General features: G+C 36.0%; 4 protein-coding genes, 1 long non-coding RNA gene and 1 other non-coding gene across 7 annotated transcripts; 2 read left to right on the top strand and 4 right to left on the bottom strand.

The window, feature by feature from the left end:
* Positions 1 to 11,323: 11,323 nt before the first annotated feature.
* LOC113500050 (F-BAR and double SH3 domains protein 2) lies at positions 11,324 to 117,583 on the top strand. Its single transcript, XM_026880715.1, has 18 exons — positions 11,324 to 11,487; positions 36,619 to 36,762; positions 75,258 to 75,343; positions 92,150 to 92,294; positions 96,416 to 96,552; positions 99,714 to 99,867; positions 100,232 to 100,459; positions 100,762 to 100,947; positions 102,937 to 103,173; positions 104,215 to 104,362; positions 104,685 to 104,842; positions 107,183 to 107,332; positions 107,681 to 108,004; positions 108,215 to 108,328; positions 110,688 to 110,787; positions 112,426 to 112,611; positions 113,239 to 113,270; positions 113,649 to 117,583. The coding sequence occupies exons 1-18, from the start codon at positions 11,419 to 11,421 to the stop codon at positions 114,138 to 114,140; spliced, it is 3,090 nt and encodes a 1,029-aa protein (XP_026736516.1). The 5' UTR covers positions 11,324 to 11,418; the 3' UTR covers positions 114,141 to 117,583.
* Trnar-ucg lies at positions 16,895 to 16,967 on the bottom strand. The gene has a single exon. It is a non-coding gene; the product is annotated as a tRNA-Arg (tRNA).
* Positions 43,976 to 47,980, bottom strand: LOC113500061 (atypical kinase COQ8B, mitochondrial-like). Its single transcript, XM_026880726.1, has 9 exons — positions 47,775 to 47,980; positions 46,536 to 47,155; positions 46,241 to 46,457; positions 45,961 to 46,170; positions 45,767 to 45,882; positions 45,514 to 45,676; positions 45,176 to 45,378; positions 44,808 to 44,960; positions 43,976 to 44,525 (listed from the first exon to the last, which is right to left on the bottom strand). The coding sequence occupies exons 2-9, from the start codon at positions 47,148 to 47,150 to the stop codon at positions 44,238 to 44,240; spliced, it is 1,965 nt and encodes a 654-aa protein (XP_026736527.1). The 5' UTR covers positions 47,151 to 47,155; positions 47,775 to 47,980; the 3' UTR covers positions 43,976 to 44,237.
* Positions 117,584 to 120,734: 3,151 nt separating the features above from the next.
* LOC113500066 lies at positions 120,735 to 125,242 on the bottom strand. Of its 2 annotated transcripts, none has more exons than XR_003401163.1 (4): positions 125,083 to 125,242; positions 123,938 to 124,062; positions 123,561 to 123,688; positions 120,735 to 122,909 (listed from the first exon to the last, which is right to left on the bottom strand). It is a non-coding gene; the product is annotated as an uncharacterized LOC113500066 (long non-coding RNA). The 2 variants fall into 2 exon arrangements; XR_003401164.1 differs by lacking the exon at positions 125,083 to 125,242 and adding an exon at positions 124,536 to 125,075.
* Positions 125,243 to 127,196: 1,954 nt separating this feature from the next.
* LOC113500077 (enkurin) lies at positions 127,197 to 129,068 on the bottom strand. Its single transcript, XM_026880750.1, has 4 exons — positions 128,840 to 129,068; positions 128,147 to 128,437; positions 127,710 to 127,926; positions 127,197 to 127,631 (listed from the first exon to the last, which is right to left on the bottom strand). The coding sequence occupies exons 1-4, from the start codon at positions 128,923 to 128,925 to the stop codon at positions 127,461 to 127,463; spliced, it is 765 nt and encodes a 254-aa protein (XP_026736551.1). The 5' UTR covers positions 128,926 to 129,068; the 3' UTR covers positions 127,197 to 127,460.
* Positions 129,069 to 129,413: 345 nt separating this feature from the next.
* LOC113500085 (pyruvate dehydrogenase phosphatase regulatory subunit, mitochondrial-like) lies at positions 129,414 to 142,730 on the top strand (the record flags this gene model as incomplete). Its single annotated transcript, XM_026880759.1, is given in 4 exon segments — positions 129,414 to 129,806; positions 135,978 to 136,190; positions 137,879 to 138,042; positions 142,596 to 142,730. Coding segments are annotated over 4 exon segments (760 nt in total), but the record flags the coding sequence as incomplete, so codon positions are not given.
* Between the last annotated feature and the right edge of the window lie 1,449 nt (positions 142,731 to 144,179).

Consider the following 144,179-nt stretch of genomic DNA (forward strand, 5'->3'; position numbering starts at 1 on the left):
TGAAGACCAGTACTTTTAAAGTGGTCTGCAAATGATATTTGTTTTAAAAAAATATACATTACCATTTCGAAATACTATTAATAAGATATATAAAAAATTCAACATCCTTAAATTGCAATACAGATCACGGTACATGAAAAAACAGAAATCAAAACTATAACATCGATGGCTTTTTATTACTCGGTTTCAAAATAACATATGGGGAAAAGTGTTCTCTTGTATCACTATAAGGAGAAGGTGATCAATATCGTCAATTCTGTATATCGTCTACTAACTGTTGCCCGCGAACTTCGTCCCCGTGGGTAGAAGAAATAAGTTATGATTTATACCTGCCCTGTTTTTTTCACATTTTCCATTGTATCTTCGCTCCTATTAGTCGCAGCGTGATGGTTCAGCCTAAAGCCTTCCTCGATTAATGGTCTATTCAACACAAAAATAATTTTTCAATTTGGAACAGTAGTTCCTGAGATTAGCGCGTTCAAACAAACAAACAAACTCTTCAGCTTAATATATTAGTATAGATTCAGCCAGTATCCGTCCGGTACCTCGAAATACGTTAATTATCATACGTGAAACACCTCAAAGTTCACAACTTTGAGGTGTTTCACGATCTGTCTAATGTCTCCCATATTAGTTTACAGGTCGCGTGTATCGTACGCGTCGAACCATTCAATAGTAACAGCACAGTCTTCGAACAAACCTAATTTCTTGATTTCTGAACAAGTAATAGGTCTGGAAGTTCGGTTTGTCGCACAGATCGATTTCTGCATCTGTCTAGACTGAGAAGCAGTTGGTTAATGTATAGTTTGTTTCGTCAATTATTTTGTTAAGTTTATATTAGTAGATATAAAAATAAGTAATTAATGCAGACAGCATCACTTACATTTTTCTGAACCCAAAGTAAGTTGCTAAAGCACTTGTGTTATGGAATTCAGATACAACAAAGGTACCACAAACACCCAGACCCGAGACAATGTAGAAATGTGAATTTTTACATTGACCCGTCCAGGGATCGAACTCGGGACCTCAGAGCTAGCGACACTTTGAAACCGGTGCGTATGCCACTCAACCACGGAGCTCGTCACTGCTCCTAATATTTTTTTGGCCTTTAAACAATTTTAGTTGTTGCATTATGGAAAACGCCACTCAAAAGCGAATGACAAAAATTACTTATCAAAAACCCTGTATTCCTAACATTTATCCTAACTGTAAGAATATAGAAATCAAGTCCACCTACTTTATAGTGTGATAAAGTAAAGTTGTATAGTGTAGCTACACATTGATGCATAGATCTCATCAAATAAACATAGGTCGTGCCTACAACACGGCTGTCATCGGGGGCTAAAATACTAGATTTGTCACAGCTCGAGCGCCCCTCGCATTACGAGCAGAACATGCAATGAAACAAGTTTATCTCGTTCTAAACAATGTCCTCAAACTGAATTACACAAGTAACATAGTAACAGAGCTTCGAGTTTTGCTCTAACATGACTGAACTCCACTCTAATGCGCTTCAGTCATTCAAATAAGCCTCGAGTCTTTACAAAGAGTTTTTTTATTTAATTACAAGACTGTTATTGCAACAAAGGACGTGTTGAGACGGATGTGTGTCATTGCAAAACTCGTATGGCAACCTTTTAGTCGCGATTTCAAGCCGCAGCCTCAGGATCAGAATGTTCTGGAATAGTCAAACCAATACCAAAATTAGATGCTACATTTCCCTCATACTCGTAATGGAATTCGATCTAGATTTCGCTAGCTAATGTCGACAGAAAGTCTCTACGTTTTCCTAAGTTGAATGTTCTCTTTTGAGCACTTTATAGACGAAAAGATCAGACTGTCACCACTTGTCGCAGTGTGAAAAGTGTGAAAAGTACATGCAGATCATGAAAATACAGTTCGAAATTCTCAAAATAGCAACGTTACATCTTCGGCGAAAATTGATACGTATTTCGCTGCCGATATGACATTTCCAGGAGAAGAACATATGTCAATTTGTTTCATATTTTCGCAAAAGTGCAGACAAGTATACTACGGCAGGGGATATTTAATTTCCTGTCTGTATAACTTAAAAGAAATGTGTTTCAAGTAAAGGGGGACGCGTTGGTCTGTCTGAGAAGTGAGACTGAATGAGGTCATATTTAATATTACACGTGAGAACTGCTAACAAACAGCATGACAGCTTGCAGATATATCTTACTATGATTTTAAGAACATAACTTATGTGTTTTTTTTAATAGATTGATTTGAATTACAAATTGTTTGTTGATTTTTGGATGAAGCGGCTCTCGGTCTTGTTAAAACAGAAGGATTATTAAACTAGGATGGAAGCATGTCTGTCAGTATATAGTAATACAATAAAATCAAAACACCTCCTTGCTAGCTAAAGCATCTGAAAATTTATTTCATTACGTAGTTTCATTATATTGAATTTATTTTCAAACCTTTTTGGCAGTTCGTAATTCTTCATATGTTCGTTTTCTGCTGATCTTCCGCGTATGACCTAAGGTCACGGTTTCAGTCGCAGCTCATCTGTGTCAAGTCTCTTGACCTTATTGCTGTGTGTCCCAGAAGGCCATCAACTCTTAGGATATATCTGCTCTGCTTTTGTACTGACACTTGTACACTCACCTGTAATATTTCTCACCTGTCGCTAGTCCTTGGAGATGGAACTTCCATATGACTTTGTGTATTAAGAATTCGACTTTATATCTTGGTACTCGTAGGCATGTTGGACTGTTGGTGATATGGTTAAGAGGCAACTATTTGAGCATAGTAATATAATGGGTTTGATACTTGTCAGTACAAGGATCCTTTTTATAATACGACAGACCAAAAATCCATGAATAGAAACCTTTATGTCTCTGTAAGAGAGCAGACTTTAGACTGCACGAGTAGTCGCGTGGTTGAGGTCATCACGCCAAATCCATATGCGCGACCGAGTCGCGGGTTTGATGCTCACGTAGGACTATCGTTTGAGCGATCCACGTATTCTGAGTCTGGGTGATAAAATTACTTAGGGCGCGAGTCTTAAAAAACAAATTAAAGGAATGAAAACTAAAAATACACATTTATTTCATCTCTAACTTGCTCACTATGAGCAAGCAGCAGCCATGCATTGCTAGTTTGTAACAGTGAATGGTAAAATTTTAAATCGACTTAAAACAAGAAATGAGCTTATTACCATTGTTCCATAAAATATTTGCTCATAAAGCCGCCGGCAAACTGCAATTCTAACAATACGGGGAACAAACAAACTGTAAGAGGCACGACGCGAATGCTTTATTACTTCTTTACAACACAATGGAAATATGTAACAATATGAAACCTTATTTCTATCGACTTCACGGCTGTTTAAGATTTCTCGCAACCTCTTTAAGATTTTTCATTCTTTTTCTAGAAAAAAATAACAACAGACAAATAAGAATAATATTATTATTGAAGCCTATTCCAATTACCACTACGTTTTGCTGCTTGCTTGTTATTTTCTTTACTTCCCCGTGTACTTACCACGATTGGTTATTGAACTACACTATAACATTAAAAAATGAATCAAAAGCGCATTTTCCATTCATCATCGTAAAACTCAAAATGAATAACAGATATTTAGATAAACATCAAGCATTGCAAGTTAAAACAAATGACTAGCGAATGCAAACAGCCGCGAGCAACTTGAACTGACCTATTTCACTTCATTTTAGCTGATTACACATCCGCACACGTGCTTACTATTCAGCGTTACCGCAGCCGTTGAGAACGGCCGAGTTAATCTCCAACGGCCAGTCAGTCACATTTAATCCAAGCTAGTTTCTAACTAACAAATTCCCTCGTAATTATAGCGATGCTGAAGTAATTTGCTCTCCATTAATTGATTGCAGTACCTTCGGGAATAACTGCGGTCCTCAGGTCGGACTAGAACTAGTCTTTTGCAACTGGTTGCACCGGACGCAAATATTTAAGCACTTTACGTTAGAAGGTCTGAGGCATCCGTGTTTTGTAGAATGGCCACATGTAATCAAATAGATTCGTGGTTTACGTTGGGAGAGTTCTCTAAACCCAAAAGGAGGGATACATCTTTTTTTGGAAAAAGGGTGGAAAATAAACTTTGTTCGATTTAGTTTGAAGCAATATACTCTTGTACGCTTGTTTATTTGCTTTTGTTAAGATATCGGAGCAGAATAACGATACACCTTTGTCTTAATAAAAACTCAGATCATTTTAAATGGTCGTAACAATTAATGGCTAATCATAATTTTCGAATTACAATTAGAGCATCTTTCTCACAAGGTTGTTGAGTTTATTTATTATTTAAGACTCAATTTTTCACCACGTTTATCAAAGAAAAACATTGATTTTAAGTAGTTTGGATTATAATTTTGAACAAAGTTCTAGGCAGCAGACGCGTGGTGGAGACACGGCGTTCCCCTTACGGGCGATCTTGATACACCGCGCGGCCTCACTCGCTCGCCTGACACACTGTACTCTACTTGACCTCAAAACTATCTTATTTATATCTAGCTGACTAAACAGGTAATATCCTGTTTACTGTAAAAAAACGAGTTGAAAAAATACGAAAAATAAACTTGTCGAAAATACGCCACAAAAAGAATTCATTTTTAAAATTGTTTTAAAGCACTTACAAGTGAAGAGTATCTGTTAAATGACATTTGTGACTTGAACATTATTGTCTTACTTTTTGTAATGTTTTCAACTTTGAAACGTTTTTTCAATACCTATGAAAAGTATGAATACAGTGAGAGTGAATGTCGTTATTCACTCTGTTCATGTAAAGCAACTCTCTAAAAGTCTATATGATAACCAAAATTTTTGACCTTGAAAAAGCTTGTCTTACGCAGAGATCAAAACCACGACACGTCACGCACTGAGGGTTTGGCGTCGTATCCTATATACCTATATACCACCCAGCTATCCACTCATTATATAAGGACTAGCTGTTGCCCCGCGACTTCGTCCGCGTGGTTAGAAGATATAAGTTATAATTTATACCTGCCTTCTACCTATCTATCTGCCTTCTATATATCTTGTAGGATTCAGTCAGCGTTTACAATGTAAGCGCAAAAAATGTGTTTTTTTACGACCTCACATTAGAAACCTCAAAAATTGTAGCCACATAGCCAATTTGGGTATTCTGATGTATAAGCTATATTGTGGTAAAGTTTCATTCAAATCCATTCAGTAGTTTTTACGTGAAAGAGTAACAAACATCCATACATCCATACTTACAAACTTTCGCCTTTATAATAGTAGTAGGATTCATTCAAGTTACCTTGTTAAAAATAGACTACATTTTGAATTACTCCATTTCAAAATACACCTTACTGGCGTTCCTTAGACTAAAGAAAGCTCTTAGCACTAAATTAATTACTATTGCAAATTATTCAAATGCAGTATTTGCTAACAACTTGAGGTGTACAAATGAAAGCCTGAAAGTGATCCCCGCATAAGTTTGCTAAGTTTTAGAGCAATACAAGTTCGCTGGAACCCTCTAATTAATACACGATGTATGGCCATCTCGTTAATTAAGTAGCATGTTTGAAAAGTTGAGTTGTGAATTCGATATGACATTCCAACAAGAGTTAAAACTTTGCTAGAATTGCTAGATACTAAGTAACGAGATTAAACGAGTTCTCGAACGCCGTCTCTCCGAGTTTACACTAATCAAAAGTTAGCACATAAATTAAGCTTAAGCTTTCAACAATCAACTTTAAGAATCGAACGTAATAATTCTAGCCTATCACTACATATGTATTATAAAATAAACCGCTTTTTCTGTCCCTATTTCCCCTTGACTACTTAAATCTTTGAAAACTACTCGACGGATTTTGATACGGTTTTTTTAATAGATAAAGTGATTCATGAGGAAGGTTTTTTAAGTATAATCTATGCATAATTGTATACAGGAAGACGGTCAATTTTAGAGATTTTTAATGTATTAGCTATTTTTTACGCTTTCATTGCAAACGCCTTCTTAACCGCAAGAGATACTTCACAATAATGTTCCACAATATTGTACACCATAAAAAAGATCTACAAAAAAGTCTCAGAGAGCATATGTCTATCTTTAAGGTTGACTCACCATAACCATTTTTTTGGGCTAATAATTTTATTAAAAACAAAACTTCTCTGCGAAGCTGTTTTTGTTGAGATGGTAATCCTTATCAAAATAAAATATTCAATTTTTCAAATTTCAAACATTTATTCCATTTTTTTTTTCATTACGATGCTACGATGGTATGAATCTTTATCAAAATAAAGAACGTTAACAAATTTCTGTGGCGTATATTACCACTGCGCCCGTGCGATGTCGGGGTGGGTCGCTAGTTTATGCTAAACTAATGGGTATAATGCGTCTTTCTATTTATGCAGTTGGAGCAATTGAAATTTTATTACGTTAATGGATTTCGGATTCCTATATTTTTATTCCAGAATTCACCACAATGTTAAAGCGAAGAACATATTAAAAAATGATATCTTCAAAAAGACATTCGAAATAAGCAGGCAATAACAAACATTCACTTCACTAAGACATGACACAACATACCTTGCGTGTAGAGTGCTTTAGTACAACACAAACCAATAGTTACTCATCGTTAGAGTCGATAAATAATGACACACGCGACGTAACTCTACACAACAACAATTCGTACATTTTTATCCCATTATAGTTTTGAATTTTATTCCCAAATCTGCTCAAACAGAAAACAGTCCATTTTATAATGGATGGCATCCACTTTTAACCCGTTTATTTCGTTCATGTAATATTCGGTTTCGTTATATTTGAAATTTGAACCTAGAAAAATTTCATCAAGTAAAATACATTGCTGCGAAATTTTTTTATTACTTTTAAAGATTATAAAAGATCGGATCTAAAATAGATTACTTTACTCGTTGCAAAATAAAATTGAGATATGAGATCTGCTAGGTAAAAGCCCTCCTCAATCTTCTTCCCCTTGTCTCTCATGAGCCGCGAGTGACCAGTTCGGAAAGAACGAATCTAATTCATCCCGACATATCCATCTAGGTCTACCTGCCTGACGCGGGATTTGTGTTAAGAAGCAGGACTAACAGAACTTCTTTTAAGTAAGATAGGAATCGCGTCTGCGAGATAGAGAGCTGTCACACTTCAACGATAGCATTAACAGGGCACGTGAACTGAAAAATAAAATGAGTAAAAATGAGTTCTAGGGAAAAAAAGAAATAGGGCCATGCAAAATTTCATAAGGATCCGGTTTCGAAAGAGTTCAATTTCGTACACCGTGACTCGAGAATTTCATATATTAGACTAGCTTTGCATTCGGTATTGCAATACATATTTCTGTTTTTATTATTTGATTATCATAGAATCAGTACTGGACCACTCTCCTTCACCTGCAACTATCTCCACTTAAAAAAAACAGGCCCATTTGTCTCTGCGTTTTGCCGTGGAAGTCAGACAACTAGACACACGTTCACTTTCCCATTCATAATAATACGAGGTATGGTAACATAGTGAGAAAATATTGACCTATTAAATACTAAAATCTTATATACAGGCAGTTTATTAAATTCGAACGTAAAAGTGTGACAAGAAATTTACTTCGGCCCGCGAAAGTGCATCCGACTCATTTCCACTCGATCACTGGAGCCCGGGATTGGGAATAAAATATATGAAACGAGTTCTCATTCACGCCGAACTGCAGGAAACTAGAATTTTATTAAGTTTATTTCTCAGAATTTTTCACGTCGATTTAAAAAGAAGTTGATTATTATTTAGATGCGAGATCAGTTGACTTAGTTGACGGATTTTCATTGCGTGACAATCATTAAGGTAGTTTCTAATTGTTTTGATTAATTCTCTTGATGTGAATTTTATTGAATGTTATAGTTTTGGAAAAATACTTTTAAGATGATTTTAGATGAGATTTACTGTATTTACTTATTAATGATAACCGGCGGCAGTTGTCCTGATCTTGACATTTCTTGGTGAGAAGTTGTTCATAACTTTCACATTAATTGTCTTAGAAAGTCGATCAAGGTACTGATACCTTACACATTACCCCCAGTTTTCGATTTAGATAAGAATACTGGTAAAACTGTAGAACATAGCAAAACCTATGAATAATAGCAGCTATCTACGCCAGGTTTGCTTAAACGGCTGAAAAGAAGACATATCACAACAGTATAGTTAACTTAAATCTTTAGGCTTCAAGAATGTCTCCAATTTCGTACTAGGAAAGTACTTGTAACAGTATTTACATGAAGCAAGCAAAAGCTGGTCGCGACTGCTAAAACGACTGAACTGAGTAAATGTTGATACACTGTGACACCGCCCTGCGAATGCCTTGATTGACTAAATTACTAAATTGAATCCGCACATCAACAACATTGAATGTAATGTTCAATAGAAAATAAAATGATGTTTATGCTACATTGTTTTATCAAGCGTACCTACTCCGCATTTAAGCCACGCTAGCTACGAGTAAAACAAAAGAATTCATAAATTCAGCCTGTAAGTAATTCCACGGAATGCCGAGTGGTATGAGTCTCTTCGCCAAGCCAAATGTGCACGTATTGTGAGTTTGGTCAAAGCGTAGAGCACGCATTTGAGTACAGACGTAAAATCATGGATGGATATCCATGAGTCCTGAGTTTAGAAGTCTTATTGCGCGACACAAGAATCATCTTTAGTGAAGCAGCACAGTGAGAGACAGGCGAACCGACGGACTAACAGACAAACACCGAGCTTTAGTTATTGGGTTTCATTTTTCCATGTTGTGAATGGAACGAGATCTCAACGGCCCTAATTAAGGGATCACTTTAGATCGCACCCTCTAAAGTCCATTGTATCTAGTTTGATCTGTCAAGTGTTATCTACTCGGCTATCAGTCTCAATAACGTGGCTTTGCGGCTGCTTGCCCGTGTGTGTTGATCCTATTAGTGCGAACGTATCGTATTCGGAACGCTGCCTTCTCTATAGTAAAGTCAGCAACAGAGGTTTAATTACTATCAGTTTTCAAAGACCAATATTTTCTGGCACCCTAATTATATATATTTTTTTAATTTAGAAAAAAAACACTGTTTCACGGAGACACCCAGACTTAGACCACACAAACGCTTGACCTAAGTGGGAATCGTACCTACGAATAGTCGCGCACAGTGCGCTTGACTAGGTGACTTCAACCACTCGTCTATCCGTGCGTCTATTGAATTTAGGTTTATTACGTTTAAAGTATACGAGGTACTACTTCATGTTTTTATTACTTGATAGCACAAATACACACATTGAATTTGATTAAGTAATTTCATTGTGATAACAGACTTCGGTTGGCGACCTTACTTTGTATTTTCAGTACATCTCCTCATCAATGAAGTATGATTAGGTATAGAGCGTTTTCTTTAGTGCACGTGGTTTGATATAGTTTTAAATTAGCGTTTGATTACAAGGTTTTTAGAGATGCAAATATGTAGTAAAACTGTTTTGCTGGATTGCCCCATTACTGAGGTAAAGCTATCTGTCCGGCCGCAGAACGAAGGAATCCCTAATATTATAAATGCGAAAGTAACTCTGTCTGTCTGTTACGCTTTCACGTCTAAACCATTGAACTGGTTTTAATGAAATGAATGGTACAGAGATAGAGTTGACCTTGAGAAAGAACATAGAATAGTTTTTATTCCGGACTTTTGAAGAGTTCTCTTGAAAACGCGATACAACCGACCTCGACGCGGGCGAAGCCGCGGGCGAAAAGCTTGTCTATCTTATAAATGATAGCTAGAGATATTTGCCCATATCTTTTTGTTGCCGCAATAGCAAGAAATACAACTGAGAAATTTTCAACGGTGTGTTGAGCCAAGTCAGTGGCCAAAGGCGGATTAAAAACTGATACCAGGTTGTCCACCAACCTTACGGAAAGTCTAAGAAGATCACGTCAAATGATCGTACCTAGCGTAATGATCAAAATATATTAAGCTTCTGTGATGATACACTAACAGATTTATTTATACCTACGTATTTAGTTCTCTAGTTATTGAAAACCATATTTTTTCGTTTTTATACAGATACTGGATCTGGCAGATTACGAAAGGATTATCCGTGTGAGACTAAATTAAAAACGGAAACAATTATGCGGTATCGTTGGCCGCTCCAAATTTGAATATACGCATTTCGGTTGGCTTTTTGTAAAATGATGAATAAACTTTTTGTGGAATTTGTTTTACTTTTTTTGCCACCAAATATTTGGCACTCATAGTATCATATTTAAAATACAACTTATTACTATTGTCATTAGATGCATAATTAATTATAAAAACCTGCTGAGTCGGATTCTTAATACTGAGGGTTCCATTCAAATAGGATAAATAGAAGGAAATTTGCAATTTATATAAAGAGAAAAACATCATCTGTGAAATTTGCGACTGCCTAGCCTTCACAGTATAAAATATACAACCTGGTCAAAGCCTACAGACGGAAGGACAGACAGGAGAGTCTTCGTAATAGGGTTCCGAAACCCTTAAAATTATCACATGGAATTGGTCCATCTATCCAACTCTCAATAACATTCTCGTTGACAACTTTATTTTTAAGCGCTCGAATCTTCACTACTTTCCAGCTAAAACACGGTCCCGTTATATTTAGGTCCGACCTAGCCCTTGCCACTGTTACCGAACTTTGATATTCTAGGCGAAGTTCAGCCGGCAAACTGTCATCGATTTCCCAAATAAAACTCGGAACTCTCAGCACGGAGGCTTCCGAAATATCTCAATGTCAAGAGCAGTTCGAAATATATGAATATTTTTACCCACAGAACTGTTATTGTTGTGGAAGATTTATGAGAAGATACCAATATTTTAGTTGATTTAGGAGATAGTGGTAGTGGATTAGGGATCCGAAATAACAGAATATGTTAAGCGGTCGTACCGCAGACGTAAAATTAAATATAAAGTAAAGCCCTAGCTGTCAACCTGTCTGCATCTTTTCCTACACCTCTTAATTCATACAGATTAATCTTGATGCTGCTTAGAACAGTCAATTGTTTCCCAGGATCACGTTAAGCTCGTTGTTTTTTGGTTATTATTATCTCCTATCATATGTGAAAAATTAATAAGTATTTGTTCCATTTATCTTAACCACTTTTAAAGCACAAGCCCTTAACAACTCATTCGTAATAGAAAGTCAACGTCGCAAAAATGCATGAATAACATTGAAATTGATCAAAGCTGTATACCTATATGTATAATATGTTTTAGTAGGTAAGATTTATTGTGAGCGCAGTCAGCTCAATCACGCTATTACTGACTCAAGAGACACAATGGTCCTCGCACTCAGAGGAGACGCTCAATCCTCTTTTATAAACTCTGTGACAACTCAAAATACAACACTCTGTTTATTTTAACTCTATATTTTAATAAAGAACAGGAATAATGAGTGAGAATTTACGTCGTATGGTTCTCGAGGCCAATTTAAGAAACAAAATACAACAAAGAAATCCTGTGAGTATATTCTTAAATTTTCTTTTGTTTTCTCGTATCTCGGATCATGTTTAACATAATTTGATATTTTATTATAGGGTACTTGAAAGGTATCGAGATTGTGATTGATGCGGAGTCTATTAGGTTTTCTATCAAAGAAGGTCTGAGTACGGCATAGTGCTGGCTTCCTTGCATCTATATTTAATTTAATATCGTACAGAATATCCTGTCTTTGTGATACTAATGATATTTCCTCTAGCACGTGCCTTAGGTAATGTGATAGGATCCTGAGAGTACGATACCTTACAAGTCTTAAGATATTATGCAGCAGATACCCAGGACCTAATTCCAGTTTATTAAGTTTAATACCGTAGACCGCAGCAGTCGTGGTTAATGTCGCTCTTATATTTATAACAGTAAGGTTCTTTTTGTGATGCACTTTTGTTATGGTTGGTGGTGTCCTGTAATTGTCTTTTTTTTAATTCTCTACATTATTGCCAATTTATAATCGAATGCGGTTGAAATATCTAGATCCTCAAAGGCTAAATGCATACCTTAGTTTTAGGGGTTTAGTACCAAAAGGGTAAAAACTGAAAAAAGTTACAAAGGCGCAGCTGCCTGATTGTTTCCATCCATTAATCATTATAGACAAATTTAACATTTTGCAGATTTAATATTTATGTCATCAATTAGATGAGTGACCAATTTATTTTCAAAATGTGTTTTGGTATGGTACTTACTCGAATTGTAGCGAGTCCCTCCCACACTCTTTTTTAACTTCACGTATTTCTTGAATACAGTCTTATATATGTTTAAGTAATAAACTACTATTCCTTAAGTTTCATGCTTTACATTTTATCCTTTAAATGATTGAACCTCTTGCATCTTCACTTGGTCAACAAGTAATCATTTCATGTCTTTCAATCTTATTTTCTTTCTATTAGCGTCTTAAGCGCAAGAGAAGCGACGATTTTTTTTTGTCATAACCTAGCGCCTGTACCTCGGTTGATGGATAACTGGCTCATACCAGCTGACGGAGGCGTGTTGAGTCCGTTATAAATTATTTCCATAATTCACTTTGCCCTGCCAACGCTGATAAGATGTTGCATATTGTTTTACATAGTAAATATAATAAAGGAAAAAATACGTTAAAGTTTTTGTACGTTGAAAATATTGAGTTTTGTTGTAGAATTATAATTACTTCTTTTATATTAATTTGAATTCAATTATAATGAGAAAATTGAGAAAACTTTTATTTATAAATAAACATTAATCAATTTTAAGACGTTTAACATCTATTCGGAGTTTGTTTGAAATAATTCTAACACGAATTTCAGATATTGAGCGGTTTCAATGACCCAATTAGCTACCTCTTTTTTCTTTATTAATTTGTGTCTCACCAATTTGTAGACGACTTTTAATGAATAATAATGAACTATTTCAAAGCTGCCTAGCGAAGAATAACAAGCCGGTAACACCATTTTTTATTGCTGATTTGTTAACCACTGAAATTCGAACTATTTGCAACCGGAATAAGATCACTTATCCATTGTATTAAATATTTTTAAAGATAACATTAAGCCAATTGTGTAACATGCATTGAACAAAGGGCCTGTCTTGTAACCAACGTGAATCCAATCTCTGCCTTTGAAAATGGCAATAACTGCCTTTTAAATTCATTTTTAAAAGACAGCGGAAACCAATTTAAAAGAAGGAAATTGAGAAATCGCATTGGTAAAGAAACAAAGAAACTATTATATCATGATGTTCGTCTTTTGCAACGGTAATGGGTTCACGGCGAGCTGACGTTGGCAGGTCGATTTACGAGAAACGTTTTGTAACTTTTAAAACTTTACGGCTACTAAACCGATTTGAATACTGACTGAACGAATGGTGGTTTAGGAACAATAAGTGAGTCGTGACAGCTAAAAGTTCATGGGTTTTTTTTTCGGATGTGAAGTCATCAAATTATAATCTTTCTCGCTTTGGCTTGAGCGGAAGCGTTTGTCAGACTTTTACTGACCAGAACTCACTCATATACCTCCCGTATTCATATTCATAGATCTCGATGGCGTGCAATAAGGGTGAAGTATGTCCAGCTGTGGACGAATATGGGCTGATGATGATGATGATGTTAGTCTCTTGGCCCTATATGTACTGGGATCACGATAACCTTCTCGGACAGTCCGGGTCCAAGTGGATCGGCAAATTAATCTAAAATCTTGGTGTCAGGATAGATTTCCGCATAGTACTAACATTAGGAACAAACCGTTTTGATCGATCTCCTTTCTTATCACAAGCTGACAGCAAATAAACCACATGTATATAAAAACTACATTTAATTAAGTGTTAATTTGATTTGGTTAATTTGAGCTCGTGGCTAAGCTATAACCGCATAAGTGATTCGATCACAGGTTAAGCTATGCTTGACGCGGTTGGCCCGTGGATGGGTGACCATTTTTGTCATAACGAGTTCCTCCGTGTTTCGGAAGGCACGTTAAATTGTGGGTCCCGGCTATAAGTTCCTACATCTTTGACAGTCGTTACAGATAGTCAGAAGCTGAAAAAAGTCTGACAGTCTGTCTAACCAAGGGGTATCGTGTTGCCCAGGTAACTGGGTTGAGGAGGTCAGAAAGGCAGTCGCTCCTTGTAAAACACTGGTACTTAGCTGAAACCGGACTGGTAGCCGACCCCAACATAGTTGGGAAAAAGGCTAGGCCGATGAATTAAGTGTTAATTTATTATTTCTGTAACGTCACGGGATAATTTCAATGGAAGAAACTCGGTTATCAAGATTTTTTTTAAGAAAATTACACGCGGTATGAAATTTCAATCACGTTATGAAGCTTTTGTTTTAATGTACAAGTATATTAGACATCGTTACAAATTATCTTCTTTTGATCTGTTTTCCTTCCTACCTTATTACCTAAGCTACTGTTTTCTTCCTAATTATCAATATTTCTCTGTCATTTCGGGCATGACGTAACTGCTTTGTCTCTTCTCTACCTGTATCTAATAAAATTCATATGTCTTAAGCACCTACCCTGCTTACTGCTACTCTTGAGGACGTTTTTGATGTAAATGTAGGTAGAGTTTCTGACACCGTCAAGTGTAAAATATCCATTCTGATATCATGTCTGATATCAAGTCTACGTCTTTGTCTATTCGTTTGATCGATCATTATCCGTGGTTAAGCAGAGACCGATTATGCTTTAAATAATTAGCAACTCTCAAGAAGGCCAATTTATTTATCACCATGAAAAATGTTGCCGATCAAACAGTAAATAAACTCATTCTACCGCAGTCCACCGTTGAGAATACGCCGTTCATTAAAAAAGCTATGAGGTGCTTAAAAAAAGGTTTAATTTCAGTGTGTTTCACCACCGCCGTGTAAGTTCCCATTAAATTACTTGACAGATTTTTTCAAACAAAGAATGACAAATTTTTCAATTTATCTGCCAGGTAGTGGCTAAAAAAGTTTCCGCACGGTCAAAGTTGACAAATAAACGCCTCTATTCCCATTTACGTCATTTTCAATGGAAAATACAAAACAAAAGAGAAACACAAGTCCTTTTCACATCGCAAGTAGTTTAGTGGCGACTCGTCTGCCATCTAATAACTTAATGGCGTACCTAACGCGGTGCCAACGGTAACTGTTAGCTGTGTAATAACATAGGGGTATGTAACTCGGTGGGCGGTCTAGCCGTTACCGTACCTTGGAAAATGAAAATTATTCACTTTTCTAGTAAATTTTCTATCATTTCCCTTTTATTGATTTATTTTTAATGGTGTACTTCATTGATATATTGTAATTTCAGTTCATTCCATCTTTTTTAAGTTTTTGCACTTAATCTAACCGCATGCTTTGACTGCATCAAGGAACTTGAATGTTAGTAAAAAGAACTGCAACAAAAGGAGTACAAACGTAATACAGTACTAAAACACTACAAAAAGATGCGAAAACTCTTTTTCAATTTCACATGATTTCGAGTTATTTTTCACATATTTTCAAAATATATTTTGCAGCTACGACCAAAATCTTTAACCCTAGTGATGCTAGCTATTACTTTGAATCTTCACTCATCTGAAAAGACAGATGTAACATGAACTCTTAAAAGAGTATGTGTGTGAAGTGTGATCGAGAAGGCACACTATAAAGCGCAGATTTTATCTCTCTCCCACACTGACACGAATTTTATTTTAAGTAGTTGTGGTGTTACACTGGCTCCCTCAGTCGCGAGGCGTCAAAATGCCACTTGGCCACGACAGTTAGCAGAAACAGGGACGAAGGAAACTCAGAGTAACCGCGAAATGATGTCTGAATGCGGATTAATAGAAAGGCGTTGCAATTTACTGCCTTTCAGCTAGTCTGCAACTGTGACTGACGTCTGTATTTTCCTTGGAGTCAGGACGCTAGACCATCCGTACAAGTACTGGTTTTACTTAAAAAATGTTACTAGTTTGAATCAGACCTATGAGTCTTTAGTAGATACCTGTATCATTTATTAAAATATTATTTATAACCTTTTGCTTGGTTGGTGTAAATTCAAGATTACTGAGAGTATAAGTACATAAAGACATAAGGTTATAAAATGATCTTGTGAAGTAGAACTTTTGTGGTCTTATTCTCTCTGACAACGAAACGAACAATAAAAACATATATCACTAGCTGAACCAGCAAACGTTGTTTCGCCGAATATTTTTCTAGTTGTATGTATTTTTAATGGCGAACTATAAAAAAATAAAAACAAACAATTTCGTCCAAAAAATAATATATTTTTTTTAGTGTGAGCAACCCTTATCTCTTAGGTGTATGAAAAATAGATGTTGTTCTATTCTCAGACCTACCCAATATGTGAACAAAATTTCATAAAAATCGGTCGAACCGTTTCGGAGGAGTACGGTAACTAACATCGTGACGATGGAATTTTATATATTAGAAGATATATTGGTAAAATCACAAGTCTAGTGTCATTAAACAGATAATGGCAGTTGATTAATTAATCGTTTTAATGAAACGCTATGCTGCAACATTCGTAGGCAGAAGATATGATTTACCTTTGTATGAAATAAACATGGAATCTGTCGATAAATTAATTTTACTCCACAATTTCAGTATAATTTATTCGTTACACGGTACCACCAAACTTCGATGTCATACCTCACACAATTGTGACCATTCGGTTTTGTAGGCGATGCGGCGTTTTCAACCACGCCCAATGTCCCAATCGGTGCAGTTTCAGCAACCCTACATTTTCTGAGGATTAAACTTTAAAAAATACAGCAATTTTATATAATATTTTATAATAAAGTTAAATACCAAACAGTCGAAAAAAAGCAATGTATAAAGCCATTGTTCCTCAAGTTTTTTGCTATTATTTTCTAAAAAGTATCAAAAATTTGGATAAAACTGAAAACGCTCAACAGATGACCGTGACAGGATTCGAACCTGCAATCTTCGGATCCGAAGTCCGATGCCTTATCCATTAGGCCACACGGCCGGTACAATGATAGCGCAAATAGCTTTTCTCATTCGAATGTATGCCATAATATTAGGGTAAGGGATCCCGATTCAATGAATGTTACTATACATTTTGAGTTCGCTCGATTATAATTCCTAGGAGTGGTTAAGTTATTAATTGTTTGCTAGTACAATTCCAGAAATGGAGAGCGATACAATGAGTGGAACTTAGATAGTCAATATAAGTAATTTACTGAAATATTTTTTGATTAAACTAGAGGGGACTATTCCAATAGAGTCTGGATATGGATTGAGCAATGAACCTACTTGTATGGGGCAGGGTTGTATACAGGATTTAACAGAAGCCAGATTTTATATACCACTTCTGTGTAAGGAAGTAATCGTCATTCTCTTCAACAAAAATAATTATCGGTGAACGTTCTTATATCACTTTCGCTCCCAAAGACATTATATTCTCTACTAGCTAGACTATGCACGAAAAAAAAAATGATTATCAAAAATGAGCTTTCAAACCGTCAGCATAAGGTAGTTTATTCTTCGTGAGCGGTAGCTAGTTAAAAACGGTCCACGCGAGAGGGCTCCCGCTGGTAGTGTGTCCTTGTCTAACATCTTGCCAGCTCAACGAATGATTGGGTTTGGGTGAAATGGTAAAAAACCTTATATTTTTCCTTTTTAAGATTTACTAAAACGAACGATTAATATACTTTGAAACGTATTTAAATGTTTTAGTTTCTATAATTAATTAATTAATTCCTTTTAACAGCCTTCTGGGCACGTTTCCCGACTTTGGCAGGGATGAAGATGTCTTTTTTGACACTTTGTAAATAATGTATATTTTTCTTTTTATATTGATATTGTTTTAAAAAATGTAAATATCCTTTTAGTTTAATTTATTGTAAAAATAGTTAAAGTAAAATTAAGTAATCATGAAATAATACGGAATAAATACTGTATTACTTTTATTTAAAAAAATAATTCATTATAACTGAGTAAGGTAAAATTTAAATATTTGGGCCTGGTAATACTCTATTGTCACTATTGTCATCTATTGTCACTTCAAAATTGAAAGTAGGGTTAGCTACTTTTTCCATTTTTTTTGGTACAAAAGTCGTCATATTAATAAAATAAAAATTATTGTTTTATTTACATAACACATTATTGTACCATAATCAAGTAAAAAGTCTGTCAATTCTAAACATATTTTGCATCTATAGGGTGAACCCAGAATATCATTTGCTTTCTTTTTCGTCTTCTAGCAACACAAATCGCTATTGATTCCAATATATATACACTCTATCTATAGGTTTATTTTTTTACTTTCATTAAATTAGGTAGCATCAACATAAGATACACCATCGTTTTTACAAGCAATATGTCCCGGGTTCTGTTTGGTCATGGTCACTCCATTAGAAAGAGACATACTACCGTCGGGAGCCCTCTCGCTCGGACCGTTTTTTGCACCATAGTCTCTTTTACTCCTCCTGTCTTTTTATAGTAACTACTGCGAGGATTATTCATTATATAACGGTTTACTCACGCGTTGCATCGGGATTACCTGACTAGTTGCGGACCCAACCGGAGATCTTAATCATGAGCTGATGCGGCGGCGGAGTTGCGAATCCTAATGTGTTGTTTTTTCCGCCATTTCCTTTACTTGGTCTGTGTACTTTCTTTAAGCTCTTTCTTTTGATCTTCGAGACTCTACTAATGTCCTTGTTTTATACCAAAGTTATCAAATGAGGTGACCTGTAAAGTTTCCTTGAATAAGGTATATAAAGAAAACTAGCTGTTGCCCGCGACTTCGTTCCCGTGGGTAGAAGATATAAGTTATGATTTATACCTGCCCTGTTTTTTCACATTTTCCATTGTACCTATCTTCGCTCCTATTAGTCGCAGCGTGATGGTTTATAGCCTTAAGCCTTCCTCGATGAATGGTCTATTCAACACAAAAATATTTTTTCAATTTGGACCAGTAGTTCCTGAGATTAGCGCGTTCAAACAAACAAACAAACTCTTCAGCTTTATATATTAGTATAGATTAATTTAGGTGTTTCCATAAAAACTTTTACCACCTTATTACGATAATCTTTTCGTTAAGAATTTTGTTTCTATACGAGCGTTTTCGAGAAGTCATGTTTAATTATTCCATTCGGTCTAGATAAATGAGCAACGCTTAGTTGGAAGCCGGTAATTGTTTGACCTTTCAACTACAGGAAATGCCAAGAAAGCTTCAGCAGCCTTATATAAAGTTACTTCAGGTAGGCGTGTTCATTGGAAACAAAAAGGTTATGCAATAAATATTTAAATCAGGTTTATTTGTGCACCTAGAAAAAATAATAATAACAAAGTGTGTGGTGTTGTACCTTAAGGGTAAAAACCGAATTCTATTTTAAATATCAGCTGTCTGTCCGTTTGTCTGTCTCAATGAGCTCTATTTTAAGAAGTGTGGTAGCTAGAGCATTGAAATTTCCAGAGCAAAAAATGTTAAACAAAATGAACCCGGTCTTGAATTTTATTTACTAGCTATTGCCCGCGACTTCGTCTGCGTGGACTTCAGTTTACAGCGTTCGGTGATCCCCGTTTCCATGGGAATACATCATCTTAGTGATCTTATAGCTTTTACACACCTTTTCAATTTTCCCTCGGGAACTATTTCAAAAATCGGGATAAAAGGTAGCCTTTGTTCCTTTCCATGTCAATGGCTATGTGCATGCCGAATTTCATCCAAATCTGTTCAGCTATTTTTGCGTGATTGATTAACAAACATCCACTCTTTCACATTTATAATATAAGTAAGGATTTGGTCTTTTGTACAGAACTCTCAATGTCGGAATCTCACTTGACCGGTTTTTGTTGAGATAAGACTTTAATATAGGTATCTCCCGCTTTATTAAGTAATCCAAGCGATATAAAGCAGACATATGGCCGTAAACTGCACGCTGCAGCTACACTGTAATTTATCCAGCAATATGTTACCCGACGGATTATTCGTATAAGCATGTAACATTTTTACAATAAATTCCTCTTTGTATCTGAGAGATGATAATAAATAATTAAAGCTCATTAGTTGACCACCTGTGTACATTATGGCTTTGGTGAAAAAAAAACTTGAATTTAAACAAAATACCTTTTCGAAACTGGAAAGCGGTTTTAAATAGCAATTTAGGACTTGAATAAATACTTTTTTTCGAAATGTAAGGATTTACAGAGCAGTGCCATAGAGAAACTTACCTACATGTATATTTGAGGGCACTCGTATAAGCGCACGTCGCGGTCGGATCGAAGTATGAATGCCTACGCGTTTAGGGTGAGAGATTGATTGTGTATGTGTGCGTATGTAGCCCCTGCTGTATGCGGTCCCTACGGATTTGGTTTGAACGTACAAATACTCAGGCACTCCCTTTTAAAACATGTTTTAACCCTTTTTTCTCAGTTGCTCTGTTCTGATCAGCTTTGGTTATAATCTAAATGGGGTAAACTTTAAAATTTGTAAGGCACCTAAATCAGTTAGAAAAAAATAGTTAAATACAAAAACGCTTAAACACAAAAAAAATGCTACGCTCATAAATTTTATGGATTTTTTTCTCTATTTGTTTTTCTTTAGCCCCAGAGAACATTTAGTTTCACAGCAAATATAGAGAGGATTAGCTAAATCATCAAACCTTGTTGCAATCTCTCTAATTTATTGATGGACATGGTATATACGTACATGTACGAGTGTATTAGGCTATTATCGGGCGTGTTAGCGGTGTATCTCATTCGATTATCAAATGAAGATGCGATGACTTGTCCTAGCAAATTAGACATTGATGTATTACTAGATCTGACATGCACGACGCAGGTAGATCAAACACGGCGGAGTGATGCATCTACTAATTGTCTAACATCTAGGCTAGTTGCAATGTATTAGATCAAGGTATTTGGTTGATTCCTATTAATCTCGAAGTGGATTATGACTAGGTATCCTAGAATTTGTCACATCGTTGCACTGTACGGATAGTCTATTAATATGGGACGCCACGGAGTAAACGTGTCGCGGTTTCGATTTCCGGATAGTTTGTGATCCTCGGATGCTGGTGTTGAGACGAGCCGAGTGGTTAAGGTCATCAAAGCTATGCACGACGTGTCGTGATTTAGATCCCCAGGTAGAACAAGCGTTTGTGTGAGGATTAAACCCAGAACCTAAGGTATAGCAGTCAACGCCACTATTCGACTCCCACCCTTTTTTGGAACACTTATTAAATCAAACAAAGACTGAATCAAGATAACTTCTGCAGCCATTGTATCCGACAATCGCTTCTCACAAAGGCCTTTACTAATTGGTGCCAGCATGTCAACCTTGCCCACCGTTTCATACATGTCAAAAGGCAAAAGCCCCAATTTTCCAATGTAGTCACAAGCTTTGTCATGTTATCAAGTTTCACAAGCTCGACTAGAATTTAGCAAATTGATTTTGTATACTATTCTGCCACAGCCCTTTCATTGTAACTGTCCACTATCTAAATTCCCTGTTTTCAACAGTTTCAAAGTGCTGATAGATCTTTCCTATAGCACGTAGCCAGAGGATGCTTCGATTTGTAGAAATGCAGACGTGAAAGTACTGTCAAAGGGTATTCAGGACGATTTTGTCCAGAGACTTGCAAAATTGGAAGTGATATTCTTTGTAGTAGTTTAGTTCTTACATTGCTGGCAACGGATCCTTTAAGCTGGTGCCGGCAGGTCCTTTGTTCCGAAGCTTCATTGCAAAGAACAAAGAATCGAAACTCTACTTGAGTTTTGCTGAAATATATTTGCCCTCCAAAAGCTTTGTTTCGAATTTTATCGTACATAGGACTTATAGTAAAATGCTTAGCGGCTATTAATTTTTAAAATTGGTTTTTTCCCCTTCTCAAAGTGTCTATTTTAAATTATTTTATTTAATCTCCATTTTGGACAGGACCACAGCTGAGACTGACACGAAAGTTATTGACAGACAGAATTAAAAAAAATGCACGAGAAGGAAAACTCGATTGTTCCGTTTTAAAATATGCTGGCTTTTGTAAGCTATCACAATTTTGACGTTCGCTATCAATTTTTTGTAACCAACTTTTTTATCTACCTTTGTGATAAAGGAGTTATATCCAGCCCGTGAGCTCAAATGCATTGTGTCGGGGGACTGGTGGTATCTGCGGGGTTTTTGTGCTAAAAATTTTGTTTGTGTTTGAGTACCCACTCTGTTCGAAAGTTTTCTTCATAGGTGTCCATTGTTCATAGTCAGTTAAAGAAGGTAAATGCTATGTACCTCTATGAATTAGCAAAAACAGTAGTTATAAAACTTAATATTTTCACTACATCGGTCAGGTCATCAGGGTCCATTCTAAGACTTTATAAACGCTTGTTTACTTCAGCCGGTACTGCGTCGAGTTAACCGCATTGCGAGCTTACGGCTACGTCGAACTGTAAACAAGCAACAAAGCTACACTAAATACCCAAGGGTATTTGTTTAGAACCGCAGATTTAGACTTACAATTATTTTTTTGAAATGGAACATAAAACTGTTTTGTGGTTTATCGATAATTCGTTCGTAAGTCAACACACTTAAAGATCAAAATTACTAAAAGATTTCGAGTAAAGACATAAGACTTCTGATAGTCCAAATAAAACCTCTTTAGACAGCCGTATAAACACCTCTAAAAAGCATCAAAACTTACAAACCACCAGCGACGTCCATAAAACATTAAGAAAAAAAAAACAAAGCACGAACACAGTTTAAATTACACCAACAATTGAATGGACAGAATAATCATATTAATTTCTAGCCGGTCAGTGTTTCAATGTTACGAACATGAACTCTAACTAGACAGTTAAAAGGCCGGTTACGTCGAGGCAGGGGTACCAACGCCAGCGGGTAAACGAAACAAATAGCTTATAACAAAAGAAGGTTGTATATAATATGCATTTTCAAAACCTGTGTGATCAATTAAAGGTGCAATTATTTGCTGGAAAAAGCAATAAATTTTCCGAAATCAATGTAATTATTGTTACAAAATGCTTGTGACAACTAATAAATCATAGCATTCAGGTACCCTAAAATTGAGATTTGTTAATTAAGGGGAATTTCCCAAAAAAACATTGAAACACTAGTAGTTAATGCTGTGCTTAAGAAATATAGTTTGATTTAATATAAAGAAAAATGTTTCAATATTTTTTATCTCGTCTTTTCACGTTCCTAATATCCATGTATATTATTTAAGGGATTTTTACACATACTGTACTCCTTCTTCTGCTAGGAAGTAACTTGGTGATGCAATTATTCAAAGAGCATGTTCTCTTACTTCTCCCTACTCTTAGATCTTAAAGTTATATTCTTGAAGAAGTGGAAGTGTCAAAGCACAAGGCGTAGGACGACGTGTCTCATCGTCAACTTGAATAATATTACGTAAGTAAGTGTTACACTCGCTCGCGTATAGCCCGGCGACGAAAATAAAGAACATTTGAATTTGCTTCCTGCTGCTCGCGAACGCATTTTGTTTCTACTTTTTTGCCTTTGTTCGTTACTCGCTCGCCGCCGGCGGTGAGACAACCGCCTCATACTTCAATATTGATCGAACTGCATTGACATTGTAATACTTTTCATTGAGAGATTTAAGTGAATGAACCGCATACACGTTGTGTGGAGGTTCATTGAGCGGGGAATCGGTCGCTCGGAAAACAAACGACAATTTTGTTTTTGCCATTTTTAATGCGAGTGTTTTGATATTTGTTTTGCTAACGCGGCGAAGTATTGTTTTGTCCTACAATAAGGTTTGGATGTTTGACTTGGGTAAACTTGCGCTTATTTTTAAAATGGAGTAAGTAGTACAATTTTCAGCTGCCACAATAATTTCTTAAGATTTAAACTCAGCTAAAGTTAACTTATACACAAAATTGAGGTAAACTCTTTGCTGATTTAATTACTGTGAAATACGATTTTTGGCTGGAAAGTCATTTCTTCTATTTTTCCTTTTCTTATAGTTATTAAATAACACGAATGCAATAAGAACGTAATTAAAAAACTAAGTGTTCCAACTTTGACCTAGAACAACACAACCATAATTGACTTATTATTGTTCCGACTGCTGACCTACTTATGAGAATGCAATGGAATAGAAAATTGTCGGCAATAAAATCGTAAAATGAGATTTTGTCTAATGAGGTATTATTACCAATCACTGCAGCCGCGTAGAGAGAGAGATGTATAAGTATGATGCCATCCTTTTTCGTTAAGAACTTTTATTTTCTACTAGCTGACCCAGCAAACGTTGTTTTGCCTAATCAATTATTTGTAGGTTTATGTATTTTTTAATGCCATATTATAAAAAAAATAAAAACAAAAAATATCGTCCAGAAAATGAAATATTTTTTTTAGTGTGAGCGGGTTGCTCACACTCAGGGGTATGAAAAATAGATGTTGTTCTATTCTCAGACCTACCCAATATGTATACAAAATTTCATAAAAATCGGTCGAACCGTTTCGGAGGAGTACGGTAACTAACATCGTGACACGGGAATTTTATATATTAGAAGAAGAAAGAAGATAATAACTAGGGTGAAAAAAACTTTTTTAATTGTTCTGCGCCCAATTTACATTCGTACTTCATAAAACCTAACAGCGTCGATGTTTCGATAGAGAGTTATTTACAAACAAGCTTTATGTCGACTTTACCTGTTAAAGAGTTGATCTCAAGAATTTTCTTTCTTTGTAAGACTCCTGTAATTGTTCTAAGAATCTGATTGAATTGTGACCAGTTTCTTTCATATTTATAAGTTCAAGATTTATATTTATACTAGTTGTTGCCGCGACGTCGTCCGCGTGGTTAGAAGTTATAAGTTAGGAATTTTTGAACAGAAGCCCTCGAAGTTGAATATTTTTCCCCGTTTTTGCCACATTTTCCATTGTATCTTCGCTCCTATTAGTCGCAGCGTGATGTTTTAGCCTAAAGCCTCCCTCGATAAATGGTCTATTCAACTCAAAAATATTTTTTTTAATTTGGACCAGTAGTTCCTGAGATTAGCGCGTTCAAACAAAAAAACAAACAATCAAACAAACAAACTCTTCAGCTTTATATATTAGTATAGATTTAGCTGATAATTCCCAACCGTGTTTGGCTTGTTGACGATTTCTTTAACAGCCTATTCACACTAGCTGTTGCCCGCGACTTCGTCCACGTGGTTAGAATTTTCCCCGTCTTTTCCACGTTTTCCATTATATCTTTGCTCCTATTAGTCGCAGCGTGATGTTATATAGCCTATAGCCTTCCTTGATAAATGGTCTATTTAACACAAAAAGAATTTTACAAATCGAACCAGTAATTCCTTAGATTAGCGCGTTCAAACAAACAAACAATCAAACAAACAAACTCTTCGGCTTTATATATTAGTATAGATATAGATATAGAGTATAGATTTAATGGTGTCAAGTGCGTGTCTTATTTACTGACCGCTAAATAATGATATCCTTCGTCACTGTAAATAGTATCACGCAAAACTATTTATAAGAACACAGCGAGGTAAGGTCGAGCAGTTTATAAATAAGCAAAAGGTTTTAATCACTGCTGAGGACTTGACTATGAGTAAGCTCGTGCTAAATGATCGTAGATTACTGACAGTGGGATTTATTATTTGTTGGTAGTTAAATGTAACTTCTCAATACTTTTGATTTGTAATAGAGATTCTTCTATTGTCTTTTTACTGGGAATCCTGAGCTGGATAGTGTGAGATTTGTGCAATCATTCATGGCTTAAAATAAACTTCATGTTTTACAAATAAGCGGTCGTTCGCATGGGGTTCGCTGAACAGCATAATTCTGTTTTTATGCCGAGTAAAACTAACGTTATGTTAATTCTAATGCCTTCAAGAACATGTGTTTAAAGTTTTATAATAATCGGTTAGGTATTTTTCTCGTGGAAACGTATTAAACAAACTTACATTCACATCAGTGCTGACACTTAGAGCAAGAGCTCATTCGAAACAAGACAAATTTGCCTCGTATTGACCAATCTGTCTTACGTAACAGCTTTGTCCAAGAAACGTTTTCTTTCAAGTGCCGCACACTTACTCACCATACATGTATTTTGTAAATAATATTCCCACTTACTCATCGTATACGTATTTTATATAATGTTTAAAAAAAAGGAGAGCAGCTTCTTGCCGTCTCTACATTCCTCGACCATGACAATACAATGACAGCCTGACAGCTGAGAATGATATTTCATTTCACGTCTGCTGTGCATTTTGCAAGCGTATCCGTGTAAAACTTTATTCAGACACTAATATCAATTAGAAAAGGTACAACAGTTAAATGCAGCGGGATTTTCCGAAAGGGTTACCGTGCCAAGGTACATGAAGAGCAAAGGAAGGAACATGGGTGGGTTTTAGTCAGTGAATGTGATGAACTATGATTTTTTTTTGACGCCCGTCGCCAACAGTAACGAATTTAATCCTTGTGTGGCTGGTGGTTTACAAACATACGACATGCACAAAGACACCCAGACTCACAACAAGCATTCGTGGATCATATGTACATAAGCTTGTCCTACGTTGGGATCGAAGCCGCGACTCGACGCGCACAGTGTGCTTGCAACCACTAGACTGCAGTCAAAATTAATGATGCTATAGTTTCTATATTAATGTCTCAAAACCAAAAGCTTACAAGACACGCTTTGTATGAACGCATTTAATTGACTTTACACGTGGCTAAGCATCTTAGTACCTGGGTATTAGACAAACAGCTTTTGATAGTTCTCTTTGCTACTTGCCTTGCCTTTGGCAGTCCTTTGAGCGTTTCTCAGAAGTCACACGTTACACTCAGGAGTTCTATGAATTAGTCTATTGCTATGAACTCGGTTGTGACATTTCGTAACCCTAACCACAAGTATTGATAGGTACGGTTGCGTGGTTTAATTTAATACAAGGGTGTGGGTTTTTAAGCCATTGGAAGTTTGTCGTTGTTATACATAATCTATAGAAATTTTGGAACGATTTTTTTCTTAGTCTTAGGCGCAAACTTGATTTTGTCTTAAACAGAGAAAGGAATATCATCCATGTAGGCCAAAAAAAGGAGTTTCTATCCTTAAATTATCCGATGAATGGATATAATTCGAATTTGTTTTTAACCTTAAACTTTTTACTGATTTTTCTGTTTAATTAATGAGAAACATTTTGAAAATGCAGCTCCAATCTGTTGTAATGAAATGATCCATTAGCAAAGCTCCACTCCGACGGAATGCAGTTTCAATAAAACTAAATAGGTGCTTACTCCGCTAGATTTCATCGTCCATTTAATTTCATAAACATTTTTCTTTGTATTGTTTTATTTTGTATAGAAGATTGTTTTTCAATTGCTTTCACTTTTTCTGCAGTTGCTTTTTGTTATTGAATATTGTTATTCAATTATCCGTATGGATGGTTTTACATTTTTAATGAAGTATAAAATAATTTTCTTTAGTATTATAAAAAATAGTAGAGTTATCTGCACTCGAATCTATTAAAACAAATTGAATTCATTAAACACTGTATGTCTTTCTTTTTGGGACAAGACCCTAATTTTTGGCAATAATATATTCATTTATACAGCGTTTAGAAATAGAAAATAGTGAATATAATAAAACAAACAAAGAAAGATCATCTCCACCTTGTTAGTGTCAATTTGTAATGCTTTTTTATTTTTGAATTTAACTTACGCCGATAATAATAAAAATTAGCTATATATTTAAAAAAATATTAAAAACGTCTTTACCTCTAACGTCGAAGCTTAGGCGTAGAGGCTTGCTACGAAATCGCTACATTTCGTAGCGGTTTGTGACGTCATATGGCTTCACAAACCAATATGTAAAAAGTACGTGCTTACTTCAGTAATGTGTGTGTTGCCGTAATAATTAAGTACCCGCGTTAGAACGTAGCAGGTAGAAACGTTTACCGAGAGCTTGTTTATTTTCCCTTGTTAACATGACAAAAAGGAGGTTGGCAAGACGGGATACGACAGATTAATACACTGTTTGAATAAACGTTTCGTTGTACCAAACAGCACTTCACAAAAGCAAACCTTAATGCTTTGTGTTAAAGTCTAATATTTAAAGTTACAGCACAGTTGAGGTTCGCAATCTGATTAGTGGCCTGTTTGACAATAGTCAGCCATTTTCAGCGGAGATTAAAGGAAGTTTGTAAATCAGTGTGTACGAAGGTCAGCGTATTGATGTGAGATCTCTAGCGGTTAGAGCTCACGCACACAGATACGCTCGTCTTATACTATACATGCTATATGTGTATGTGGTCACGCACACTCTCTCACATCGATCAAGGGACAATGTCACCCGATGACGTTATAACATTGTACTCGGGAACAAAATAAACAAAGATTTAAATTGAAAGACGTCTTATTTGAGTCGAGAAATGATACTTATTGCGTTTTTTTATGAAAATGATTTCATCTTTTTCTGTTTTGAATAAATTTGTGGAATAATATGTATCGTTTTTTTGCAGTTTTTTAATTGCGCACCAAGTATTGTGAAAGTAGTATTTTGTTACTACTTTTAGTAACGATATATGACATTCTCGACAGCTATTTTAGTAAAGCTTCGCTATCTGTCTGTCTGCCACCAGCTCGTACTTCATAACTAACATAGCTAGAGTGTCAAAATATTTACTAATGATATATTTAAACTACTTTTACATCAACAGAAAGAATAAAAGTGAAATTACGATCATTTCGGTTTTATATTTAAATCTATTTGTAGGGATCCCACAGTCTTGCGAGTCCGACTCACACTTGGCCGTCTTTAGTCTTCCATCCATTACAAACGTACAAAGACCAAAGAGGTCCATACTATTACACACGCACACTTCTCCGGACACTAACAATACTAGAAGTTACACAGTCACGCACACAGCTACAGTTCCCACACACACATGTCCAATTGTTAATCACGTGTGGTTGGAAGGGAAATAACTTGGACTGATTGGGTTCCGCTTGTTAACCAGTAGGGCTAGCTCTAAGTACTAGGTAAACGGATCGGAGTTGCTGCGGTTGCTTTAGTGTTTGTTAATCTAGGCTTTATTACCAAAAGACTTCTTGAAAAGTGACGTCTGTCATTTTTATTCATAAAATTATGGAAAAAGAGTAAAAGAAATATCGCACACTCTTGATTGCCTATATCTCATACTTTTTATCGCTGCTAGAAGATACCTCCTTATTTTGTTACGTTTCGTTTTTAACTATTGCGTATTAAGCTATTAATTGAAAAAAAAACTTTAATTTTTTGTAAAGTAGTGCTCCATACTTTAAAAAGTACATACTAAATACAGTAAAAAGTCTTGAATTGTAACGAAAGACACGCTAAAAGATGGACTTTTAACCAACGCCAGAAAAGTTTGTTTGATGATTCCTGTTCAATATACCAGTATCTGTACTGTAATATAATATTTTAAATACATATTAAAATACCCTAGTAACTTCAATAGTGGTTCCTAATGAAATCGTAATACTTATATAAAATATACATATAATATGTAAAAATCTCAACGAATTCCGAGAGTGAAACGAAATTGCGAACAAAGTTAAACAAGAAGAAGGTTTTATGACAAAAGTTCCATAGCATGATATAAAGAAAAAAAAACTCAGTAGCGTTCTACATTTGAAAAAGATTTCAACGTTCAATTACATTTATAAAGCTTCTATAGCATGCCTGTATTTTTAATCCCAGCCTGTTATACTTCAAAAGGTGGAATGAAACAAAAGAATAACTTTGTATTTCGTGAAATAACAACGCAATGAGTCAAAGGATTGTTTGTTCGAAATAAAATAACAGAGACTATTTCCACAAAGAATCGAAGACTAGCATTGGTTTTTATCAAAACTACAACTAATTTTTCCTTTTTCAATTAATTTTCAATCTTTTATAAAAACAGCATTGCAATCTATGATATGACTTTAAATCTCAAAGGGTAACTCTGTATAAATGCGCTGCTCAATTTAAATCCAGTAGAAACTTTCCATTCTTGTATTTTTTGTAGTCTAACGAAACTAAATCCATAATAAAAAGATTTCTTCATTGCGAAAGATGCAGTTTCCGATCGTGACATTTCGAATAAATATGATCGGGAAAACAAATCTTTTTAACCTTTTCAACAACCTAGAGATTACAAAAGTCGATTTCGAGCAAACCAGACTTGGATCTTTGAACTTTGATAATAAGTTCGCCGGGATATTGGATTCACGACTATACGTGAGCATTCGAGTAGGGCAGGGGTCCTCGCACGTAATGAAACGAGACCTCCTAGAGTAAAGCAGGTTTGAAGTGTAGACGCCGTCCTGCGTCGTGTACTTGCGTTACTGCACCTTCGATACCTAATAGCAAAATTCTGATGTTTTGGACCTTCCATAGTAGCAAAATTCAGTATTTAAGAGGTAAAAGGGATAAAGACTTTTTGGTCAGTGTTTTGCAGTTTAATGCTAATTAGAAACGTATTTTTCTAGTGTTCCGCAAATATAAATTGATCAAACAGTGAATAGAACTGAGACATGACGTCACGACTGTGTATATTTTTTTGGAAATCGTTATCTCACAAGCTAACTCTGCTGAACTTTAATGCAGTTTAAATCTTTTTCAGTTTTGTTGTTGAGAAAAGGGAAAAATGCGCGTTTTAATTTTCATACCCAGTCACCATCTTTATTTATTACCTTTCTCATTACCTTTCAAAATAAGGTACAGATAGATGGTAAACAATATCTTCCTTTGAATAGGTGGATCATCGACTACTAAGTACGCAAATTGGGTTAGACGTTCAATCGAATCCCGCCGCGTACCATTCGTCATTACGAATTGAATAGCTCTTAACTAGATTATGAAATCATGAAATGAATACCTATCGCTCACATTTTGATATACGCGAACCTTAATTTGAATCGCATAAATTACTCGTTCTCTTTTTTTCTCTAAACGAACTTAACTATGCATATACTCGGCTTTTTTATACTTATACTAGCTGTCAAGGCGCAGTATGTACCTCCTAACAGTCGATGATCATAGTGGAGACCAAATATTAAGGGGACAACCCTTATCACTTAGGGTTATGAAAAATAGATAGTAGCCGATTCTCAGACCTGCTGAATAGGCATATAAAATTTGACATAAATCGCTAAAGCCTTTTCGGAGGAGAGCGGTAACTAACATCGTGACACGGGCATTTTACATATTAGAAGATACCCACTTCTCGGTTTTCGATTGACCTTTTTAAAGAGAAGTGTGTCAAATTTAACTTAAACGTTTTATTTACACAAAGCAAAATGTGAAACAAGAAAACTGGTACTGAAAAAGGGTTTTAGAGGAAAAGTAACAATCGAATGATTCATTCCAATATAAACTCGTCTGATAAAAACAGGACAATCATGCAAAATATAATCCTCCGTGAGATTATTAAATTCTTTCTCTACATGGCATTATTCGCGTGACCTATATCGTTAAAGAGGGAATAGAAGCTTAAATCAATTATATTAATGAACCAAAAAACATTCTACTAGTCTGTTTATTTACACAATTTAAATCGTTGGATTTTTCGACTTGATTTCCCCTTCATTTCACCTTTGTCACTGCCTTTTTATAGTAACTATTGTGTCAATGATTCATTATTAAATGATGCAATAGTTTATTTACGCGTACTTATCGGGATAGCCCGACTATTGTCGGACCTAACCGGAGTTCTTAATCATGAGCTGACGCGGCGGGATCGCGAGTCGAACAAATTACCTAGAAGCCATCTATTTACTTTTTACGGATTTATCACAATTAATTGATCCTAGTTTACCAGAGCCATTGGTTTGCCTTCCTGACTAGTCTCTAACCTGATTTGGTCGAGGATATCCAAACGAATGCCAAAGATCGAGGTATGACAGTCGAGGATAAAAGTTGTTATGCTTTCTTATCTCAAAACGTTTGAAAATTTTGCTTGTAGCCACTAGCCGAAAAAGTATTTTTTCGTGGCTCTTTCTTGTGTAAGTCCCCAGCTTCAAAATATTTCGAAACAAAAACCTGAGGAACTTTTACTATATTCAGTTTTCTCTTTTAAATCAGTGCAAGTTAATCACGTTTTAACCAACCCCTAAGAGTTAAAAGCCGGGGAAAGTAAGTATGAGTAAGGGATTTCGCTCCTAGTTTTAAAACCTTCAGGAGATTTGATCTATAGGTTGTTGCCCAGTTGTTAGTCTGGTACCCTGTGAACTATAAGCCTGGATTTCCACCCATTATGCTTTACAGCAGGAGAGTGCTCCCTAAGCTTGAGCTTAAAACGAAGTGAAGCTGTACCTAGATTTTATTTTAAATGAAAATTTATTTTTCCGTCGTAAAATTGTATTTCGTTAAACCTTTGCACTGAAGGTACTGTAATCCAGACATTACCAAGAGTCTCTTTCAACGTACTTCTTCCATGGAATAAAGATTCTAACTGGAATAAAATAAAGCATTTCTGCAGCCTTTGAGAAAGTAAGCTGTAACAAATAAAAAGAATGGGAATTAAAAAACTACAGTTTTCGAACGTTTATTCGAGTCAGCCATAATACTTGAGTGATGCATGTTTTTTTTTCGTTTCGCTTTAGGTTGCGAGAAACGACCTCTGAGCAATCATTTGTCGAACATATGTGGTATCATTATTATAGCGTTTGATAGAAGCACTAGTCAAATTACAGAATCGAATTGAATTAAAAAAAAAAACAAAGAAATGTTAATACCTAGTTAATAAATACACCAAAATTGTCACTGTGCTTTTACCTTAAAAGGCAGTGCTGATAACAGATGCCTTACTATTATAAAATTAATTAAATCCAGAAGCTGTTGCCTTTGTCCAGCTCGAGGTGGTTCAAGAACAAGAGGAAGCCGGATTACAACGTACTAAAAAAGGTTCACTGAAAACTTTTTGCCGACAACCTTTTTTAATAGAAGTCTTTGTTGTTATTGTTTCAACACTTTACGGCTCATTTAAATTTAGTATTTACTGTGATATTCAATTGTAAAAACACGTTATGGCTAATTCGGTATATTTTTTCAAAAATGTACACGATAAATGCATACAAAATCAATTTTTCCAATATAATTCCACATACTGCTTCATTTTGTTTTCAATTCACTTTTGGATATTACAAATGCCTAATGCTTGTGTATGTTTCTAGTTCATACATAGTTGTCTCAAAGTTCCTTTTTATGATTGCGATTTCAATCAACGAAATGGAATTCAAGTTATTGTACAATCCCCGCCCGTGCAGGATCGCAGGATGTTTTAGCGAAGCTAAAAGTTATGTTCAATCATTTCGATACATTCATAGGAGTTTCTAATAGTTTCGAATTCCCGCAGCGTATACTGTTTGAATCTAAGTTGCTTTAATGCTGTAATAGCACTTATTGTAGTCAATTTAAAAGCTTCACATAGTATGGTACATTTAATTCGTGATGAGCGTAACTTATATGAGGTTTTAATAAGCAATATTTCTGAACCAGTTGAAGTCGCCACTGGGTGCGTCGCGTCGCGAGTTCGGTGCCCACGTAGGTCATTTGTGTGATCCACGAATGCTTGTTCTGAGATTTTGTATTTGTATGTTTGTGGATTAAATTCTTTATCGTGGGTGACGTCTTTTTAAATAAAAAAGATAGTACATTTAACGCAGGAACTTTAATATTAAACCTACAGATTTCTTCTTGAAATATTAGTGGAAATTTTATATTTTTCCTTAAACACTTGCAATAGGCCAGTATTGCAAGTATATTTAATAAGTTACTTAATTAAGAGGAGTGATTTTACGGCTCTCACCGACGTCCACGAATTTGATTCCTCGAGCAAACACAGCTATTGTCACTATTATGAAAGTTACAGAACAGGTTACACAAATCAAAGTATAGCAACTATTACAAGCTGTCTTATAGAAGGTGTTGCAAGTTGTGTCCTGTCACCCGTTGCCCGATGTGTATCGAGCCACGCGCTGTTCGACTGCGGTCGAACTCCACAAGTCTCGCTAGGCCTTACCGAAGTGTAGCGAACCTTGGCAGGCCTTGTGTCTTGCCGAACTTGAGACAGACACACAGTTATAGCATATTCGGATTCACACGTAATTCTGTGCTGAGAAATCGTGCTACCTACGAGTATGTATCTGAAAACCTCGGTATGGTTTTAATTTTTATAAAGAATATGTACTTAATTGTTAAAATGAATGTGTTGACTACCAACAATTGTTAAAGTAGTTGTTGTGCTGGTAGTTGCATCTCCGTACTTAGACAATGTTACAATTTTTATCTTCAATTTTTTTTCACATTTATTATTAGAGATTATTTTATGCTTTTGCTTCAACCGACTACTACCAATTCTTCTGAAACACTATGGCCTAATGATCTAGTGGTTGGAGGCAGTGGCAGCTATACCGGAGATTATGGGTTCGATTCCCACCCAGGACAAATGTTTGTGTGATGAGAACAAAAATAATTTGTTCTGTTGCGTGTAATGTATTGTTTGTTTATCAGTTGTCTAGTATTTAAAATACAAGTTTTGCTTTGTGTGAGACTCGATAACGTTGTGAGAAAGTTGTAAGATATGTTATAAACGAAAATTCTTTAATAAACTACCAACCTTACTCTATATTTATGGATATAAACATAGCCACATGCCACTGACTTTCTAACTTATAGTACTTCCCCGGCAATCTCAACTTAGTCTAGAAGAGATATGAAAGTATAATTGAACTAGTTGGTGAAGAAGCACCAAGTCAAAGGCAATTGAAATTCAACGCTTTTACGTGAATCTAGAATCTAGGGTAGGAAGAGTTCCGTACCTATCTGTCCGTCTTTTACCGGGCTGTATTTCATGAACCTTGTACCTAAGCTAGACTCGAAAAAGCTACAGATTTTGTATATCTGCTGAAATTATAGCAACATATAATAAAAATAAAATTAAGATTAGGAACCGCTTGCTGTTTGCAATTTTAAAACCACTTTACTGCAATATTGTTTTTCTTCATCCTATAAATGTCCCAGTACCATCACAATCCCAGTTTTTAGATGTCTCACTGCTAGGCACAGGATTTTCCCGAGCAGAGAAGGGTTAAGCGTTGATCACCACGCTAACTTACAGCGTGTTGTATATCAGCTTTCAATATTTTTAATCTAAGTTTCCTTACGATATTTACTTCACCGTTCGTCAGGTTTCTCTAGCTTGTTTATAGGTCACCCTCTGTGTCGCATTCGACTTGCACTTGAATCCTTTTTATCTTTATTTTCTGATTCTAAAAGTTCTTTTAGAATCTCTCCAGGAGCCTCTCAAAGTACAAAGCAATAATACGAAAGACGCTGTACTCAAAAGAAAATGCAATATCGATGCAATAAAAGTATCGTGTTTCACACCGAGTGTCAATTTATTTCAGATGTTCACTGCACTGTCTGAATAAAGATGATTTATTTATTAAGTCTTTTAAGATTACTGATAAATACATGATAATAGAATTCTCAATTCGAATTTGAACATAAAACCTCAATAAAGTTCAATTACTTCATTCAATAATGAATTTTGGTTGTTTTAAGAATGACCTTTTCAACGCGCGACTAGAGTCAACATTGCAGCATTGGAAAGTTTTGTAAGTGCCAGGAAAACGGCCTATTTGAAATGAACGCCTTTTTTGGTCGTTATGTACGTTTTTGGTGACTTTGAAATTTATTGGTCACCTATTTCCTTTGACCAATTTGTACGGTCTCTCATTGTCGTGAGTCCGACTCATACTTGACCGGTTATTTGCTCATTCATCGTTCATTCATGATATCTTCTGCAGTGTTGGCATTGTATGGACCTGCTAGACATATATACCGCCATTGTATACCACCTATCTGTACAGTTATGATAGAACGCCCATTGTGCGTTAGATCCACGTTCCCAGCTCCAAAGGTCAAAGGTTAATGCATTGTAGAGGTTCTTTACATCCAAGTATCCTTTAAAGTGATTGAGATTGGATGACCTTTTAAAAGAGTAGCCCATAGATATACCTAATTTATAAGTATCGAATAACAGCCTGATAATTCCGGATTAAAAGAACAAAATGTACGACTCTAAATTAAAAACTTTTGTTGCTAGTTGACCTTTTTAGGGGTCATTTTAAATCGTAACATTGACTTCTAATGGCTATGAGGTTAAAAATGTAAATCCAAGTAGAGGACACGTTTTTTTTATTTAATTAAATCAATACGACGATAAAATGCATCAGAGCAAGTATAACGGATGGTAGTGCAGGCTGTAACAGCACTCGTCGGTAAAAAAAGTTCAGATTAATGACGTAACACGACAGATTTCAACTTAATGTATCATACTCATTTTGGATGACGTGACAAATGTCTTTGGAGCACTAATTAATTATAATTGTATAAATCCCAATTATTTAATTGATTACGGACGAAGTTATGAAATTTGATGCAATATTTCCAAAAAAAGCACTTACCTAATCACATTATTCACTCAGGTTCGGATTAAAAATATGTAATGTTGAATGGGATAATATATGCGGAGATACAAGTATAATATTTGTACTTCAAAAAATCCGAAGAATATTGCATTTTTTACCACTATCACAAAGAGATAGTCCTGTTGATATACCTGCTTTTCACCATTCTAACAGTTTCTTCTCCTTGTTCCAGAGCAACTACACAAAATTCCTGAAGAACTTGCACACGGAGCAGATCGCTAAGCTCCATGCTAAGAATCAGCATGAGTGCGACCTGCTTGAAGACCTGAGGACTTACACCATCAAGCGGTCCGCCGTCGAGAAGTCCTACTCCGAGGTACGTACTAAATCTGAGAATCAATGAAGGATATTCACTTTTGACGGCATAGGTTTAAAGTTCATTATTGAATGAAAACTTTTGGAAAGCGTCACTAATTTCGAGTACATTGTTTGCTGAAAATGTGTATCGTTCATTTATTTTTAATGGGATCTCTGAGGAGGCTGTTGAACTGTGTGAGTAAGCAGGTAAGTGGAAGGAGGATAGGATTGATTATAATCGTCAAGGTAATTGATGGTCAGTCGTTGCTCTGGGAGCCACTATATCATAATTCAATATATCATAACACTATACTATCTCTTTCAGTAACATTACTGTAAGCGTGATAGAGAGACAATTATCAACGTATAGTTTTTGAGTCTCAACTGTAAGTCATACCTTAAAACATGTACTACAATTAAGACTATTTGCCAAAGAACCGACTAAGATTTTATACACCTGAAAATTATTCTTACAATAAATGACTGCTATAGAAAGTTCATAAGTTAGTGCATATGTAGATATATAGGTATGCTTTGTTTGAAATGGATTACGACGTCGTGTAAAGAAAAGGTTAAAATAATTCTAATACCTAATGTCATTGAACAATTTATTAGTCCAAGTTTTAGTGACAATTATTGGAAAAACATAATGTAAACTGAAATGATAAAGCTGCTTAAAATAAATCCAGGAATGAAACGGATTTCGAAAGCCCATTAATATAAAGCAAAATAATTGTCATAATTTGTTCGACACGCGAACCGATGCTGCCGTAATAAACATAAACGAGGTATGATTTAGAATTGCATCACATCAATCAATTACTTTAATTGGCCGCAAAGTATCTGTCAAATGAACCTAATGGAATAATACTCATGATTCGAATAGTCTATTAGCGGTATTATTGCTTTATAGGATTAATATTAATCTGAAATGTAACATTGTTTTGTATTTTAAAGTATTCAGATCGAATTAAGTTAATGTCTTTTTACTCTAGCTGATCACGCGACTTCGTCCGTATTTTGCGTAAAATTTGCTGATACGTGCTCTGTTTTTGAGTTTAGTTTTCGGGTCAATATGCAGCCTATGTAATTTTAAAATAGACAAAATAGTCTTTGGAAGGAAATAAAATCGAATACGTATGACGTAATTCCAAGAATGAACGTATTGCTTCAATAGCCAGTGACAGGTGGAGTCAATTCCAATTTCAAATGAAATCAAATCAGTCGCTACAGACCTATTGAGAGACATAAGTCGCGCACTTGTGTGGTTACCGCTCCAATAGCTCAGGTGAAGTGAACTGCAACGCCAATGGCATACTAAAAAAGGATTCGAAAGAATGTTGCCAATTAGAACTCGAGTGTTTACCTCTTTTTATCCATGCGTGAGTTTTATAGTTCACTAGCTGTTGCCAACGGGCCCGACTGATATAAACCGAAGTTGATTTTGTTTTTATTTTAGAGCACAGTGGAATTTTTAGAGGTAGGAAGAAATTCAGTTTACATTATAGGTAAAAATGAAATCCGCGGCTTCTAAACTGTTCAGCGAGTCACACAGACCGCCAAGGTAGAACAATCAGTCGACGATGTACGCTTAGCCTTATGTTCAACTGAAATGTGTACCGGATTAAGGCCTTCCTCTCTGGGACGTCAGCCGCTGTCGCGTTACCATGGCAACCTACGGTAACCTACGATAACTAAATAGATACCAGTGGCTAATAGACTCACGTCAGCTTCTCTGCTATTAGATTTGTTAACGTACACGAAAAGGTTCTTAACTATTTTATACATTTTGCAATCGACTTTTCATGATAGCTCGGTGAAATAGCGCGCGTGCAGCTGACTTAATAAAAAATTGTAGGCAATCAATATCAATTCTCTAAAAACTGACAGCAAATCCAAAATGGCGATAGACAAATGGCAGCCAAGTCAGCTGTCAAATTAGTCAGCCATGTTGCTGCCGACATCCCTTTAGTGTCCCAGTGAGATAGAAACCTAAAAAAAATCTATCCACGAGTTGCAAATCCCGTACGTTTTGTACTGTCCATGGCAGGTTTCATTTCAAATTTGTCGACAGACCAATTTTTCTCCAATTCGCCATGACAGTTTTCGAACTGAGCCGTTGTTTCAGTTTTTTTTCTACACAGGTGGTACGCGGGTAGTAACAAAGTTGCGTACAACTCCCAATTCAATTAGAGTTCATTGAACTAGTCTGTTCATAAAATGTATTTCTAAATTTAACGCGTAACTAAAATACAATAGCAAATCGGTTTACGTACTTAAATTACAACAGTGAATTAGCAACCGCAAGCATTATATTCGTTTCATTCCATTCGAACAAAATAGTCCGTTCACCAAATATTTTACATTTTGGAATTTGAAACTTCACAATAAATCATCCCTCACAAATATTGGCAATTTATTTTTAGCGCCGACCGGTAATTAAAACTACATTCTGTTACGAATTTTGTTGGAAATGCGATATCGGGTATGTTCATCCGCTTAATAGGATATTAGTTTAATAATATGATGAGATGAATGAATAATATATCTCTCTTGTTATTTGGAGTATTCACGAGGGCTCGGAAATAAAACACATTACGTGAAAATTATGGAGCAGCAGACGTTTTATCAAATTGGAATCTGCCATCATCGCGAGCTTACTAGACTTGTTGAATGGGTGAATTGTCTTACTCTGTAGTAGTGGTTTGTTTAACGTTTCTGTCTGTCTGTTTGTGGTCATCATATTCCGTTAAAGGCTCGAGCGATTACAGTTTAGTTTGTATTTTACCAAAAGGTGAATTATAGAAGTGTTTCTAGACACGATTGATAAAAGTCCGTCGAGCCATTTAAAAGGTATGGGGAGGGAGGACTTTTTAAATGTCGAAGGCTTTTCTGATAGTCAGATACCCAATGGCTGCAGTAGGTACTTATACATAACATAGCACGACAACTAACATAACTACCTAAATTTGATTTTGTAGTCGTTTTACCAGACTTCCGTAGCTGACTATACTATCACTTACGGAGAAATTACGATTTACCTACATTTACTTCATGTATACGACAAAAGCCAATTTGAAAGTCCGCGGTACACTCCATAACAGGATTAGCGGTAATCAGAAACCCTCTTCAGTGTTAATCCTTAATACACAGTCATATCCGCGTTGTTATAGCTTACTACATGAAATTAAATACCTACATCGTATGTACCTATATTCATCTAGCTCTATTTTCCCACGAAGATTGACATGTAGGTACCAACTACTTACTTAGATTCAACAAGTTTTTAGGTACCTTATCTAAAAGATTAGGAAACGGGATGAATACGATTTAAATCAGGGTAAATAGAGACAATAAATAGACAATAATGACTCTCCCCTGATTATTACGACTCGATGCACACAAGAGGTAGTTTGTGGAAACCATATCTCCTAAACGGGTGAACCGATATGGATTTTGATTTTGTCAGACGTTCGTATCTTGTTGTGATAACTCGTGTCAAGACGAGAAAATATAATCCGGTGGTATTCAACCCATTCTCACCCCATTCAATAGTTTTTGTCATAGTTTCGAATTAGCAATTTCCAAACCATATCCTAGCAAAAATTATCAGTATTAAATAACAAACAGGCTTACAAAATCACAAACTTTGGCCTTTACCTGTATTACCTATTAGTCTAAATTTTAAACTTTATTAAACCTAGGTTAATATTACAGAGATTATTTACTTTGGAAAGTATTTGCCCGCTACTTACTGAACTAACTTCATTAGTACGTATTAATTAGAATTAGATAAGACTCGTTCATACTTAGCTGTAATTGGGCATCGGTTGTACGATCTGTTTACGTGATCGACGTTGTGTTTGATCGATTGAACCTGTAGGTAATTAGAGAAAGATCGCTGGGGAAGTATTTTGGCGAAGATCAATCATGCTTGTTTTTGTATTACCTGGTAGACTTACTAGGGTGGGACTAGTGAGTAGGTATATAAGACTTAGATACACTTTGATTTTTTTAGATATCTACTTTCTGATGACTTTCGTGACTGAAGGTATGTATATGTTTGTTACATCTTTACGCAAAAACGGCTTAACGATTTAGGTAGAATTTTAGTTCAATCGATATCTTTGCATGTCTGATATATTAGCACAGCCTATTTTAGCCGAATTCGTTGATTGTTTTGATGTTGTTATCGGCATCCAGGCGGGCATAGCAGCAAGCAACAGCTATTTTAATTAATATTATAATGCATTTTTATAAATAAACTGTATGACTTACAAAATTAGAGATAATATAACGGTGTGAATAGGACTGCATAAATAGACGGGGGTTTTTCATTTCAATTATTTAACGTCAAAACAGTAAAACAAAAATGACTACTTAGCTTCAAAAGTCCACCGTAACTCGGACCAAAGTTTGAAAACCTGCCAGATAAAGAAATTCCTCTAACAGTGATAAACTATGATTGATGCTACCTTACTTTAAAATACTAAGTCCTAACGACTGCCATATCGCATCTGTGAAATTAAGACGGATTCGATTCGGTAACGAGAGTTCGTCGTTCACCAAACTATCAGTCTGAACATCGTCAGACGAAAGTTTTGAACTTTGGGTGAAATAAATAGATGGGTGCTTAAGTATATTAGTCGTTAACTGATTGCTTTAGACTTGTCTGTCTATCTTGTTTATAGTAGCTAGCTTTTATCTTCATTTTTTGTAACCAGATTTTTTTTTTATTGAATTTTATTTCGTTTAAAGAGTTTTTTATTCGCTATGGTAGTTAGTTGCGACAGCTCACGCTATTGGATACGATCGCTGCCGTAACCCGTTATGTCGCACATATTCAGATTAGGTAGGTAGGGAATTTAGATTTAGATACCTACCTAAATAGAAAGGTATAGTTTTTATTTCATACCATTTTGGTTCATACATGTAAAGGATTCTTCATTTAAGCATGTAATGCTTGTAGTTGAAACCTTCAGGTCTAAGTTCTGAATAGGTGTTTGCTAGTATGGTTAAAATTTAAAACTATTTGAATTCAAGTAAAACGAATCCCGCTTTAAGTTAATTAATCTTTGTATCGCGGAAGTTTTTAAAGTTTCAGGTCACATGCACGAGGACACCCATTTTCTTATTGTTAATCCCTCTTTTGTTTATTGATGCCTTTCAGTTTTCTATTTATTTCATTCAAATTAATATTTACCTAGTGTAAGTAAGCTTCAGACATCCTGCACCTAGTCTCTTAAGTTCTTTCATCTGCTAAGATGTTACATTCAATGCAAAAACATTCTTACATAGAAACTTTTGCATTTATAATATTACTACCTGTTGCCCGCGACTTCGTCCACGCGGTTAGAATTTTTTCCGTTTTTTTTACATTTTCTATTGTATCTTCGCTCCTATTAGTCGCAGCGTGATATTATACAGCCTATAGCCTTCCTTCATAAATGGTCTATCCAACACAAAAATAATTTTTCAATTCGAACCAGTAGTTCCTGAGATTAGCGCGTTCAAACAAACTTTTCAGCTTTATATATTGGTATAGATTAAAATAAATGCGGACAACATCACATACATTGCTCTGAACCCAAAGTAAGTTTCTAAAGCACTTGTGTTATGGAATTCAGATGCAACGAAGGTACCAAAAACACCCAGACCCGAGACAATTTTTACATTGACCCGACCGGGGATCGAACCCGGGACCTCAGAGCTAGCGACACCTTACACCTTGCGTACGCCACTCGACCACGGAGGCCGTGAAAAAAGAAATAGGTATTAAGCTATTTGACTTGGCCATGCCTTTTTCTATAACACCTGTACCTACTTATAATAAGTCTTATAAGGACGCAGTAGTATGATGTCATAGTCGGTACCGACTAAAACTTTCAGGTTATAATTTTCACCAAGTTTGTTGCGCTATAAAGCATATGGACACCAAGTTTTACCAAAACAAAGCTTCGTTCCACTCTATTGACATGTTTGACGTCTTCATTAAGAACTTTGCCTGCGACTTCGTCCGATCGTAGCTTTATGCAAAAAGTACTCAAATAAAAAAAGATAAGTCTGATTTTAGAAATATGAAATGTATGGTTGAAAAACAATAGAATATGTATACTTGCTTACTAGGTTACGCCAGCATAACTTTCGGTTTTCGCAACATACATCGCTTTAGTTATATAGCTTCAACATCAGCAACGTGAAAAAAAACACATTCGCATTTTTAACATTAGTGAGAATACATAAGAAATTCGCATTAACATCCTGTATGTGAGGTACGATAAGTACCTTAGTACATAGGTCTTATATTCTAAATAATTTCGCGTTTAACTCCAACAAGTAAGCGACCAATGGCCGAAAAGGAATAAACAAATAAGAATACATTTTTTTTAAATGTCTATATAAAGAACTCGCGACCCCGCCATGTTAGCTCATGATTAAAGGCTCCGGCTCGTTTCCGAAACTAGTCGAGCTATCCCGATAAATACGCGTGAATAAACCGTTGCATCATTTTGTCCTCACGTTACTATAAAAACATATAGAAATAAAAAACCAAATACCATTTTTAGTTTATTAATCGGCATTAGTTCAAAGTATAAAACTAAAGTAACAAAGAACAACTCACTTTGACAACAATTTACTTAATTCGTACATTAGAAATAAATCAACGATATTTACATAAAACATTTACATTAATAAATACTTTTTACTTAGCGAGGTAGTTCATTTTGTACTGGCTGTTCATCGTTAAAGTAATGAAATCTGAAGTAATTAGTTTGAATTTTTTGTATATTTTAATTATATAAGTATCATTTTTTTTCTTTATGGTTTATCGTTATGGTTATTGTGAAATATAAAACGCTAGGTAGAAAGTTAAAAATGTGAAACCAACTGATTTTTTTTTGTAGTAAATGTAAAATTTTGAATGGATTTGTTAATCTGAATAATCAACAAATCCTTTTACTTTTCTTTCGTATTAAAAAAAGACTAATAAAAAAGTTTATAATGTTCGTTATAATAAAATTCTCAAACTATTAGATAGGTAATGTGAACCAAGTTATTTAAAGTTCCTTTTTGTAGTTTGTATTCAAATTCCAGACACAAATATTGTCATCAAATTAGCAAACCACACTGGACTTTTCAAAATAAAAACTTAAAAAAAAACTAATAAAAACGCACCAAAATCATTTAAAACTGTGTGTTTATTCTTCATTAAGCTATACGTCATAATTTAAATAAATAAACTTTATTTGTTCGTTAATATTACTAGATAAAATGCATTATTTCTTCAGCACAAAATTAATTAGGACGATCAACACAGTCATTACGACCTAAGTATTTACCGCACAACATAATTTTACTTAAAAAGCAAGAATACACTTGAAAGCTAATTTGTTCACATGCCACTAACAAGACTTCACGTTAATTTTTCGATATGACAACACATTTCTATTACCCGTGTGCCGAAACGAAGGACATTTTTCTTCTATTGTTCATTTATCTGGTGCTATTAGCTTTGTACTGGTCGTATATCTCGTGGAACATGTTGCGGCAATTCATGCTGACGCGTAGCTTGGAGCAGAGTAGGAAGACGCCGGAGAGCTTCCTGTGTAGGGAGTAGATCTCCTCTGGCGGCGGGCACAGGCGCTGCGTCAGGACGGTGGGCACGAGTGCCTGAATGCGGCGCGTCGTCTGCTGTGTGCCGAAGTCGAACTCCCCAGAGCCCGCGCTCGTGAACACTTCGCCCATTATCATCACCATGTCGACGTGTGTCTCCTCCATTACCTTTTGACAAAGTTGGATGGAAACTCCGATTAGACAGTAGAAATGGAATTTGCATGTTTTAATGGATGGCAGAGCGACAAGAACCTACGAATAAGTTTTATAACAACAGTTCGAGTGCTAGGATAGTGTAAAATGTGTTTTCAAAGTTAAGATTTAAGAAGCACATAATACAATGGAAGTTATATCACTAAAATTATTTTTATGCAAACTTATGCAAAAGTCTACTCCCTAAATTTGAAGAGGTTATGTACTGCTGATTAAATCAGTCTCTTATTCACTTACCTTAGACTCATAGCCGGTAAGGAACTTCATCTCACGCGACATCCGCAAGATGGCGTCTCGGTCACCCCGCGAGGCGGCGTGGATGATCTCAATGTACTGGTCCATGAACTCCTTGGAGTACTCTCGCGTGGCGCCGAAATCCAACAGAATCACCTAAGTATGCAAAATGAACAAATTGATAACGCTGTAGTGGTCAAATTTTAAAGCTCCTTTAGATGTAGCGAGAAATGTAGTGCTAGTTGCAATACATAGCTGAGTTGCACGGATCTGATATCATAAGTGATAGGACATCTCGAGCGATGTATTGCACTATCAGTCCCTATGATGTCAAATCGTCCTGTAGTCGAAGTGTGGGAGGATCGTCATACCTGCTTGGTAGTGGGGTTGTAGAAGAAGTTGGCCCAGTTGGGGTCGGTCTGCATGCAGCGCAGTACGAACATCTCCCTGAGCACGAGCTGCATGATCTTGTGCGCGATGTCGACTCGCACGGAATACTCGGCGTCGAACAACTTGTCTAACGGCATACCGTCGATGAGTTCCGTTGTTAGAATTTCCGCGGAGCTCAGCTCATCTGTAGGGAGAGACAACTATTTCCTATGATAATTTCACAAAATCCTTTAGGCTGACCTAGGTGGTCGGTCTTGAACTCGTAGCTGTAGAAAGAACGGAGCATAGATGGGTTTAGGCTACATAAAATAATACAGACCTATAACTTCTGGTACAAAGTACTCTGGGTAGGGTTCAAGCAGTTTCTTGAACTTCCGAGTGCATTCGGCCTCGCGAAGGTAGTCCACCTCCCAAGCCAGCTCCTTCTTCGCCACCTCCACTACGTTGTCAATAAACATTCCTTTCGGGAACATGTTCCACACCTGTAGGATAAATAATAATGAATAAACTATATCAAAATGATGCCTAAACAAGTCGTCACATCTTAAGATCGATAAATAATTTGGCTATACCTTCATGACTCCCACCAGGTTATCAATATCGCTGTTGATGCCTTGCGCTACGCCCGGATACTGCACTTTCATGGCTACCTCTGTACCATCGTGTAGTATGGCTAGATGTACTTGACCTATATGAAACATATGACATATTTTGATATAACATTTGTAACAAATGAGTTTGTATCAGGATATGATAATGTTCTTACCAATAGAAGCAGCAGCAAAAGGTTTATCCTCAAAAGAAGCGACTCTGGTCCTCCACTCGGGGCCGAGCTGCGAGGTCATAACTTTCTCAACTTGCCACGAAGGCATGAAGTCGGCCGATTGCCGCACGCGTTGAAAGATACGCTGAAGCTCGGGGGATATCATGGCGTCGTCTTGGAGACTCAGCAGTTGTCCCAGCTTGAGAGCAGCACCTACAACCATAGCATAATGTAAAGGTGTCCTTACTAAAAACTGTGATTTTATTGTCAAGGTAAAACTCACCTCGAACTTTGCACAGCGTGTCGACAATCCTCTCAGCGTTTGCTGGTGACAGGAATGCATTGGTTGTTTCATCAACATGCCCTGTGACCGACTGGAATGTGTTCCTTGCATACTGTGCCACAGTTCCAACTCCTAATCCAGCAGCCAGTGAACCAAACGATATCATTCGGCCTATACGGGAAGAGGGTACCACGCGAGCTTTCGAATTTTCACTCAGCTAAAATAAATTTATAAGTGAATCGTCTGAATTTGAGGTCAATATGGAAAATAAATATACAAGGAATTAGGAACTTACCGCAACCTTTATCTTCTTTTTTGCCACTGGCTTAGCCTTAGATGCTGTACTAGTAGTGGGTGGAGTACTCAAGAGCTTGGAATCAGTGGGTTCCGGGGAGAACACAGCTTGGACTATTTGCTCGGCCCTAATACTTTGTGGTGTTGGTATTCTGGTTGGTATACTTTGAGTGGTGTGTGCTGCCTGCAACTCTTCAAGGGGAGCCACTGCCTCCACTTTACTTAAGACAGGTTGGTCATATAGTGCAGGCGTCTCCACCTGTACCTTCTTCAAAGACTCAAAGGTACGATTGAACTCCTTGTTTAGTTCCTCGATTTCATCTTTCATTTGTTGATCCATCTGTGGTTGTACTACACTAGTTGTGATATTAGGTATATGCAAGAAGGCAAACTGCCTGAAGCCATGGGCGACGACAAGTGCTCGGTCTACTAACTCCTTGGTTGTATTGGGGTTGGGGTTGAAGGAGATAGTGTTAGTCGGGCAGTTGGTTAGCAGTGGTTTTAAACTGGAGTTATTCCATACTACACTTGACATTTCCTGCTGAGCCTTTGTCCCCGCCTCCACCACAAGTCGCAGGCCCCTCAATACCCCTATTAAGTCGTTAATGTGTGACATCTCTCCTGCAAGTTTAGTTTGGTTATAGACATATATAACTATATGCATATATAATGCAGTCATTCAGGTTAAATATAATTATGGCAGTTAAAAGTGCTTTAATAGAGTGTTATGTTACAGCTTGTATGTACAAAAATAAACTTGAAATAGGCATAGACTGACTGTCCATCCTTCATTTAAAACTGTTGTCCATTCTTATAGGTGTATAAAACATAAATACCATTTATGTTATGGCCACCAACATTTAGTCAAATGCTGTAGGAGTAGCTAATATGCAACCTTTACAAACACCTACACATAGAAGGTACCAAACATGTTCAATACGATCTTTTTGATGCAGTTTAAGTCACAAACATCATATAAGGTAATGGCAAATAGTCTGAGCGACACAATTTCTTTGGTTACGAATCAGTAAAATGACGTAAGATTGTGTAATTGCTCCGTAATAAAGACAAGAATCGTAGAAATACAGGTTTTACAAATCTCAGGAACTCTTTGACATAATAGTCAGTTTCATACTTTTACACGTCTAATTCGAAAGACTTTTAATAAATAAAGCAATGTACATTTAATTTATTGTAAGAAGCGAGCAGAAAGTAAAAGGAAAATAACAAATAATCATACCTTTCGAGTGTGGGCGCCGGGTAAAGTTTTTTCAAGGTTATATTAAATATTGCATAACATAAATTGCATCACAAAAATATTTGTCAATCTTCAAAATCACTATCACGGTATTAAAATTTATATAATATATATGTATAGTAAATAAATTGAATGCTTATCTTATAATTTTGCACTTAAGACGCGGGATTTCGTTTTACCAACAGATGCACATGAACTGAATTATGACAGATGAAGCAAATGAAATGAATGAACATCTGAGTGAAGTGTGAACTAAGAAATGTCAAGAAAGAATACGTGTGGACGGTTGACCAACTTAACGAAAAAATGGTGGGGCGCTGAAAATCGATTTGTGTCGAGTATCGAGTGTGTCATAGCCGAAATTTCTGCTTTGTTACATAGTTCGTGGCGTTTAACGAATAGATTGTATAAAATGTAATTCAAGTGCAACGTATAATTAATGCCGAATTGCCTTGTCGTTTAAGAATTTTAAAAGTCTTTAATAAATCAAATCAAATCAAATTTTTTCTATCTCTAGTACCTTGGCTTTAAAATGAAGGCATAAGAAACCTTAAATGACATAATCTAGTTGCGTTCTGTTCTATCAAGGTTAACCGACACTCGTAGGTCTAGCTATACCTAGATATGTTCAGTTTTACGGATGACTTCGTTCCATGTATACTTTATAAAATATTATTAAGTAAATTTATTTAAATTTACTACCTGCTTACATTTCATTAATTCCCGAATATGCAAATACATATTTGCTGAGTTTATTTCCGATTTACACATCAATGTGCATTCAATGAAAATATAATATTGGCTGTACTTTGTGGCCGGTGGTTTTATTTTGCTTTATATGCAAGTCGTGTAAACACAACAACATGCAAACAGATAAACATGTCTGTTATTGACTTACTTGGTATAATATCGGTTGGGGGATGAGAGTTGTTTTATTCGCTTTTACATTAATTTAACAAAATGTTGGTTATTTATTTTTTTATATATATTTTTTGGTATTCGTTCGAATATTATTTATTTGCGCAGCTCGAAAGAGTAGAATAACTCATTATGCTTATATATTATTAAGCAAGATTCTTACCCAATAAACTATTTATAGGCACCTAGATATATTGCTACCAATCTTAAGATAAATATTAAGACAAATGTTTGTCTTAGGTAGACCTATTTGTGTGCGTAATACGAACGTGACTAGAACACTACAGCCACCAATTTATTTCAATAAACGATCTAGCCCCGGGTCCTGAAAGGCCACTCAATAAATTTATTGTAAAGTCTAATGTCAAGTAATTTGATTGCTTGGTCAAACTGTTCGACAGCCAATATTAACACTTGACATTATGTCTAACTGATAATTATCTTTTCTTTTTTCTTTTAAATGTAACGGTTCCCGCTGTGAGTAATTTTATTCTTGCGTATGGGGGGATTAAAAAAACATGTCTGATGCACAAAGAAACCCAGATCCAGGACAAGCATTTGTGGATGAAACAAACGTTCGTCCTAAGCGTGGAACGAACCTGCGTCACGTTTCGGCTTGGCCTGGTTACCTCAACGACTCGGATAACCGTGCAGTTTAATTAATTACGTTATCGTTTCGTGAAACGCAGGCAATCGTCATACATTCAAGCAGAAGCCAAATTTAATATTTTCGAGTTGGACAAACATTGGCACAAATATTTTCAATTATTTGATTGGCAAACATTTGACCGTTAGTGCGAATCCCGTTTAAAGGTTATGTTGGTTTGTCAATTGTTTTACTGACATTTGGATAATTAGAATCTATTGTAAAGTTCAATTTATCGTCAATTAAGTGCAATGCATGCCAGGGTTGTGGTACTTGCGGTGTTTATATATAGTGACACCCACACATGACCTAACAGTACCCGCACAATGATAAAAGGTGTTGGTTCAATTCATAAAAGATAATCTGACAGTTGAAAGGTTAATCTGATCTGAGGCTTAACCATCACAGTCTTAAAAAAATAATCAAATCAAATCTTTATTGCGTACCATAATGTCAAAAGGATCAATGACAAGTACCTATGACAACGTCATTTGACTAGACTCAACTACGCTTTATTCTCTGGAAACATAATTAACCCAGTTTTAAAACAGAGTTTTTAAACTCTCAGAATTAAAACTAAAGCTGATAACAGTCTCAGTTGGTACTTATTAGACATTTTGCTGAAGGAAACTTTGTCATTTTTATGTTTTGTTATAAAACTGGATCAAGATAAAGTCTTTTATTTATCAAAGGTTAAATAAAATGGATTTAGTATCTACTATAGTGTTGAGAAAGACCTCTTGCAAGAAACTTGCTGTAAATGGGACACCAACACCAATTGTCACCAATCCGTAACTGGGATGGTCTCAGCATTGATCACTAAGGTAGCTCATTTCGAATTGGCGATTTAAGATTCCAATATTTGAGATCCAGGTTTCCTAATGATGTTTTTCTTTCGGCATTTGTCAGAAGACCCCGTGCAAGAAAAATTAAGAGTGTAAATAAAACAGTGAAAAGACAAATTGATTTACAGCCTGCGTTCGGATCGAACCTGCACCTCTGGCATACAAATCTACGCATAGAACCGTAATTCCAAGACGAAATTGATTGTAAGTAAATAACTAAGAGAATATTTGGTTTTTACAAATGAGCAAGATGTTTTTATAAAATTTTAAATGAATCTTACGAAAAGAAGGAGTTTTTTTCAGATCAGCATTTTTTTCATTACGAAGGCAGCAGCTTTCGTTAATGAAACTTTTCATGAAGGTACGTTATTGCATCCATTACTGGGCGTATACTAACCTCTTTGAGAATTCTGTTCTGTGAACCGTCAAGCTACGTCGCGCTTCAAAAGTTCCCTTATCAACATGCTCAGTTTCACACACGATCCGTAATTATTCAGCCACTCTGCCATAAAGTTAAACAAAGCTCTTTCGCCGAACACTTGTTGATACAATGAAAATTGCATTCTGTTTTATTACGTTAAGATCGATTTTTATGTGCGCTGTTGCCTGGAGAGTGACGTGTGGAACCATGTGAGAAATTTTATATAGAGAATGAACTTTCTTGCGGTTTATCCATGGATTGCTTAGATGTAATGTAAATTAGTCATTTAGTATAGACATTAGTTTTGAATTAAACTTTTACGTTTTTCTACTTTGAACCCTTATATGATAGTTTTTCTCTAGATTCTCTAAAATGGCATAACTTTTGACCGAGAACCGCAATTGAATCTTCAAATCTTCTTGGTCTAATCGTATCTTTAACGTGTGAAGCAAAGACACATCAACTATTTTTTTTATTATTCTTATCAGAAACTTCAACATCTAAATCTCGTTGCAGCTAGCTCCCGGACATAGCCCCTTTCAAGCTACACCGCGGAGCTCGGTTTGCGGCTTTACGCTTTAATAACAACTTATTAAGTAACAATACCACTCATAACTAGTTTGATGAAGTGAATCAGATCGACGCTTCGCATCTTCCAGTTGACTGCATCGATAGAGTCGAGACGCGGCGCCATTGCATTACTTGTCAATGGTTGCGCGTTCGTGGAGAAAACTAGTGACGTCATCAGGTCATTATAAAATAGGATTCTCAAGTTCTCGAAGTAAACCGGTCGAGTTTATCAATATTGGGTGGCAACGATGTGTATTGTATTGTTATTGAATTTTCAAGGGCACAAGGTCACGTCGTAAGTTTGATCTTCTTCTCGTGCCGCTTTAGCGATGTATCGGTATGCCCATATCATAGTATTTAACTACAGCAATTGTAGTACCTATCTTTACCGTAAAGATTCTCCAACAAGTAAACCCTTAGAAAAACATTTTTCACAAAGTCATTTATTTTTATAATATAAAATCCCTACTTATATTATAAATGCGAAAGTAACTCAGTGTGTCTGCCTGTTACGCTTTCACGTCTTAATCACTGAACTGATTATGAAATTTGGTACAAAGATAGGGTTGACCTTAAGAAAGAACACAGGATAGTTTTTGTCCCGGACTTTTGAAGAGTTCTCCTCTTGGAAACGCGATATAACCGACCTCGACGCGGGCGAAGCCGCAGGCGAAAAGCTAGTATGTTATATAAAACCGGTTCACGTACATAAGCCACAATGGCGTGTCACCACGCGGGACGCCTCGGGAATCGGCTAGTCAGAAATCAAAAGGTTGCAAGTGTGGAACTAGTAGGGCTCTCCAAAATTGGGAGAAATACCTATTTTCCCACGTTTTTATACACTCTTTTTTCTTGCTTGTTTGTCGTTCCGGTTGGATTTTCAAAACTCCATTTTGAGGAACTTCCCGATTAGCTAGCAGGCTAAAATTTTCGGCTCAACGACAATGCAATTTTGATAAAATTTGAATGGGGTAACATTTAAAAGCGTGGGATTTTAGATGTTTTAAATCTATGATCATTATAATTACAAAAAGTGTAGGGCTTTTTCCATTTACCTACGTTTTAAATAGTAAAAATGATTCTGATTCTGAATAAATCCACTCTCCGAACATAATTATAACGCTATATTACTTCAATAAGTTCTTAAATGTTGATTTCTCGCTTGAATTTCAGACTCAAAGGCACGTAATATACGTAATTAATATCTTCAATTGTACACTAGTAATATATTTCTTAATTAATTTATTTTCAATGTTGTATTTGCTTTGAAATAATTATTGCTAATGGCAACTTTTGTTCCTGTTCAAGGTTTACTGAGGTTTTATTCATGTTGTAAATAAACATAATCAATCTTAACCTTTTACGTTATCCATCTGTCCGTCCCTCTAGCATTTTTTTATTTTTAAAGATGACCACTCTAATCTGGTTTATCCTCTAATAGCGTACGGGTTTACAAATATGCATGTTAAATGCGCAAACATTACCAGTCTCAGAAGAAGCATTCGTGAATCGAATCCGAAACGCGTCACGCACACTGGGGTTTGCGAGGTGACCTATGCCACTTGATGTACTTACTCGGTTGAAATTTTTCCAGGTGATGCATTTCTTATTACAAAAAAAACACAGACTAAAACTTCATATGTCTTCAAAGGCTCTAATATAACAATCATGACTTTTTGCCGTCTCATAGACAAAGGAACTGTTCATCCGGGGTCTCGCACTTGTCCGATTTTATTTATTTAGCTAATAACTTCATCTGTATATTTTTCTCCAATACGTATTTATCCTTTTGTTTTTCTAATGTTTATTTTACAAGTACAGTCACTGCGACTGCCGGTATATTGAGACGCACTTGTCATAGTTCAAAAATCATGAATTACTTTAAGACTTGGTGGTAGACCCACAGATTTAATCTTGGGGTCTGTAAGTAGGTTACATTAGAAGACTGGTCTCAAAGAACATGACAATAAATTTCGTGTCAGAAAATGAATTTCAATTTAAGATTAGAATCTTATCCACTACCATGCTTTACTTAGATGAAGTTAGTTTCTTGGTACAAGACGCAACTAACTTACTTCATTTTAATTGCATTGAGTTATTAAAGTTAAATATTATTTTAGTACTCTTGGCTCCAAGTACTTACTACCGAGTAGTTTTCCAGTTGGAACAAGGCTAGTTATAATTTGTGTGAAGTCAGAATGCAGAAGAAACTTTCAAGGCCACCTTTCACTTCCTAGCTTTGTAACACCTTTTGAAGATTGTGACAGGTGCGGAAGGGAGACGTAGCTACACGGCGAATAGCGCTGTCTCTTTCCCACGTTGTGAACAATCTTCCTTTTGAGGTCTTGAGGTGGTTAGACCTTGGCCAAACAGAATAATGTAACTGTTATGAAGTTTCCAGTGCATTTGTATTGTGACGCAACGAAGTACTTTTAATTTGCTTCATAAATTTACTGTCTGTTTCTTGTTGGTCTGCTTGGATGTCGGTTATAACTGCAAAAATATTACCCGCATTTAACGAAGTCGGATAAAAGCCTTTGTATTTATGGTGGTGCGAAAGTACCAACCTACCTCATAAATTGGGTCCTAGGTACTGTTACAAGGTGTGGAGCAGTAACAAGCACGCATATTGGTGCGATTGGTTGATTTAATGTAAACTTAACATACAAATATTATTTCAGGACAATACCGATTGCAATAGTTTATTTAAAATATATCAATTAATTCCTCTTCATCAATAAACGTCATAGTGAGATAAATTTTAATGAAAAGAGTTATTTTTAAAAGAATGCAATGTTGAAGCGTGTTAAAGGTTTAATAAAGGTATGTCAACTTCTTTTTGTATTCTTAAGCTGCGTTTACCTGCCCTGTTTGCTATTTAGAATCTGCTTTCTTTTGTTTTTGCTCCAATTCTCCAAGGGTTCTAAGTATATAATATCTATTATTTTTCCTATAGTGATTTTATTAAATCCAGGTAGATGACGATTCCACTCTCTATTCTTATTAGCTTCCGTTTTAGTTAATGTGTAACAATGGAAAGCAGCTCGCGGCGTGCGGTCTCGATCAAACTCTGTGATTCGTACCTTCTTGGTCGCTAGCTACTAGTATTTTCAATTAGCATTATTGAGTCCCCGCAGAATACGTTAAATATTGAAAAGGGTTGACTGATATTCGGTTTTGGATGATTATTTAGATGTAGATATAGACAAACGAGGTTCTATCAAAATCTTCGGAAATCGGAATGAAATTTATCGTTTTAAGTTCTTGCAATTTTAAAATACCTACGTTAGTTGACTGGTCCGTATTGAGCTGCGGAAAATTGCACTCGGAATTCAAACTATCTTCGTTTTAATATTTGAGAATTTTCCATTTCAAGTAAACGTATGCGAGAAATTCTGAGCTTCGATTCTTCACGCTACAGCGGGCGCGAGAGAGCTTAGTTTCGATAGCCGTCGGGTGACGAGGACTCAGGCATTTGTTTATAGAGCAGAAAACTGAATACCTAAGTACGTTGAATGCTCAATGCTTACTCTATACACACTATAGGACATAATAAACGTACACTTAATTTAATTACTTGATACTTTGTTTTTTATTTGGTTTTAATGGCCATGTTTACTGAACAATAAGTCTAACAGCATTGACAGTAATAGGTGACTACAACCATTGTATGCGACGTTTAATATCGATCTCAAATATCAAATATTAGTCATAAGAATCCAGAAGACTTGAACTGTTTTATAAGAGCGGTATCTATGGTTTCTACGTAGGCTTGCATTTCCGTACCAAAATATAAAAAAAGGGACGAGTATTTAAAATTTAACGTGAAAATTTGTGCTGCCTAACTGTCATGGTTGATGGATAGAAAATTTCATAGGTGATGTATTTCTGTTGCCTCTGTAACAATAATCGAGTACACAAACGAATAAAATAGATACAATACGGAACATAGAACAACGAGGCTACGAAAACACCAAGACTTCAAAAAAGGAGTTTTTCATTTCGGCCGGTATGTATTTATGTATGCATACGAATGTCGCCTGATTCAATTCACTTGATTTTGTTTTTGATCGATTCAAAATGTACCAATATGCCGATACCATTAGGTTCCTTAACAATGTCATTATTTTATAGAAATCAAAGCACAAAACAAATTGCCCAGTTTTTTTCTTAAACACACTTAGACGAGCTTACACGTGTCTGTAACAATTTCAAGAAGATTCTCGACTTATAATAATGATTCTCAAAACAATAATACCCTCTTACCTATAATATGAAGGGTCTAGACAGCTAATATGTTTTTTCTCCACTTAAATTGTCTCTTAGAAATAAAACTCGAAATAGAAACCATAATTTCCAAGAAAACAACAATATTAATACGATTACGTACATAACCGAAGACGCCCACGCCCACGCCCACGCCTTCTACTTACCGTAATGTGGAATTGTTTGTTATAAATGCTCCTTGCGACATAATATGATTAACAATATCAACAACAACGTGATGTATTATTTTTTTAATTTCTTCCATAATTTGAAAAAAAAAAACAATGATCTTAAGAACGTCCTCTTATCAGATCTTAAAGCAATTATTTTTTTTTCGCCAACGTAAAAGCGAGACGCCGCTATCTCTAATGTTATTCGCCGTCTCGTTTCCACAAAACCATCAGTATAACTCCAAAGGCCCATAGTCAGGCACCGTAATAAAATAATACCTTCATTTCTTTTAGTCGAAAGGTATAAAGTATTTCATAAGATCGCTTATTTTTCTGTTAACGAGAAATCTTCAAGTAAGAAACGCAAAGGAAACGTTAGAAGTATTTTCTTTAACTGGAATCTTCAGTCGAGAAGCAATGGGAAATTACGAGCAGCGATTTTAATTTCTTGAATTTCTTTAAATCGTTGGAACTATTTCTCATTTTGTAATAGGGAACTAAGAAAACGACTTGGTCTCTGTACTCACTTCGTTCTTTGAAACCTCTTACAATCGGGACCGGCGTCGAGAGGATTTCTTATATTTTTCTTCGACTTAAGTCTTGTTTACGGATAAACGTTTTCAAGAAAAATATCGCCTCCTGACTTATATTCCCGTTTAAGTACATAATATTAAATCCTGGAACAAATATTTGTAAATTTCACAAATGCTTGTTCTAATAAAACAACGCAGTTCGTTCAGAATGCGGTGAATTTTCTGAATGTTTAATATGATTTTGTTTCGCGTCGTTCTTTTGTTATGAGGCACACGTACGCAGGTCTATTTGTTAACTTAGACATGTCATTATTATACTAATGTAAGTTGACAATATTGCGCAATCATTATGATAAGAATAGTATATAAAATGTACCTTCGAAACAGCTGTAATGGTTGTACTGTAAGCGGTGGTGCCCATTAACATATGTCATTTTTCATACAAACAATTCTTCTTCTATATTTAATGAAGGTTTACAGCATATTTACCTATTTACCTACTTGAAAGAGTAATTCCAGACACATAGTGGTTTCTTAGGTTTACGCTAATGTTAGACATTGAAATGCAACTACTTTTACGGATTTTATCGCGGTTTAATTTAAGATCTTAGTTCAAGACGTTTCGACACCTTTGCAGGTATTATGGTCACGGGCAGACTGAAATAGCGTTCGTCTTGACAGAACATGTTGCTCGTTCTACCTTCATATTATGTACAAACAAACAAAACCAAACACATTTTTTTTTCCGACCAGAGATCACCGATTTTTTCAACCTTTTCAGTTTCATCCTTAGCCCGATTTTCTCTAAATAAATATTACTACCAAGTTCTTTCGTTACGTCGCCTCTACAGTATAGTAAGCAAGATACATTTTCACAGTTGCAACGTTCATAAAAACGTGAAAATGTATGGCACTGACATTTACTTAGTTTGATTTAACCCTGTGACAGTTCTCATTAATTAAAATCGACGTGTAGCTGAAACGATGACACGTTAGTTATATTAGAGTAAGTACCTTTACCGCACTACAGATGTGCGCATAGGGCGAAGATGGAATTTATTTCTGTTATTCTAAAAGTGATTGAGTGAGTCAGAAATTGTGCGGACGTCTTTTTTCTCTCTGTACACGTATAAAAGACATCATGTTGTAAATTTTCCAACGCTAATAGTAACTGACAACCAGTCTGACTAAGGGGTATCGTGTTGCACAGGTAACTGGGTTGAGGAGGTCAGATAGGCAGTCGCTCCTTGTAAAACACTGATACTTAGCTGAAACCAGTTAGACAGAAGGCTAGGCCGATGATTAAATGACATTGTTTTAATCACTAATACATACAACTGACTTTTAATAAAAAGACTGCTCTGTCAACTTGATGAAATCCCGCTTTAAATGATAAAATAATCAACATAATCGGGGCATCTAGTCCGAAATTTTGAGATATCAAACAAACGAATTGAAAACTCTTTTTAAAGTAACTGGTCGATTGTCGTTTCGTTTCTTGCCTGAAAGTAAAACTCCGTTCAACACGTGGAAATGCAATTTAAAGTGTTTTCGCTTTTGTTTCATTTCTAACTTAGAAAACTCGATCTAAATGTTTACTTGTTTCGAAGTCAAGTACTTAGTTGGTTGTCCACTGACAATAGAAAGTTGTTTATTTTTCATCTGGCAGAGTATTTGCATGGTGGAAGACCTTGTGACATTTTGATGTTAAAAAGATTTATCCCCTTTAAACTTACAAAACAAGCACTGACCTCCTTTTGAATTCATAGCTATATTCTACTACGCTCACTAGGTCTGCAATTTAGTTTTAGTTTAGCCGCGAAGTTTGTTTGTTTTTTTTTCAATATTTGTAAGAGTATTTTATACCCACAGTTCAAGCTTTCTGCTAATAGACATCCTATTCAGCTCCATCTCATATTTCTATTTAAAATTGAACGAACTAAAATAGTTCCCACATATTTTGTATATTACTAACTGACCCGGTGAATTTTTGTCTGCCGGGCTGTTTTCTACATCTACCATCTACCTTTATCGCAGCTAAATGCATTAAAAAAAAGTGAAGTCGGTCCAACTGTTAGAGAGGTCACTAGTGACGTATACACGTACATTAGAATTATGTAAAGTTTAAAAAACGTTGGAAATGTTGGCGGCGACATTTAAACTTAGTTCGAAATAATATTTAAATATATAATTTAATGTGATTTCAATTTGAATCTGGCGCCACACGTTTTTCTTACAATTTGAAAGAAACCGTATTTTTACAAAATGGCTTCCCCATCAACGCTTCGAACAGAATATTGGGCCGCAGAAAAACAATTCTCATTTTCGTAAATAAAATGGTTAAAGATTGTTTATCGTTAATAAAAAACCGGTCAAGTACGAGTCAGACTCGCGATCTTAATAGCTCTGTTAAAGAGAAAAAGAATGGTCACCGATCAAATGATTATCCTCCCAATTGCTGCGTTACCTCAATTTCTATCTTTTAAATGGCCATATTTGGCTCTAAGCAAAATCGCCAGACTTATGAACTTCCTATATTCTATAGATTTAAAACGACATTTTCCAAGATCTACATACTATTCTATTCTATCCTATTTGCTAGGCAAAGTTGAACATACTTGCAAAATACTTCAAAAGAACGTCGAAAATCCTCAACCTCATCTCCCAAAAGAGGTTTTACTACCATCTAGTTACTTATCTATCTGCCTGACAGTTAGCCAAGTTCTCACCAAGAAGTTCTTATGATTTCATATTTTTTACCGTACTGCCCATCAATCTTCGGCCTCGTATATTTGCATATTTTCCCGACGAACGTGATTCGTTTATAAAACTGACCTACAGGAAGCCCCAACCAAAAATATAATTACCTGCCTCCTCCCGATAGCCGCTGTAATTCACTTAAAAATAACTACGTTACCTGTGACAGGAAAAAAACCGTTTTAGAGTTAGGTTAGACTTGAGATAAACAATCGTTTGGGTAGCAACTGAGTAAGTCGAGTCTCAGTAATAGGTAGGTCTGTAGGCGACTCCAGTGTTCACAAAAGCCACAAGGTACACAAAATAGGGTGCATGAAACAAGAACAGTGAAATATCATTCAAATATTTTTGATGAACTATCAAAAAAATATTGGTATGGATGGTATAGAAACGCGACGCCATATTGCCGTAACGGAATCCCGTTGCATTGCCGTCCAGCCACGTCCTAGTCGAGTCTAAAGAAGTTTTAGTTAAAAAGCAACTTGTAAAGTGATGATATATCTTACTTGTAGAATAAAATAATGATTTCATTCATTCATAGGGTTTCGTTTTTAAACTATGGCTATGGAACCCTAAAATGATTCAATTCCGGGATCATTAGTACTCGTAAACGGCTAAACTTCCGCGGCTACCGAATTTGAATGCGAATTTAAATAAATTTGAATGTGATTCTCACGTGTATATACACGACTAGACTAATCACCCAATTTGAATTATTCCTCGACCAACTTAACTTAAAAAAACCTTTTAAATGGTTAAAAATGACAGAACTGACTCTTTGATTCGATATCTAAATAAATATCTTGAAGAAATTCGTCGGCATCAGAAATGTAGTGATCGGCATGGAGTAATTCGTCAAGTATCTAAATTGGTTAACTCTGTAAATAGCAAATACATTGTTGCATTGTGGGCAGCGCTTGGAGATAAATGGGCCGTTTAATATAACCTGATTAAACGCCGCGGCGGCACGTCGGCGTCGCGTCGGCGTCGCGTCGGCGTCGCGCTCACTGTATTTAAATACGATGCATATTTCATGCACTGAATCACTCCGTATTGACACGTTCGCGCGCATACTAATTGCAACCTCCGTGGCATAGCTGTTTTTTAAAACTAACTTTTTTTGCTGCAAAAAAACAAAGCTGTAGCGAGCAACAGTAATCGTTAAAATGTTTTTTTTTTTCAAAAACAAATTCCTACAGGAATACAAATTTCGTGCACAAATTGTTGTACGCAAATATCATGTATCCAACAATATTGTATGCATTGATCCCTCTCTAGTTTCTCTTTATACATGCAGATCAATTTCTGGTGAATTTCGATAGTACAAACATGGTAGATAGTGTTGTCCGTTAACTATTGTTTGGAGATGTGCCTCAGCGGACACTATTGTTACAGCCGTAGGCTAAAACACTCTAGATCAGATCGAGAGATCGATTGATATAGACAGTGATTAGCTCCACTCGAGTTCATGAAACTATCAAACGTAACACTGACGCTGACGTATGAAAGGAAGGAACAGTCTTAATCGGTCGGATTAAGTTTGGCAATAATAAAGGAATCGAAAAAAACAATGACAGTCAGGTAGATCACAACAAAGTAAAACTTATGGAAGTGGTGCTAAGAACGTCACTTGTTGGTAAAAAGTGTCTCACCGATAAGTGACGTCACACGAGATTTCAACTTACTGTACATCCGTCACTATTTATTTAAACAGTTATAATATTCAGAATTTCACATAAAACCGTTATTAAAAAGATCCGTTCAAAAATTTCATTTTTGTTTTTAGTTAGGCAAAGAATCTGGTCATAAATAATGGAAGCAAAATATTAAATAACTGCCGTTTCAACCGAAATTATCACTGACAAGCACACAACATATGAAGATCACATTATAACCTTAAATGTCTAAATTCAAAATGGCGACTAGACTACGTCAGTAACAAGTAAACGTACCCTAAGTAATATCTATTACCGCAGGCCAGCTTAGTGCTTAAGTCAGATTATTTTGAGCATTTTCCCTAAAATGCCTGATGGCACAGGAAGGCTCAGCGCCGTCACGTCGTGGTTGGTCTCTCTTGAGTCTCATTGTCTACGTCAAATGTTAAGCCTTCATATTCACTGCTTACTGTTGTTTTAGTTATCTAATGTCTTTCTAATGTATTATTTCGGAGTATTTCTGTAATTTGTGGTTGTTTAGAAAGACGTGTGTGGTTTGAAGTACTTTCAAGTATTTCCTGAATAAGCGAAGGTGCAAGAATAATTTCCAAAATTTTTGGAATTGTTAGTTGGATTCCAAATCTTTAGAAATATATCTTAGATTGATTTATCATCTAACTTATGTTTATTTGAATAGGTTGAAGTCGGCTCTCCAGTTAAGCACGTTTAATCAATTAAACTCGCTAATACAAAATGTTTTTAGATCAAAGCATTTTTTGTCCTCAGTAAATTCCTAGAATATTTTGATCCAAGCTGGTATGTCAACCATTTACAAAATACAACAAACTGCTGGTAAAACATTGTCGATATTTTAATTTTTGTTTTTCTGTAGGCTTCAATAAATAAATGTACGAACAATTTCTGAAAATCACTAGCAGACCTATCATGAAAAATGTTACTGCGAAACATTTTGTGAAACTATCTTTTTGCGTTTGACAGCTCAGCTCCGATATGTCATGGCTACAAAAGCTTTAATAATTATTTAAATTTTGTTTAATGAAAGAATGAGGTAATTTATTATGTTAACTTTATGTTACTGTACAATGCTGGAGAAGATGTTTATAAAACGGCTTTTAAGCTTTAAAATTAAACTATTTCAAAAAAAAAGGAGGCTAATGTATTTTGTAACTTCCAATAAACAAGTAAATAATTATTTACTTCGCGGCTCAATCAAAAAACAAACAATCATACAATTTCGTTTAAAAAGCTAATAAATAAAATATATACACATGTTTAACACTCATCAGTGGGTACAGAGAGCTGGATCGCATCCTCACGGGCTCATTACACGCGCTACCGATCTGCGAATAACGTCAGTTACGTGTCAAGCATTAAATGAAATCACGGCCTTCCAGCTATTGCATTGCACGACTAATTATTATGACGTTAATAACAGCTATTTATCACAAATAAACGTTACGGCACGTAATAAATACTTTTTTGTGCGTATCCTGTCATTGTGTGTGATTCAAAAGTAGAACTTTAGCATTAGGTCTTTGGGTTTCTTTTTGCAAAATTCAAATCGATAAAAATTTTAAGTTAGGCTACAATGTTGCACCGTTTTCTCAGTGTTTTAGCTGTGGAAAATTGCACCACTCTACGGTAAAGCACGCTGTCACTATTTTGCAATTCAATACAAAATTATTAGGTACTTACCTTAGGACACTAATTGATTATAATGTGTTAATCTAGGTTGCAATGCTATCTATGTAACCTACAAATATAAAAATGTCTTTTATCATGTAAAACAGTTTTTTTTAAATAAACTGAAAATGAGTTATCTGTGTACAAATCTGTTCAATAATTTTCGATATGTTAAGTTCCAACAATCAGTCATATTAGAAAGTATGCATTGAAGTTATTTTTGTAAGTTTGGCAAAAATTAACAAAAACACATAGGTAACAAAACTAGTTACGAATATTCGCATGTGAGTGACCTGAATAGACGGTGAAAGAGATATTCCGTTAGACGCACGCTGTTGGCTTTTATACGATGTTACCTGCCGTCGGTTCGATTGACGTTTCGAACTACGGCGGAATCCTTTTTGTCTTATTGTGGACGCTGATCAATATGAGAGCAATTTATCCTCGCAATATCACTCGACAAACCCGAACTCTCTATTATCCGACTTTGTAGAGACAGCTAGACTATTTTTGTTCGTATTGTGATGCTTTGTATCTCATGCCAAAAATTGCGGAAATGTTGAACTCGCGTCACGAAAATTACGACACGAGTTTACAAATAAAATAGACCAAGAGTCCGTAGCACAGACAGCATCTGTAAATGCCGACGCGCTAATGGAAAATTCACATCATCATATGCAACAGTGTGTAAAATCAAAAAGTTACAAAATAAACAGAACAAACTTGGGGCTAGACATTATTCCATATTACATTTATAACTAGTTTTCGCAATGTCCGTCAGAGCAGACGTTATCAAAACTTTTAATACATAAAACTCTACATGTTATCTCATAGTTTTTGTTTGCTGACGTCATAGTGGGACTTGGCGCGTGGACACGTTTTAATAATGTCAAGGACTGTGTTAGGACGCACCCTGTATATTATATAGTAAGCATCGGTCTGTGAGAACTAAGTATTTTTTATTATTTGTTCTGATAATAGTGCTTAGCATTTCCTTAATAGTGATGACGACTGGGTATAAAAAGAAAAACATATTTAGTTCCTCAGTTACATATATTAAAACCATGAGACACTTTTTAAAAAAAAAATATTGACAGAGATAAACAACTTTCTTTTCCTAAAATTTCTGTTAATAGTGGCGTCTCGCCTCAGCTCCATACATTAATGCACATACGCATGTACAAATAGCACCCGATAAACAAAAGACTACACGATTTTACCGTTCAAATCTGAAAATCGAAACTAGATATTAAAAATAAAATCAAACTAAAAATTGGACGTGACAGAGTTCGTGTTGAACTTCTATTGTACGTCCAACACAGCCTGTTGTCAGAACCTTGTTTGTACATGTGTGCTTACATACCTCATGCAGTGTGTTCCTTTTTCCCGTTCACTTTGATACGCCGAAATTTCATTTGGCTTTTTGTCAGGTGAACTTCTATTGTGCAATGAATTTCCGAATTTTCAGTATCGGAGGTCGAATACAAACAAAAGTCAATTGTACGAAATACAGTGTATTTTGCTCTTTTTAAACAAACATAAGCGGACCATTGCAGTAGCTGAGTTTTTATTATTTCCTCTCTTGCTTTGTTTTATTTCTCTACGTTACTGCAAGTTAATTATTCCGTCGATAATTTCGGGCTGAATAATGCAGTCTCCTGTGCCAGTTCTCGCTATATTTATTTATGTGGCAGGGTAAGTTTGGCACTGCTAATACCATTGACGTATGGGATGACAATCAGAATTGGTAAGTGGATGGAAAGTTGGAACAATGGATATTGAGGCAGAAAATTTGCTAGTGACATTTTAAAACTTTGACTTTTAAGTACCTAGAGCCTTTTGTTGTAAATTTTACAAAGGACCTGTTTTAGTGAAAAAAGTGACTTACATAATTTATTTAGCTCTCAGTGTCATCATCATTATCATCATCCCACCTCAGTCCACTGCTGGACATAGGCCATTCTCTCTTCCTCATCTTTGACCTTTGATAAACCTTAACCATTACTTAATACGCTTGTATTGTATTATGCTACCGTCCGTTCGCTCTTCCGACTGCTCAACCGGGGGCTACAATTGACGTTAGCTATTCCTGGATATAACGTAACACCTTTGGATGCCGTCTTGGTATTGTATTGTAACGCCCATTCGACAATAATATTCGAAACTCCACGTTGAGTGATTGATGAAGACAACCATCCAGCTTCGATGTAGAGTATTGTAGAGTCAGTAAAGTTAAACTTAATTCAAACTTTATGAAGAATGAAAATGAACCTTTTTGTGTACTTTTTCCCAATTGTAAACCCCACTTATCGTTACATAGTTTTCTATATAAAACTAGCTGACCCAGCAAACATTGTTTTGCCGACTTTTTTTCTAGTTGTATCTATTTTTAATGCCACATTATAAAAAAAAAACAAACAATTTCGACCAAAAAATATTTTTTTTTTATTGCAACCCTTATCACTTAGGGGTATTAAAAATAGATGTTGTTCTATTCTCAGACCTGCCCAATATTTATACGAAATTTCATAAAAAAACGCTCGAACCGTTTCGGAGGAGTACGGTAACTAACATCGTGACACGGAAATTTTATATTTTAGAAGACTATATCTATACCTATACAAATACAAATATGTTTACTGTCAGGTATAAATCTATAAAACCGTTTCTTTTTTAAATTTCAGTAGCCTTACTACTTTATTAAAAAGGCGATTCTCTGCCATTCACGGATATCACGCTTCAACAATCGCAACCCTTTAGCAACCGGAATTAAAAACGACACGTAAATAATGTTCTGACATTCTGTCTCTACATTTTATTTGAAAAAGACAAAGATACACGTAAAAGAGTTTTATAAATCCGATTGTATGTACGCTGTTGCTGTCTCTACAATAAATGCACACAAAGTCCTTTGTAATCAGGAGTTTAATGAAGTTCGACTGCATCTGTATTAGCCATTTTACGGTTAAGTAGCGGTCAAGTGATGGTTTTGTAGCATCCGTGGATACTATGATGCGCCATTGAGTTTTCGATTGTGTTCGGAAATGCGGGAATTGTGCGCTGGATTTCTACAATTATTTAGCTTTCGGATTACTAACTGTTTTGTAGAGAGAATCAGGGAATGTAGAGTGATTTACGATTGGCTTCGAATTGTTGCACTTTCGCTAATAATCAGCGAAAACAGTGTATAATGATCGATAAGTACTTTTATTTTTTTCTTGCAGATATTAATTACTTAATTCACAGAAAATGGAACTTGGCATGACGTCACTACTCTCCTAAACTATAAAGAATCTTCGTCAAATTGTACTGTTTAGTAAGGCAAGGAAATGAATGCGAATAATATAGTTCGATTTTCTACCAGATATACTTGACACATTGTTACTTTAATCACAGTCATCATACCGATTGCCATCATTTAACGCTCGCAAGTTACGATTAAATACTTACAATAATGTAATTCATTGAACAATCTTGACATCTGATCAATTCAAGGTGCGTTTTCTAATAGCCTTAGGAGGCTTACTCACACCTCTTAAAATAACACTAGTACAGTTACAAAAGAGAGACAAAGCAAAAGACTGCGTATAGTGCCATCTTTCTCCCACAAAAAGTGTTCAAGAGGTAGCAGTAGGTTCGCAAAGTGTAGTCTTTGGGCTGCAATCCATTAATCCCACCGCGAACTTGCCTGGCTTCGGCTTACCTTATTAGTGGCGCTAGTAAGATAGGCTGCGGAAATACTTATTTAGAATACCAAGAAATATGCACTTTATCTAGATAAATGTGCATGTTTTCAATTTTGACTCTGTGCTGTAGTTACCTCAGTTTATTTTTGTCAAAAAATGATAAAACTTACTTTTCTTAGCTTTAAATACAACTGATGAAGCCGCTCGCACGATTTTGTATAGAAATAATTACTTTAGATTTTTATTAATCGTAGTCTAAATAAAAAAAATGATGATAAATAAATCCAAAGAGATACTTTCACGTTGCCAATCAGGCCTTAAAATAACTCATTAAAAAGTTAGACCACAAATTCTTTTTTTGTACAGTCTGGAAGGAACGAAAACGCACATTAAAAATTCAGAGTCGGCTTTAAGCGGACAAAACTGTTCGTGTCAATTTGTATAGGTATAAGCGGCTATTGATTCAAATTGATGCAGTTAGCCGGGTGATTCGCTTTTAAACACTTCATTACAGTTTCAACGGTTAGCCGGCGGCCGGACAGACGTGTCGGGCCGACCCGCGGCGGCGACGTGTCATCGGCTTCGACAGGACTTTTTGCTTGAACGAAATGGATTTATTAGTTAGAATGAACGATGCAATTAAGAATTATTGAGGCATGGAATAGGAATTGTGCTTTAAGTTATTTGGTCTATTCTAAGAGCTTTTTGTTGATATGTAAAATACGTTGAATTCTTACATTCTAGTTACTTTCTTTACCCATTTTAAAACAGTTACAAGTTAAAAAGAAAAATATTTTATTTATTGCGTTTTTGTATTATATTTAGCTCTGTTTTACGACTATCATTTTCTTGCTAGCCAGTAACAAAAAAATATACCTAACTCAATAATTTAACATCCCTTATTCACATGTTTTCTTAATTTAAGTTTTTATCAACATGCATCACATATTCGACCTCCTTTTTACCACCGCTGTACCTTAATTTTTTTTATTTAAGTGCAAGATGAGCAAAGGTTTATTCAATACGTACCAACATATGGTCATAATAATATGGCTTCGTAATATTACGTGATATAAGCTGGTCAGTGAATACATGTGGGAATTCCTAGTAGCTACAGGAACGCCTGGAATAGCAATCTAACATAATAATTATAATCTGTCAAGCTGAAATTGCAGGGAACCATTTAATATGTGGTTAGTGTCTTTGACGTCGCCTCGTGTGACAGTCCGTATCATTAGATCGTTATCTCAAAGCAATGCGAACATCACTTATCTATAAATATAGTATCTTGATGCTAAATGTAATTACAAGGGGACGGAGTTGGTTTTAAGGCTCAATTTTTTTTATGACCGATTTTAAAAAGAGGTTTCTAGGTATACTTAATATCTATACTAATATATAAAGCTGAAGAATTTGATTGTTTGTTTGAACGCGCTAATCTCAGGAACTACTGGTACAAATTGTAAAATTATTTTTGTGTTGAATAGACCATTCATCGAGGAAGGTATTAGGCTATATACCATCACGCTGCGACTAATATGAGCGAAGATACAGTAGAAAATGTGGAAAAAACAGGAAAAATTATTCATCTTCGAGGTATTCTGTTCCAAAGTTTCTTACTTATATCTTCTAAACACGCGGACGAAGTCACGGGCAACAGCTAGTAAATTAATATGAACATAGGTGTCTTTGTGTACCTAGATTCCTATGTCCAGCAGCGGACATCTGAGATGATGATGACAATAGGTGTCTAAGGTGAATGTTTGTGAAAACCCTCGCAACTCAAATTTTGTTTCTTTTTGTGTGATGATTAATTACCTAATCAACACCAATTTTTCGGCTTTTTAAAGTTAGTGTTGTTAACATCTTAATATCATAAAAGTATTTGAACTCAAGTGTGGAAATACGAAGCATATATTTAGTTAGTTTTGTGAGGCGGAATCATAATTATTTATCGCTGCTTCCCGGGCATATTTCTTGGTACTAGCTAGAATGCGAGTTGAAATAGTGAACTGCCGGCAAAGCGTCAGCTGTTAATTCAGATTTCCTATTATTATCGAAACTAGTCGGGTGATTTCGAAAATCCAGCTAATAAACTATTTGTCTATACTAATATTATAAAGAGGAAAGACTTGTTTGTTTCTTGGTTTGACACGAATAGGCTTCAAAACTACTGGTCCGATTTGAAAAATTCTTTCACTGTTGAGAAGCTACATTATCCCCGCTGAATATAGGTAATAATTTATTTTGAAAAATTTTAGGGTTCCGTAAGAAAATTGCGATAATGTAACCAAAGGTATAAAATCGGAAACCTATTTCTGTGTACGCTGCTAATACTATTGACAACACGCGGACGAAGCCGCGGGCAACTGCTAATGATAAATAATTTTAAAGGATGATATTTCATAGTGGCTTTGAATTTGCATCGTAAAATATGTATTACTTATTCACAAATTTCTGAAAATTTCTAGCTTGAACGAAATAATGCCGTGACCGCTCGCGCTCGCATAGTTTCATTATTACCTGGGATTTGAAGCAAAATAATTAGTTCAAAACCTGACAGATGAAGCGTGATGAATTTCATTTTACATTCGCCTAGATTGTTATTAAACTTGAATTTCAACTCGTAAATGCAGGGAACGTGGACTACCTAATATAACCATAGCATGAACATTGAATTTCTGTGTAAATTGCAGCTGGACAATTAGATTGCATTTAGTTTAACGCTTGTTCCTCAGCCTGTTTTAAAGTGAATTACTTAACTTCAAGTCTCCTTTTCGTTAGGCAAAATTATCTCTGTTATCTACGTAAGTGATTGTTGAAACAAATTGGAACTTAGCGATATTGAAATAAAGCTCATTGTTCCTGGGACCAATGCATGTATCTATTCCTTCAAATTCCTCAACTTATAATAAAAAATGCGACTTGAGACCAACCACGTGTAGCACCTACATAACATGTTTGGAATCATTGACTATGCTAGAAATGATAATTATAGAAATTAATTTGGACACCGACCTCTTTTGGATCTCACACTTCATTTAGTCTCCTCACTTAGGTATGGAACTGTCTACTGTCCAGATCGCCAAGTGGTATAGGTCAATTTATCGGAGACCACAATTCGCGATCAATAGGGTTTGATCTCCTCGTGTAACGAATATTCCTTTGATCCACAAATGCTTGTTCTACGTTTAAGTATTCTTTGAGACCCATTTCGATAGACTAGTTAATAACGTTTGAAAACTAAATTCATTTCGACGTATTCTTTCCAAAACAACATCATTTTCCAGGTCAAGGAAGAAGAATAAATTTACAAACTACGATGCTTACATACATAAATTACGTACCATATTATGTAAGACTTGACACTTATTAATGTGGACCATGAACTGTGGCCATGCAAGCTGCAGTCTCCTAAGTACATACGGGAATAAGACCTTGATGTCTCATTTATCACGATGATGGCTCCCTAGGGCCTTTAACTGGCTATCTCACGTAATTATTTATAACAATTCGACTGCGTGGGGATCCTGTGGTATAGGTCACCGGACCAAACCAACAGTGTGCGACATGACGTGAATTAGTAGTACGTCAACCGAGTTTGACAAACATTTGTGTGACCCGCCAATGCTTGTTCCGAGTCTGCGTCCCTTGTGTATGTGACTTGAATGGTTGAGGTCTCCCGCGACACAAGGATTAAATGTAACTGCTCACCTTCACAACTGTTCCACCTTTAGTATGAAGTCCACCCAAAGGTTTTTAATAAAGATTGCTCTTAACGCTGAGACCACCCATTGTGATACCATGTTACTGTATATGTTTGTTACGGCCCCTATAAATGTCGTGTGCAATGAAGAAAATTCTATTTAAGCATCTTCTACATGTGGGGTTTAATAAAGCATATTATATCTATCTAAGAAGCTTGTTAAGAGAACAGAATAGTTTGTTAAAAAAAAATACTTTGAAATGCAAGATTATTCACTATTTTGATGTCAGCATGTATCAACGGGAATTTAAAATCTTTTGCAAATTAATACTAGTAAAACAGAACTTATCCATGCCATGGACATTCGTATTTGAGTCGAACACCTATCAAGGACTTGATCCGAGTATTCTTTCGTATCTATTTCCACTTAGAAAACTGATAAACATTAAATCACAGAGCACGGACTTTCGCAACGTGTTTTAAAAGACCACGGTTAATTTTTTATCGCCTTTTGGCATTTAAATTATTTTTCTTTCCAAACCTTCCTAAAATTTGTCATCAGCTTTGCTTTCTATGACTCTAGTTTTCTTTTAGAAGCCACTTTTTTATATGACTGGGTTTTCTTGTATACATGCTGTCTATTCTAAACTATAGCTGCACTTTATTACATGAATCTTAATAAAAAAACTAACGACCAAAATGAAAAGCTTATTTTTCTAGTGATTTAAACGCAAAATCATTTACAAACGAAAAATATTTTACGCAGAAATAATATTCAGTGATAAAATAAAGTATTTCGAAATATGTTCATGTGTCGAATTTTTTAACAAGAGAATATCGAGGTAGGTACGTTATCGTTTCGAGATGAACCGGGATTCGAACGGATTACTTACCTTTGAAATGACCGCGCAACGAAATGCTTTGCTGATGAACCACTGGCAATAAATAAAATATAAGCTTTATATTATTGCGTGTATTCAATAATACGCAATATGAAAAGTGAAATTTTCTTATGACACTTTTCAATATTTTATTTATCGATCGATTTTTTTTCTACTTATAGATACAATTTTGACAAATTCATACAAATAAAATGTAAGTAATAAAATATAAAATATGTCATTATTATAATGTCTAATGATCCAAACTATTTGAATTTGAAAACGGCCGTTAGTTAACTGTTTCAGAAATAGTCATTAGTTTTCGTCAATACCCAACAAAAAACGTGTCATGATATAAAAAGAGTTCTAAATTTATCCTTGAACTAATTCCTCGTTTTTTTTAATGATTACATTAGGAGAGATAACAACTAATTCTAGCATTGGCGAGCTTTTATAGTTCATTTATTTGTGTTCCATTTTTTCCATAAACGAGAAATAATAAATAAATAATACTAATACCTAATCATTAAAACGATTTTGTTAAAATGAATAAAAAATCAACAAATAAAAAATAGTAATAGAAGTTCATTGAAACTCCATCTTTCTCCATACATAAAGAGGTCTTCCCCCGGTAGTTAAAGGCTGCATAATATTATGTAAAATGCACTTAATAACACAGGTACGTTTAAACATAAGATTATCCGTGGGACCGTCGCCACTTGCCCCTGTTAATTTGTGCCATCGTTCCCGTATTCTCACTATACTTTCACGCTGTTGTATGTCCACAAATTACCCACTTTTCTGGGAAAGTTTCCTTACGGCGCACGTGCTGTGTTGAACACAGTTACGTATTATAGTTCAAGTGTTTACCTAGGGAATTAAAACGATTAATGATAATGATGATAAAATTATATGACACGAATCCCTACTAATATTATAAATGCGAAAGTTACTCAATCTGTCTGTTACGCTTTCACGTCTAAACCACTGAACTGAGTTTAAAGAAATTTGGTACAGATATAGAGTTGACCTTGAGAAAGAACATAGGATAGTTTTTATCCCGTACTTTTGAAGAGTTCTCTTGGAAACGCGATATAACCGATCTCGTAGCGGGCGAAGCCGCGGGCGAAAAGCTAGTACTAAAATAAAACACAATTTATGAAAAACATTGTTAAGCAGGGATAAGATTTTTCTTGGAAGCTGAACACAAATCATTAAACTTATTTGATCTTAAACAGCATGACTTGCAAAAATCAACCTCACGACCTGGAAATAAGGTGTAAGGTGTAAGCTCAGTGTGGGTTCTCGACATATTTGTTTTAAAAGGCCGATTTTTCCGCAAAACCTCCTTTACGAAACATAATATCGTTCAGTAGATGAGGGAATTAAACCCCTGGCGTCAATTAAGCAATACTGGTTAAAAAATAATTCCTAGTAGCCAGAATTATCGAATATCCCGAATGTATACATTTCTCGTTATAAAAATGTGCTTATAAATTCTCGGAAGGTTATTTGCCGACTTTTTCGTTTGAAGTTCTTTTTTTAATTACATTGTTTATCGTATTTACATGACTTGGTAGCTGTTTAACGGTAAGAATAATGTAAAATCTAATTTTCTGAACCAAAAACGTTACGTCCACAATTTTGTATTTGTTGAAAAGCTCTTAACACTGCTCTTGAAGCTTGCGAGAATAACATTCAATTACGTCATAATAAAAATTACTAATATAAACAGTATAAAAGTAACTTCTCTACACGATAGTAAGCAATGGCAATGTTCATGTAGAACTCAGGGGGCAGGGAAACATTATACCCCAAAATTATACCCCAAAACCAATAAAAACCTCTTCCAGAACAATTCACCCGTTTCAGAGCTTGGATATTTCAACTTACAACAGGCCGCTTAGAAGAAAGATCTTGAAAACGCTGGACGGATTTCAATAGAAAATATCCATGAACCATTGCTAAATAACCATCTTTAAAAAAAAACGCGCAGTGGTCAAAATTATAACAAACCTCGTTTGCGTCGAGAGTCAATTAAAAATATGCAAAGAACAGATATTTAATTGATAATCTCTAAACAAAAACAATACTAAAAACGTAATAATTAATCACACTCAATAAAATATTTATCCAGTTACGTGCTAAATGAAATACGCGCGTAATAATATGTGATATCGGTACTGGAAGCCAGTTGGCTCCCAGACAACAGAGTACGCTCCAAAAGTCTTGTGAAAATCAATAGCAAAGAGCGGACGAGCCTCCGTCTGATTACGACCAAAAAACTGTAACCTCGGATAAATGTCAGCCATTGAAATTCGTAAATACATACCATTTTTTCAAGAAGAAAGTTAGGTTTACTAAAAAATATATACTGAATGGTTACCCATTTAATATAACGGGAAATCGTAAATAGTAAGGATTTCATATCTAAGAGAAAGATGGATGAAGCAACAAGCAATTCCAGGAGGAGCAATGACGGGCATGTGTATCAGGCTAACTTATTGCCTATGCATATCAGAATTATCAGAAAATTACATATTAAAACAGTTGCTGGAATTTAGACCTGCAACTATGTGCATAATAATTCAATCTTTGAAACCCTAGTTCACATAAATACTTAGACCTTTGCTTAGTCCTAGCTACCTTATTAGGTTAAGTAACCTGTAATGGTAGATTAGTGTGATAATTAAATAAATAAATAAGAAAAGGAAATTTGCATCCCAATACCATGATTTTTGAATGAGTGATTTTAAATGCTGGGAAAATGAGGCGAAACTAACAATGCTTGAAACACCGTTTTGTATCTATATTTGCAAAATAAATTATAACATATAAGGTAAAGGCTCCTAATACGGCGGTAGTCAAAATCGCTTCCTATTACGGTGGTATTTATATTTTCGCGTTTTATTCCCGTTTTATTTAGTGTAGGTACACCGAAACCGAAACTATTTATTCTAAATCTTTAACTTTATGACTTAACTGACGTTTGCAAGTATAGCACATAAACAACACAACAAAATCAATCAGTCTCTGTAACGTAATCAACGTGAGAGGTGTTTCCATACAAACACGGAACAACAAAAGTAAGTACACAAATATTTAGAAACTAAGTTTTTCGTATTAAGATGCCGTTCGAGTTTGTTCTTTTGTTATTTATAGCATTTTCTTATTATTACATTATCTATTTAAATAGCTTATTTTATATTTGTAAGTATTTTTTCACCAAAAAAATTAAAAATAAAATACCGCCGTAATACGATACAAATTTTGAAGATTAATCCTAATACGGTGGTATGACTCCGAAATAGGAAAAGTACTGGACATGTTTAATTGTTTATAACTTACCATTGATTAACTTATTCAATTAGTTTCAAGTTTAGTTGAAATAATTATTAATCACGTAACTTAGAAACCATATTCTGTGGTATATGTTCTTAATTGGAAATCTAGTTAAATATGAAAACTGTCGAGTAAAAAATGTTAGTTTCTTAGAAGATCCAAAAATGGGAAGGTGTATTTTGATTTATCACAAAACATTTATTTTGTATAAATTTTGACTTGAGTTTTACAAATCTGAGCCAAAAAACTGTTAATGTTTGATTAGGCATTTTTACTCCTTTGTTTATCGAAATATTTATGGGTCAGAATTAGGATTATCGAAAACATGAGTAGTTTTCCTATTACGGCGGTAATTATTTTCAGGTAACTCCGTGTAGGGTTCTAAGATCTCCTATTACGGTTCTATTCATTTATCTATACATTTAATAAATCTGTAGAAGGGTCAATTCTGTACACTGAAATTATTGAAAAAATAAACAGCAGCGAGTGACCAAACCCAAACATGTGATTAAAATTTATTTTGTCTGGCTGTATGTTCAGGCATCACGAGAAAAAAAAAATGTTCGATTTCGATGAAACTTGGTATAATTATACCTTATTTTTCAGTTTTATCCATAGACATTGTTCTGTAGAACGGTGGGTGTGTATTTAATAAAATCAATTTTCAGTAAAGGAAAAACTTTAACTAACACATTAATATTATTAAATAAATATTATTTGTACGGAACTTTAATGAATATAAGTTCTGACCCTCCGTATTAGGAGCCGTCTACCGCAGTAATAGGATCAGAGCAAAATTTTACCTCCGTATAAGGGAAAATCGACCAGACTATTTAAATATTTCTTTAAAATAAGAAATATCATCAACAGAATCATAGTCTCAACAGCAACACAAAATATAAATTCCACTTTTAATGTTAGATTTTTTTTCCACCTTTAGAAATACCTACAAATTCTTATTTTTGTTTCTTACTTTCAAATGTTGCGAAATACCTCCGTAATAGGTGCTTTTACCTTAAGTTGTTAGAATATTAAAGTTTAATCTATAAAAAACAACCTTATTATAAAGTACAGGTTATCCAAGATAATAGTAGTAAGTCAGTTTTGAATATTTAATTGTCTTTGTTCTAATTGCCTCCTTAGGAGAATATATCTTTGATTTCCATCCGTGTGTTTTCTTTAATATCACCAAGAGCAAAATCCTACAAAGGCATAGAGACCAAAAACGTTTGAATACTCCCAGTTTCAAGAAAATTAACCTAGATATATCTTGGTGGTTACACTATAGAACACAAGTAACTGCTGCTTCAAATGTCCCAAATCTACAGCTTGTGACGTCTCTAACCTCACTCTCTTTGTCCCCAGGCTCTGCTGAAGATTTCTTCTGCGTACCTCAACAAGAAGATCCCGAATATCCCCGACATCAAGGTCGATGGCGCCGAAGAAAAATGGTCAGTACCTAGCAATAATAGATACACTTCGCTTCGAACAATTGCGATTACTTTGCGATGAAAGTGTGTTTGGCGAAATGTAGTATCAACCGCTGGGGATAAAGTACCTAGGCGTTGTGACAATGGCGGATGAGGTCACTTAAAAGTATAGAAAAAAGGTCAGTTTGACTTTTGTTCAAACCATGACTATGTCAAATACCACATCAAAAAATTGTAGTACTTACACGTGTCTGCGAAGGTTTCTTAAAAGTTTTTCTATAAAAGACAATATTCTAGATTTGATTTATTCCATCAAGAAATTTTTGCACGAATTCTTAGAACTCTACAGTCATTAAGTGCAAAGCATATAAAATATACGCTTTTGCTAATGTATGTATAATATATTTCATAAAAAATATAATAACTTGTATCATGGCCAGTTCACCTAAAGAGCTCTCAAACTATCTTAAATACACATGCCCAATAAACACTGACTAAACCATACTGAAGCAAAACCAGTTTCCACACAGAAACTTAATATTCGCGCTCAATCGGAAACAAAACAAATAGCAATCGATGCAGCTAGAACTGCGAAGTCAATTAAACATTAAAACAACGCAACATTCAGACAACTAATCATCATTTACCAATTACGCAAAAAAATAATAAACAGCGTCTTATATATATATGTATATATACATAATTATGTTGCTTAAGTCTAAAAACAAAATACGAAACATAGATACATTTATGAAAAGTTAAACTCAGCAGCCTGAAGAAGTGAAAGCCTACGCTCAGGCTGGCTGCCTAGACGTGTTGAAAAAACTTTGAGCACCCCAGATATACAAAAAAAAAATAAAAACAAAATAAATCACAGCCTGTATTTCAGCTCGCAAGCAATGCGAAAGAAGTAGTTAAAAGTTTCCAATTTTACGTACCCTTATTAAAAAAACAAGAAAAACACATCGAAAATATTCTGTTAGTCAAAAAGTTTTCATTTCCTGTAATTATTGTGTGGACTTTGGAAGTTTACAATATTTTTATGTCAATTAAAACACGTAATGAACTTCGGAAAAGTTTCGACTAACGAGCAACAAACTTTATTCAGTCAGTTTTGTGGATGCTAGTGCCATCTATCGAAAATGGTTTAAAGTGCATCGCAACACAGGTGCAACTATATTACGACGAGTTCGCACTAGGTGGATGTCACGCGCGGCGTTTCTTTTGGTGAACGGTTTTTAGACGTTTACTGAATGTTCAGTGTTATTCATCTGAAGTCCTGATTAGAAAACTCATTAGCATTGTAATCACTTATGTGATAAATATAATTAAACCTACACTTTAGTGCAATATGGTTGACTTGTCCCTTAATTTCACTGTTGTACCATAAATCTATTTGTGGTTTACCTTTAAGCTTTCCAAATATGGTAAATGGTATACCATATTTGGAAAGCTTAAAGCCTGAAATGCTTGTAACGACATCATCCAGTTCATTGGCATAAAAAACGCTCGTTCCAAAAGCGCCGCGTTTTCGCCTAGTGAGTGAGTGTACACCAAAGTGACCGTGAAAGTGAATATCGATAATGTAGCTCAACGATATCTATTGGCTGTTTCAGGCACTAAAGTAATGTTTCGTCTAGCCATTAGATGGCGCTACGATGTACGTTCGTAGCCATCGTAGGTTTTACGTAGCGCTACGAAACTTTTGTCATCAATATATTATGAAAGTTTTCCTAGTGATAGCGCACTTTTTTTAAGATACTTTAAAATACAGTTAAATAATGACAGTCACTGAAAAGGGCTCAATAGATTTATTGTCCGTTTTGTAGCTTTATTATGTTGAATTTCATTGCATTTATGCCAAAAATATCCAATTGAAAATTCAGTAAATGGGTTGGCAGTTCGCCAAGTGGCGTCATAAAATTCTAGGATATGACAGTTCATTGACCTGTTTCGAGATATATGGGCATAAACAGTTTATGGCTATACTAGCTGCGTCCTGCGGTTTTACCGTTACCATAACGCATAAAATGAAATAAACTTTAAGTGTTAATCGAGGATGAAAACTGTTAGGAGTGACGAATTGTATTTCAGCAAAAGTAACAATCATACTCGCGTTCATGATACTGGGTAGTAAAATCTGTGTTCAGCAACGAAAAAAATATTTTATGCATTCTCATGCAAATGATTTCTAAAGTAATTTAAAATTCCTGACTTTGTTAGCTGAATATAACTAATTGTATAGAAATATCCATAATTTTCTAAATCATTTGCTAAAAAAAAAATCTGCTAATTATTTTCTTTTACTTTTCGCACTCAACCATCTGGTTTTGATCTAGACCTATAAAGGCTAGTAGTAGCCAGACGAATAAATACTTACAAAAACACCGAATTACTAAACAAATACCTATCACCAAATTTCGGGTCTGAGTAAGAAAAAAATTCGTGAATTTGGTTTAAGCAGTCATGGTCACAAACCGCTATGAAAACGGGTCACTATACATATTCCGTTATGACCATACTATGGCTGAAGATTGCGGACTCTGTTTGCTGGCGACGACCTTATTCCCGGTCGGTACATGACCGTGACCCACTCGCATTGAAGCCTCGGTTGCCGACCTCTCGACGGAAGAATTCTAAGCCGCCTCAAAGATTATTAACATCTTACGAGATTCGGCGAGCGAAGCGTTCTCGTATAGCGCTATTGAGTTATCATCGTTAAACTGGAATTGAAAGATGCAAGTATTAGAAATTCAACTTATTTTCCATGAAACGAAATTAATATTAAAACGTTGAATTGTTCGTAGGACTTCGTAGCAAGCGTAGCTTTTTCGTAGCGTGCTACGAAATTTTTGTAACCAATATGTTTTATCTGTTGGGACGTCAAAACACTATTACTCTTATTAGATAGAACTTGATCATATACAAGGTACTTAAAAATGTTCACTTCAAGTGGTATCCATAATTTATAATAGTTATAAAGAAAAAACTTATGGATTTTCTTCAGATCAGTGCCCATAGAGTCAAATGAGGACAATTACAACAAAGAGTTACCTCATGGATACGTATTTAGAACTGAGCTATAAGTAAGAGCGATAATTCCCAAACAGAATAATAATTTCTGCAAACAAGACGAAACTTGATCCTTCATAAAATATATGTTAAGTAATACAGTACTGAAATAAATAGAGCAGGTACAAAAATGTGAGCAAATACCCTTCAGTTTTATTATTTGCTGAAAATATAAGAAGAATGTTACGTTAAGCAAATAAAGCGTGTTTTCACTAAACCGAGGCTTTCAGTAACATTATTTGCGGTAAAATAAAATTTCAACATTTTATACTTAGAATTTTATAAGGCGACGAGCTCTGGTAAACTCCGGACAGACTTATTCCCTGTGACATCCAAGACGTTGTATTTTATTTAGCTTTCAACTTTAATGTGAATTCGTATTTGTTGAGACCGTCTTGAAAAGAACATTAAACTGGTAAAGATGAGCGGTGGGTTAAATGTATTTAGAGATGACAATAAATACTGGCTTGGAAAGAAGTCATATTTTAATTTAACTGACATGATTGAGATACAGAGGGGTGTCCGGAAGGGCCAATAAGAGTAAGAAACGAACAGAGAGTAAGAACGGAAACCAGAAGAAAGCTCATGAATTCGATAGTGACGACTTCGATATAGAGTCTAGATTTCCTAACGACCGTTTTCACCTCTTCTCCGTTTGTCTTAGGCTAATTAAGAAGGTACATAAAACTTGGAAAAAGTCACATTTGTACTTTGTACATGCACAAAACTGATAAAACTGACAAAATTGGTATAAGAAGAGTTTAAAACCAAAGCTAAAGACTTTACTTTTAAATATAAATGCTTTTTTCATAACAAGCGAAGAATAGTCGACAGACTCGAAATATCGGATAATCCCGAGTTTTGACACTGTCCAAATTTTTACAGCGAAATAATTTTAAAATGTGATATTTTAGAATTATGCCTTTTCCAAGCATTTGTTATTCCAGTATTATGAATAACGCGAAAGGTTTACGTCATACGATCCCGTCACACGGACATATAAAATGCTGGCAGAAAGAACTTGAATATTAAAAAGCTATTTTCGTTATTTAAATTTCTGTCCAAACTGTGCTTGTGGAAATGTGTCCACTTTAAAATATTCACAAGCTTCATACGAATTGTTAATTATGAGATTTATTTTAGAATAGAAAGTTTTTAATTTGGTACTCGGAGACTAATAACTTATTAACGTACGGAAGGATGGGAACATTATTTCGGAACTAACACACACACTACTATACAATTCAGCTGTCGAACACTTTGTGAACCAAATTGTTTCGCTGAGTTATTTTATTCTACTCATTGCATTACATTAACACCTAATTTACCATTATTAGTGTATGAGGGTGTAATTAAAAAACGTGTCCTAACTTAAGCCAGTTTTTTATACTTCCAAATATATCCCTACGTATAACATTAGAATAACAGTAAAAGTCACGCAAATAACTTAATTGTAATTAAGACCCATGAGTAGTGACGCACATTTGAAATTGTACAATCACGTCGAAAAACATTGCCTTTCTTAAACATAAAAGCTGCTCGTGGAAAAAAAACACAAATACATGGACAGTATCAAAACAAAGCCTGCATTATCCAGGCAAGGAAACAAAGAAAAACAAAGGACTGCCCTCTGAATAGCATCCCGTAATGAAGTCAACCTGATACGGTCCTAATGCAATGTATTGTAGACTGCTACATCTGCACCCATCGCCCACGGCTGAACACTAAAATCGTTCACGAGACGCAATGAACATCCACCTTTGTTTACAAAATCGAAAAAAAAAACAAAGCACGACAGCGCAGAGAGTAAGAACTTTATAAAAACAAATGAACTTTCCAGACTATTTGCTACATCAGGTGCAATGCGATATGTTCTAAGTTTAGTTCAATAGTTTATTGTGAAAAATAGAAATAATATTTCCTTTGATTTTGAAGAAACTTGTCATCAATCAATCACATATTTGATCTAATTTCCATAGTATTTTCGATACCTACTGATTTTACACGCTTTAAAGATCATCTCCCAAACTTTTTGCCTATTTACCTCTAGACTGCGACAAACAAGCTTTGGAAACAGCAAAAGCGACATCATAATGAAAATAGATTCTGTCCCAGAGAGCCTCAATATATGCTAAGGAAATTGTTACACATGTTTCATTTACAATCTGACAGACCAACTTCGAATAAAGGCTCACAAACAGAGTTAATTACTCCAGTAAATTGGGATCAGACCTGATGGAAGATAGACCTGACAAACCAGAAATATAAATGCGTTTCAAACGCCAGCGAATTTACAAAGGGATGTCGACGTAACATCCTTTGCCGTGCACTTCCTCTCGAAATTAGCAGCCTTTGTCGGTTAATCTATGGCGGTTATTACCAACCTCCAGGTAATCGATGCGGTGAGCCTTTAGCTCCACAAAGCACTGACAATTCACGAGCAGTCATTAGAGTATGCTGTGATTGGGTCCTTATCCTAGGTTCCTGTGTAATGCCGGTTTCTAGCCGACTGCCTGTCAATTAGTACAGTACTTATCTACCTTCGTTACGGTAATTGAGCCTAATTGGTGAAGTTATCGTCAAGTGCGCGGGTGTCAGAGTTCGGTGCATTTCATTGTAGTGTACATGAGTAGGCAAACTAAGTTATAAGGATATAGACACGTCGATATCAATAGAATTGAATAAAGATCGGTCAAGTGTGAATCGGACATGCAAAATTTAGGCAAATACAAATTGGCTAAAATCAAAATAAGTTAGAAACTCATTAACTCATCCCATCAAAATTACTGTCCAACGGTCACTTAGCCTCGATTTTAATTTTTAACTTTTGTTGTTATACATACAACGAGAATGCATCATCTATTAAAATAACAACTGCCTAATTATCGCGGTTTATGACAGACGGCAATAGGCTCAATAATAGGGTTCTATTCTTCTATCCTTTGGGTACGAAACTACAAAAATAAACGAAAACATTGTTGCATTTCACTATCGTCCAACATAGTTACAAGGAAAAGTAGTAAGAACGTGTCACAATAATTTCAAATAATAATTGCAGAGACCATAAAAATGTATGTAGAATTCGATATGTGTGATTGTGTCACATCCTTACCACTTTGAAAGGAAACAACATAGTCAAAGAGAATTCGCAAAAATATCTTTAAGGACGTTTCAATTGAGCTTTCAAGTGGTATTTAAAATGTATGGAGCAAAGACGGATGCATATTTATTTAAGTGGAATCGAATCTTTGACACACGTACTAACGTAGAAATTTTATGCATTTCACTCCCGTGTAACACCTGTTCGGTACAATTTTTCTAATTTAACCAATTCGACACGGTCCGTCCAAACAAGTAAGATGCGGTTACATAAATTAAAAAATACCGTTAATTTACGAGTTGTACTTGCGGATCCGAGAATGGTTTCGTAAAAACAAGCTACAAATAACAAATAAGGTACTTAGGGCACTTTTTACCACCCCCAAATAAATATGATCGTTACAACCATTGCCGTTGCCAAACTTTGATCTTTATTTTAAGTATTTCTTATTAAGACGGCAACAGAAATACGTAATCTGTTGAAATTTTAATTAGTGAACAGAGAGACAGATAGAAAAAAAGCGGAGCCTCAGCAATACGGATCTTTTTTAAACTCTTTGGCTACATGACCCATAAAACTTGTTATCAAAAAAATATAATCTATGAGTCTCAGTCCAACTAACTACCGAAGAGCCACACTGTTTTAAGTGCTCACAAATTGTAAATTGAATCGGCGTCAAAGCTAAACAGTTTGGAAGTAACTCAGCCAGGACAACCTCAAGCCGCTTCAACGGGCGCTAAGTTCGAGTAACTAGTTCGGTCCTCACATAGACAAATCAAAACTTACGACTTGAAGCAATTGGTATTATATATCGGTCTCTTTGATTGCTATTCCTAGGAGAGAATAATTTTGATCTTCATAGCGTTTTGGTATCGATATTTCATTATTAGATGTATACATGTCTGAACTGTCATGAAGGTAGCCCTAAACTACGGTCAGTGAAGAAGTTATGAAGAAAAAGGAGCCATTGATTTATTATTTTGAGTTTGGTTTTCTTATTTTTATTCCTGTTATGTTATTATTTGTATCTCTATTCATTCATTGGCTAACTTCATGAGAAGAGACCCGATCGTTTTTAAAGGCGTGAACGGGGACACAGGTCCAACGTTCAGAGGCCTTCTTGAGAACTTTAATACACAATGTTATGGGGTGATCTACTAGGGATAATTCACCTCCGCTCTATGGGAAAACAGACATGAAGAATCCAAAATAGACGTATTCCTGCTATGTTATTATTATTAACAAGATTGAGCCTTCGCAGGCAAATCTGCTAATCAATTAGATTTGATTAAATCAATTAATTAGATCATTTATAGACAAAATTTCAAAACACAAACTTATTCTTTCTGTTTGCACAACAACATTTAATATACAACGTAGGTATCTGGAAATATTCAAAAGTCCATTTAAAGCTATTTAGAGAGCCATAATTCTACATAGAATACTAATTAGCGAACCACGGAATTAGCGTTTGGATTTGATGCCAGAAATTAGGTGATCTGTCAACATGGTAAAATGGCACTTTGCCTAGTGCCTGTCACCTGTCACCTGTCTCTGTCACTAGTTCTCTTCCATCTGGCACTCAACACATTAAACCTTTCCTAGCTGTTTATAGACAGATACAAATAAACGCGATTTTAAGCACATTTGGCGGACAAATTTGGATGACATTTCAAATATGGCACCTCCACTTTTTTGCTCTCAAAAAGTGAATATTATTGTTTTAAATGAGAAGCTTTAATTGGTCGTTCGAAATACACAATAGCATATTTAAATTTTAAAATGTTACCTTTTCTTAAAAGTAATTTCAAATAATGAATTGCCTAATTAAAAATGTAAACATTCCAACAAAGAGATCATGGAAACGAGAAAACAATGAAAAACTGCAAAATAAAACTGTAACTATTTTATTCATAAAGTAACTTCATAAAATATTAGAGAAATAATTTCTCATCTAAGACATGCCCAGTGCCAGACGTTAAGTAATTGTGTCTAAACGAATTAATTGCGGCTACACGCTGTGAGAAACTTATAAAAAAAGAGCTAAAAGTGTTTAAGAAACAATTTATAGCGCTGCCCTCTCTTGGGCGAGTGAGGTGACTTAATTATATGTATATATCTTTTTTAATAACTCCCGCAGTAAGGAATTTAATCCGTGTCGCGCGGGAGGTTTCACACATTCAAATCACATGCACAAATTCACCCAGACTCAGGACAAGCATTCGTGGATCACATAAATGCTTGTCCTACGCGCGAATCAAACCCGCGACACGTCGCGCCCAGTGGGTTTGGTGTAGTGACCGCAACCACTCAGCTGCTCTATCCGTGCAGTCTAATGAAACGAAATGTCATTTTTATATATTTGAGAGTTTTGTAATAACAACGCTAACGTCTGTGCAAAATTATCTACTTCATAAACATGTGCATTACATGAATGAGAAACATAAATCTTCTAAGTAGGAAAATTACAAATACGGGAAACTCAAGTACCGTTTTATAGATTTTCTAACATCTTAATAATTAACAAATGTGAATAAGCATAGCATATATATTACCCTAGCAATTTAAAACTTAAATTCAAAAGAGAAATACGTACTAGCTCTTTCCGCGTCAAAATAAAAATCAGAATAATGAGAAAAACTTAAACATTTTAGTGTTTTTAATCGTCATCAAATTATGTATTTTCGTATTCATTTTTTGGCAACACCTCATAGCCAAACATGTCTTCAGGGGCTTTATTTTGTCAGTGTACGGCTAAAGGCAAACAAATATGCTGGCTCTGAGGCTTTCGCAAATACGGCTGGCGAAATGTTTGCTTGCATACATTGCAAATACTAGTATACGTAGTGAGTGTTCAGCGTCTTGCAGCGATTGATAACATGCACTGCATCTGCGATTTACGTTCATATGTACCATTGGATGTCTATATTAATATTTTTTTTAAATGTTTTTTTTTGTTCATGTGATCCTCCTGTGGCGTAAATAATGGTTTTGATAGATAGTTATTTATAGTTACTCAATATTTTATTGTAGTCAATAACATCTTCGTGAAAAATCATGTCATTGTCTCATTTTCACTCTCTTTGCCACTGTTGAAAACACCATGTCATATTTCAGTTCTGTAACCATAATAGAATAGAGGTGAATATGGATAAAAAATATTTTGCGGTGTAAATAAAAACACAGTTTTATTTAAATTTTCTACCTTTAACTATAAAATATAAAGCATTTAATAAAATAATTGTATTAAAACATTTTTATACGTAAAACAACGCAAGCGTCTTCCCAAAATACTAATTTCTGTTCACCACTCGATCCACCCGCCCCGTTTTAGGCTACCTGAAAAACTACAATCTTTTTGCCTTCCTATAATGTTAATCTTAGCCTCAACGTAATTGAATTAACTCGCGCCGCTATCAATATAACAAAATACTAGTCCAACATTAATTAAGTTTGAAAAATGAGCGTTCGCTTAGCATAATATAGCCGGCTTTAAGTCCTGGCGGTCCGCTAATCACTGTAGCTGGGGTATCGAGGAGCGATCGGGGATACTTAATTATAATACTACTTAAATAATTTAAGTAGCCAGTAGTAACTTTAATGTTATTGCAAGATTGGCTTCAAGTTCACTGGACATTCCTCAAACCCCTTAAGATGGCGATATTTCTTCTTTCTCCTAGTTACCACTTCTAATTAATTTTGCTCTAGTTGGAAGACAGGCAATTGTTTCCTTGTTTATGTACAGACAAGTTTAAAATTTTACATAACTTTTTAATGGTAATGTACAAAGGTACCCTTTTGACTATATAGTTTTTCTCAAATACTTTTATATCTTTTTTTTAATTGGTTTGTCATGATAATTTTTTTGATAATATTTTAACACACCGTCTTTGCGTACGAGTACTTAAAACTTCCAGAGTATTAAGTATTAAGACTTTTAGCTGCGAGTTTAAGTAAAGTTTGTCATTTATTTCTAAGATAAACTCACCGCACTCAGTAATCAAATATTAGTTCACAAGGTGAGCTACTAGTTAAAAGCGCAGTGTTTACCACCTCATCGCAAGACCTGCATTTGAGAGAGAGAGAGAGAGATAGCGCTCTACATGCTCCATCGTGCCGTCTCGCTCTTACCTCAAGCAACGTTGACGTTCGGTTAACAAGTCCTATAAGTTTATCAGGTAGCGAGAGCGATTGCTCTCGAGGTGTTCCAAACTTACAGATTAATTAGCCAAAGCGTACGTTTCACAGCTCAAAATTACAAGTATATTGCACCAATAATGCGTCGTAAATTGTTCATGGTAAATCAGTGGTAAGTTTTCGTACGATGTTGTCTTACGTTTTTAATATTGCATGTTTTATCCATTGTATTTGTATACGATAGATTTGATTTGAAAGGAGAAAAGTTCTTATTCAAATTAATTGTTTTAATATTTGCAAAAAAAAACACATATATTAATTTGTGTGTCAATACAATTTGGTCTTCAGAAATCAGTAAACTGTTCATTTTCAATTACTTAAAAAAAAGTTTTCTTATAGTTATCTAAGCGTACCACATGATGTAAATGATTCAAACTGTATTAGTCTCTTTCACAAATTGAATATTCAAAATAAACTCGGCTCCAGTAAAAATATTAAAATATAGATAAGAAATTCCCAAATACAAGCAATATCTTCGGTATAAAACTGTAATCTCAAAAGCGTAGACTCAGCCAACATGTTTGCGGAATCCACTTATATTTACCAAGCGTCTAGTCTCACCTACTTGGAAATTAAGTCTAAACTTACAGTTAATAGTCACATTTTACTGACTTACTTCAGTAACGAGGAAACTGGTAAATTACTAAAGAGAAATTAGGAAATTTTGAATCGGAAAATACCAGTTGGATTAAAAAAAATAAAGTGTTAGGTTAGCCAGTTATTGGGGTAGACTTTATTCTACAAATCATCATCATCAGTGCCCTCCAAGATCCATGAAGGATGGTTGAGGTAGCTATGCTAATTCCACGGATTTTTCCACTTGCGCTGATGGCTGACAAGGCCTATTATTATAGCTCATAGATTCAACAATTTCATAATGCATCACTAACTAATTCGTTTAAGTCATCAATACGTATTGCAAGTCTAGTCAGAAAAAAAAATACATTGAACTAAATGGTATAAAAAATCGTCTTTAAAAACAGACTACTAAAACCTTCAGTGATGTCCTCATAAATACACAACTTAATAATTTAGAGGTTTGTCGTCCTTATTTCGTCCACATTTTTGTTCAGCCTAATTGGATATCGTCATGCCACCCCGATCCGCAGCAGACTCTTTGCCTAAATTAAAGCTGTCTGTGACACAATGAGGACTTTTAACCCCGTGATGGCTATTTTAATTAATCCATACTAATATATAAAGCTGAAGAGTTTGTTTGTTTGTTTGAACGCGTGACTAATAGGAGCGAAGATACAATGGAAAATGTGGAAAAAGCAGGGCAAGTATAAATCCTAACTTATGTATATCTTCTAACCGCGCGGACGAAGTCGCGGGCAACATCTAGTTATTAATAATCTCCGGGTCGTCGTAGCGTTTTTAGAGACAAAGAACAGATCTTTAATCATACTCCAGCAGAGAAACAGATCCATAATGAAGGTATACCTTAAAAAAATCGATTCGAAAGAATTTACATTTCAAGCTATTTTCCGGTGCGGATAAAAAAATATCTGTCTATCAATGTCTTTTTGTTCTTCTCATGCAAATGTTCACGTTCTGATGACCGCTATGTTCCAAGCAAGCAACTCCCATTCAGTCTTGGAGATTAACTTGTTTTTTAACCATAGTATAAAGGTAAAAACGAAACCCTGTTTCTAACGCTCCATTGCCCGAGAATTGACTAGTTTTTTAGAGTTCCTTACCTAATGGGTAAAAACGGAACGATATTTTTGAGGTTACGCAGTTTGTTCGTCTAGCCGTCCAAGACCATCTGATCGTCATTCTGTATGTCTGTCCGACTGTCCGGATATTTCCACTTGTCAACGGCTTTAGAATTGATATAATTGACATAATAGTTCCTAGACCTTCTTTGTACTAACCGTTCCAGGAATATGTAGGCGTTACCTTCATAACCGATTCCGAGTAACACAGGCCTAGTCGTTACTAAATATCGATCTCAGATCTAAGCTCCTCAGTGTCTTAGTGTGGAAACCCACCAGGACTTGCCAGAATATCGTAGTATTTCAGATTATAGTTACATCACATATGTAGGTATATCTACATGCATGTTACACTGTTCCATTGTTAATGTACCTCGAAATTCATTAATAATTACAAAGCTTAGATTCAGGGCAATATATACATGTATGTACTGGAGTATGTAGTATATTTTGACTGAAGTGAGGTGAATCGGATAACATTGAAATTAAATATCAGTAAATATACTTAACAACTTAAAACCTAAGTCTGGACCTGAATTTGCGACTCCTGGCTATACGCGCCAATCGCTTTACCAACTAAACTATATGTCAAAGGTAAATTTGCATTTCTTTGCTTTGATTGTTTTTTGTTCTATTTCCAAACCTCTAGCCAAAGGGGTGAAATGCTGTTGAGAAGCTACATTATCCCCGCTGAACATAGGCTATAATTTATTTAAAAAATATTAGGGTTCCGTAAGAAAATTACGATATTGTAACCCAAGGTGTCAAACTTATATCTTCTAACTAAGCGGACGAAGTCGCGGGCATCTGCTAGTATATAACATTTTTAAAAGAAAAAATGTTCTGAATTTAATTTATTTTTTTAACAAAGCGAATTGCGAAAAGCTTACTTTTCCGTTTGGCAAACAAACATGCATTGGTTTCGCAATGAGTACAACTTACGAGTAACGTTACTTTTATGCTTAAGGTACCCTCTCCTAAACATCAAGCTTATTCAGTTGAAGGCAAAAATAAATTACATTCCTAGTCGTCTAGCCTGTAGTTATTGCAAAAAAGCTTACTAGACTTATAGAACTTACCTCCAAAGAATAAAAAGCAACTGTCTTGTGTTACAGGCCGCTTTACAGTGTCTTTCGTTTTCCTTGTTAATTTAATGATTGCATCTTGCCGTCGAAAATGATGTATAAATTGTCTAGCACTCTCAATTTGTGTTGGCTTGTGCTTTAATTGACGTTGAGTGAATCTTGTAGACAAATGTGTTTCGATTAGAGCCGTGCTACCGCATTTTACTAAGCACATTTTCTTTTCTCCTTTTCATTGTTGTTCTTTATCTTCGGAGGCAAATAACTCTGTTTTAATTTTTACTACAATTATTCAAGCTTTAAGTGGTTAACAAATCTTTCCACAACCTGTTACTTCAGCATTTCGTCACATGATTTTTATTGGAAAAATACCGCCTACACATATAATAATGAGCTCATTATAAAAAAAAAAAATTATTAGCTAATTTCTTGAGATAATTTGAAACGGTATAACAAAAAAACAAACTGAAAATGAAACTTAATTGACACAGGAAAGAACACTATTCTAAGTGACATTTAAAATTATAAGGAAGTCACTTTATCTAACAATTTATGCACTGCGCCCAACAATTTATAATATTTATACATTTTTAATTATCCTTTGACTATTAAACTTGAGTGGAAACAAAATTCATTTACCATTTCATAATTGTGCTCTTGCAGCGAAACAATTACATTTGCAGTCTTTGAGTGTTCAGCAAAGCTGAAGTTTCTGTGTACTAGTCTCCTAGTCTCCTTAGTTACGCAAAACTACTTAGAAAACAATAAACAAGCAACAATAACTCTAAGTGAACAGTTGAACACTGAGATTTTAATTCTTATAACGATTTAAGTTTTAAACAGAATGTAAAAGTTGGGAACCTTAACTTTCTTGTAAAGAGGTTATTTAGTCGTTTTCTTTTATTTAAATTGATTTAAGGTTTTCGTCCTTAAAGGGTGCGACGGGAACTTATTTTTAAAGTTGTTTGTCACCGGATTTTATCACATGAACCGGAATAGACAATTGAAATATTCACAACTAATTTATTTACTCCCGAAAACTAAATTACAATTGATATATCTACGTGTCGCCATTTTGGATCCTGAAACTGACAGATATAACTGTTAATAAAGGGTTCAGTATTAACTTATCAAGTCATTGTTCATAACGATACTGGTAACCACTGAAAAACATACATCTTTTATGTGTATTTTTTTAAATAAACCATCCACCAACATTTAATAAACAAACCATCATAATAATTTACATTATTTCATATAACAATTAAGAAGGTAATATTTTAATTATGATCGAAATAACCATTTAAATTTGACATTTTCACATTAAAATCGCTTAATATTCGTATTTGTCCGTCGAATGTCAATCGCATTATATCGTGAAATAAGCTTACATGAGATTCAAATTAATTAAAATTAATAATCCCATAAAACCGATATCATAATGACAATATTAAACTGTTTGGAACTGATACTTTACGCATTATGTTTATGGTTGTTACTAATAATTATTGATTATTTACAATTTTACAGAGTCAAATATTTACAAGTTAAAAAACAAAAAAATATTAAATTAAAGCATCAAAAAATTCATCGGCATCGCTGCCGGCTGGGAGTGTGCCCAAAAGGCTGGCAGCATTGCCACGTTGATATTATTGATTAATAAATATATATTTTGTTTTTCACTGATAAATAAAAGTAAATCAAAAATGCGGACGTCGTTTTAAAATAAAGAATAGTACAGCGTTTTTTGTTCGCATATATTTCGTGTGGGCTCAATTCGTACCTTTTTGTCCTATTATCGTAGCACTGACGCAAACTTTTCCTTTTAAAATCCGAGTTTAAGACAAATATCATTACCAGTTCTGTTAGTCTGGGCACAGTTAGCTGCTGATACAATGTAACAGAGCTAACTCAATAGGTCTGTGCGCTGTGGCTTTGCCTTTTCCAGTCCATTTTGCATCAAATTTGACTCTACAGCTCTACAATCCAATGACTGCTATTTGCTTTTTGTATGGGTATACGTAGATGGCGAAACTATTCTGTTACTGTGGCAGTATAGCTTCATTTAATAAACAAATAATGTTATATGAAATTAAAATTGTTATATTTTGGTCTCACAGTCTAACTGTTTGTTCCGTTTTGCGAACCACTTTTAGTTCATCAGAATTTATGTTTTGTGGTTATTCCAGACTTCTTTGTTTCAAATACTTACCTTTGTAACACGTCCTGCAACTACTATAAGAGTCTTTTTGGGTAACCACCATTTGACGGTTGTCAAACTACCCCCCCCCCCCAATTATAATATATATCTTCCTTAATAAGAGACAGAAGAACAATTCGCATAATTCCTATTTCTCCGAGTTATTGCATAGCAGTAGGTCCTGCCCTCATTAAATGCTGTCATTTTATTGAAAATAATTAAAAGGTGATCTAGTAAGGCGGACTGTTGTATTGTCCGTTTTTAAACTCCCATTAATAATTATCCAGCGTCCGGAGAAAACGCGTTTATATTGAAAATTCTTGACTTAGATGCACGTAATTAAAATGTTCGTACGAGGATGGTTTCTCAAAATAAAATGCGAAAAACATTTTTCTATTTATAAATGACTTTTATTATTGCTGTTTCACGCGGTTTCGAACGCGTTGTACCCCGTCTCGAGGTATTTTTTCGGCCTACTCCTTAAGAATCATTATCATTTCCATATTTTCTCACCGTTTACACTTTTCCTGGACTGCTACAAATATTTTAGGACTTAAATAAGCCAAATCGGATCTGTTCGGAGTTTTAGGGAAAGCAAGGACCAGTAATTCATTTTACGGTTAAATCAGTTCCTCAAAATTGGTTCGTCGGTTTGAGGTAACAAATAGATGTAAAAAATTTACAGCTGAATTGAGAAACTAGAAAAAAATTGTCGTATAGACTGAAAGACGATTGACCGATTTTTATTCCTTTCTGGTGTAATTTTGATTTATTAACCGATGGTTTTGAATTACACATCATTGTTTTAGCAAAAGTATTTTTTTTTTATTTAAGAATCATAAAATATTTTTTTTATGTATTTTGCTGATGCGAATTATATAAATTAGATCGAAATTTATACACAAATATGTAGTAAATGCGAAACGATTTGCGAATGTTAAGGTTACAACTTGCATTATTCTGATACAATATCTGCGATGTTCTATTACTGATAAAACACAGCCTTAAAAAAATAGATTGTTCACATTGATAGTAAAATTACAAGATTTTTTTTCTAGTAGCACGTCTGGCAATCATGATGTTAATTATAAATCAAAAAGATATTTTATAAATGCTCTCGCGAAAAACATAGATTGCGAATGAATTATCTTGCTTATCTATCCAATGTAGATGAAACTCTTTATCATCTTCTCATAATCTTTTATACCTGTACAGTCACCGACAAAAGTTAATTACAGCAATTAAAACATTATTATTCAGTAAAGTATGAGTATCCAAGTACATATGTATACTACCTATATGAAAAACAAATTGTGTTTACGGTCTTCTTTTTAAGACTGTACTCTTACATCTGAGTCTACTGACTTCTTCGAAAGACCGTTCTTTTACATCTGACTCCTACTGTCTGCAAATTGAATATACGTACTAAGAAAATAATCATGATGGTGTATTCAACAGGAATATGTGGAACGTATGGCGCACGGTGCTGGAGGAGAACGAGAAGCTGGCGCGCGCCCGCCTCGCCGCTGTCGAGGTCTTCCAGCAACAGATCGCCGACGAAGCCAAGTTCCTCAGGCAGCACAAACTGAACGTCGCTAAGAAGGTTTGTTAAACTTTTTGACCTACTCATTCTGGAAGCTCAGCTATCTGGCGCCCCTAAAATACTTTTTTCTTTCATTCAAGTAGGTTTTTTTAAGGCACTTTTGAAACGTAAATGTTAATGACTCAAGTGCGGTTCCTAATTGACATTTTTATGGCAAAGAATCGACAAGCAATTACTAAAACTTCGTAAAGTGGAAGTTATAAAAAGATTAAATATACAGAGTATGAGTAATGCTCTGTGAGCTCAAACCAAAATGCTGAGTGGTGATGCTAACTTATTGCTATATGCTAGTCTTATGAGCTTTTGCGCAATAGGAATTGCTGAAAAACCAGACAAATTTGCCGTCGCAGTTCACAGATCGCTTGAATGTTGTGAATTGTTGCACCGTTGTTATTAAAAGGTAGGGATTGTCAAGGGATATAGGTTTGATCAAAGCATTTGTGTGAGTACTTGTTCTTAATCTGTGTATCATAATATATCTGACTATCTACTGCATGTGACTTGAATGTTTCTAGAACCCTTGCGACACATGACGTACTAAATTTCCTAATTCTTTACGGTGCAAACAAACTTTTCTTTTTAATAATAGGTTTAGAACGTCTTTTAAAACAAAGCAGCAATTTGAATCATATAATTACTCATTTCCTTAGCTTTGGTATAAAAGTGCAATAATCGTTGTTAAAAACTTCCTCGTTGGGAATGCGCGCGACGTGCGCTGGGCTCCTTTTATGTGGGTCATGTTAACAGCAAGTACTAGCAACTACGACGCCTTTGTTTTCGAAATAAAAACGCTATTGTCGCCACTAAAAAGCATGTTTAGTAATGAAAAGTTCCACAAATATATATATAGGTATATATGTTGCATCTGATTATCGGTGTGATGAGTGCTTGGTCACAAGTAAAATTGGTTTGAAAATTTAAATGTATCAAGAGATTTTAATGGACTTGCTTGAAGAAATTTACCTCTATTTACACATTGGCAAAAGTAAAATATTGTTAACATTAGCAAGCTAGCATAATAAGGGTTGTAAAACATATCATTAATGTGATTAAGCATAAAATTTATAACAAAAAAACCATTCCTTTCCTTACCTATAAATATTTTGTTTAATTAACCACGCAAAGCGAGTCCCTCATAGTAAGCTTCTTACATCTATCATTTTCTTGCCAAGAATTAAAGCAAGAAACTCATTAAAACAACCACCAGTACACAATCCGTCAAACAGTTACCAATATGAAGTGTTTCGGTCGCTAATAAGCAAGAAAACATTTCGCAGAATGTTTAAGACGCCAAATAATACGCATACATACAAGACATTCTCATAAATTAAATGAAAGTACAAAATTGCGGTAATCATTTATTTATTCTGTGCCACTAATATTCATACTAAATTACATGAAAACTTGTCCTTGTTCCATTTTCCTGTCTAACTACAACCACTATCACACTATGCTGTCAAAAAAGCCTTCTTTTGTCTCGCGACAAAGTGCTGCAAATCTCCAATTAGGCGCCATCTTTTACTCGACGTCTTGAAAAGTTGTAACCAGATGCAATTCATCGCTTTTTAGGTTAACACGAAATTCCGCGCAGTGGTCGTCCGGCCTTATTTTCGTCAGTATAATGCATTCTTTTTTAGCCGTCAACAACACTTTTGATGCAATCTACCACAGTGCATTATTCTAAGTGCAAATACTAAGCAGGCGGTCAATTTTACGGTTTACCGCCGTACTCCAGCACTTTGCAGCGGCACTTCCCAGCTATCTTCCTGACGAGCACTCTCATCACTCTTAAGTACATTTTGTATACTTTCTTAATCCGATATTTGTTCATTACGATGTTTATTCCGACGTGGTACTTCATTGTTTTGTTATGACGTGGTGGTGACCGGAAAATTTTCTTGATACTGAAGGGTGCAAGCGTCTGCGGCGACCTTGAGTTAGTATACAAATATGATTAAAATTTAAGAACTTGTGACGCGGTCTCACTGGTAGGGCTGTCCGGACACTAAAGTGAAACAAATATAAATTGGTTTGTATAATAAAACAGACATTTGTTATAATATTGTAACTTTAATGAAATGTCAGGCGAACTGCATTTTACTTTACATACAAAGACAGCAATATTATAAGTTTTCAAGTAAGATTTTTCAAAGGAGCACTGTGTTACACATTGTCATGTCATTGTATTTTATATCTCCGTTTGCCGCCGTGACGTCGCTCGTTGTTTCTTACTACAAAGGGAAGCTGTCAAAGAGTTGGCGTTGCAAATATAATGATGCGTGCGCTCTCCGCACTCCGGATGAACTCGTACAATCAATTTAATGTCGCCTTTGTTACGTGTCAAATGCAATACACGTCTCACATAGAACACAAAGCTGTTTGCAGCTGACATTTATGAAAAATACTCAGCACCTTTGTATTACAGAGAAAACAAGTCTGACGAAGAATTCATTTAATATTATAAATGTAGGTTCGTTTGGATGTTTGTTACTCTTTCACGCAAAAACTACTACACAGATTGAAACCAAACTTAGTACACAGATAGTTTATAACCTGGATTAATAGATAGGTTAGTTTTTATCCCCAATTTTTTAATCCCGTGGCATAATTTCCGATTTTGTACCCACTTACCGCTGACAGCAGTTAGTATACAATGAAAATGTGCTCTGAATTGGGAACATGATGATTGAAATACTTTTGTTTAGCGGCCCTCAATTATTTCTAAATGCAACTGTCTTTTGTCTCTTTCCTTCGTTGAAGCGAGATAGCGCAATATAGTGGTGTCTCGCTTCCACAACCACAAATCTTATTCTAAAAGAACGTTTTAATGAGAGCCTGTATCTTATGCTAAATTACTATAAGTACTTTCGAATTGATCTGTTCTGGTAGAAACGGAACTAAATCCGTGTATACAAGGAAAGTGTGAAACTATTCTCTAGTTTCAGCTGGCCAGAGACCGCTTCAATGAAAAAGATTAAAACACGTTTGCTTTCAATGATTTTTGTTTCAAAACTGTCGGAAAAAAAAACATGAAACGCTCAAAAGCAGACATATTTTAAAACACTTTCTTGTATTCCTATAGTTCGTCGTTATCATCATTTCCCTTAAGAGTGCACGCTACAAAAGGCTCACCCACTCCATCCTTTTCCTCTTCCTGCATTCGTTACACGTGCCCAATGTTTTAAGAATTCTTTAAATTATTAGTTGATTGTGTTTGTTGAGGCATACATTACTGCGCGTACATTTTAAAGCAGGCATTTGAAGACGTGGATATTTTCGATTGGCGTGCATGAAATGTATTCCGGGGTTATTAAGGGACTAATGTTCTGTATCGGGTAGTTATAATATTGAGCAGCTCTATTAGTCAGGTTTTATCGTGAAAAAGTGTGCATTTTCGGCACAGGAAAAAATGTCAATGGTTTTTTTTATTCTACTTGCCAGCGTAATGATCTTTTTATTCTTATAAAATAAACCTTGCTTTATAGCATTCAAAATTGGAAATAAATATTCCATGACCATAAACAAACATTTTGATTTTCAATTTATTCCCTCGTAGTGGTATTGTTCTTACCTCCAATTTAAATTCCCTTACCTTCTACATATACATAAGTATATTTTCAAACGTCAGCTATAGAAATGATAACTTTTCAGTTCATTGAAAACTAGCTAGTTAAAAGAAGACTATTTTCAACGGATTGTTAATTACAGTGAAACTTGACAACTTTTTCTATAAGTATTTAGAAATAGGTTGAAGTAATTATCTTGTTCAAGTAATTTCTACGCTTGATGTAGATGTCAATAAACAAAGTCTGATTTACAAACTTTCAATGTCGTTTGACTTTATAATGTTGATGTTCAGTATATTGTAGGGTTCTCTAACCAAATTTTAGAAACGAGACTCTATTACTAGGGCGCCGCTGTCAGATCGTGTTATCGTCCTAATAATAAGTATTCAATGGAACTGGCATGCCATGAACATGGCAATTGAAATTCTCACGAATGATCTCATTTCTGCATACAATTTAAGTATGATGGATGTCGAATTTCTTTCACACATTACATTTTTCTTCAGCCTAATTGTACGGAATGCTGGTTTCCTATATTTTTTTTGTTTGTTCCAGTGCACGGACTCCCTCGCGCAGGCTCACAAGGAGCTGCAGCTGACCGTGCTGGACGTGGACAAGACCAAGAAGCTGTACTTCGATGAGGAGCATACTGCCCACGACGTCCGTGATAAAGCCAAGGACATTGAGGAGAAGTAAGCAGCTTTGTCTTTCTAGACTGAAGCGTAAGAAGAGACGACAACAACTGTGGCTTATTAAGATAATTCAGCAGTATAACAAAAGCTTCACGTAATATGAGTATTGCCATCTTTGTCTATCAAACATTAATGACGTAATTTCATCTCGCATCTTTTAGCGCGTTTCGTAAACCCAATCCCTGTTATTCGCGCACCTGTACCTTTAAGAAACTAAAATTATACTTCCCTCAATGGTATGCATAGTTCGCATATGCACACGACAGTTTCAAAGAAGCTTTTAGTATTAAACATGTACACAGTTTCCAGAAATTGCCTGAGATTATTGGATTGCCAAAAATAGCACATACCGTCTCGCAAAAAGCGCACTATTTTGCAAGATTAATGGACTTCGAATTCCGGAGCCCTTTGAACTATGCGTCAAACAATAAAATACGCCAATGAAAAGGTAGTTTCCATTTTGCATCGAGACCGGTATCAATATGGAGCGTGACGTCAAACTCAAAGCGAGAACTAACGAGTTTTATCAAAGAGCTAGCTTTGATGACAGTGATACATTGGACGCTGTTTTTAAACCCCTGACGCGAAAAGAGGCGTGTTATTAGTTTTACCGTTGAGTGTGTCTGTCTATCGCACCGTAGCCATTAAATTGGAGAATCGATTTAGATGCGGTTTTTATTAAAGAAGTTTTTCTTTTGATTGTTCTTAGACATAGTCTGCCAATATCGGTTCAGCCACTAGCTTGACCGCTAAGTGTGTCTATCCGAATCCCCGTAGCTTCTAAACGAGTGAACCGATTTTAAGGCAGTTTGTTTCTTGACGTACAAGTAAATACGACACGTCTAAAAACCTTTTGTAATGTTGCTGTATACTTTTTATAATTCACTCTAATTGTGTACTCAATTACTAACAAGAATGTTAAAAATAATTGGTTAAGACAGGTTAACAAGTTGTTAACTTATAAAACAAATTTCGTACCGCTTAGACTTTGAAAGTTCTCCAAAGTTTCTGTAACAAGTCTGTTGCAGTCAGCGGCTTAAAATACATGTCGGAATATATGAAAATACGGCAAACAGCTCCGGTTAAGGTTGTCGTATCCACGACATCCTGAACCGGAGCCGAACCTTATACCTTATAAAGTATAATATAAAACGGGAGATCGGTGCAACTACTTGATAAAGCTCTTATTCAATACTAGCTGTTGCCCGCGACTTCATCCGCGTGGTCAGAAGATATAAGTTTGGATTTTTTAAACGGTAGCCCTCGAAGATATTATCCTTGTATATTCCACATTTTCCATTGTATCTTCGCTCCTATTAGTCGCAGTGTGATCGTATATAGTCTAAAACCTTCCTCGATGAATGGTCTATTCAGCACAGAAGAGAAGAAGATTTTTCAATTTGAACCAGTAGATCCTGAGATTAGCGGGTTCAAACAAACAAACAAACTCTTCAGCTTTATATATTAAAGTATAGATTCCACTTTTCTTGTTGGATACTCGTTTATTGTGCACTTAAACTTTTTGTTTCATCCATTTTATCGTCGGACAAGGTTTATATGTTTTATGAAAGAGCATCCCGTTAGTATAAAATAATTCAGTACCGGGTTACAAAATCGATGTCACAGTTACCTTGTTTTTCCTGAAACTCCAATTTTGTGCAATTTCATATTCGTTGGGGTAGCACGTCCGTGTATTTGCAATCTTTTATAAAATTCATGAGAGTTCGTTCGTAAATGGCAAAGCGACATTGATATGATTGACGGTATATTGCACTAATGTGTAATGTAATGGGACAGCGATTTGTTTCGCTTTTGTTTATAATCTGACGATCGTTTTACTGAAATCTTCTTCTTTTAATATATAAAATTCCCGTGTCACGATGTTAGTTACCGTACTCCCCCGAAACGGCTTTACCGAATTTTACCAAACTTTTATATGCGTATTCAGTAGGTCTGAGAATCGGCAACTATCTATTTTTCATAACCCTAAGTGATCAGGGTTCTCCACCCTTAATATTTTGTCTCCACTGTGATCATCAACTGTTAGGCAGTACGTAGTTCGCCAGGAAATCATCTTCATCGTCCTAGCCTTTTCCCAACAATAGAGGGGTCGGCTTCCAGTCTAACTGGATTCAGCTGCCAGTGTTTTACAAGGAGCGACTGCCTATCAGACCTCCTCAACCCAGTAACCTGGGCACCACGTTATCCTTTAGTTAGACTGGTTGTCAGACTTTCTAGCTTCTGACTTCCCGTAACGACTGTAAAGGATGTATAAATAACAGCAGGAACCCACAGTTTAACGTGCCTTCCATTAGACACAAAATATCTGGTAGGTACCTACTGAAGTTTAAACTAATAATTCGGTAAAAACATCTTCAACAATAGCTTCATCAGTCAAAAAGTCACTATTGTACCATTTCAAAAACCATTAAATTGGATGTCGACATTGTTTCGTACAACAGGTTCATATCGTACGGGGAGCAAAACAATACACAACCGCATTCTCTTTTGTACTTGAATCAGGTGCAAGTGCACTCAAATGTTTGTATGAACATAGTTAGGGATGCTCTTATTGATTTCTTCGTGTGACCTTCCCGTTGCGCCACTGCAAATGGATAGGAGCCAAAATTCGTAAATAATGGTCCAAGCGAAGTAAAACTAATACCATTGTTGCCATTCGTTCATAGTTTAGAAATGGTTCAACTCCAGAAACAATGTATTGCAATATGAAACATAATTGTTGACCATTTTGTCGTGTTTAGTACTCAGAGAATAGTGGGAGCCTTAATGCAGTTTTAACGGCGCTTACGCAGTCTCTACAATGAACAGTGCGCGTGAGCAGAAAACGTTTAGAGGAGAATAGATTTTAAAGTAAATACATCTTCGAGAGATTAAAAACAATCATAAGGTTTTCCTGATTGCGCAATGCATAGATAGACAACAACGAAAGGAAATGTTCTGCGACTTTCGACCTTCGGCCTAACCAGATTTCGGAAGTTAGTTCTAAAGTAACGCAAACTAATTTGCAAGCTTCTATTATGACTGTTCCAGTCAGTATCCAAAATTGTATTTATGATAAGTTGAACCACATAAGTACTCACATAATGCAGTATAGTATTCGCAGTTTTTAAATTTTTGTTATTGACTGTCATCTGTCACAGGCTGAAGAAGAAGAAGGGCTCCTTCTTCCAATCAATAACGTCGCTGCAGAAGAACAGCGCGAAGGTTTCGTCTCGCCGTGACCAGCTCGAGGAGAAGTCCACCGGAGCCAGGAACGATTACCTGCTCAGCATTGCTGCAGCTAACGCCCACCAGGTCAGATCCTACGGGGACTAATAAAACAAAAACTATGACTAGACTTGGAGCCATATTTCTTGGACTTACTTTGTAGCCCTTTGGGTGCAAAACCTTGTATTGATGTAATCCTTTGTTTAATTTGATAAAATTATTTACAAGAGTTTATTTAGAAATAAGAACAATATTTTCTTTCTTAGTGTTCTATTTTATCAATAAGCAAGAAGGCTTTATGCCTTTAAACATAAAACAGTCCTCGTAACATAGCTGCTTTTATTTCTATGACGAATTTCAACTTCATAACCACTTTTATAAACAACGAGACATCTAATCTTAATCGAAATCCAAATATATTCACAACCACGATTTAATCTTCCACCTACAGACTCGCTACTTCCTGGTCGAGCTCCAAAACTGCATGATGGGCATGGAAGCTGCCGTCTATGAGAAAGTCTCTGAATTCCTCACCCTGATGGGTCGCACTGAGCTGCTGACGTGCTCCGCCACGCAGCACTCGTTCGGCAAGATCCGCGACCAGGCGCAGCAGCTGACGCGCGAGTACAATCTCCAGTGCCTGTACTTGTACTACCCGGTACTGAAGCAGCATATCCAGGTACGTAATCTTCACTTCTCTTCTACAGTAAGAGAGACAAGACCTGTTTGTAGCCAAACTGAGGAGAACAAAGTCTTTGGTGACTAGTGACGAATAGAAGTATGATGATGATAGGGTTATCAAATAAATATTCATATCGATCAAATAGTTTATTGTTACTCAAGAGTGATATCTACATCTAAATTGGGAAAATCAAACTCTGACTAGTCTTGAACAAAAATCGAATGCTGCCTATGAATCTACGTGCACATTTCGGCGTCTTCTGCCATTCTTAAAGGTGGTTTTCGTCTTTTATTACCTAGTACGAGTTCGAGCCCTGCGACAACGATCCGATCGACGCAGTTACTATTGAGCACGAGTCTGTTGCCCAGACTCTGGGGCAAGAAGCCCGACGCTGGGCAACGCGCGTCATTCGCGAAACTTCGCTGGTGCGAGATGCCACTCGCAAGATGGCCCTGTACCAGGCCATGCGCGATGCCGGACAAAAGGTAGGTTGATCTTTCAGAAAACATTACACACGTATGGCAATTTTAATCAAAATTATCACAAACCGGTTGTGAGAGACTACAGTTAAAGCTACAAAAATACTCTACTAAACATTACAAACCTTGTCAGGGTACTAGCGATGCTTAGAGCCCTCAAACAACCACGTCATGCACACGCGCAGACACACACACACACATACCAACAAGCAGTCATACCCATTCATACATATTACTCAATTTTGCTGACGTTGTTCATTGCGTTTGGCTTTGATTTTGTAAAACAAGTATAGCACGAGTAGAATGACAAATGACATTTTCGTCCAACTTCCGCTGACTTCGGCTGTAATCTCGAGAACTTTCTTCAGTCGAAATCTGGAGACACAAAAGGAAATAGGAATTAACGATAGTTTTCTCTAATAAACTGAACTATTTTGTTAAGAACAGCATCTTACGATTTCGATCTCCTTCAGTGGTTCTAGTCACGTGCAAAGAAGTCAATATTTCTGATCCACGAGATACCCGTTGAACCTAAAAACAAACTTGAATTTATTTATTTTATTAATACAGACAACGACTGCATACGTTCAACACTAGGAAAATACATTTAACAATAGTGGAAATTCAGTACCATAGTAAAGTAAACGACGACAATCAAATGACAAGAGGATTTAATATTTCAAACGCTAATGTCTGTTATTAAATCATCAAAGCAAAATCCGATCGCGAAGACGCCATCGATTGTTAGTTTATTAATTGCAGTGATATTTTAACCTACTTTGCAAGGTTGTCGCACACCAGTACTTACGAAATAAAATTTAATTTACCAACAGTAATAAGTACTTACAAGGAAAGAAGATGGATTTTTGGATGGATATTTAATTGTGTAGCACCAAACTTAGTTTTCATTTCTTAAATACTCTGATCTCAGTAACTAAGACTGTGTAGGCTATCAGTCCAGCAGTAAAAACAAAATAAATTACACCGACACCTCTTTCTTCATGTACGGCGTTAAACGAATGTCGTGTTAAACTATTTACAGACAGAGTCCTTGACTAGAAAACAAACACTTATTTTATTCCAACGTTGCAATTTTTTCTGTGCCACCCCTGTATTATGTTATATAAATTGCAAGCTGTAAATGCCACTTTGATTCAGCTGGCACTACTCACACATAATAATAATGACGTACTTCAATAATTAAATATACCCTTTTCCATCAATTACATACTACTTGCCTAAGGCTTTATGTTTTCTCATATAAAGGCTTAGTCCTACCTAAAGATTTTTGTGTTCATTTCTCTTTCGAGATTTTTCTTTAATATATTATTTTGTCTGTAAACAAAATCCTGTTACTTATATTAACCAATCTAATTCGCTTCGTAGGTACAGTAAATTGATTTAAATAAAACGCGGCATTTCAAAAAATCGTTTCGATTCCGATCGCCGGCCATGGTATTTGCATATTAATTGACATGCAATAGTAGATCGGAAATAGTATCGCGTAAAACAGTACGGACGCCATTCTGAATAATATATCTCCCCCTTACCTTAACATTGGGCGGCCGACAACGGTTGCGATCGCCTTTTATCATTATATTTCCAACTGCGGCATTAGACGTTTGCTTTGATAAAATCTAAGTCTAAGATATCATGGGTGCTCTCAGCTCAGCCTTCCAGTACTGTAGGGCCCTCGTGGTGAGATATTCAACATATTTTGGGCCTGATATGCTAATTTTGGTGGTTTACGTTAAAATTGGCCGCTTCGCGTTTTGTGCCATATACACAGTAAATCTTTTTGATATGCGATTGAGAAGATCCTATATTGTCAATTACAATTTCTTTCAATAATGGGACAGATTTCTTTTCGTTTCTTAATTATGATTTCGCATTTCACCGTCAATCCTCAAAACTGTTTCGCTAACGTAAGTTATTTTCTGACGATTGATTGAGGAACGTGATCAATGAGAATTTATTTGCTGCCGTCGTGATTAGGTGGACCCGAGTGACCCGAACGGTCCCGAGCTAGAGGTGCGGCTGGACGAGCTGAGGGCTACTATCCGTCGCTCGGAGACGTCGAAGGCGAAGTACGAGTCCCGCCTGGAGTGCCTGCGGGTGAGCGGAGCCCCCGTGGACGACTGGCTGAAGGAGGTGGACCTGCTGGCCGTGCAGGAGACCCTGCCGCGCAGCAGCAGCCTGCTCAGCGTGCGCACCGACGCTTCCGGGGCTGCCGTAAGTATCGCCTCCTTTTCTATCTACCGACGGCCTTCTATGAAAACAGTTTAGACAGTCATGGATCCTGTTCTATTTTGATAAATATAACGGATCAATCTGTAATCCGTTATATTTATTTGGGAATTTGTGTCTTCTTAACTTAGGGTGTATTTTTCAAAAGCAGGTATCCTTTTCCTTTCCTTTTTAGGAATCAACTCCACTTCTCCTTTACTTTAAACATTGCTAATTTTTGTAGTGAAATCATAACGCATTTTTTATTTTACAGTTTACATTTTCTTCGATAGTACGCGTTTATGTTTGCCGACGGCAATAATTTGCTTTGCGATTGTTTTGTTTAGCTGGCGGCTAAAAAATTATGGCGAACTTCAATAAAAATGACGTGTGACGTTTATGAATTGGTTTCAATGTTTGATACAAGCGATATACGTTTTTTCTTATTCGTAATTTATGAGATATGGCTATGCGCTTTTAGCTTGAACTTTTGTTTTTATGTTGTAAATTATATTTTATGCCAGAAAATATTTTTATTTTTCTTTCAGCGTGCTTTATTTCATTAAAATTTTTCCATTAATTTCTTGCAAGTTTGCGAAACAGAATTCATAACTTATTATTTTTAGTTTCCTGTATTTTAGCTAAGAGTTAACCTAATTCAGTTAACCTAATTCCTTCCCTTAATGTTACTTAATACCAAAAACATTTTTCAATAAATATAAAACTTACATGTAACGGTTCTGTTACCACTCCATAGGATACATTTTAACCTACACGCTTTGTTTTAAACTGCCGATGTGGATACAGTGCACAACTCAGTTCCATTTGGTTATTGAGTATGACATTCCACGACTAAAGTGTAACGCGCAGAATTCCATCCACGAGGATTACGATATCCGCTTTGGTGAGAACAGTACTATCACCACGGGGGATTCTCTGCCCCGTACTTCAGAAACAAAACACTGCAGCTGGGCAACTCCTCAATAATGAAACTCCAAAAACACTGTCGACTCGATCCCGTATAATACATTGGGCGATATACCACAGGACCAGCCGAGCTCGGACTCGTTCTACGACAGCGACAACACCGAGGGCGAAGGCACCTCCGCGTCCGCCGTGGCCGCGCTCGCCAGCCACCAGCGCACCACCTCCGGATCCTCGCAGCATGATGACGAACACGACGAGGATGTCGATGGTAAGACCTCCTTTAGAGATCTGACGGGAAAATCTACTTGAATTATGCACCTGCTGTTCCTGTGCCTTCCAATATTTAAGCTATTTTGATATTAGAAGTTCGTTCAAATGTGTATTACTTTCCGAATACTTGAAACTTCTTGAAATATGCACCTAACCTTTTTCAAGAAGTTATTAAAGAAAATAAAACCACCGACGGCGGCCGACGGTAATCGAGTCGATCGGTGCTTTATCGGCAGAATTTCGTTTGAAGTCAAAAAAATATATATTCTTTTTTTTACACTTATCGAAGAAACATATAGAGCTTTTCTTTCCTTACTCAGCTGTACTGGAGGAAGAGCGCATGCGCATCGAACAGCTGACGGTGGGCTGGGATGACCCCACCCAGGTGAGCTGGGACGAGCCCGAGCAGTCCACTGCCGAGGCTGTGGAGCCACCAGCGGCGCCACTCTACAAGTGCACCGCACTCTACTCCTATGTGGTAAGTGGACAGACACTTTTCAGGGTTCCAAAAATCCGAGATACGAGCCACTATCAAGACCCTTGAGTTTGACATTCTTCTCAGGGTAGTCAGATAGGAAATGTCGACTCCAGCGTTCTCAAAAAAGAGACAAAAGCAAAAGTGATGATATGTTTATCCTACTTTAGAATAAATGATTTCATTTCATCAGAGTTTATCGGGAAGGGCTAATTAGCAGTCGGATCCAAGACGCAATCATTTCCACTGGACACACCGAGCTTCAATGTTTCGGTGATATTCATAGGTTCCATTGTAGATCCTGGCATACTAATGTGTGGCGGGCTAGTCTCAAAAAAAGACTACGACTGTTCGCTTTTATGGACGAGTCTACCGTATCACTACTGCCACCACCAAATCGCGATAAGATGTTGATGTGGACAACCTGCAGGATTACAACTTGCTCATAGTGGAAAAGAGATGCTCTACGCTGTACGCTTCCACGACCTCAACAGTTTTGAAGAAGTAGATCCACTGCTTAAACGTTACCTGTTTGAATGTACTCGTCGGAAGCGACCTTTACTGTTACGTCATGGGTAGAACTTGGGGTTCATGGTAGTTTAAGAAAATTAGATTCTTTTAAGCTGCAGTGTATCCCGTTGCTGCTATATTGCTACTGCAGCAATACGAAAGTCAATTGCTTAATAGAAACAGATAAATAGATAGCGGGTAGCTTGATTAAAAAATAAAATAGATATTCATTAACACAAAACCTAGGTAACACGTTATGTATCTACGACTTTCTAATTATGGAATGTAATCAATAAAGTGCTATAGGTTTTTCTAAGTGCCAAGTATTTTTGGTAACTTTACTACGGAACATTTATCAGAAACTAAGTCAATAAGTTATTATGCTCTCTTTGTGGTATATATTTTTACACACCTTCTCCGGCACTTTTTGTCAATAATAGGGATTCATGGAAGTAAACAGAAACTTATTTTTTAATCTCGATTCATATGACATACATCCTTTTAATTGGCAACGAAAGTACAAAAATAAGCTCCAGTTTAACAAACAAGTCAATGAAGCTTGTTTCATTCAATTCGTGGTCACACGCAGCATTAGCCCAATAGAAACACAATCATTGAAGCTAAAACCTCATTAATTTTACGACACATTTCCAGCAATCAGAGCATTTGTTACATCGAGGGCTCTCTTGTGAATACAAATGTCCCGGTGAGGTATTTTCATTGCAAAATTGACTCTTGCCAAATAAAAATGTGTCTCATTAAACTACTTTCATAACCGCGTTAAGTTGCTTCACATCGTTGCGCGCTGGCTTGTGAGCGTCTCCCTCGATATTAAGGCTCCCATAATTAACCTGCAACCAAAGTTTGTCAAAGTAATTAAACTTCATCTTATAATTAAGCGCAAGTTATCAGTAAACAAGGACTAGTTAACATAATGAGTTAGTTGAGATTTACTTATTTTAATCCTTTAAAATCGAACGCTTCATTTGTTTTAAAAGATGTAACAAAGCGTAGCATTTTCGTAGCTTCGGTTTACGTAGCAACTGCTACGAGATTTAAATTTGATTTTACATTCTTACACGAAGTATAACTGTCAAGCTTACAAGTTTGCAAAATACACTGAAAGCGATAAAGCTGTCATGTAGCTGAGCACGATGATCTTGAGTACAATAGCGGGCGGAAAAAGCTGTGTTATTCGGGAAGCCTCTGAAGTAAAGCGTGGTTTACGTGTACAATACCTGTCGGCTTAAGCAATCGGGATAGCGCTCAAAATACTGCTTTCAAATCCACACGAGTTCCACGAAATAGCAGATTTTGGTACAAAATTTAACTGTAACTGTTTCTTTTGAAATGAAAATTTTGGGTGGGTGAAAATTTGTGGCTTTTAAGCAATTACCACAAAATCCTAGAAAATGTTTCAATAGAAATAGCAGGACGCTACGTAGAAACAATATTTATGAAGGTTGATATCGAGTAATGGACCTCACGGACTCACTGGGTACATGACATGTGACATCTTGTTTGAACCACTGATCCGTTAACTTGGAAAAAGCATGTCATATTTTTCCCTCGGCTTTTACTCTACAGAGTGTAGCAAGAGTTGCGTGATTTTTTTGACGCCTGTTTTATGGAGCCAGTATTTAGTCCGTTGTTCTAACCTTTATCAAATGCGATATATTGGCGATACTGATGGATGTAATTTGGCTTCTCATTTTATTTTGATCACGGCCAGTATTGGACTTCATTTCGACTGATCAACAATTTGGACCGAATATAAAATAATTTCGGTTTAATGTAATCATTTATATCAATATCGACGTATATCTAAATCAGGCCCAAAATCCTGATGAGCTGTCCATCATCGAGAGCGAGCAGCTGGAGGTGGTGGGCGAAGGGGACGGTGACGGCTGGCTCCGCGCGCGCAACTACCGCGGGGAGGAGGGCTACGTGCCCCACAACTACCTGGACGTCGACCGCGAGCAGGTACTCATCAACTATTCAAACCAAACCTGTCAAATGTCAGGAGAATTTCCACCTTCGATGTATTTGCCGTACAATTCGAACACGCAAATAGATTTAAATATAAAGTAACTAGTTTTTCTGATTGTTTCAAAGGAAAAGTATCGATTTTCGATCGTTCTAGAACCTTTATCAAACTGCAATAAATCAGTTTCTTCCAGAACGAAAACTGAATTAAGCGGTCTTTAAATGTTTTAAGGTTGTACCAAAAAATATGTAGACAGTAACACATTATGTGCGAAAAGGAGGTCATAAAAAAGTAACTCTCCAAAAATTCTATTCCAATATGGGATTTCATATTTCTTCTTCTAGCCGTGCTCTAGTACCGGAGGACCTGGCCTGGTGTCCCAGATATCCTTCTCGTCCGTTGACTACACGGTCGAGGGTGAAGACGCAGACGTAGTGCAGTCTCCGGATCAGATCTCCGTGATCTCGGCCCCAGTGGCCAAGCCTGAGGAGCCGAAGGTGGCGGAGCCGCCTCAGATGGAGTCCTTCGTGGACGTGTGGCCGTCTACCGAAACTGCCACACCCTCGACCTCGGGTGCCAAGCCTGAGTTGCAGACCCTGGGCTACTGCTTCGCCATATACGACTATGATGCTGAAGGTTCTGATGAACTGAACCTTGAAGAGGGACAGGTGATATATTCAAACATAACTATCATTTTTAGAGTTTTGCTTTCTTTTCTTCCTATTTCTTCGGTGAATCGCAAATGTTTCATAGAAGATATGTAAACATGAGATGCCATCTAATAAATGCAATTTAAATTCTTCTTGCTTCACGTTATAGCTTTAGAAATCCATTTTCAAGATTATTAATTGTGTAAATTAATGTATTAAATTACCCAGATAATCCGCATCGTGTCCCGCCAAGCTCATGACGTGGACGACGGCTGGTGGCGCGGCGAGGCCAACGGCGTGCTCGGCAACTTCCCCTCACTCATCGTCGAGGAGTGCGACGAGGTCGGACATCCGCACAGATGATACAATAAACTATACATGACTTATTTATTTTTATACACCATTTTTTTCTTTTCTTTTACCTTTTGTTTTGTTTCTTTTTTAAGTATTTAAAGTGTTTATAAAATTTAAACAAAATGACAAATCGATTACAAGAAGCACCTTCCCTAAGTTATAGTCTAGGTAGTTATTACCACTTTTTACGGCAATTGTGAAACAGAGATACGTATGTCAAGTTTTTACAGTTGCAACAGAAGAGGTGGCATTAGTCCCAGGCCGATTAATAAAAATGATTGCATCTCAATTTGCTAATCTTCTTTTCTCTGAATACTTTGACAGTCACAATTTACCTCTAGAAATTGAGGATTTTGGAACTGAAAATCATTTTGGGATAGGTTAACTTTTATCAACGTGGGAAACAATGAAGATGATCAATTTCCCAGATGATAAAAATAAAGTATTGTCTTTTTATGTTCTTTTTTCCTTACCTCTTTTTCTAAAGTTAGTTTAATTATTTAATTAGTTTTTATTACGAAGTCATTTGACAATGCACCAGGTAAGTCTAGGGTGTTTTGGAAAAACAAGTGCAGTCTCTTGTAACGACTTCTTAAAAGACTGCGAGTTGTGGAAGCAAGAGGGCGAGCTAAACAATGTACTTTACATCTCACTTCCACCGTCCATGACGGCAAACAATCTTCACAAGAAAGTTCAAGTATCGAAAATTGTATTTTTAAATTCAAATTTAAGGTCAACTTGTAAAAATCAACAAAAAGTTTCTAACTTGTGTAAAAGTTAATAATTGGGTGAATTTCCCGGACCCAAAAATTGCGTGGCATCGATGAAATCGGTACTAAAAAGCATTGTTATAATGTTCTAACATTTTTTTTTAGGTAGATGACATAAAAATCTATCTGTAGCACTAAATATTTTATTAATATAATTAATAGGTTTTCCAAAAAAAAAGTTAAACCACATAATCTTTCATCGCCGTGTTTGTCCACGACTCACCTTGATGTATTAAAGTCATCATTGATCAAAAATGTATCGTTATTTATATTAAAACTTAGTTTTATTTGGTTCGTGAATAGTTAGAGTATTGACTCGGAATACATTTATTCAAATATTTACACAATACAACGTATGGTTAATAAAAAACCATTTGTCCCAGAACTACCTTTCATCGCCATGTCCTAAACATATTTGAGAATATTGCATATTCTAACGTTTTGCGTCGCTCCCGTTTTGCGTTAAACGTTGCATATAAGTAACGTCGAAAGGCTAGACAAGGAACGACGTGTGTACGTGCCTGCGTTTTCGAGCTATAATTAAAAGTATTCAATTTTTTTGGTACTGGACATTTTTTCTTTCATCGCCGTGGATAGGTCTAACTTCTATTTCAATAAGTTTTTAATCTCGATTGAGCATTCAATACAATGCCATTTATATTTAGCTTATTTGTAAAGTGTTCATTACTGTGAATTATTACCAGTTTTTTAGTAAATTGAATTATACCCCTTGATTTTCATCGCCGTGCTCTCATTTCCGTGGTTTCCGTGGACAAAATTTGCTATGGCAATGAAAAAAAATACACGGGAATGAAAAAAATATCATCGCCGTGCCTTGTAAAACAGTTTCCTTTCATTGCCGTGGCCACGTGTTTCATTTCCGTGACTTATGTTTGTTTCGCCACTAGACAGGAATGTATCTATTTATAGTTATATTATAAAAATAATATCATGTGTGACTGGATTTTTACACATTATATTCTATTATTATTGCGTATAAATTAATAGTATTTATTTTTGTTTCAATGATTAACTTTATCATTTAAATATTCTTGTACACTATAATAACATTTCATTGCCATGGACGCCTGTTTCATTGCCGTGCATGCATGTTTCATCGCCGTGGCACGGAATTTTCAATCTTGTATATCTCGTTAGTTTTTTAAGCTATCTGCTAGATATTAAGCAAAACTGCATATCTGATCGAAAACTTGAGAAAACACTATTTTTTATTGTTCTAAAGTGGAAGAATAAAAAATCCACGGAAATGAAGATTTTTTTGGACCTGTTGAAATTCACCCAATTGTTAAAGTTTTTGTTTATTTTTGTTCTCCCCTTTTTATACGACTTCCTAATCGGATTTTGGCGTTCATGATTCTTAATTCTTTGATTACTGCCGTAGTTCGTTAAGACGTTTCTCCCTTTGTCTCTACATTTCGTTTGACAAAACACGTGGGGAACAGGCTGAATTCTATAAATATTTTCTTAGTTTACCAGAAAATGTTATTGTGTATTTACATTTGGAACATTCAGCATGTATTATATTCTATGTCACACGTGTAAATTGGACTGCTCAGAATGGCGAGCCACTGAGTGGCGTGGAGGACTGGACGCCTCTGGCGGCGGCTCCGCCGGTGTTCGCATCCCCACCTACCTCGCCCCCCGCTGAGGATGACCGTAAGACAACACCCTGTATGCCTGAAAATAAACGAAAGGGGACCATTTTGTTAAAAAAAAACTCAATATTCATAAAATTTTGCCATGTAGAGTATGACTGAAGACAAATGCGTTCACGTCCAGTCAACAGAACGCATTTCATTAACGGTTATGGTTGTGATCAACTGAAATGCATACCTAAATTCTTCTTCTTGCGTTTAAGTCTAAACTTAAACGCCCGCTATTCCATCAGACTGAGGTGATGAGATATCAGACAGCTGATTACATCTGCTCAAACGATATTACTTATTGTAAAGTCTCTATATTTGGTTTTTTGACAAGCAGCCGCTTCTACCATTTATGTACGTACTCTAAGTACACAACCGTACATATTCACAATTGCAGTCGACTTTGCATACTTAAACGGTACTTGAAACCAATTCCCTATTAATTACAAGATTGTTGTAATTATCAGACTGTCAAGGCAATTCGAATAGAAACATTAATAGGACTGTTTAGTCGCATACACAAAGAGAATTTTTTATAAAGTAATTTGTGATTGTCGTCAGAAGTGGTCCCCTTTCAGGAATTGTATTATATCCAGGATTTAATGGTTTTGTCCACATACCATAGTGACGTTAGCTTTAGCTAATTGGGTTTATAAAATCTGATTTGGTTCCCAATTGTCATATTTATAAGCACGGCTAGTCGCAAGTCAGACGCCACATTAAATGCATGTTTTGCACGAAAGTTAATAATATTATGTAGTCAAACAAAAATGTCGTATGACAACAAATTTGTATGTAAACTCAATTCTCGCCTCCACTCATCGGGAAAACGGAATTATGACTGTTGATTTGCACTTCAATACAAACTCATGTGACTTTACCGCGCCATTGAATGATTCGGTCAGAATCGTTTTTTGTTTAATTTGATAGCTGTAAAACTGTTGATGATTGACTGAAGATTTTTGTTTTCACATCTGACAGTTAAACGACATTAAAATGCGTTGTACTGAAATATAATGTCTATATAGCGATGTCTACAGTCAATAGCTGTCGATCTAGGTACTCAAAAAATACAAAACGTTCAAAAATATTTATAATTTTTGCATGGTAATTAAATGGGCAAGTCGGAGCCAAATATCACCAAAACAAAGAATTAAATGAAAACCTATCTGCTTCTGAATGACAATGCGTTTAAAAGAATGTAAAAAACCTTCACAAGATATTAAGTTAATCAAATTTTTGCCTCCAAACCACAAATATTACACAAGCACAAAGCTTCAAACATGAAACACGACAAATATTGTCAAATACTACCTCGACACCCGTTCACAGCTTCAGTGTTTTACGACATACGTGTGTAAATATGCATACCTATATGTAATGGTCACATATTTTAGCATGGTTTCAAACGTACTCATTGCCATGGAATCGATTAAAATGAAAGCGACAGTAACGACACATTGAATCCGAAAATGTTCATGAAATTACAAACAAATGAAATCGTGGAATAACGGTTTTGATGACACTATTCATATTCATGTTTAACGAGTCATGGCAATTAGCACTGGCGTTCGGATACGTGATTTGCATGCGATATTTTGCACACAATTGGTTGTGTAGGCTGATATGTGTTATGTATGGACGCTGCCAGTGATGAGCAATGAGAACAACAACGCGAAAGGGCCCGCGCCGCCGCTGGCGCCGCCGCCGCCGCCGCCGCCCGATCTCGGCGACTCCATGGATAGCCAGCCCGACTTCAGCTTTAATCTTGAGCTTAGTAGGAACCAGCAAGAGCATTACGGGACCCAGTTCACTGCCCCGGCAGTCACCATTGTAGGTAAGTACGATAACCACAACATGAGAGTTCTTGTCACTTTTTTGTATAGGTCCGACTTAAATCGTTAGGATAACCAATTTTGGGTACCTCATATTGTATTCTGAAATAATCAAGGAGTTAAGTTTTTTTATCAAAACTTAACCTAAAAGTATAAGAATGAGCTTTTCGAACTAAGATACTTTTCATGTCTACTATTATTGGTAATGATGGAAACAGACGTTTTAAATCATCTGTAAAAAGATGCATCTAGACATTTTAATAAATATTAAAATGCTCAAATCATAACAATGTTGTACAGTGACATAGAAAAGTGTAAAGAAAACTTGAAGATAGATAAAACTCGTAGGATTTAGAGAACCTACCCTCCTCTTTAAATACCTCAGTGCGAGTCGACTGCCCTTTTTACAAAGGCCGCAGTTATGCTTTAACGGATGGTGGTAGGTTGGGATTCAATGGGGTTCTGCTCTTAACATTCCACGATGAAATAAACATAATAATGTTGAGTAAGATGGCCTTGTCTATAGCTTTCAACGTATAACTGTGAGATCTAACTGTTCTGTATAATTCTAATTGTGTGCAATTTGTGTTTTAGTTTTAATTAAGTGTGAATTTTTTTCCATGCTTCAGTTGATGAAGTCGTCGGTGAAATGTATGACGAGGTTTGACTCTTGATACAAATCTATACCTCTCTGCCCTCTGTATACGTCCCTGTTTGTTGCTTGACGGAGCTTCTCACACTACTCGTAGCTTGTTGCTGTTGTTTGTTTACGACTAACGCGATTCTACCGCAGGAACCAACACGGTCTTACCTACTTATATAGCCTTTTACTTTGTACCTTTTAACATTCAAATTTTCTAACACAACCTTTTTTCGGTAGCCCACGTCATCATAGCATGTCGCTTTAATGCATGTCTACTTTCGGAATGCCTGAATCTTCAGTTTGACAGCCGGTGCCTAACTTAACAAACTTCTAATTGGCCTTCTTGCATACCTTACTGATGTAATCGTAGCATAATTGAATACTTTCTGTGATCAGATCGAGGCGCTCCCCGCCCCGGTGCAAGCAGTGCCGCAGGTTGAGCAGCCCTCCGAGGACTGCGGGTTAGGCGTGGCGCAGATCGTGATCACTGCTGCCACGCCTATGGTGGAGGAGCCCGAGCAGCCCTTCCCTCCACCAGAGGCCGAGGTGAAGGCCGAAGCCGAGCCCGAGGCAGAGGCCGAAACAGAGGGTGAAGCTGCAGGAGAGGCGGGCGAGGGAGGCGAGGCCGGCGGATCAGTCGCAGAGGAGGCGGAGGACGAGGAATCATCGCTGTCGGAGCAGACGGCGGTGTGCCTGCGCGACTCGGACTCGGGCCCCGCGGACGCGGCGCCGCACCCCGCGTCCTCGTCCACGGGCTCGGAGGGCTCGGGCCCGCCCACCGCGCCCGCCAGCCCGCCCGGTCCCCGCGCCGGTCGCGCCAGCATCCCCGACGAGCTCGACTCCGCGCAGCTCGCGCGCCTGCAGGACCTCAAGGAGTCCAACGCCTAAGGCCTCTTCGACCGTCTACATTAGACCGTTTCTCTGCTGTCAGTATTAGCATACTACCCTCGCTCGAGTGAGCCTATTCTTACCCAGTATTATACTCACCAGGTGTTTTGATGTGTGTATTCACACTATTTTCATTTTCAAAACTATATCGCTGAATGTAACCCCTGCAACGTACCCCAACCAGTTCAGATTTAATAAAATTGTGTAGATCTAAATGTTTATTTATCTAGCGAAATTTAAATATCAATTTGACTAGATGTTTTTATTAGCTAATGTTTATAGATGTTAGTACATTTAATGTGAATTTATATTGTTTCTAAGACTTTATAATGGAAAATTGGAAATAATGATAAAATTGTCGGTGATCCGTTGTGCGTAGAGGAACGGTCGGGACATGTAGATTGTACTGTATATAGCTATTAATACTTATTACTATTAATAAGTACAGGAGCACATTCTAGTACCTGCGAATGGAGGGTATGTTAGAGGCGTATGTTAGTGACGCGGCGTGTTGACCTGCCATCGCCCCTCGCTAACGCAGACCAGACCAAATAACACACAAACAGGGCAGTCTGGTCCAGTGGGCAGTCGAGACCAATGCTCAGCGACCCGCACAACAGCGAGCGGTCAACACGCAGCGTACCGTTGTAACTAAGCTCCGCCACTGAAGTTGACATCGAATTCGGGTAACGCTCGTTCATTCGGCGGCGGACGGTAGGATTAGGAAGATACAGGGTGTTACTAGCTTCTCTTTGGTTACCTCCCTGCGACACCGCCGCTGTGACGTCATCACCAGCGGGCTGTGGACCCGTGCTCATACCCAAGCAATACTGTTGAGACCACTCGGTGACCAGATATCCTAACTCCCTCGTAGTTGATTGTTACGCATTGTTGATATTAATTTTACGAAACTGTTATTAGATCACGTTAGCGCCCACGTCGCGTCTCGCCGAGACATCGATTACGTTAGCTTTGTTATCACAATTCATGTTTCTGAAGCCAAATAATTTCTGCTTAAGATGCTATTCGACAACTACATGTTCCTTTTTGGGGTTGTTATGTAACGGAGGTGTATGGTGCAGCGTGCACACCGCGTGGACGCGGGCGTCAGTGACGTCACATCTCAGATCACCACAGGACGTTTGGCTGTAGGACATCAAGTACTCGGTCTCTCGAATGTTCATGTTAGACCACGTAGACCTGGCACACGTTTGTGTTAACAATAGTATTCACATATTTGCATTTAATCGATTAATCGTCGTACGTAGATCAATGTTAACCAAGTAGTTATTAGCTGTTTAACGATGTGATTAATGTGTTGTGTTTATTTAATAAAAATATATCAATTATTCTATATTATTGTTAGATATACATTCTTTAACAAACCCGTAAAAACAAGTGGTTCATTAACCCATCGGTAGTTTTCGATTGCGCCTGCGCCGCTCGGCTAGAGAATGTTTTTCGTCACCTCGGGAGTTCAACAATCAGTTAACGTCACAGGATTGTGTTTTTACGGGTTGATCCACGTTTCATGAAATAAAAAAATAAATAAAAAAAATCCAAAAAAAGTGAGAGGTATGTAGCACTCTGTGTAGATTAATATTGTCACTGTATCAAACGATGCACAGATTTATAATGTTGACTGTAACTATACTATAGGTGCAAACTATTGTTGTTTGTGATACCTAATTACCTACCTTATATCTATACGATACATAAGTGTTGCTTTTACTTTAGAGAACTGAATTGATAGAGTTCTGCTGCTGAGATTATCTGAATTAAACTAAACGCAACTTATATAAATGTTTCATTTCTGTATGTCAAATGTTCTGTGCTGTTATCCCGACTGGCGGTCCTATATATCCATGTATTATCAAGCTGATGACGTAGCACAAATTTTTAGAAGATCATAGTTTATGCAGGTACTGATGTAAGAGTGTTGTAGAGCAAATAATATATCGAACGTTAAATAATTTTAATCTGAAAGTTGGCTAACAACTGTAATGTAGATGTTGGAATTTAATAAATTAAAAGAAAAACAGGGTTAGTGATTGGCTATCAACCTACATGGTGTCTCGAACGCAATTAAGATGACAAAAAATTAAAAAAAAAAACGCCCACAAGAAAAATGGCGGGAGCTAAATAATTTATACAATCGAAAAAATGTTAACCCTGTATCGTATAAACGAGGCCTAATGTAACGCACATATAGCCACATATACCAAGGCTTTGGAAATAAGTACTCTATTATAAAACTTAATATAATATACAGTTATTATAATGTTTCAAATAATCTCAGCATATCGGACGTATGATAATTAGAATAATAGAAACAATTAGTATTCAAATATTTATACCTACTGTTTAAAGACTATTGTACTATTATACAAGATTGTAGTTGAAGTTAGGTGCCGTGTGCAATCCCTGAGAAACAAAAGAAATCTGTAGAAAACATTAACATGGAACAGACTGTTACGAAACCCCTGATGGATTGTGATCAATAATGCCAGTCTATAATGGCCCTATGCTGGGCACATGGCTCTTGAAAAGTAGACAAGGAATGAAAATTGGTTTCTCATAGAAAATAACATCTTTTCTATACAATTGTAATAACATCAACCGCCCTGATAAGGGTCATTGTACAAGTTTTAACGATCCAAAATATTGTACTAACAGAAACGAAACTATGTCTAACGTCTATCAGGGTTTTTGCCAAACTCTGTATATTCTTACGAAAAAAATCAATGACCAATAATAGCAACCATTTGGCCGGATTGTAAGATCTCCTTCGAATCTGTCTCAGCTTGCAACTGGTAAACAAGTGCCTTGTTGATATAGCATGTTGCAGCCAGCACCACACTGCCGAACAAACGATCATTAGCGAATGTTAGTGAGCCCGCGACGCGTGACGTCATGACGAGGCTAACCAAATTGTGTATTAAAAACGTAGAAAATTTTATGTTAACATTACTTTGTAGTCTTAAATGTTTTGGATTGAGGTTTTAGCCTAATTTATTTTCAATTCTATTTGTGTTTAGGCTGCTCTCCCGCTGCGATGGTGGCGTAAAAATGCGAGTCGTGCTAGTTTGACGCACGGCCTGTAGGTTTACGGGCGCAGGCCTCGCGGGGGGCGCGGCAGCCTCGTATATTGCAACATCTAGGGACGCAACAATGGCACGAAGTCAGCATTTCTTTCTTAGGCTTTGATCTCTGATGAGTTACATTTGGTCCTCATTTAATTGAAATTTCGGTCCTCGGTACTAATCGATCCGGTCGCTTGGTGTTCAGTTCCTGATGCATGAGGTTTGCACGCGGCACGGTGTGTAAGGATATAAAGGTTATAGTTAATAGCGGCCAGCATAAGGCCGCAGGTTTGGTGTACGGTTGCTTTAATGTTCCCCCAACGCATTTTCGACCTGCAATAAACTTTCTTAAATTTAAAATGTTGTTTCATTTGTGAACCTTTTTAATAGATCCTGAAAAAAATGAGACAAAACGCTGACGACAAAGAGTTTATATTGCAAACCTTTTGTCACTTATTTCGGCTTAAAGCCTTAAAGCAACAACACTCCTTTCGCTATTATCCACATGGATAAAGTACCTTCAAGTATAATTGTTCTAACTCATACTAAATATCTGGGTGTAGTAATTGATCACCGACTCAAATGGTATAATTCTTTAAGTTTTGACTGGCCTCTAGATCAGGTGGTAAAAGGCTGTGACTGGTATACCAAACCTCGTGGGTTCGATTCCCCACACCCATACCCATATTTCAAGCTTGTTTATTTTGAGATTCAATGGCGCTTTTGGAAAATTATTGAAGATAATAGTCCTCAAGGCAATGAGGTGTCTTAAAAACATAAGTTTCCAAACAACGATGAAACGTCTGTACTCCGCTTCTGTAAGCATTTTAAACAATTTAAACCCCTTGGCAAGTCTTTTTATCTAAAAACTCAGTTTATAATACAGAACTATTAAATTGAAATTAAAAAATCCTCCGATCCAAGAAAGTACGCAATCATAAAAAGAAACGATATACGAAAATCCGTTTCATTCCGGGTTTCCAGGGTTTCATCCGCCATTTCGAGCATCAGGTCCTCGTCAATTAGGAATATGAAGAGAATGAGTCAAGACAAATCCAACGAGCCTAAACTCGATGAGTTTACTAAAAGGCAGATCAGGGTTACGTCTCCTATCTTCAAGCCCTAACAGCAGCCCAGCTCAATGGTTCCAGAAGACATTAGTGTTTCAAATATCAGATCGCACATATGCTTGCAACTAAACTGAGCGTATAACATTCCTATCACACCTAACAAACGACCTAATGACCTTGCATTAACATTATTTTAAGCAAATAAATCTTTGTCTTTGTCTTGCAGCCCTGAACCGATTTCCGCCAAACATAGCAAAAAACTTGACTAATATACCTTTCAAACTAAAGAAACTGCACTAAAATCGGATCATCCGTTTGGGAGCTATGATGCCACAGACAGACACATACACAAACACACGTCAAACTTATAACGCCCCGTCGTATTTGCGTCGGGGGTTAAAAAGAAATTTCTACTAATACTTATTCCCTGCACTTTATCGAGTAAGTTCAATATTATGTCATTTTCCAAGTCAATTTCACCAAAATTAAGGGATTGTTGGAGCGCTACGTCTTCAGCTTCGATGCTACGTGTATCGTAGGCTTGCTACGAAACGCTACGAAAGATTTCCGTTGCTTGGGGACAGCGTTTACTTGAAGTAATTGTCCCTACCTTTATTTGGCAGGCATTGTAAGTTCCCAAGACGTTTTAATGTCTCATATCAGTGTCACAATATTCCTAAAAAAATGCAAGCGAACTGGTGTACAAGGCAAGAGCTTGGCTGATTGTTTTTAACCTGGATGTCTGATAGGTTAACACGAAGCCGCCGGTAGGACGTTATTTTTATAGATGACTAGCTGTCTCGGCGAACTACGTACGGCTTAACAGTCGATGATAACAGCGGAGACAAAATATTAAGGGTGGTCAACCCGTATTACTTAGGGGTATGAAAAATAGATAAATAGTGATATTTGATATTATATATTGTTTTGAGACCGAAATTGCAACATTGGAAGCGAAACTAGAAAACAACTGTTTTTACTTTTTTGCGAGTGCTTTCATTTAATAATTCAAAAATAAGAGAAAATTATAATAAAAGGAACAACACCATCCTGACCGCGACAGGATTCGAACCTGCAACCTTCGCACCCTAAGGCCGATGCCATATCCGTTAGGCCACGCGGTCGTTATTCATAGAAGTGAAACAGGGGATCATTAATACAACCATTGCGTAATATAGGTGTTTTAATTGTTTCTATTTATTAATAAAGATATTCTAAATTCAATATCTCGATTTTTCGAAGACCTATAATAATTTAACAAAAAAAGAAGTTATTCCTATTTCAGGGCTTCGTGATCAAATGGATACAAAAGGAACCCTAGTGCTGAGTCTCCGCTGTCTGCTCGTCTGTCACCAAGCTGTATCTCATAAACCATGTTAGCTTGACATATAATTTTTCATGATGTATTTTGTCATAATTACTGAATTATATTGACCATATACCTAACATTACACAATATGTAAAAGTTACGAAGCACATATGAATAATATCTCTGTAAATAAAAATGAATCCCTATTTCCCTGAGTCACGGCATCACGCATGAAGGGCTGATTCGATTTCGGTAATTCTATTTTTGTTGTATTTGTGAAGAGAAGGTTCTTTTAATGTTATTTTTGAAAAAAATACTTATTTTTGAAAAATTTCCCAGAAAATAAGAAAATTTTATCACAATATTAGGAATACTTAACCACCACATTAAGTAATCCTAACTTTTGTTACGATAGTGATTTTTTGGATCCATCTCCGTCCCCAATAATATAAAAGCACCGGCAACGGGATAATAATAATATTAGTGTAGATGAATAGACTGAAAAAACCAGAGCGAAAAACTCACACACCATCAAACATTCAAAGGTAACGAACATAAACATTAAAAGAAAATACAGACGTATTGAAAACTTCCTTCTATTTGAAATTGTTTAGAAAAGTAGATTGGTTGACTCAAAAACCATACATTTAAAAAACGACAATATATCTGTGACCTGAAGGACTTTAAGAGATTTCCGAAACGGCATAGAATTAATAATAATATTTGAAAACTTTCGCACAACGCCATCTAGTCCCAAAGTCTCAAACTAAGCGAAGGCTGAGTCTACCATATGAGTATCAGACAACCCATAAATAAACCTCTGTGAGCATCGCTTAACCTCTTTACCGCTGAAAATTATCCGAGGATCAATTATTTTACGTTATGTAAAGATATAGATGGAAATATTTTACATTATGTACAGACAAATAGAAAGAACAGTTTTTTTTTTATTCTGCCTTAAACAGCTGTTTTCTAAATACTATGATTTAGATGGCAGGCTTTACTATTTAGATTTTATGGATTCAGGTCCAAACAGTTGTATAAGTTAGTAGCATAAGTTTTGTATGACTTATACAATATAATGTCAAATACTCACATTTAGAGAGTCGGTTACGACAATAAAACACATGTCTACAAAACTTTATTTAATTTATTATACAGAAAATTATTGCATTAAACGCTTACTATTAATAATACTTAGGAACGGAGTAAATAGGACTGTCAGGGTAAACGAAGACGGGGGTTGGTCACGTCGACTGCGTTAATATTTTGATCAATCGAACAACTCAGTACTGCTATAAATTGCTGGACGTAGTCTTCCGTACCAGGAACTGTCTGTCCTCTTACTTTCTCTATACAGTCCTAGGTACTAGCAAGCTCTTTTAGGCTTTCCATCACGCTAGGAATCATCCTACACTCATCAGACTCCATTCACCATTTAAAAGAAAACACCTTCCTTCATTTAAACAACCAAGAGCTACCAGTTACTTCATTCTGAAAACTCTTGAAACCAATATAACCCGGCAGTCTTATTTACCTCACGCGACTATACTTATACAATATTCTAATTCATTGCGAGATTTTACAAATTTGTCACTTTTACTTAATGAACATCAAATTACCAAACATTACAATAACAGGGATAGTAGACAGTAAAAATATATAAAATCGTTTAGTATGACTGATGTCAATATATAATATTAAATTCATTTTCTGTGTGCAGTACGGAATGTACTATACAACAAGATTAACTTCGTCACATATAAATACTGCTTCAGAACACAATTAAAATCTTTTCGAACAAGTTTTATATGAAAAGGATTTTCTGTACACATCATATTATAGGACCAAAGTAATGGAAAAGATAAATGAAACGGGAATATACTCGATTATGTTTGTCGTTTTATTGCGGAGCTTCTATCACTTCATGTCGCATCATTGAATCAGGGCCCCGATTCTGCTATTTTACAACGGTCGATGAATGAATGGCAATTGGATTAAATTTGATATTATAACTATTCTCTTAAGCTTTTTGCCAATACAATAATTGGAAGTTAACTGTATTGACCCTGGGTGTACCGTCCCGTAATGAATTTACAATTATTGTGTAGAAAAATGCTTAAGAGTATACGAAAATTGACATTTTAAGCCAAATTTCATTCATTCATCGGCCATTTTAATTAACAGAATTGGGGCCCAGCTCCTGATCATTATATTATTGCATTGATAAACAATTTTAGCACAATCAGCAAATGGGGACATTTGGGGAAAAACTTGAAAAACGACTTCCAAAACTTGAGTACGGACAAAAAACAGCTAAATCTTAATAAAAACTCGTAACTTGAAAAAAAGATTTTTTTAAATGGTCTAAATCTGTTAAGAAGGCTAAGTATTATTTAGGTTCAGACTATTCGTTTCTTCGAGAAGTTATTCATGTCTATAAGAAAGCGGTGTTCATTATACGAGCGGTCTTCGTCCACGCTGTATACGCATGCAACAATGATTGTGCACATAACAAATCGTCCGGTTAGCACCAATCAAGTCAAGTATTGTAAAAATAGGTTCAAGTGCCTGCACGATACACATGCAAGGTCAATCTGTATGTTCGTATTCTTGCATACGTCTTAGATACAATAATATGGCAAAATTAATTATTGAATTTCATTATCATTATTATTTTCACCCTGTTTATCATTTATGACGAACGTTTCGTACTTTACGGGTTTAATGAGGACCTATTTCTTAGGTTTCTCTATTTGTTCGTCTGTCGCGAGGCACATTGTATCTCATGAATCGAGATACATAGTAAGACACTTGGAAATTTTAAATAAATACTAATTTCAACGAATTAACAATCAGGTTCTTTGTTTCTAATATTTTTCTATATTTTTATATACATGTTTTTATATATAGAATAAAAGACTTTTTATAGATAATAGCACCGAGTCTGAGATTGGTTATTTCCATTAATTTCTACAGCCCTTACTTTTCACATAACATGTGAAAGGATAGGATATTATCCTTTTCACCTACTTTTAGACCCTTCTCTATAATACAATGTATGTCACCTGTCATAATATAAAAAAAAATAACAAATGTTTTTAAAACTCACGATAAACTTACATAACTTACTTAAAAAGTTCATTTATCAATTACTATTATGTTAAAAATGCAGTCATAAAATCTTACCTTACATATAAAAATAATAATACTTATGGTAAATAGCAGAAGGGTAATTTCTGCTGCTCAGGCGAAGTAATGGAGAACCGTCGATTGATCAGCAAGTGTCCCAGATTGACGGCAGCATCTGAAAACAACAGATTATGTATTAGACTATGTTACATAGTGGTTTCTTAGGTTTACGCGAATTTTAAAAATTGAAATGACACTACTTTTACGGTCACGGGCAGACTAGAAAGTAGTTAGACAATGTTGAAATAGATTTACTGTGTGATATCTTTAAAGTTTGTAATTTTATTCTAATACACCACTGACAACTATTTCAAATATTGCAAAACTTAATTATATGACTTATGCAATTGCAGAAAAGCCTTGGAACATCAGTGACACATTTATCTAAAAAACTAATCTTGCTGTGCTCGACAGGGTCCATAATTGTTTCTCTTATTTTTACCCACCAACTTTGTACACATTATGGAATGCAATAAAGTTATTGATTGATTATTGATTTGCAAACAGCATAATTTAATCTACGTTCTTTAATGATGAGCCAAAATTAATATATATAAAATAAGGATTCTAGAATTTTATGTTATATTCATGCAGATGACGCTTATGCAGGAATAAGACAATTAAAATAATGGTGTCATGGTCAGTTTAAAATTTTAATTAACATTATTTCTTTACTATGCCTCCTTAATTAGTAGTCTGTGTTAATTTAAGCAACATATTAATATAAAGTACAAAAAAGGCTGTAGTCTTCTAACTTCTAACCCACCTTTTTCCTGTGTGATGAGTGTGTTTCATGCATACTGTGCTGATTACCAACCCTCGAATCAGCTCCCAATGACAAAAATGGTAGCATGTGGTAGATATGACCCTTTGAGCCTCCCAAGTCTGAGTGTGCTGCAAAAGGTTTGAAATATATCTATAAAAATAACCCAATTTTAACTATAGACTAATGAAAATGTATATTTCTAGCCGGATCATCTGTGAGGTTTTGCCATGGCCCTGGGCTACAAAAGGCAAGGGAAAACTTGGGTCGGTTTTAGTCAGGTATAGTCTGACACTTCCTTTTACTCAACCCAAACCGAGAGGAGTAATTTAATAAAAAACTAAGTTAAGGTATATGATATTAATGGCAGTAGTGCTCACCAGAACTTTGTTATTATTGATATTGGCTTCACACAATGATTTTCGTGGCCACTTCCATCTCCAAACTGATCCATCATCCACCACCTCCATCTTCAACTCAAGAAGTTGTCAGTTAGTGCTGTTTCCTGGAAGATACATGTAATTTAATGTAAGTATGACCGATTAATATAGTTAAATTAATCATATAAAGAACATAGGAAATGCATTAGATTACAGTTATTATAAATTCCATTGAATATTCTCTTAATCAATTAATTGGATCTTCTACTGACACTTGTGACAAGATCCTGAACCAAAAAAGCATTTCTACTGAACAATCGCAATGCTAAATATGCTATGCAACAAGGCATAAATAAACACTATTATTAATCAAACAAGCACTTATAAAGAACACCGCAAATATCAATAAATTAAATAAAAAATATATTTCAATTTATTGGTACGTACAGTAAGAGTGAATACTAATATGAGTGAACGTTCAAATATGCTATTACCAATATAATTCACAGTGCACTATCATAAATCACATACAAGGTCTTTTCAATCAAAGAGGTTTGACTCTGGCACATTACAATTGGAACTTTTTACTTTTACTCACCAGTATTTGGGACAATTGTCACCACAATAGATGCCGCTATCACTTGACCAAAAGCATTTTTTACAACTGTAATCTCTATGTGATATGTTGGCTCTTCCAGCTCAGCCATGACGATGAATACATTCAATTAACTTGAGCATGCAGGTAGTTTCACACATGCTCTTACATTGAAACCACATTATGAATTAAACTTTTACACACCTACTGTGTATGAGACGAAATGTTAACTGTTTTAGCGACAGTGAACTCTATACCGCCGTTTTATATATGAAGGAAAAGAACACTGCAATAGTGCAATTCTAGGACAATCAGCCTGTGTGACATTTGATTGTTAATTTCAATAGCAGGCTTGTCATCCACACAGATTCACTTGGGAGCAGTTGCGAAGAAAAAAACACAGTTTGCAGGTTTAAAAAGTTACGAAATAATTACAAAATAATATCAAAAACTAGACTTCTACTTCGGAAGCCTTCGAATATCGAGGCTTAAAATGGTTTAAATGTATCGAAATCTCCTCAACTTCTGTCAATATAAAAGAGATACATACCTTGAAGGGTAGTAATGATGCCGGTTAATGCTTCTTCAAGGGTATTTCACTATAAATCGTGCCAGGAAATGCCACAAACTCCGAAATAAATAAATACTGAATGTCAAATTTGCCGCTATGACATTTTGATGTTGACAGTGTTTTGCTAACGCGCTGTCAACACTAGGAAATAAATCCAAACGAATTATTTAAATATTACAAATCAAGTATGCTTTGAAAACTTGTACAAGATTATTTTTGTAAGTAAATGAAAGCTAAATAAAAGGTACAATGTAGGTTCTGAATGAATGAAACTTAGATTTACACTAAGTTTAGGGCAGTGTGACCAGTTTCCATCTTTCAGCTCAATTAATATTCATAATTTCGAACAAAAAATAAAACCAAGATTTCCTATCATGACCTAAGTATGGCATAACGACATGACTAGGGAATAATTGGATGCGGAAGGTATTTATCCGAACCTGGTCGTGTAAAATCGTATGGTAATGACTACTGTTCAATGAATACTGACGTCACTGCGTTATAGTAATATACCTAAATTGGAAACTGCAATTTCTGATAAATATTACAACATAAAATACGAAACCCAGCGTCCCCAATAAACACCAACGGTTGGATTTCGTGGGTCGCTAATAACCCGATTCATAAAATTTATTTTGACTCGCTAAGTTGTTGGCTTTTATTTTTGTTCATAGAGCTCATGTACACGCTGCCTTAGAGAGCTGCTAGGCTACCTTGGACATTGACGCACTGATTGACGAAGCGACATCTACTGTCAAATAAAATCATCAGGTGACTGGCTTCAGTTTGATTAGTTTCAAAGAATCCATATTAGATGGCCTGACGATCGCAAAGCATCTCCTGAGCTTCATTTACTCACTCTATTTTTGCTCTATTTATAGACCAAGACCAAGAAAGAATAACCAAAAATAACTGGATAATAAGCCTTAAAGTAGTTTTCACGCATCCACCATTATCCTCCAAACAAATCGTCTTAACCTTCACCTCCAAAAAAAAATGCGTCAAATACCAGGCGAACATAAGCGTGACGAGATGTCAGCCAGCCCAAACCGAATTTTTAATTTCAATACACAGTTCGGTAACAACCAGGATTGTTTCTTTTTGCTACTCAGCGTTAGAGGGCTTTTTTATAAACGTTAGGGGTGATCGGAAAATACGTCCTCGAGTTATGAGGTCCTAGTACTCAGATTTGAAATATCACCCTTCCCTCTCGGCCAGTTTTTGACTGAGTGTGTCAAAGATTCCAAAGAGCTTAAGCGCTATGCGCTGTCTGCCAGACTGAGTACCTTTTGAGGAACATTCACATCAGTGGACGGGATAAGACTGGACTGGACTGACTGGATTGGATTTTTGCAACACAATTTTGAGACCCTTCCCGATAATCAAACTGAAATTTTCAGTGTAGCTTAAACTCAGGGACAATGCTATTTACAACTATAAACAAAAGTCGGATAGAATGTCATTAAAAACGTGGATTTTTTTCTTTTTATTAATTCTTAATTATTTTCGGAGTATTTTAGGGTTTAAAATGTTTTTTTCTTTTTATTGCTATTGACAACAATTATTTTAAGAATATTTATAAGCATTTATGAAAGAGAAGCCAGCAGGGCTGCCCGCTATGAGTGCCGAGCTTACAGCCCAGTTCCACGATTTATTAGGCGTACCTATCTAAAGGAAAATGGGATTCCTGTAAGATAATCTTTTACCCTTTGGGTACCCGTACCCAAAGGGTAAAAGCTGAAACTTTTGCATATCATTATGACTTCGCCTGTTTATCTTTCCGTCTGTTGCCAGCAGGCTCAGGGTTAGTAGCTGCTTCGAGCTTGTCGATCGAATTTCTCCGCTATCAAATATTGCAGTGTAGGTATGTCGCCTAATATATCTGCACGAGTTTTATTTCTGCGTGTATTTTATTACCATAGTAAAGGAGTATTCGCTAAAAATATTTGTGTTGTGTATTGGAATGCATTCATGTAGACCTACTGTTTTACTTTATGATCCTGGTTGTGTGCCCTTGTGTTTCTATATTGTTTCTCTATTAATTTATTAAACCAGAAGAAAACTTTGGTTCAGTAACAATTAAGAAAAATACATTAAAATAGGTACGTATGAATATGTATTATTATTTCTAACTGTAGCATAAAAGGGTATCAAAAACATTACGACTCAGCTGAGACCGTTACAAAAGAACAAACAAAAGAACTGATTCAAATCACGATTGGTTCTATGGTTATCTGACATTCTGCCAGTTTTAGAAGTAACTATCGATATAAAGAAAACAGTTGCATTCTTCATAATTCTAACAGAAAGGTCTCGAGGTGAGTAATATCGTCATAATATCTAAAAGCTGCAGTATTCTATTCATAAATGTAAATGTAAGGGTTGCTTTCAACCAGGGCTATGTCTTTTTCCAGTTGTTTTAATTCTTGTTCCATTTTAGTCTTGCGCAGGATTTTAGGGATGGTATCCGTGAGCATCGGCAGCTGCAGGAAAGCTTTTTGCATCAACGACCAGTTGTATTTCAGGTCCTGGAATAAGAACAAATGGTTATTTAAAACGTTCAGAGTGTAATTCTGGACTACTTGCCAAAATAACACTAATCTTACTTGAAGTAGTTTCAGTCGGTCTTCAGCGCTGATTAGCTTACACAAGCTTTCCTTGGTCTCCTCGGCGTATCTGATCTTTTCCAACGTCTTCTGTATTTTTCTGTTCCTCTTCACAAGGTACGCTGGCATTTGTCCGAAATCGGGTCGGAGACAGTATTCAGGCACCTCGCCGGAACCTTTGATTTTCTTTATGTGGCCATCTCGTGTGTCTACCAGTCTACGCAAAATGCATACATAAATAAGTAGGTACTTAAATAAAATCATAAAAATCGCAGATTGGTGGAGTTTCTCTTATTTTTTTGCCCTCTAAATACCATTATTTGTTTTCAATGTTAGGAAATATTTCCTTAGATGTGGTGGGTAATTATTCCTATCTAACTTTTAGGTACCTTTAGCAGGAGGCGGGTAGTTATCTTAAAAAAAGGAAAAACAATTACCTGGGCTCCACAGGTTTTCCTTTCGTTTTGATAGCCTTCTTTATGTTAATTACTCTGAAGTTAGCAGTTGGCTTTTCCTGCTTCTTCCCCGGTGGAGGACGTTTAGGTACTGGAGGCAAATTGCCGGACACGAAGCATTTGTGATCAGACACCTTGATCGGTTGACCAATACCTTGGCCCTTTTTCAAAAATTGATCAGGAGGTTTAAGCGGCGTTTCCGCGTAGCCAAATGTACGACGAAGTTCCGGTCTTTTTGCTTCCCTCAGTTGCTTCTCCAGTTGGGACTCATATCTGTAATTAAATTTTAAAAGTTAGGTCGTTTATTTTCAGTGAAACGCGGTCGCATCGTCTCGTGCCTTTGTTAGATCGGTTGGCCCGAGCGACCCAAATAACACCTCCTATAATGAAAATAGTGCAGTTGCGCGACTCGAACCGGATCTGTAGATCAGACATATATACAGAGATAGAAAAGTAAGTGTGTCCTCACTTAGGGCTAGTTCATAAACACTCTGAATGATTTGATCAAAGTGTGTTGGTGAATCAAAACCTTTACATTTGTTACTTACTACAGTTTATCAAGTTTACAGCAACGATATATCTTAAAAATAATTCATTATAATATCTACAGGTCGTAAAACGTACCTAATTCTCAGAGTTGTATTTTAATGATTACTGATTATTGGTAAAACTCACCTGGGGGTCTTAGGGGGCTCCGGGGGTGGTTTGTCCAATATAGTGTAAATAACTTCGTCGTGGTTAATTATCTCCACTACTGACATGCTTTTAGCAGCAGAGAGAAAACTGACGATTCAGAAATAAGGAGAAACATAAATAAAAAAACAGCACTTTCGCCTTGCTTTGCTCTTGTTGGTCGCTATGACAACATCATAATAATTCGAAGTTTATGGAACTAAACCAACATCATTACCTACTTTAGTACAACATAGTGCAATAATTTTACTTATTAAGAATAAAAATTACTTATTGTTATTCTTGGAATTGCTTATGATTTGCTTTGCACTATTCACAAAAACCTTTAAGTATGACGAAATTCTGTAAGGAAATTAAATTAAGTTCTTAGGTTTTGTAAAGATTTTAAAGCATTAATTCAATAATCAGATCCCCCAGAAAAAAACAATTTGTCGGTAATAAACTGATTAATATGGAATTATTGGCCGAATCCAATAGTAATGGTTTGACCATTACTATTGGATTCGGCCATTTACAATGATAAAACTGCCACTTGATAAGGATTTTCTACAATGCCAACACCAATTATTTCTGTCACATGTACGTCAAAACAAAGGTCCAATCTACCATTGATTATTTTTAGAATTTTTTCGTATTCTTTATCGATGTAATAGTTATTTAGATTTTCCGTTTTATTTTCCTTTTCTTTAGCAGTTTATACTATGTTGATTAAAGGTGTCCGCGAAGTGCGGAAGTACAGCGCGTATAAATGTGTGAGCGTAGTATCGCGGCAGTTGTCGTCCCGGCTAGATGCGCTGGACCACGAAGAGCGGCTAGAAGGCTGCCTGTCGGCGCTGCCCGCGAAAGCTAAGGTGGTGATATGTGGTGGCGGAGTGATGGGGGCAGCCGTGGCGTACCACCTCGCTCGCCGCGGCTGGGGACCGAATACGATAGTCATCGAGAAAGAAAAGTGAGTCTTTATGTAATTATTTACTTAAGTTTTATTGTTTTTTAAATGTAACTTAATGTAAAATCGAGCAAGTTATAAATGTTTTCGGTTTATCTACTGTTGCATCGTTTTACTACAACATCTCAGTACATATTAGTAAAACCAAGTTGAAATACTTATTTAAAAGTTTAATAATTTGAAAACCGACTTTGATTAATAGATTAAAACCATCAGAAACATATTTATTTCATTCAAAGCATTGATTGTCAGCTTGTTAAACTCACCCATACCCTTTCAATCAGGTTTTAATTGAGTATTCTTAAAAATTGCCCGTTAAATTAGCCGGGAAACATATTATGGTTAAATTAGGTAGAAGTTGAATGTAGATATTTGAATAAAAGGAATCAGTCATAAACAAAACAGAATGTCAGTACATGGGTAACTTATCGGTCTTTCATGGTTGAATCCATGCTAGGGTTGATCAAGAACATCACTAAACATTAACTTGTTGTTTCATATAGTCTATGTCTTACCTATCCCTCTTAAAACAAACCTCTCTTTGAAACAACAACCTGTTACACTTTACTTAGTGAAACTTGCCTAAGCGGTATATGTACTAGTCCACTCGTCTTTTTTGTGGTACAGGCCGATTTGCTATAAAAAGTATTTATGCAAATAAAGTATTAACTATTTCATTCTTAAATCAACTATTCTTAGACTTTCTCATGTAAGACAATTTCTGTTGTATAAGTTTTGAATATAAAACAGTTCTATACAAAACTAAACTAATCCTTTTTAACATTATGAATAGATAAAGAAAATGGAACCTTCATGGTTTCTAATTTAAAAATGCTTCCTATACAACGGTCCCATAATATTTTAAAATACTGGCTGTTATGACAATCATGGTTCACGATTTCTTGCAAATCAACATGTTATGCAACAGGTTCTCACTATGACGTACTTGATAATATTCTTGAACTTACTAGAATCTTAAAAGAACTACGAAATATGTCTAAAAGAATCTAGTTAGAACTTTGCATGTCTAAATGGTAGTAAGTCCCAGTTGGGTGCCAATTAGATAAATGCCTGCGCTTGGAGGTCCATATCAATAATTGTTTTGTGATCTTCAAAGCTTTAATCATGCAACTACTGTTCTCCATTAATTACTAGATCAAAAGGCTTAATAACCTACTTTGAAAAGGAAATGTTTTTCAGAATATTAAATATCTGGTTCCTTTCTTTTGTTTATAAATCTTACCCGGCTTGATATTGATTTTAAAATCTAAATTCATAAAGAAAGTAGTAATAAAAACATATCCTTGCTTTATCTAAATATGAAAACACAAAGTTATATATTGAAACATTCACTCACTCAAATACATGGAATAGTACCTAACACAATTGGAAAAACACAATGCTACACTAGGGGCCTCAGAATGACAGCAGGACAATTCCTTCAATTACGCTCTGGGATCAGAATCAACTGAGTAGAGTGGGGTCCTGATTGGTCGTGCCACAGGATGTGCAGCAGATTGCTGGCTATTATATCATCTGCATAACACTTTGATTGTTTCAATGTTTACAATCATGATGATGTATGACCTTACGTTGCAAGGTTGTAAGGATTACGGAGAGCAGGTAGTTGCATAACACAAATGTTATGAGTCTCTAATAAAGTTTTACTTTTAACATTGTGTTTCATTAGGTAAGTAAATAGGTTGAAGAAGTTGTTGATGACAGGTTTAGTAAAGTTAGAGTATATTTATTTTCAGTAGTTATAAAGGAGCTCTGATATCACCATCTTATAGCGTTGGACAGCCTTTTTAAAGGTGTTTCGGATAAATACAGCCCAATGCGCACTACTGTATAAGGGCTAAAAGCCCTTATCCAGTAGTGCGTGTTGCGGGATGTGCGTAATACAAAGTAATTACTAAATGTTGATTTATAACTACAAAATATTTTGAATAGGACTTGGCTTCTATGAGATTTCAAAACTTTTTACGATGGAAAGACTGCATCGAGAGACTTGGCATTTTTTTACATTTAATGTTTTTGGTGGGATTATAACTTACCTAAAATGGTGAAAACATTGTGGGGAGTACTGCATACCGAACGATTTTTTAAGGGTTTGTCACGCACGTCACCAGTTTGTACATCCAATCATACCATAATAAAAAAAAAACATGTGGCCTGTATCTTAAACAAATAATTACCTACCCTCGTCAAAGTCAATCATAATTAATCAAACTAAGATCACATAGACAATTTTGTTTCAGTGTGAAATCAAATTTATGAATAAGATTTACGAGCAGTCACGTATTTTATTAAAACCAAATATGTATGTGTAACATTTCTGAAAAAAATATTGACAAGTTATTTTCAATATATGCTGTACACAACGAACAGCTTAATGTACTAGAAATATACGTGTTACTTAAGGCGACCGCTCAACGGCAACAAAACAATTGTAAGCAGATTAGTCTCAGTCGTCTCTCACCTGGAACAAAACGTCTCGAGACTATTTTTAAAGACAAGAACTGCACGGCGACTAGACTACCCCCTACCCCTGCGCACCCTCTACTAGAGTTTTACAATTGTCTAAATTTAATCCCTACTAATATTATAAATGCGAAAGTAACTGTCTGTCTGTTACGCTTTCACGTCTAAACCACTGAACTGATTTTAAGGTACAGAGATAGAATTGACCTTGAGAAAGAATATAGGATAGTTTTTATCCCGGACTTTTGAAGAGTTCTCTTGGCAAAACGATATAACCGACCTCGACGCGGGCGATGCCACGGGCCAAAAGCTAGTTATAGATATTGGAGAGCGTCGTTTACGATAAAGATCGATAAACAAACTTCCATTTCTAAAAACACCGAAATTTTCTTTAGAAAAAAAAAAACATGTTTCACTGTACGGTTGATGTACACAATCTGGTGTCAGAGACTTGACTCCCTTTAAGAATTCTTAGGTGTTCTGGTTCTCTCACGATGTTTTCTTTCTTTGGTTTCACGTTACGTTAAATTGCGGACGTGTGATAAATCATTGGTGCGTGCCGGGTTTCGAACCAACGACAGCCATACCACGAAGCTATTACTGATGTTTAAAGGTATTCGTTAAACTGGTAAAAATGAGTTAATTTTACATATTTTTTGCTGTCACGACGCGACTGTAAAAAATAGCAGGTTTTACCCTCAGTATGAGAAGTTCTTTAGAAAATGCAAACTATTCCGGTTACTAACTACGAGTACTCGTAACCCTTAGGGTTAGTGTCCAGAAAAACCGGTGGTAAAAATTAACCATAGCAAATAACTATCAAAAAGAATCTTTCAGTTAGGATCAATCATTACTGATACTTTCTAGATTTGTTTTAACCGGCAGCCGCATTATTTCATTTAATCGATATTTTGCGGCGGATTTACTAACTTGCCAGTCAAATGCACTAGATACCCAGACTCAGACAGAACAAACGTTCGTTAACAAGCGGTCCGTAAGTACTTGTTCGGGGGTTCGAACCAGCGCCCGGTAGGCAAATAAACGTTGTTTTAAAAAATGATCAATCCACGTCAAGTAGACAGCTGTAAATAGTTCGAAGTTTCGAGAACTCAGGAAAACCTCTAGAATATTACAGAATAGAATTAATAAGCACTACATCAGAACTATGCATGTCATACTCAGCTGGACTAAAAAGAGTCTAAAACTGACGAATCGACTTAAATTTATTTCAAACTAGCTGTTGCCCGCGATTTTGTCTGCGTGATTTTCAAGATGTGAAAATCTATTGAGTTTAATAATAATGATCATCGCAAAAATGTAACACAATATTGAAAAACATACATCACATACATCATGAAATAAAGAAATATATTATTTTACATCTTTTTAAGCTTGCTTTGTTTATTTGGCGGGTTATGATTTTGGAGCACGTCTGTACTTTGGCCCGCCCTACACCTAATATAATTGTTCTGCAACCAAAGAGGTAAACGGGAACCATATTACTGAGGACCCGGTGTCCCGTGTCTGTTCGTCTGTCTGTGACCTGGCTGTAGCAGGAACGGTGATAGCCAGACAGTTGTAATTTTCACGCACGATGTTTTCTGACGATATACCTAAAGAAGATGTCAAATTGTTTTTGTGGACGGGACTGGTGAAGTGTTTAATGAAGAATGAACGAATGATTTAATGATGATGAAGTGTGGGATAAGATATAAGGTTTTGCGAAATTGCGCCCAGATATGGGTAACATACGGAACATGGATAAACGGTTGCCTGAAAGACGTTATGTTTGATTGTCCTGAGACTGATCTTCCTAACAAACATCTGGGATATTACAAAATAAAAAAGTTGGTAAACGTGTTATCTTGGCATCGTGGTGTTCTGGTCATGATTTGCCTTAAAGTAGCTGATAAATAAATAGCATGATAATAAAAAAATATCAGACAAGCATTTTTAGGGTTCCGTACGTCTGAATACAAAAACGGAACCCTTATAGGATCACTCGTGTGTCTGTCCGTCCGTCGCTTACAGTCATTTATCTCCGAATCTATTAGACCGATTAAGTTGAAATTTGGTACACATATCAATTCCTGTGACCCAAACACATAGGTGTGACGTGAGCAGATGAAATCAGTATTAGGGGGGTCATTTTTGGGGGGGAAGGGGAAAATTAAAAAAAAAATCTGAAACGAGGCAGTTTTCAGATTTTTTGGCATATCAAATGAAAGGTCTTGTTGAGAAGATCTTAAATGTATTTTTTTGTAATTTTAAAATAAACAGATTCCAAGTTATTCAAGAAAATAGACGAAAATTGACCATTCCCCCCCCCAACTTATCTCCCAAACTACTGAACCTAAAATTTTGAAAAAAATACAGAAATTAGTTTTCTCCTTATAGATTATAGATAAACCTATAAGAAGTCTATGATATTAAAATAACATGGTAAATCACTCAATATTGTGCGTACCAACTTACATTTGCAGGTGGAATGTGTGGGAGAACATATTTTTTAACACCAAAAACATGATAGGTAACATCGTACGGAACCCTCTTCACGCGAGTTCAACTCGCACTTGTCCCCTTTTTAAATTGAGAGCGACATAATTCTAAAGTATTGGAGATGTGGAATTTGTGATGATAAGACTAAGCAAAATATGAACATAAAAGTGCATGAGTTCCATTTACTGTAACAACTTACGAAGAAAAATTACGTACTTTATTCGATAACCTACATGAGGATCATTGTAGTAATTTTAGCACATCAATAAAAATAATTGAAGTTCCTTTGTTTCAAGAATATACCGATTACGAAGTAACAACGGCATAAAAAAATGTATTAATGTTCATGTTTTATTTTAGGCTTATATTTGACTTGAACGAGAATAAAATGGATAATTTTGTGAAATTGATTCATTTTCGAAATATTATACTATTGCTCTGCCAAAAGTCTTAAGGTCAATAGCGTGATGTTTTTTATGTAAATTGATGACCGTACTGCCCACTACTAAATAGGGTGAAAATACACCTCATAATTGTATTACACGATGTTACGGGTGTGTCTAAAAATTTAAAACGTTTCTGCTCATGCCCCCCGCATAGTAGCGTTATAGTTTTTGTATACATTCTGTATCAAGCGCTCGGTAATGTGCATGCAAAAATTTCAGCCAAATGTATTCAGTAGTTTATGAGATAATTTGATATTTGTTTATAGATATAAAAGGCTCCTGCTCATCCCCTGTAACGAAAAGCGAGATAATAAGTAAAAAGTATGTTGACCGGACCTCTTGTTAATATACTCTGAAAATTCGAATCAAATCTATCCAGTACTTTCCGAGTTCTTTCCGGACATACATACACAAACAGACAAAAATTCTAAAATCATATTTTCGGCGGAATCGTTCGTAGACCACCCTGCAATTATTCTTTTAAAAAAATATTCAATGTACAGTTTTCACTTTTCTACAATTTTATTATATGTATAGATATAGAAAGGTATCGTCTCCGGGAAGGGCATAGACCACATCACCACAAACTGTCACGCTATAATTAATAGAAGCAGAGCAGCACTTAAAAAAATCGTAGACTAATGTTAGGAAGTTATTTACCTACTTTACAATTACTTATTTACCACCTTAAACACACATCTGTACTATTTAACTAGTTTTGTAACTTACTCGTTGTTTGGTACAGGGTGGGTGCTGGCAGCCGCTGGCACTCCTCCGGTCTTGTTGGCTCCTTCAAACCCACTCTCGCACAAGTTCGCCTTACACAGTCGTCGATTAGACTGCTGCAGGAGCTCGAGGCCAAGGGCCGCTCCACCGGCTGGAAGCAGTGCGGCTCGCTCCTGCTGGCGCGCAACAGGGACCGCATGACCGTCTACCGCAGGATGAAGAGCCAGTCCGTGTAAGTATTTATAGCTCCTATAATATTTTCTATCTTAATATTAAATAATAATTTAATTATTATAATAATATAATAATAATATTCCACAACTTTCACACAACGCTATCTAGTCTCAAACTAAGCAGAGCTTGTATTATGAGTACTAGACAACTGATAAACATACTTATATATTTCTAAATAAATACATAATATAGATAAATTACCCCCAAACACAGAACAAATGATTGTGCTCAGCACACAAACATTTGTCCTGGGTGGGAATCGATCCCACGACCTCCGGTATAGCAGTCAGGGTCACTAACCACTAGACCAACATGCCCGTCACGGATTATCAGAAAGGTGTCTACAAAGTTATATGTAACATGCATGGACTAGGTAATTTACTTAACTATTGGTCGGTAAATTGCACACACTAAAGAAAATAACAACAGAAACTTTTAAGCTTCCTTACGGAAATAGTTTAGTTTCCCAAGTACGACTGAAGTTAAAATAAAATTTTCATTCGTCTATTCTGCCCATTATAGCGTAGGGTTGACAAACTTAGAGTTAAACATTACACAATATGGCGAATAATGTAGTTAGGCTAACATGAAAAATGCCCAAGCTCAATATTAAACGAGATTAAAAAAGCAATATGTACGGCAAGTGGAAATAGACAGGTTAAGGAAATAAATGGGATAAGGTGGTCACCGAATGGTTTCCAGGACATTATAAAAGAAAGAAAGAGAGAACGTCGTGAGACGACAAGTAAAAGACAAGGCAAAATGTGGGGAAGAAAATCACTCGACCTTACTCTGTGATAAGCTTTAGATGAGGGCTATGCTGGAAGCAAGACAATCTTATCTAAAAAATGTACATGTAGAATTGTTAAATAAAGCCTATTATTAATAGTGAACGGTGCACATAGTACGGCGAAAATGTTATAACAAAAAAGAAATTCAACCGTTATTTTTTAGTTTTGGACTACTCCAAGAATCCTATTTAAAAGTTATTTGCTTTAACGTCGTCTCATTATTTGAAGAGTATATATTAAAAGATCTTACTTTACGATAAAAAGTAAATTCTAATGCATTTAAAAGTTACAAGTATTCGTTACTACAAAACCAGAGGGAAAAACAAAAATTTAATTAAAAAAATAAGTGTGTATGATTTTGTCAAATATAATAAAATATAGTTCGAAAAAAAAATGCATTTCATAACAAAATTTGAAGCAGGCTAATGAACTAGTCTTTTTACCATCGCGTTGCTAAATTGGGACAAAGGGAAGGTAAATTCGTCGGTTCGCAGGAACTCGTTGATAGATTTCAGAATCCCAGACAGAGCTGGATGTCCGCGCATAGATAACTGAAACAGTGCATTAAAATCAATATAGCGACCTATATTTATGGTGGGCGATGCGCTGCAGGTGGGAGGCAGCATCCGCGCCGCCATCGCTGTCGGAAACAGATAGCGCGCCGCAGGAAATGTGCCTGCGTCCCCCGAAATATAATATTTAGACCGTGTTACAAATTAATATTCTAGTGTCTTTAAAGTTGTAAAGTATAAATCGTCCGGAGACGTTGTGTTTACGCGTTTTCATCAGTAGTCGGGATACCTACAACCCCCTTTGTTTGTCATACCGCGATCGCGCGTCGAACCTCTCGATATCTCGGCTAGGTAAAACATTTCAACATGGATTTTTGGTATAGTTCGTGGGGTATCCCTTGTGAGCTGGTGACCCCGAAGAAATGCCAAGAGCTGTGTCCCCTGCTGAACGTGGAAGATGTACTGGGTGGGCTGTGGATACCGGGCGACGGCGTGGGAGACCCGCATCTGTTGAGCATGTCCCTGATGAGGGAGTCCGTAGAAAACGGTAAGCACTTACTTTAAATCACTTATTATTTGTATCTTTTCGTTTTTTTGTTCTAACTATTTATAGTATAAGTATATAGTAAATTAATAGCTTCAAGCCTTGTTTTGTGTTTGCCTGTATTACCCGATATTATTATTATTACTAGACTATAACGACCACTGCTGGGCGTAGCTGACGCCACGTTTGCTAGTCTTGTCTTAAGAGACCTAGTACCACTGCTAGGCTGGCCATATAGTCGAGGCGATGATTGCCCCTGGGCCACACCCTGCCTCTATGCCGACCCCCCCCCCTCTTTCCGGGGTTAGATGACTTACGGCATAGAGTTATTCTATACAACGAAATGAATTGAAACGGAACCGTGACCAAGGACAGAAAGTCTAATATTCAGTCTCTGCCCCCCCCCCCCCCCGGGTTTTAATAAGTAGTAGGCCCGTAGTAGGCGTAGCTGAAGCCCTAGGCGTAACCGTAACCGTAGAGGCACCACTTTTCACACACCCGTGCAACAGGCTTACTCTGAGAGGTGATGGGAGGCCTCAAAACAAAACAAAGAGAAAGCTCAATCTGTTCACACGTTACCTTTATTTGAATTTACGTCGCTGTTTTTAAGGGACCATTTAATTCAATACTGAAATAGTTTTTTTACCCAAAACGACGCAAAACCTTCATATTGTAGGTTCATATTAAGTTCTTGTGTGTTTAACTGGCTCATTGACATGAATATGGAATTCTTTGTTTGTTACGGGAATCAATCGGGGTGTTCATATCTATGTTTGATTAAAATCAGTCCAAGATGGCCGCCGCCACAAAATGGCGGATGTGACTGCGCTCTAGGTTGCCGATTTCGATAGATAACCTAACGAACTGTAACCTAATTTGAAGACCAATATTCGTCACTTTTTTTTAAATGCGTGATATATACAAATGTAAAAAAGGAGTTTTAGTAACATTGTGAGATATAATTATTAAAAGGCGTCCAGCGGAGTCAACATTGAACGTTATAACAACGGTTATGCTTTAGTAGCCTTTATGCAGCCGTGGTGAATGCGAATGCTTTTGCAAAATCATCATGACTCATTTTTCTCTGTACAAATAATAAGTAAATAGCCTTTTTATGCCTTTAAATAGATTTTTTGCAAGAAATTAATACATAATTACAAAACACAACGAAAAACTGTTGTTATCTGACGAGACAAGTGAACCAGTGAGAAGAAAATGGCAGCACTCGCCACCATGGCTCAGATTATGGTTCTTTATAACAAAACAGGGAAAAAATATTAAAACTAAAATTATTTACATTTTGTAAATCGCTCGAAAACTATTTTAGGGTAAAAATTTAAATCGGATCAATAAAGTATGAACCCCCACACCATGAAATGTCAAACCTGTCAAAAAATCAACTTATAGCAAACAGAGTGTACTTATATGAGTACGATATGAAAGTACGACACATTTTAAATCCAAGTGTGTCGAGACATGCATAATTTTGAAATCAATCATTCAAATCAAAGACTGGACATTATATGATCCACAAAACCTGACTGTGGGAACGAGTGGCACTTAAATTTATAATTACAGATGCGGATGATCTTTGTGTCTATTCTACACCTAAACAGGCACAGACACGCACACACATTCTTACCCTCATGCATTCATTACTTGTATACTCTATACATACTTGTACACACACTTCTTCGACACACAATTATACCATATTACTTTTATGCATTGAGTGTTTGATATTTTTCTTTTGCCTGAAAAACTTTTCTCAACTCTCAAGGAAGGTAACCAATTAATCATTGTCAAGGATTCCCGAAACAAGACTATTACAGTTGTCCAGCGAGACGGTGCTTACGTGCAGGGGGTGTCTGGTTCCACAAAGGAACAGCACCCCTCTACACCACGTAGCGAGCCGTTTAATTAATGTATTGCAGTGATTTAATTCACAAGCGTGTGCGGCGAATTACTAAAAGAGCAATTTAACAAACAAAATATGATCTGTTCATATAATATATTGTAGAAAAGTGAAATATGTTCGAGAACACAAAATATATATATTTTTAAATTTGTTTTTCTGCACTCAGGCTTTTCCGATACATATATGTCCAAGATACACTATTGTATACGAAGTCACGGGTACAGCTATTTGATAGTCTTTAATAATATTTTAATGAGGACAAGTGTGTGAGCTCATGACTTTTAAGGGTAACTTTAGGAAAGACTAGACGATTACATAATAATTGCAATGTTAAGCCACATTATTTGTGAGGTGACATACCACACTATTATATTAACCCGATAATACCGCCTAACGGATTAGTTAACCCCAAGCTAATTATATTACCAGTCCTTTGTAAGTCATTAAGAAACTCACAAAAATACTCATTTCCTTCCCACTCTGTGACATGTCCAGGATACAACCATGCTGTTTATATTAATTTTAAATCCGTGTCCGTCCTATCGATCGTACATAAAGGAACATTTCAACCGCAAAATGAAAACAGGCCCCCTAAGCCAGACTTAATATCGGTCTGAGAGTACAAAGTATCGGGACTCCATACTCGATACATGCATGCATTGTTTGATCAAGGACTTAGTCACATCTGTTAACTCTCCCCCTGGCGTTTCATTTTGGTTAACAGATAGTGTGGGCACATTTTCAAAGTTCCTGATTTTAAGCCCTCCCCAGACGCTAAAAAGGGGTGTTATAAGTAGTATAGGTATAACTGCGCACTTTTTAGTGGGAACGGAGTCCTTATTTTATTAAACGATTTGGATATGATATTTTTATTTGAATTTACCTTTTCTAGCTTATAGCTATGCAAAAATCCGTCAATTTTAAAGACCTCTTTGTCACCACAAATTACTTCTATTTCAATAAAGTATGCAATAAAATATTTTATTGAATACTAGCCCATATATACTCCCTACTGCTGGGTACAGGCTGGGCCTACATATACACAGGCATATGGAAAAGTTTTTGAGCATTTCAATCATCAATTTGATAACTTAATGAAAGTGTCATCATTCCATGAGAAATATCAGGACCGAGACCTTTGGAACAGAATTCAGTAATCTTAGTGTGTACATGTCCTAAGATAAATCCGATTGATTGGTCCCCGCGTGGGAGGCGGTACGTGGAGACCAGGTGCTCACCGGCGGATATTAACAGGCGCTCGTCGAACTTGGAGTGTAGGCACACTGACGTATACACTGAACAATGTGTAGGAAATCCCCCGCAACTGTATAATGTATCAAAGCAAAAGTGAAGCTGTAGTTCATTGTGTAGTCCGTCGTACAAACAACTCACAACCAACCAACTAGGAGGGACGTTGAAAATCTGTTGGATGTTGATGTTTCCAGACCAGCACTTAGTCCAAATCCTGTCACGGCAAATATTTTGTCTTGTCGCCGGTAAATTAGTGTCCTGCTTATATTGGCCGCTTTAGTGTGAATTGTCCGCAATGCAAATGTTTCCAATGGCTTTCTATTTTTTCTGGCTTTTCACATTTTAAGACATTTTCTGTACTAATTGTATGGGTTTTTGTTCAGTGATTTTCGATTCTATAATCCGATCGAACTAAGTTACGAATAACAGATTAGCTATTTTCGTATGTGGCCATGGATACAAAATCTTAGAGACGTCTATATTATGCTTTATAGATTAGTAAGAAATATGTACAAAAATAAGAATGGAGTGGGTAGTGAATAGATGTGGGAAGAACTGATTGGTAGAAGCCTTAATTGAAAAGAAGATAAATATATCAGACACATTCGAATTGAGAATAAGTACGATTTATAAATAACTTTATACATTTGGTGCTGAAAGTAGACGAGTCAGGTGCGGGGAGCCAAACGTTAATTTATATTTAAGAGGAAATCCTCGATTGCATTTATTTGATCACGACCACGCTACTAATGAATGATGATGTTTGCAAAGAAATGTTATTTATTCATCGCTATAATTCCCAACGTTATTAATGAAACTGATAAAGGAACGAAATTAGCCTCCTTTGATGTCAATAAAGGTAATTTAATCAGTAATTTTATGCTAGTTAATTATGAAGCTTTCGCTATGAGTTGGTAAAATGTTTGAAGAAAGCACAAACGCCTACGTGCCGGTGTTGTTTGAATCGTGTCAATAGTCTACAGACATCATCGAATATTCTGATTCCGTACCTGTATGTGGTGTACCCTGAGGGAGCGTCTGATCATTTATTCTGTGTGTACATGGCTACACACACACACACACGCCGCGTCCCGTCTGCACACCCGCTCAGAGCGGTATATATTGGACGGTTCCAGTCGCCCCTCGGTAGATGGCTACCAAGTCTAGCCGAGGTCGGTCGTAGAGTAATGTAATTGCTCCCCCGAGTACAATTCAATCAGTTTTCGGTTTAGCTTTCGTTTAATTTTAAACCAAGAAATTGTAACTTCACAAAAAATATGCGATCATATTTTCATTTGCGTTCAATGTAAGTTTTTCATTCGAGTTTTCCGGTATCGTCGACTGCATTTTGAAGCCAAAATAGTTACTAATCTGGTGTCTTTGTCAGGGGTCGGTGTGATGGAAGACTGCTACGTAACGGCGGTGCTGTCCAAAGACGACCGCGTTTGTGGTGTGGAGACCAACCACGGTGCCATCGACTGCGACTACTTTGTAAACTGTGCAGGCTTCTGGGCGAGACAGGCAAGTGCATGCACACTTATTATCTATAATATAGGTATCTACAATGATTTGCTGCTACCATTGCGAAGGTGTTGTGATGCTGTACGTGTACTCTGCACAGCGACTTCAGCGAGAAGAGATTCAATTTTGTGTTTCCATTTTTTTTTTGTGTGTAGTTTCAGGTATTTTGCTGGCGCACCGAGCTATCTGATCATAACTGCGCTGAATTTATTGTTCTGCATTACAAAGATTTTTTATTAATGTTATTGCAAAAGAAAATAATTATATTTTATGGAGATAATTTTAATTTTTTAAATTAATACAAGAAATGAAGTTATTCTTCAACTTTTAAAATGCCATGCAGCGGGTTCTATATGACCAAGGAGGTTTTCTTAAACCACAAATTCGTGGTACATTTTTTCTATAGTATAATTTTCATTCAATGATGCAATTATCATATAGGAGATGCCGCTTACGCTTCAGGTTTTCTTAAATCCTGTTCAGTTTTCGCTAATCAATCGGTCGTATCAACGATTCAAAATCAAATCGATACAAATCTAGAATGTAATCTAATGACTCTTGGATTGAAAGGCTTTAATTTTGAAAACCATAAGTTGATAGTATTCCTAACTCACTCAAGTGATATTCAATTCTTCCTTTGTTCTGTACTATGTATCAGTAGGAACATCCTACAAGTATAAGAATAACTCCAATTACCTATAAGGTCTCGTGGAAGGAAATAGTGAAGACGACCGCGAGGCCTTGGCTTCAATTACCGAAGCGGAAAAACTGATATTTTCTTGTTGTTTGTTTCAAAAATACCAGTCGTATATCGCCTTTGTACTTGAAAATATTTTGATGACATAATTTTACAATAAATTCAGATTAAATTCTCAGAAAGATAATTCAACTTACTATTGACATAATATTAAAGATTTTTTAAACTTTGTCGGTGACTTGTATTCGTAGAGAGAACTTAAAAGCAGTATTTCAAATATGACCAAACTTTCGATATACATTTCTATCAATCAAATCTTAACCGAAATTCGTTTATTCTTCGGCTTCCAAGTAATAAATTTAATGTCAAATTACAATGGACAGCACCCACTTCTGCCCTTCTCACCTAAGAGGATTTCATGTATCTATGTTTTAATATTGCGATGGTTTTCTTATCTACATAAATTCTTACGATAATTTGCTATGATACCTCTCATAGAAACATCTCGTTTATCCTAGAAACTTTAAAATAATAAATTCTCATCTTGACGGTCATTAAACATTTTTAGGGTATCTAATGGGTAAAAACGTAGTTTTCAGCTCAGCTCTGTTCGTCTGTCCTCAGACTGCGCCCCATGAAGTGTAATAGCTAGAGATTCGAAATTATGCGTTTTTGTGTTGCTACTATGTAAAATTAACATTGGGATAAAGCAACGGTTGTTACGGTAATCAAGAATGTTAGTAGACAAATCCA

This window comes from Trichoplusia ni, chromosome 1 (assembly GCF_003590095.1).
Source record: "Trichoplusia ni isolate ovarian cell line Hi5 chromosome 1, tn1, whole genome shotgun sequence".
Lineage (NCBI taxonomy): Eukaryota > Metazoa > Arthropoda > Insecta > Lepidoptera > Noctuidae > Trichoplusia > Trichoplusia ni.

Coding starts and splice junctions, on each gene's coding strand:
- LOC113500061 (XM_026880726.1), bottom strand. CDS start 47,150: ATGTCACACATTAACGACTTAATAGGGGTATTGAGGGGCCTGCGACTT. Junction 45,883..45,960: donor TTTTGCTGCTGCTTCTATTG/GTAAGAACATTA, acceptor TGTTTCATATAG/GTCAAGTACATCTAGCCATA. Junction 44,526..44,807: donor TTACCGGCTATGAGTCTAAG/GTAAGTGAATAA, acceptor CTTTGTCAAAAG/GTAATGGAGGAGACACACGT.
- LOC113500077 (XM_026880750.1), bottom strand. CDS start 128,925: ATGTCAGTAGTGGAGATAATTAACCACGACGAAGTTATTTACACTATA. Junction 128,438..128,839: donor GAGCCCCCTAAGACCCCCAG/GTGAGTTTTACC, acceptor ATTTAATTACAG/ATATGAGTCCCAACTGGAGA. Junction 127,632..127,709: donor ACCGACTGAAACTACTTCAA/GTAAGATTAGTG, acceptor TTCTTATTCCAG/GACCTGAAATACAACTGGTC.
- LOC113500050 (XM_026880715.1), top strand. CDS start 11,419: ATGAGTGAGAATTTACGTCGTATGGTTCTCGAGGCCAATTTAAGAAAC. Junction 11,488..36,618: donor AAATACAACAAAGAAATCCT/GTGAGTATATTC, acceptor TCCTTGTTCCAG/AGCAACTACACAAAATTCCT. Junction 100,948..102,936: donor TGCGCGATGCCGGACAAAAG/GTAGGTTGATCT, acceptor CGTCGTGATTAG/GTGGACCCGAGTGACCCGAA.